Source organism: Symphalangus syndactylus, chromosome 3 (genome assembly GCF_028878055.3).
Source record: "Symphalangus syndactylus isolate Jambi chromosome 3, NHGRI_mSymSyn1-v2.1_pri, whole genome shotgun sequence".
In the NCBI taxonomy this organism is placed as follows: Eukaryota; Metazoa; Chordata; class Mammalia; order Primates; family Hylobatidae; genus Symphalangus; species Symphalangus syndactylus.
Window position 1 is genome coordinate 155,275,823 of NC_072425.2, and position 144,179 is coordinate 155,420,001.

A 144,179-nucleotide genomic window follows, 5' to 3' on the forward strand; every position below is an offset into this window, starting at 1 on the left:
AAAATTCTTTCTGTTCTGTGCATTCAACTAACAGAGTTGAACCTTACTTTTGATTGAGCCGTTCTGAAACACTCTTTCTGTAGAAACGGCAATTGGACATGCTAAGCGCTAAGAGGCCTACATTGGGAAAAAGAATATCTTCAAATAAAAACTACACAGATGCATTCTGTGAAACTAATTTCTGATCTGTAAATTCAGTTAACAGAGATAAAACATATTTTTGATTGAGCAGTTATGAAACACTCTTTTTGTAGAAAATGCAAGTGGAGATTCGGAGCGCTAAGAGGGTAATAGTGGAAAAAGTAATGTCTTCAAATATAAACTACACAGAATCATTCGGTGAAACTTCTTTCTGATCTGTGCATTCAGCTAACAGAGTTAAACCATACTTTTGATTGAGCAGATCTGAACACTCTTTCTGTAGAAAATGCAAATGGACATTTGGAGCGCTAAGAGCGTAGTAGTGGAAAAAGGAATATATTCAAATATAAACTACACAGAAGCATTTTGTGAAACTCCTTTCTGATCTGAGCATTCAGATAACAGAGTTAAATCATACTTTTGATTGAGCAGTTTTGAAACACTCTGTCTGTAGAAAATGAAACTTGACATTCGTAGCGCTAAGTGGGTAATAGTGGAAAAAAGAATATGTTCAAATATAAACTACACAGAAGCATTGTATGAAACTTCTTTCTGTTCTGTGCATTCAACTAACAGAGTTGAACCTTACTTTTGATTGAGCCGTTCTGAAACACTCTTTCTGTAGAAACTGCAATTGGACATTCTGAGCGCTAAGAGGCCTATATTGGGAAAAAGAATGTCTACAAATAAAAACTACACAGAAGAATTGTGTGAAACTTCTTTCTGTTCTGTTTGTTCAACTAAAAGAGTTGAACCTTAGTTTTGATTGAGCCGTTCTGACACACTCCTTCTGTAGAAAATGCAAGTGGAGATTCGGAGCGCTAAGAGGGTAATAGTGGAAAAAGGAATGTCTCCAAATATAAACTACACAGAATCATTCTGTGAAACTTCTTTCTGATCTGTGCATTCAGCTAACAGAGTTAAACCATACTTTTGATTGAGCAGATCTGAACACTCTTTCTGTAGAAAATGCAACTGGACATTTGGAGCGCTAAGAGAGTAGTAGTGGAAAAAGTAATATATTCAAATATAAACTACACAGAAGCATTCTGTGAAACTTCTTTCTGATCTGAGCATTCAGCTAACAGAGTTAAACCATACTTTTGATTGAGCAGTTTTGAAACACTCTGTCTGTAGAAAATGCAACTGGACATTCGTAGCGCTAAGTGGGTAATAGTGGAAAAAAGAATATGTTCAAATATAAACTACACAGAAGCATTGTATGAAACTGCTTTCTGTTCTGTGCATTCAACTAACAGAGTTGAACCTTACTTTTGATTGAGCCATTCTGAAACACTCTTTCTGTAGAAACTGCAATTGGACATTCTGAGCGCTAGGAGGCCCATATTGGGAAAAAGAATGTCTACAAATAAAAACTACAGAGAAGAATTGTGTGAAACTTCTTTCTGTTCGGTTTGTTCAACTAAAAGAGTTGAACCTGAGTTTTGATTGAGCCGTTCTGAAACACTCTTTCTGTAGAAAATGCAAGTGGAGATTCGGAGCGCTAAGAGGGTAATAGTGGAAAAAGGAATGTCTCCAAATATAAACTACACAGAATTCTTCTGTGAAACTTCTTTCTGATCTGTGCATTCAGCTAACAGAGTTAAACCATACTTTTGATTGAGCAGATCTGAACACTCTTTCTGTAGAAAATGCAAATGGACATTTGGAGCGCTAAGAGAGTAGTAGTGGAAAAAGGAATATATTCAAATATAAACTACACAGAAGCATTCTGTGAAACTTCTTTCTGATCTGAGCATTCAGCTAACAGAGTTAAAACATACTTTTGATTGAGCAGTTTTGAAACTCTCTGTCTGTAGAAAATGCAACTGGACATTCGTAGCGCTAAGTGGGTAATAGTGGAAAAAAGAATATGTTCAAATATAAACTACACAGAAGCATTGTATGAAACTTCTTTCTGTTCTGTGCATTCAACTAACAGAGTTGAACCTTACTTTTGATTGAGCCGTTCTGAAACACTCTTTCTGTAGAAACTGCAATTGGACATTCTGAGCGCTAAGAGGCCTCTATTGGGAAAAATAATATCTTCAAATAAAAACTACACAGAAGCATCGTGTGAAACTTATTTCTGATATGTTCATTAAGCTAACAAAGTTAAACCACACTTTTGATTGCGCAGTTCTGAACACTCTTTCTGTAGAAAATGCAAGTGGACATTCGGAGCGCTAAGAGGGTAATAGTGGAAAAAGGAATATATTCAAATATAAACTACACAGTAGCATTCTGTGAAAATTCTTTCTGTTCTGTGCATTCAACTAACAGAGTTGAACCTTACTTTTGATTGAGCCGTTCTGAAACACTCTTTCTGTAGAAACTGCAATTGGACATGCTAAGCGCTAAGAGGCCTACATTGGGAAAAAGAATATCTTCAAATAAAAACTACACAGATGCTTTCTGTGAAACTTATTTCTGATCTGTAAATTCAGTTAACAGAGATAAAACATATTTTTGATTGAGCAGTTATGAAACACTCTTTTTGTAGAAAATGCAAGTGGAGATTCGGAGCGCTAAGAGGGTAATAGTGGAAAAAGGGAAGTCTTCAAATATAAACTACACAGAATCATTCGGTGAAACTTCTTTCTGATCTGTGCATTCAGCTAACAGAGTTAAACCGTACTTTCTATTGAGCAGATCTGAACACTCTTTCTGTAGAAAACGCAAATGGACATTTGGAGCGCTAAGAGCGTAGTAGTGGAAAAAGGAATATATTCAAATATAAACTACACAGAAGCATTCTGTGAAACTTCTTTCTGATCTGAGCATTCAGCTAACAGAGTTAAACCATACTTTTGATTGAGCAGTTTTGAAACACTCTGTCTGTAGAAAATGCCACTGGACATTCTTAGCGCTAAGTGGGTAATAGTGGAAAAAAGAATATGTTCAAATATAAACTACACAGAAGCATTGTATGAAACTTCTTTCTGTTCTGTGCATTCAACTAACAGAGTTGAACCTTACTTTTGATTGAGCCGTTCTGAAACACTCTTTCTGTAGAAACTGCAATTGGACATTCTGAGCGCTAGGAGGCCTATATTGGGAAAAAGAATGTCTACAAATAAAAACTAAACAGAAGAATTGTGTGAAACTTCTTTCTGTTCTGTTTGTTGAACTAAAAGAGTTGAACCTTAGTTTTGATTGAGCCGTTCTGAAACACTCTTTCTGTAGAAAATGCAAGTGGAGATTCGGAGCGCTAAGAGGGTAATAGTGGAAAAAGGAATGTCTCCAAATATAAACTACACAGAATTATTCTGTGAAACTTCTTTCTGATCTGTGCATTCAGCTAACAGAGTTAAACCATACTTTTGATTGAGCAGATCTGAACACTCTTTCTGTAGAAAATGCAACTGGACATTTGGAGCACTAAGAGAGTACTAGTGGAAAAAGGAATATATTCAAATATAAACTACACAGAAGCATTCTGTGAAACTTCTTTCTGATCTGAGCATTCAGCTAACAGAGTTAAACCATACTTTTGATTGAGCAGTTTTGAAACACAATGTCTGTAGAAAATGCAACTGGACATTCGTAGCGGTAAGTGGGTAATAGTGGAAAAAAGAATATGTTCAAATATAAACTACACAGAAGCATTGTATGAAACTTCTTTCTGTTCTGGGCATTCAACTAACAGAGTTGAACCTTACTTTTGATTGAGCCTTTCTGAAACACTCTTTCTGTAGAAACTGCAATTGGACATTCTGAGCGCTAAGAGGCCTCTATTGGGAAAAATAATATCTTCAAATAAAAACTACACAGAAGCATTGTGTGAAACTTATTTCTGATATGTTCATTAAGCTAACAGAGTTAAACCATACTTTTGATTGCGCAGTTCTGAACACTCTTTCTGTAGAAAATGCAAGTGGACATTCGGAGCGCTAAGAGGGTAATAGTGGAAAAAGGAATATATTCAAATATAAACTACACAGTAGCATTCTGTGAAAATTCTTTCGGTTCTGTGCATTCAACTAACAGAGTTGAACCTTACTTTTGATTGAGCCGTTCTGAAACACTCTTTCTGTAGAAACTGCAATTGGACATGCTAAGCGCTAAGAGGCCTACATTGGGAAAAAGAATATCTTCAAATAAAAACTACACAGATGCATTCTGTGAAACTTATTTCTGATCTGTAAATTCAGTTAACAGAGATAAAACATATTTTTGATTGAGCAGTTATGAAACACCCTTTTTGTAGAAAATGCAAGTGGAGATTCGGAGCGCTAAGAGGGTAATAGTGGAAAAAGGAATGTCTTCAAATATAAACTACACAGAATCATTCGGTGAAACTTCTTTCTGATCTGTGCATTCAGCTAACAGAGTTAAACCGTACTTTCAATTGAGCAGATCTGAACACTCTTTCTGTAGAAAATGCAAATGGACATTTGGAGCGCTAAGAGCGTAGTAGTGGAAAAAGGAATATATTAAAATATAAACTACACAGAAGCATTCTGTGAAACTTCTTTCTGATCTGAGCATTCAGCTAACAGAGTTAAACCATACTTTTGATTGAGCAGTTTTGAAACACTCTGTCTGTAGAATATGCAACTGGACATTCGTAGCGCTAAGTGGGTAATAGTGGAAAAAAGAATATGTTCAAATATAAACTACACAGAAGCATTGTATGAAACTTCTTTCTGTTCTGTGCATTCAACTAACAGAGTTGAACCTTACTTTTGATTGAGCCATTCTGAAACACTCTTTCTGTAGAAACTGCAATTGGACATTCTGAGCGCTAGGAGGCCTATATTGGGAAAAAGAATGTCTACAAATAAAAACTACAGAGAAGAATTGTGTGAAACTTCTTTCTGTTCTGTTTGTTCAACTAAAAGAGTTGAACCTTAGTTTTGATTGAGCCGTTCTGAAACACTCTTTCTGTAGAAAATGCAAGTGGAGATTCGGAGCGCTAAGAGGGTAATAGTGGAAAAAGGAATGTCTCCAAATATAAACTACGCAGAATTCTTCTGTGAAACTTCTTTCTGATCTGTGCATTCAGCTAACAGAGTTAAACCATACTTTTGATTGAGCAGATCTGAACACTCTTTCTGTAGAAAATGCAACTGGACATTTGGAGCGCTAAGAGAGTAGTAGTGGAAAAAGGAATATATTCAAATATAAACTACACAGAAGCATTCTGTGAAACTTCTTTCTGATCTGAGCATTCAGCTAACAGAGTTAAAACATACTTTTGATTGAGCAGTTTTGAAACACTCTGTCTGTAGAAAATGCAACTGGACATTCGTAGCGCTAAGTGGGTAATAGTGGAAAAAAGAATATGTTCAAATATAAACTACACAGAAGCATTGTATGAAACTTCTTTCTGTTCTGTGCATTCAACTAACAGAGTTGAAACTTACTTTTGATTGAGCCTTTCTGAAACACTCTTTCTGTAGAAACTGCAATTGGACATTCTGAGCGCTAAGAGGCCTCTATTGGGAAAAATAATATCTTCAAATAAAAACTACACAGAAGCATTGTGTGAAACTTATTTCTGATATGTTCATTAAGCTAACAAAGTTAAACCATACTTTTGATTGTGCAGTTCTGAACACTCTTTCTGTAGAAAATGCAAGTGGACATTCGGAGCGCTAAGAGGGTAATAGTGGAAAAAGGAATATATTCAAATATAAACTACACAGTAGCATTCTGTGAAAATTCTTTCTGTTCTGTGCATTCAACTAACAGAGTTGAACCTTACTTTTGATTGAGCCGTTCTGAAACACTCTTTCTGTAGAAACTGCAATTGGACATGCTAAGCGCTAAGAGGCCTACATTGGGAAAAAGAATATCTTCAAATAAAAACTACACAGATGCATTCTGTGAAACTTATTTCTGATCTGTAAATTCAGTTAACAGAGATAAAACATATTTTTGATTGAGCAGTTATGAAACACTCTTTTTGTAGAAAATGCAAGTGGAGATTCGGAGCGCTAAGAGGGTAATAGTGGAAAAAGGAATGTCTTCAAATATAAACTACACAGAATCATTCGGTGAAACTTCTTTCTGATCTGTGCATTCAGCTTACAGAGTTAAACCATACTTTTGATTGAGCAGATCTGAACACTCTTTCTGTAGAAAATGCAACTGGACATTTGGAGCGCTAAGAGCGTAGTAGTGGAAAAAGCAATATATTCAAATATAAACTACACAGAAGCATTCTGTGAAACTTCTTTCTGATCTGAGCATTCAGCTAACAGAGTTAAACCATACTTTTGATTGAGCAGTTTTGAAACACTCTGTCTGTAGAAAATGCAACTGGACATTCTTAGCGCTAAGTGGGTAATAGTGGAAAAAAGAATATGTTCAAATATAAACTACACAGAAGCATTGTATGAAACTTCTTTCTGTTCTGTGCATTCAACTAACAGAGTTGAACCTTACTTTTGATTGAGCCGTTCTGAAACACTCTTTCTGTAGAAACTGCAATTGGACATTCTGAGCGCTAGGAGGCCTATATTGGGAAAAAGAATGTCTACAAATAAAAACTAAACAGAAGAATTGTGTGAAATTTCTTTCTGTTCTGTTTGTTCAACTAAAAGAGTTGAACCTTAGTTTTGATTGAGCCGTTCTGAAACACTCTTTCTGTAGAAAATGCAAGTGGAGATTCGGAGCGCTAAGAGGATAATAGTGGAAAAAGGAATGTCTCCAAATATAAACTACACAGAATTATTCTGTGAAACTTCTTTCTGATCTCTGCATTCAGCTAACAGAGTTAAACCATACTTTTGATTGAGCAGATCTGAACACTCTTTCTGTAGAAAATGCAACTGGACATTTGGAGCGCTAAGAGAGTACTAGTGGAAAAAGGAATATATTCAAATATAAACTACACAGAAGCATTCTGTGAAACTTCTTTCTGATCTGAGCATTCAGCTAACAGAGTTAAACCATACTTTTGATTGAGCAGTTTTGAAACACTCTGTCTGTAGAAAATGCAACTGGACATTCGTAGCGGTAAGTGGGTAATAGTGGAAAAAAGAATATGTTCAAATATAAACTACACAGAAGCATTGTATGAAACTACTTTCTGTTCTGTGCATTCAACTAACAGAGTTGAACCTTACTTTTGATTGAGCCTTTCTGAAACACTCTTTCTGTAGAAACTGCAATTGGACATTCTGAGCGCTAAGAGGCCTCTATTGGGAAAAATAATATCTTCAAATAAAAACTACACAGAAGCATTGTGTGAAACTTATTTCTGATATGTTCATTAAGCTAACAGAGTTAAACCATACTTTTGATTGCGCAGTTCTGAACACTCTTTCTGTAGAAAATGCAAGTGGACATTCGGAGCGCTGAGGGTAATAGTGGAAAAAGGAATATATTCAAATATAAACTACACAGTAGCATTCTGTGAAAATTCTTTCTGTTCTGTGCATTCAACTAACAGAGTTGAACCTTACTTTTGATTGAGCCGTTCTGAAACACTCTTTCTGTAGAAACTGCAATTGGACATGCTAAGCGCTAAGAGGCCTACATTGGGAAAAAGAATATCTTCAAATAAAAACTACACAGATGCATTCTGTGAAACTTATTTCTGATCTGTAAATTCAGTTAACAGAGACAAAACATATTTTTGATTGAGCAGTTATGAAACACCCTTTTTGTAGAAAATGCAAGTGGAGATTCGGAGCGCTAAGAGGGTAATAGTGGAAAAAGGAATGTCTTCAAATATAAACTACACAGAATCATTCGGTGAAACTTCTTTCTGATCTGTGCATTCAGCTAACAGAGTTAAACCGTACTTTCAATTGAGCAGATCTGAACACTCTTTCTGTAGAAAATGCAAATGGACATTTGGAGCGCTAAGAGCGTAGTAGTGGAAAAAGGAATATATTAAAATATAAACTACACAGAAGCATTCTGTGAAACTTCTTTCTGATCTGAGCATTCAGCTAACAGAGTTAAACCATACTTTTGATTGAGCAGTTTTGAAACACTCTGTCTGTAGAATATGCAACTGGACATTCGTAGCGCTAAGTGGGTAATAGTGGAAAAAAGAATATGTTCAAATATAAACTACACAGAAGCATTGTATGAAACTTCTTTCTGTTCTGTGCATTCAACTAACAGAGTTGAACCTTACTTTTGATTGAGCCATTCTGAAACACTCTTTCTGTAGAAACTGCAATTGGACATTCTGAGCGCTAGGAGGCCTATATTGGGAAAAAGAATGTCTACAAATAAAAACTACAGAGAAGAATTGTGTGAAACTTCTTTCTGTTCTGTTTGTTCAACTAAAAGAGTTGAACCTTAGTTTTGATTGAGCCGTTCTGAAACACTCTTTCTGTAGAAAATGCAAGTGGAGATTCGGAGCGCTAAGAGGGTAATAGTGGAAAAAGGAATGTCTCCAAATATAAACTACGCAGAATTCTTCTGTGAAACTTCTTTCTGATCTGTGCATTCAGCTAACAGAGTTAAACCATACTTTTGATTGAGCAGATCTGAACACTCTTTCTGTAGAAAATGCAACTGGACATTTGGAGCGCTAAGAGAGTAGTAGTGGAAAAAGGAATATATTCAAATATAAACTACACAGAAGCATTCTGTGAAACTTCTTTCTGATCTGAGCATTCAGCTAACAGAGTTAAAACATACTTTTGATTGAGCAGTTTTGAAACACTCTGTCTGTAGAAAATGCAACTGGACATTCGTAGCGCTAAGTGGGTAATAGTGGAAAAAAGAATATGTTCATATATAAACTACACAGAAGCATTGTATGAAACTTCTTTCTGTTCTGTGCATTCAACTAACAGAGTTGAAACTTACTTTTGATTGAGCCTTTCTGAAACACTCTTTCTGTAGAAACTGCAATTGGACATTCTGAGCGCTAAGAGGCCTCTATTGGGAAAAATAATATCTTCAAATAAAAACTACACAGAAGCATTGTGTGAAACTTATTTCTGATATGTTCATTAAGCTAACAAAGTTAAACCATACTTTTGATTGTGCAGTTCTGAACACTCTTTCTGTAGAAAATGCAAGTGGACATTCGGAGCGCTAAGAGGGTAATAGTGGAAAAAGGAATATATTCAAATATAAACTACACAGTAGCATTCTGTGAAAATTCTTTCTGTTCTGTGCATTCAACTAACAGAGTTGAACCTTACTTTTGATTGAGCCGTTCTGAAACACTCTTTCTGTAGAAATTGCAATTGGACATGCTAAGCGCTAAGAGGCCTACATTGGGAAAAAGAATATCTTCAAATAAAAACTACACAGATGCATTCTGTGAAACTTATTTCTGATCTGTAAATTCAGTTAACAGAGATAAAACATATTTTTGATTGAGCAGTTATGAAACACTCTTTTTGTAGAAAATGCAAGTGGAGATTCGGAGCGCTAAGAGGGTAATAGTGGAAAAAGTAATGTCTTCAAATATAAACTACACAGAATCATTCGGTGAAACTTCTTTCTGATCTGTGCATTCAGCTAACAGAGTTAAACCATACTTTTGATTGAGCAGATCTGAACAATCTTTCTGTAGAAAATGCAACTGGACATTTGGAGCGCTAAGAGCGTAGTAGTGGAAAAAGGAATATATTCAAATATAAACTACACAGAAGCATTCTGTGAAACTTCTTTCTGATCTGAGCATTCAGCTAACAGAGTTAAACCATACTTTTGATTGAGCAGTTTTGAAACATTCTGTCTGTAGAAAATGCAACTGGACATTCGTAGCGCTAAGTGGGTAATAGTGGAAAAAAGAATATGTTCAAATATAAACTACACAGAAGCATTGTATGAAACTTCTTTCTGTTCTGTGCATTCAACTAACAGAGTTGAACCTTACTTTTGATTGAGCCGTTCTGAAACACTCTTTCTGTAGAAACTGCAATTGGACATTCTGAGCGCTAGGAGGCCTATATTGGGAAAAAGAATGTCTACAAATAAAAACTAAACCGAAGAATTGTGTGAAATTTCTTTCTGTTCTGTTTGTTCAACTAAAAGAGTTGAACCTTAGTTTTGATTGAGCCGTTCTGAAACACTCTTTCTGTAGAAAATGCAAGTGGAGATTCGGAGCGCTAAGAGGATAATAGTGGAAAAAGGAATGTCTCCAAATATAAACTACACAGAATTATTCTGTGAAACTTCTTTCTGATCTCTGCATTCAGCTAACAGAGTTAAACCATACTTTTGATTGAGCAGATCTGAACACTCTTTCTGTAGAAAATGCAACTGGACATTTGGAGCGCTAAGAGAGTACTAGTGGAAAAAGGAATATATTCAAATATAAACTACACAGAAGCATTCTGTGAAACTTCTTTCTGATCTGAGCATTCAGCTAACAGAGTCAAACCATACTTTTGATTGAGCAGTTTTGAAACACTCTGTCTGTAGAAAATGCAACTGGACATTCGTAGCGGTAAGTGGGTAATAGTGGAAAAAAGAATATGTTCAAATATAAACTACACAGAAGCATTGTATGAAACTTCTTTCTGTTCTGTGCATTCAACTAACAGAGTTGAACCTTACTTTTGATTGAGCCTTTCTGAAACACTCTTTCTGTAGAAACTGCAATTGGACATTCTGAGCGCTAAGAGGCCTCTATTGGGAAAAATAATATCTTCAAATAAAAACTACACAGAAGCATTGTGTGAAACTTATTTCTGATATGTTCATTAAGCTAACAGAGTTAAACCATACTTTTGATTGCGCAGTTCTGAACACTCTTTTTGTAGAAAATGCAAGTGGACATTCGGAGCGCTAAGAGGGTAATAGTGGAAAAAGGAATATATTCAAATATAAACTACACAGTAGCATTCTGTGAAAATTCTTTCTGTTCTGTGCATTCAACTAACAGAGTTGAACCTTACTTTTGATTGAGCCGTTCTGAAACACTCTTTCTGTAGAAACTGCAATTGGACATGCTAAGCGCTAAGAGGCCTACATTGGGAAAAAGAATATCTTCAAATAAAAACTACACAGATGCATTCTGTGAAACTTATTTCTGATCTGTAAATTCAGTTAACAGAGATAAAACATATTTTTGATTGAGCAGTTATAAAACACTCTTTTTGTAGAAAATGCAAGTGGAGATTCGGAGCGCTAACAGGGTAATAGTGGAAAAAGGGATGTCTTCAAATATAAACTACACAGAATCATTCGGTGAAACTTCTTTCTGATCTGTGCATTCAGCTAACAGAGTTAAACCGTACTTTCTATTGAGCAGATCTGAACACTCTTTCTGTAGAAAATGCAAATGGACATTTGGAGCGCTAAGAGCGTAGTAGTGGAAAAAGGAATATATTCAAATATAGACTACACAGAAGCATTCTGTGAAACTTCTTTCTGATCTGAGCATTCAGCTAACAGAGTTAAACCATACTTTTGATTGAGCAGTTTTGAAACACTCTGTCTGTAGAAAATGCAACTGGACATTCTTAGCGCTAAGTGGGTAATAGTGGAAAAAAGAATATGTTCAAATATAAACTACACAGAAGCATTGTATGAAACTTCTTTCTGTTCTGTGCATTCAACTAACAGAGTTGAACCTTACTTTTGATTGAGCCGTTCTGAAACACTCTTTCTGTACAAACTGCAATTGGACATTCTGAGCGCTAGGAGGCCTATATTGGGAAAAAGAATGTCTACAAATAAAAACTAAACAGAAGAATTGTGTGAAACTTCTTTCTGTTCTGTTTGTTGAACTAAAAGAGTTGAACCTTAGTTTTGATTGAGCCGTTCTGAAACACTCTTTCTGTAGAAAATGCAAGTGGAGATTCGGAGCACTAAGAGGGTAATAGTGGAAAAAGGAATGTCTCCAAATATAAACTACACAGAATTATTCTGTGAAACTTCTTTCTGATCTGTGCATTCAGCTAACAGAGTTAAACCATACTTTTGATTGAGCAGATCTGAACACTCTTTCTGTAGAAAATGCAACTGGACATTTGGAGCGCTAAGAGAGTACTAGTGGAAAAAGGAATATATTCAAATATAAACTACACAGAAGCATTCTGTGAAACTTCTTTCTGATCTGAGCATTCAGCTAACAGAGTTAAACCATACTTTTGATTGAGCAGTTTTGAAACACAATGTCTGTAGAAAATGCAACTGGACATTCGTAGCGGTAAGTGGGTAATAGTGGAAAAAAGAATATGTTCAAATATAAACTACACAGAAGCATTGTATGAAACTTCTTTCTGTTCTGTGCATTCAACTAACAGAGTTGAACCTTACTTTTGATTGAGCCTTTCTGAAACACTCTTTCTGTAGAAACTGCAATTGGACATTCTGAGCGCTAAGAGGCCTCTATTGGGAAAAATAATATCTTCAAATAAAAACTACACAGAAGCATTGTGTGAAACTTATTTCTGATATGTTCATTAAGCTAACAGAGTTAAACCATACTTTTGATTGCGCAGTTCTGAACACTCTTTCTGTAGAAAATGCAAGTGGACATTCGGAGCGCTAAGAGGGTAATAGTGGAAAAAGGAATATATTCAAATATAAACTACACAGTAGCATTCTGTGAAAATTCTTTCTGTTCTGTGCATTCAACTAACAGAGTTGAACCTTACTTTTGATTGAGCCGTTCTGAAACACTCTTTCTGTAGAAACTGCAATTGGACATGCTAAGCGCTAAGAGGCCTACATTGGGAAAAAGAATATCTTCAAATAAAAACTACACAGATGCATTCTGTGAAACTTATTTCTGATCTGTAAATTCAGTTAACAGAGATAAAACATATTTTTGATTGAGCAGTTATGAAACACCCTTTTTGTAGAAAATGCAAGTGGAGATTCGGAGCGCTAAGAGGGTAATAGTGGAAAAAGGAATGTCTTCAAATATAAACTACACAGAATCATTCGGTGAAACTTCTTTCTGATCTGTGCATTCAGCTAACAGTGTTAAACCGTACTTTCAATTGAGCAGATCTGAACACTCTTTCTGTAGAAAATGCAAATGGACATTTGGAGCGCTAAGAGCGTAGTAGTGGAAAAAGGAATGTATTAAAATATAAACTACACAGAAGCATTCTGTGAAACTTCTTTCTGATCTGAGCATTCAGCTAACAGAGTTAAACCATACTTTTGATTGAGCAGTTTTGAAACACTCTTTCTGTAGAATATGCAACTGGACATTCGTAGCGCTAAGTGGGTAATAGTGGAAAAAAGAATATGTTCAAATATAAACTACACAGAAGCATTGTATGAAACTTCTTTCTGTTCTGTGCATTCAACTAACAGAGTTGAACCTTACTTTTGATTGAGCCATTCTGAAACACTCTTTCTGTAGAAACTGCAATTGGACATTCTGAGCGCTAGGAGGCCTATATTGGGAAAAAGAATGTCTACAAATAAAAACTACAGAGAAGAATTGTGTGAAACTTCTTTCTGTTCTGTTTGTTCAACTAAAAGAGTTGAACCTTAGTTTTGATTGAGCCGTTCTGAAACACTCTTTCTGTAGAAAATGCAAGTGGAGATTCGGAGCGCTAAGAGGGTAATAGTGGAAAAAGGAATGTCTCCAAATATAAACTACGCAGAATTCTTCTGTGAAACTTCTTTCTGATCTGTGCATTCAGCTAACAGAGTTAAACCATACTTTTGATTGAGCAGATCTGAACACTCTTTCTGTAGAAAATGCAACTGGACATTTGGAGCGCTAAGAGAGTAGTAGTGGAAAAAGGAATATATTCAAATATAAACTACACAGAAGCATTCTGTGAAACTTCTTTCTGATCTGAGCATTCAGCTAACAGAGTTAAAACATACTTTTGATTGAGCAGTTTTGAAACACTCTGTCTGTAGAAAATGCAACTGGACATTCGTAGCGCTAAGTGGGTAATAGTGGAAAAAAGAATATGTTCAAATATAAACTACACAGAAGCATTGTATGAAACTTCTTTCTGTTCTGTGCATTCAACTAACAGAGTTGAAACTTACTTTTGATTGAGCCTTTCTGAAACACTCTTTCTGTAGAAACTGCAATTGGACATTCTGAGCGCTAAGAGGCCTCTATTGGGAAAAATAATATCTTCAAATAAAAACTACACAGAAGCATTGTGTGAAACTTATTTCTGATATGTTCATTAAGCTAACAAAGTTAAACCATACTTTTGATTGTGCAGTTCTGAACACTCTTTCTGTAGAAAATGCAAGTGGACATTCGGAGCGCTAAGAGGGTAATAGTGGAAAAAGGAATATATTCAAATATAAACTACACAGTAGCATTCTGTGAAAATTCTTTCTGTTCTGTGCATTCAACTAACAGAGTTGAACCTTACTTTTGATTGAGCCGTTCTGAAACACTCTTTCTGTAGAAATTGCAATTGGACATGCTAAGCGCTAAGAGGCCTACATTGGGAAAAAGAATATCTTCAAATAAAAACTACACAGATGCATTCTGTGAAACTTATTTCTGATCTGTAAATTCAGTTAACAGAGATAAAACATATTTTTGATTGAGCAGTTATGAAACACTCTTTTTGTAGAAAATGCAAGTGGAGATTCTGAGCGCTAAGAGGGTAATAGTGGAAAAAGGAATGTCTTCAAATATAAACTACACAGAATCATTCGGTGAAACTTCTTTCTGATCTGTGCATTCAGCTAACAGAGTTAAACCATACTTTTGATTGAGCAGATCTGAACAATCTTTCTGTAGAAAATGCAACTGGACATTTGGAGCGCTAAGAGCGTAGTAGTGGAAAAAGGAATATATTCAAATATAAACTACACAGAAGCATTCTGTGAAACTTCTTTCTGATCTGAGCATTCAGCTAACAGAGTTAAACCATACTTTTGATTGAGCAGTTTTGAAACACTCTGTCTGTAGAAAATGCAACTGGACATTCTTAGCGCTAAGTGGGTAATAGTGGAAAAAAGAATATGTTCAAATATAAACTACACAGAAGCATTGTATGAAACTTCTTTCTGTTCTGTGCATTCAACTAACAGAGTTGAACCTTACTTTTGATTGAGCCGTTCTGAAACACTCTTTCTGTAGAAACTGCAATTGGACATTCTGAGCGCTAGGAGGCCTATATTGGGAAAAAGAATGTCTACAAATAAAAACTAAACCGAAGAATTGTGTGAAATTTCTTTCTGTTCTGTTTGTTCAACTAAAAGAGTTGAACCTTAGTTTTGATTGAGCCGTTCTGAAACACTCTTTCTGTAGAAAATGCATGTGGAGATTCGGAGCGCTAAGAGGGTAATAGTGGAAAAAGGAATGTCTCCAAATATAAACTACACAGAATTATTCTGTGAAACTTCTTTCTGATCTCTGCATTCAGCTAACAGAGTTAAACCATACTTTTGATTGAGCAGATCTGAACACTCTTTCTGTAGAAAATGCAACTGGACATTTCGAGCGCTAAGAGAGTAGTAGTGGAAAAAGGAATATATTCAAATATAAACTACACAGAAGCATTCTGTGAAACTTCTTTCTGATCTGAGCATTCAGCTAAGAGAGTTAAACCATACTTTTGATTGAGCAGTTTTGAAACACTCTGTCTGTAGAAAATGCAACTGGACATTCGTAGCGGTAAGTGGGTAATAGTGGAAAAAAGAATATGTTCAAATATAAACTACACAGAAGCATTGTATGAAACTCCTTTCTGTTCTGTGCATTCAACTAACAGAGTTGAACCTTACTTTTGATTGAGCATTTCTGAAAAACTCTTTCTGTAGAAACTGCAATTGGACATTCTGAGCGCTAAGAGGCCTCTATTGGGAAAAATAATATCTTCAAATAAAAACTACACGGAAGCATTGTGTGAAACATATTTCTGATATGTTCATTAAGCTAACAGAGTTAAACCATACTTTTGATTGCGCAGTTCTGAACACTCTTTCTGTAGAAAATGCAAGTGGACATTCCGAGCGCTAAGAAGGTAATAGTGGAAAAAGGAATATATTCAAATATAAACTACACAGTAGCATTCTGTGAAAATTCTTTCTGTTCTGTGCATTCAACTAACAGAGTTGAACCTTACTTTTGATTGAGCCGTTCTGAAACACTCTTTCTGTAGAAACTGCAATTGGACATGATAAGCGCTAAGAGGCCTACATTGGGAAAAAGAATATCTTAAAATAAAAACTACACAGATGCATTCTGTGAAACTTATTTCTGATCTGTAAATTCAGTTAACAGAGATAAAACATATTTTTGATTGAGCAGTTATGAAACACTCTTTTTGTAGAAAATGCAATTGGAGATTCGCAGCGCTAAGAGGGTAATAGTGGAAAAGGAATGTCTTCAAATATAAACTACACAGAATCATTCGGTGAAACTTCTTTCTGATCTGTGCATTCAGCTAACAGAGTTAAACCATACTTTTGATTGAGCAGATCTGAACACTCTTTCTGTAGAAAATGCAACTGGACATTTGGAGCGCTAAGAGCGTAGTAGTGGAAAAGGTAATATATTCAAATATAAACTACACAGAATCATTCTGTGAAACTTCTTTCTCATCTGAGCATTCAGCTAACAGAGTTAAACCATACTTTTGATTGAGCAGTTTTGAAACACTCTGTTTGTAGAAAATGCAACTGGACATTCGTAGCGCTAAGTGGGTAATAGTGGAAAAAAGAATATGTTCAAATATAAACTACACAGAAGCATTGTATGAAACTTCTTTCTGTTCTGTGCATTCAACTAACAGAGTTGAACCTTACTTTTGATTGAGCCTTTCTGAAACACTCTTTCTGTAGAAACTGCAATTGGACATTCTGAGCGCTAAGAGGCTTCTATTGGGAAAAATAATATCTTCAAATAAAAACTACACAGAAGCATTGTGTGAAACTTATTTCTGATATGTTCATTAAGCTAACAGGGTTAAACCATACTTTTGATTGCGCAGTTCTGAACACTCTTTCTGTAGAAAACGCAAGTGGACTTTCGGAGCGCTAAGAGGGTAATAGTGGAAAAAGGAATATATTCAAATATAAACTACACAGTAGCATTCTGTGAAAATTCTTTCTGTTCTGTGCATTCAACTAACAGAGTTGAACCTTACTTTTGATTCAGCCGTTCTGAAACACTCTTTCTGTAGAAACTGCAATTGGACATGCTAAGCGCTAAGAGGCCTACATTGGGAAAAAGAATATCTTCAAATAAAAACTACACAGATGCATTCTGTGAAACTTATTTCTGATCTGTAAATTCAGTTAACAGAGATAAAACATATTTTTGATTGAGCAGTTATGAAACACTCTTTTTGTAGAAAATGCAAGTGGAGATTCGGAGCGCAATGAGGGTAATAGTGGAAAAAGGAATGTCTTCAAATATAAACTACACAGAATCATTCGGTGAAACTTCTTTCTGATCTGTGCATTCAGCTAACAGAGTTAAACCATACTTTTGATGGAGCAGATCTGAACACTCTTTCTGTAGAAAATGCAACTGGACATTTGGAGCGCTAAGAGCGTAGTAGTGGAAAAAGGAATATATTCAAATATAAACTACACAGAAGCATTCTGTGAAACTTCTTTCTGATCTGAGCATTCAGCTAACAGAGTTAAACCATACTTTTGATTGAGCAGTTTTGAAACACTCTGTCTGTAGAAAATGCAACTGGACATTCGTAGCGCTAAGTGGGTAATAGTGGAAAAAAGAATATGTTCAAATATAAACTACACAGAAGCATTCTATGAAACTTCTTTCTGTTCTGTGCATTCAACTAACAGAGTTGAACCTTACTTTTGATTGAGCCGTTCTGAAACACTCTTTCTGTAGAAACTGCAATTGGACATTCTGAGCGCTAGGAGGCCTATATTGGGAAAAAGAATGTCTACAAATATAAACTACACAGAAGAATTGTGTGAAACTTCTTTCTGTTCTGTTGGTTCAACTAAAAGAGTTGAACCTTAGTTTTGATTGAGCCGTTCTGAAACAGTCTTTCTGTAGAAAATGCAAGTGGAGATTCGGAGCGCTAAGAGGGTAATAGTGGAAAAAGGAATGTCTCCATATATAAACTACACAGAATCATTCTGTGAAACTTCTTTCTGATCTGTGCATTCAGCTAACAGAGTTAAACCTTACTTTTGATTGAGCAGATCTGAACAGTCTTTCTGTAGAAAATGCAACTGGACATTTGGAGCGCTAAGAGAGTAGTAGTGGAAAAAGGAATATATTCAAATATAAACTACACAGAAGCATTCTGTGAAACTTCTTTCTGATCTGAGCATTCAGCTAACAGAGTTAAACCATACTTTTGATTGAGCAGTTTTGAAACACTCTGTCTGTAGAAAATGCAACTGGACATTCGTAGCGCTAAGTGGGTAATAGTGGAAAAAAGAATATGTTCAAATATAAACTACACAGAAGCATTGTATGAAACTACTTTCTCTTCTGTGCATTCAACTAACAGAGTTGAACCTTACTTTTGATTGAGCCTTTCTGAAACACTCTTTCTGTAGAAACTGCAACTGGACAGTCTGAGCGCTAAGAGGCCTGTATTGGGAAAAACAATATCTTCAAATAAAAACTACACAGAAGCATTGTGTGAAACATATTTCTGATATGTTCATTAAGCTAACAGAGTTAAACCATACTTTTGATTGCGCAGTTCTGAACACTCTTTCTGTAGAAAATGCAAGTGGGCATTCGGAACGCTAAGAAGGTAATAGTGGAAAAAGGAATATATTCAAAGATAAACTACACACTAGCATTCTGTGAAAATTCTTTCTGTTCTGTGCATTCAACTAACAGAGTTGAACCTTACTTTTGATTGAGCCGTTCTGAAACACTCTTTCTGTAGAAACTGCAATTGGACATTCTGAGCGCTAGGAGGCCTATATTGGGAAAAAGAATGTCTACAAATAAAAAGTACACAGAAGAATTGTGTGAAACTTCTTTCTGTTCTGTTGGTTCAACTAAAAGAGTTGAACCTTAGTTTTGATTGAGCCGTTCTGAAACACTCTTTCTGTAGAAAATGCAAGTGGAGATTCGGAGCGCTAAGAGGGTAATAGTGGATAAAGGAATGTCTCCAAATATAAACTACACAGAATCATTCTGTGAAACTTCTTTCTGATCTGTGCATTCAGCTAACAGACTTAAACCATACTTTTGATTGAACATATCTGAACACTCTTTCTGTAGAAATTGCAACTGGACATTTGGAGCGCTAAGAGAGTAGTAGTGGAAAAAGGAATATATTCAAATATAAACTACACAGAAGCATTCTGTGAAACTTCTTTCTGATCTGAGCATTCAGCTAACAGAGTTAAACCATACTTTTGATTGAGCAGGTTTGAAACACTCTGTCTGTAGAAAATGCAACTGGACATTCGTAGCGCTAATTGGGTAATAGTGGAAAAAAGAATATGTTCAAATATAAACTACACAGAAGCATTGTATGAAACTTCTTTCTGTTCTGTGCATTCAACTAACAGAGTTGAACCTTACTTTTGATTGAGCCTTTCTGAAACACTCTTTATGTAGAAACTGCAATTGGACATTCTGAGCGCTAAGAGGCCTCTATTGGGAAAAATAATATCTTCAAATAAAAACTACACGGAAGCATTGTGTGAAACATATTTCTGATATGTTCATTAAGCTAACAGAGTTAAACCATACTTTTGATTGCGCAGTTCTGAACACACTTTCTGTAGAAAATGCAAGTGGACATTCGGAGCGCTAAGAAGGTAATAGTAAAAAGGAATATATTCAAATATAAACTACACAGTAGCATTCTGTGAAAATTCTTTCTGTTCTGTGCATTCAACTAACAGAGTTGAACCTTACTTTTGATTGAGCCGTTCTGAAACACTCTTTCTGTAGAAACTGCAATTGGATATGATAAGCGCTAAGAGGCCTACATTGGGAAAAAGAATATCTTCAAATAAAAACTACACAGATGCATTCTGTGAAACTTATTTCTGATCTGTAAATTCAGTTAACAGAGATAAAACATATTTTTGATTGAGCAGTTATGAAACACTCTTTTTGTAGAAAATGCAATTGGAGATTCGGAGCGCTAAGAGGGTAATAGTGGAAAAGGAATGTCTTCAAATAATAACTACACAGAATCATTCGGTGAAACTTCTTTCTGATCTGTGCATTCAGCTAACAGGGTTAAACCATACTTTTGATTGAGCAGATCTGATCACTCTTTCTGTAGAAAATGCAACTGGACATTTGGAGCGCTAAGAGCATAGTAGTGGAAAAAGGAATATATTCAAATATAAACTACACAGAATCATTCTGTGAAACTTCTTTCTGATCTGAGCATTCAGCTAACAGAGTTAAACCATACTTTTGATTGAGCAGTTTTGAAACACTCTGTCTGTAGAAAATGCAACTGGACATTCGTAGCGCTAAGTGGGTAATAGTGGAAAAAAGAATATGTTCAAATATAAACTACACAGAAGCATTGTATGAAACTTCTTTCTGTTCTGTGCATTCAACTAACAGAGTTGAACCTTACTTTTGATTGAGCCTTTCTGAAACACTCTTTCTGTAGAAACTGCAATTGGACATTCTGAGCGCTAAGAGGCCTCTATTGGGAAAAATAATATCTTCAAATAAAAACTACACAGAAGCATTGTGTGAAACTTATTTCTGATATGTTCATTAAGCTAACAAAGTTAAACCATACTTTTGATTGTGCAGTTCTGAACACTCTTTCTGTAGAAAATGCAAGTGGACATTCGGAGCGCTAAGAGGGTAATAGTGGAAAAAGGAATATATTCAAATATAAACTACACAGTAGCATTCTGTGAAAATTCTTTCTGTTCTGTGCATTCAACTAACAGAGTTGAACCTTACTTTTGATTGAGCCGTTCTGAAACACTCTTTCTGTAGAAATTGCAATTGGACATGCTAAGCGCTAAGAGGCCTACATTGGGAAAAAGAATATCTTCAAATAAAAACTACACAGATGCATTCTGTGAAACTTATTTCTGATCTGTAAATTCAGTTAACAGAGATAAAACATATTTTTGATTGAGCAGTTATGAAACACTCTTTTTGTAGAAAATGCAAGTGGAGATTCTGAGCGCTAAGAGGGTAATAGTGGAAAAAGGAATGTCTTCAAATATAAACTACACAGAATCATTCGGTGAAACTTCTTTCTGATCTGTGCATTCAGCTAACAGAGTTAAACCATACTTTTGATTGAGCAGATCTGAACAATCTTTCTGTAGAAAATGCAACTGGACATTTGGAGCGCTAAGAGCGTAGTAGTGGAAAAAGGAATATATTCAAATATAAACTACACAGAAGCATTCTGTGAAACTTCTTTCTGATCTGAGCATTCAGCTAACAGAGTTAAACCATACTTTTGATTGAGCAGTTTTGAAACACTCTGTCTGTAGAAAATGCAACTGGACATTCTTAGCGCTAAGTGGGTAATAGTGGAAAAAAGAATATGTTCAAATATAAACTACACAGAAGCATTGTATGAAACTTCTTTCTGTTCTGTGCATTCAACTAACAGAGTTGAACCTTACTTTTGATTGAGCCGTTCTGAAACACTCTTTCTGTAGAAACTGCAATTGGACATTCTGAGCGCTAGGAGGCCTATATTGGGAAAAAGAATGTCTACAAATAAAAACTAAACCGAAGAATTGTGTGAAATTTCTTTCTGTTCTGTTTGTTCAACTAAAAGAGTTGAACCTTAGTTTTGATTGAGCCGTTCTGAAACACTCTTTCTGTAGAAAATGCATGTGGAGATTCGGAGCGCTAAGAGGGTAATAGTGGAAAAAGGAATGTCTCCAAATATAAACTACACAGAATTATTCTGTGAAACTTCTTTCTGATCTCTGCATTCAGCTAACAGAGTTAAACCATACTTTTGATTGAGCAGATCTGAACACTCTTTCTGTAGAAAATGCAACTGGACATTTCGAGCGCTAAGAGAGTAGTAGTGGAAAAAGGAATATATTCAAATATAAACTACACAGAAGCATTCTGTGAAACTTCTTTCTGATCTGAGCATTCAGCTAAGAGAGTTAAACCATACTTTTGATTGAGCAGTTTTGAAACACTCTGTCTGTAGAAAATGCAACTGGACATTCGTAGCGGTAAGTGGGTAATAGTGGAAAAAAGAATATGTTCAAATATAAACTACACAGAAGCATTGTATGAAACTCCTTTCTGTTCTGTGCATTCAACTAACAGAGTTGAACCTTACTTTTGATTGAGCATTTCTGAAAAACTCTTTCTGTAGAAACTGCAATTGGACATTCTGAGCGCTAAGAGGCCTCTATTGGGAAAAATAATATCTTCAAATAAAAACTACACGGAAGCATTGTGTGAAACATATTTCTGATATGTTCATTAAGCTAACAGAGTTAAACCATACTTTTGATTGCGCAGTTCTGAACACTCTTTCTGTAGAAAATGCAAGTGGACATTCCGAGCGCTAAGAAGGTAATAGTGGAAAAAGGAATATATTCAAATATAAACTACACAGTAGCATTCTGTGAAAATTCTTTCTGTTCTGTGCATTCAACTAACAGAGTTGAACCTTACTTTTGATTGAGCCGTTCTGAAACACTCTTTCTGTAGAAACTGCAATTGGACATGATAAGCGCTAAGAGGCCTACATTGGGAAAAAGAATATCTTAAAATAAAAACTACACAGATGCATTCTGTGAAACTTATTTCTGATCTGTAAATTCAGTTAACAGAGATAAAACATATTTTTGATTGAGCAGTTATGAAACACTCTTTTTGTAGAAAATGCAATTGGAGATTCGCAGCGCTAAGAGGGTAATAGTGGAAAAGGAATGTCTTCAAATATAAACTACACAGAATCATTCGGTGAAACTTCTTTCTGATCTGTGCATTCAGCTAACAGAGTTAAACCATACTTTTGATTGAGCAGATCTGAACACTCTTTCTGTAGAAAATGCAACTGGACATTTGGAGCGCTAAGAGCGTAGTAGTGGAAAAGGTAATATATTCAAATATAAACTACACAGAATCATTCTGTGAAACTTCTTTCTCATCTGAGCATTCAGCTAACAGAGTTAAACCATACTTTTGATTGAGCAGTTTTGAAACACTCTGTTTGTAGAAAATGCAACTGGACATTCGTAGCGCTAAGTGGGTAATAGTGGAAAAAAGAATATGTTCAAATATAAACTACACAGAAGCATTGTATGAAACTTCTTTCTGTTCTGTGCATTCAACTAACAGAGTTGAACCTTACTTTTGATTGAGCCTTTCTGAAACACTCTTTCTGTAGAAACTGCAATTGGACATTCTGAGCGCTAAGAGGCTTCTATTGGGAAAAATAATATCTTCAAATAAAAACTACACAGAAGCATTGTGTGAAACTTATTTCTGATATGTTCATTAAGCTAACAGGGTTAAACCATACTTTTGATTGCGCAGTTCTGAACACTCTTTCTGTAGAAAACGCAAGTGGACTTTCGGAGCGCTAAGAGGGTAATAGTGGAAAAAGGAATATATTCAAATATAAACTACACAGTAGCATTCTGTGAAAATTCTTTCTGTTCTGTGCATTCAACTAACAGAGTTGAACCTTACTTTTGATTCAGCCGTTCTGAAACACTCTTTCTGTAGAAACTGCAATTGGACATGCTAAGCGCTAAGAGGCCTACATTGGGAAAAAGAATATCTTCAAATAAAAACTACACAGATGCATTCTGTGAAACTTATTTCTGATCTGTAAATTCAGTTAACAGAGATAAAACATATTTTTGATTGAGCAGTTATGAAACACTCTTTTTGTAGAAAATGCAAGTGGAGATTCGGAGCGCAATGAGGGTAATAGTGGAAAAAGGAATGTCTTCAAATATAAACTACACAGAATCATTCGGTGAAACTTCTTTCTGATCTGTGCATTCAGCTAACAGAGTTAAACCATACTTTTGATGGAGCAGATCTGAACACTCTTTCTGTAGAAAATGCAACTGGACATTTGGAGCGCTAAGAGCGTAGTAGTGGAAAAAGGAATATATTCAAATATAAACTACACAGAAGCATTCTGTGAAACTTCTTTCTGATCTGAGCATTCAGCTAACAGAGTTAAACCATACTTTTGATTGAGCAGTTTTGAAACACTCTGTCTGTAGAAAATGCAACTGGACATTCGTAGCGCTAAGTGGGTAATAGTGGAAAAAAGAATATGTTCAAATATAAACTACACAGAAGCATTCTATGAAACTTCTTTCTGTTCTGTGCATTCAACTAACAGAGTTGAACCTTACTTTTGATTGAGCCGTTCTGAAACACTCTTTCTGTAGAAACTGCAATTGGACATTCTGAGCGCTAGGAGGCCTATATTGGGAAAAAGAATGTCTACAAATATAAACTACACAGAAGAATTGTGTGAAACTTCTTTCTGTTCTGTTGGTTCAACTAAAAGAGTTGAACCTTAGTTTTGATTGAGCCGTTCTGAAACAGTCTTTCTGTAGAAAATGCAAGTGGAGATTCGGAGCGCTAAGAGGGTAATAGTGGAAAAAGGAATGTCTCCATATATAAACTACACAGAATCATTCTGTGAAACTTCTTTCTGATCTGTGCATTCAGCTAACAGAGTTAAACCTTACTTTTGATTGAGCAGATCTGAACAGTCTTTCTGTAGAAAATGCAACTGGACATTTGGAGCGCTAAGAGAGTAGTAGTGGAAAAAGGAATATATTCAAATATAAACTACACAGAAGCATTCTGTGAAACTTCTTTCTGATCTGAGCATTCAGCTAACAGAGTTAAACCATACTTTTGATTGAGCAGTTTTGAAACACTCTGTCTGTAGAAAATGCAACTGGACATTCGTAGCGCTAAGTGGGTAATAGTGGAAAAAAGAATATGTTCAAATATAAACTACACAGAAGCATTGTATGAAACTACTTTCTCTTCTGTGCATTCAACTAACAGAGTTGAACCTTACTTTTGATTGAGCCTTTCTGAAACACTCTTTCTGTAGAAACTGCAACTGGACATTCTGAGCGCTAAGAGGCCTGTATTGGGAAAAACAATATCTTCAAATAAAAACTACACAGAAGCATTGTGTGAAACATATTTCTGATATGTTCATTAAGCTAACAGAGTTAAACCATACTTTTGATTGCGCAGTTCTGAACACTCTTTCTGTAGAAAATGCAAGTGGGCATTCGGAACGCTAAGAAGGTAATAGTGGAAAAAGGAATATATTCAAAGATAAACTACACACTAGCATTCTGTGAAAATTCTTTCTGTTCTGTGCATTCAACTAACAGAGTTGAACCTTACTTTTGATTGAGCCGTTCTGAAACACTCTTTCTGTAGAAACTGCAATTGGACATTCTGAGCGCTAGGAGGCCTATATTGGGAAAAAGAATGTCTACAAATAAAAAGTACACAGAAGAATTGTGTGAAACTTCTTTCTGTTCTGTTGGTTCAACTAAAAGAGTTGAACCTTAGTTTTGATTGAGCCGTTCTGAAACACTCTTTCTGTAGAAAATGCAAGTGGAGATTCGGAGCGCTAAGAGGGTAATAGTGGATAAAGGAATGTCTCCAAATATAAACTACACAGAATCATTCTGTGAAACTTCTTTCTGATCTGTGCATTCAGCTAACAGACTTAAACCATACTTTTGATTGAACATATCTGAACACTCTTTCTGTAGAAATTGCAACTGGACATTTGGAGCGCTAAGAGAGTAGTAGTGGAAAAAGGAATATATTCAAATATAAACTACACAGAAGCATTCTGTGAAACTTCTTTCTGATCTGAGCATTCAGCTAACAGAGTTAAACCATACTTTTGATTGAGCAGGTTTGAAACACTCTGTCTGTAGAAAATGCAACTGGACATTCGTAGCGCTAATTGGGTAATAGTGGAAAAAAGAATATGTTCAAATATAAACTACACAGAAGCATTGTATGAAACTTCTTTCTGTTCTGTGCATTCAACTAACAGAGTTGAACCTTACTTTTGATTGAGCCTTTCTGAAACACTCTTTATGTAGAAACTGCAATTGGACATTCTGAGCGCTAAGAGGCCTCTATTGGGAAAAATAATATCTTCAAATAAAAACTACACGGAAGCATTGTGTGAAACATATTTCTGATATGTTCATTAAGCTAACAGAGTTAAACCATACTTTTGATTGCGCAGTTCTGAACACACTTTCTGTAGAAAATGCAAGTGGACATTCGGAGCGCTAAGAAGGTAATAGTAAAAAGGAATATATTCAAATATAAACTACACAGTAGCATTCTGTGAAAATTCTTTCTGTTCTGTGCATTCAACTAACAGAGTTGAACCTTACTTTTGATTGAGCCGTTCTGAAACACTCTTTCTGTAGAAACTGCAATTGGATATGATAAGCGCTAAGAGGCCTACATTGGGAAAAAGAATATCTTCAAATAAAAACTACACAGATGCATTCTGTGAAACTTATTTCTGATCTGTAAATTCAGTTAACAGAGATAAAACATATTTTTGATTGAGCAGTTATGAAACACTCTTTTTGTAGAAAATGCAATTGGAGATTCGGAGCGCTAAGAGGGTAATAGTGGAAAAGGAATGTCTTCAAATAATAACTACACAGAATCATTCGGTGAAACTTCTTTCTGATCTGTGCATTCAGCTAACAGGGTTAAACCATACTTTTGATTGAGCAGATCTGATCACTCTTTCTGTAGAAAATGCAACTGGACATTTGGAGCGCTAAGAGCATAGTAGTGGAAAAAGGAATATATTCAAATATAAACTACACAGAATCATTCTGTGAAACTTCTTTCTGATCTGAGCATTCAGCTAACAGAGTTAAACCATACTTTTGATTGAGCAGTTTTGAAACACTCTGTCTGTAGAAAATGCAACTGGACATTCGTAGCGCTAAGTGGGTAATAGTGGAAAAAAGAATATGTTCAAATATAAACTACACAGAAGCATTGTATGAAACTTCTTTCTGTTCTGTGCATTCAACTAACAGAGTTGAACCTTACTTTTGATTGAGCCTTTCTGAAACACTCTTTCTGTAGAAACTGCAATTGGACATTCTGAGCGCTAAGAGGCCTCTATTGGGAAAAATAATATCTTCAAATAAAAACTACACAGAAGCATTGTGTGAAACTTATTTCTGATATGTTCATTAAGCTAACAGAGTTAAACCATACTTTTGATTGCGCAGTTCTGAACACTCTTTCTGTAGAAAATGCAAGTGGACATTCGGAGCGCTAAGAGGGTAATAGTGGAAAAAGGAATATATTCAAATATAAACTACACAGTAGCATTCTGTGAAAATTCTTTCTGTTCTGTGGATTCAACTAACAGAGTTGAACCTTACTTTTGATTGAGCCGTTCTGAAACACTCTTTCTGTAGAAACTGCAATTGGACATGCTAAGCGCTAAGAGGCCTACATTGGGAAAAAGAATATCCTCAAATAAAAACTACACAGATGCATTCTGTGAAACTTATTTCTGATCTGTAAATTCAGTTAACAGAGATAAAACATATTCTTGATTGAGCAGTTATGAAACACTCTTTTTGTAGAAAATGCAAGTGGAGATTCGGAGCGCTAAGAGGGTAATAGTGGAAAAAGGAATGTCTTCAAATATAAACTACACAGAATCATTCGGTGAAACTTCTTTCTGATCTGTGCATTCAGCTAACAGAGTTAAACCATACTTTTGATGGAGCAGATCTGAACACTCTTTCTGTAGAAAATGCAACTGGACATTTGGAGCGCTAAGAGCGTAGTAGTGGAAAAAGGAATATATTCAAATATAAACTACACAGAAGCATTCTGTGAAACTTCTTTCTGATCTGAGCATTCAGATAACAGAGTTAAACCATACTTTTGATTGAGCAGTTTTGAAACACTCTGTAGAAAATGCAACTGGGCATTCGTAGCGCTAAGTGGGTAATAGTGGAAAAAAGAATATGTTCAAATATAAACTACACAGAAGCATTGTATGAAACTTCTTTCTGTTCTGTGCATTCAACTAACAGAGTTGAAACTTACTTTTGATTGAGCCTTTCTGAAACACTCTTTCTGTAGAAACTGCAATTGGACATTCTGAGCGCTAAGAGGCCTCTATTGGGAAAAATAATATCTTCAAATAAAAACTACACAGAAGCATTGTGTGAAACTTATTTCTGATATGTTCATTAAGCTAACAGAGTTAAACCATACTTTTGATTGCGCAGTTCTGAACACTCTTTCTGTAGAAAATGCAAGTGGACATTCGGAGCGCTAAGAGGGTAATAGTGGAAAAAGGAATATATTCAAATATAAACTACACAGTAGCATTCTGTGAAAATTCTTTCTGTTCTGTGCATTCAACTAACAGAGTTGAACCTTACTTTTGATTGAGCCGTTCTGAAACCCTCTTTCTGTAGAAACTGCAATTGGACATGCTAAGCGCTAAGAGGCCTACATTGGGAAAAAGAATATCTTCAAATAAAAACTACACAGATGCATTCTGTGAAACTTATTTCTGATCTGTAAATTCTGTTAACAGAGATAAAACATATTTTTGATTGAGCAGTTATGAAACACTCTTTTTATAGTAAATGCAAGTGGAGATTCGGAGCGCTAAGAGGGTAATAGTGGAAAAGGAATGTCTTCAAATATAAACTACACAGAATCATTCGGTGAAACTTCTTTCTGATCTGTGCATTCAGCTAACAGAGTTAAACCATACTTTTGATTGAGCAGATCTGAACACTCTTTCTGTAGAAAATGCAACTGGACATTTGGAGCGCTAAGAGCGTAGTAGTGGAAAAAGGAATATATTCAAATATAAACTACACAGAAGCATTCTGTGAAACTTCTTTCTGATCTGAGCATTCAGCTAACAGAATTAAACCATACTTTTGATTGAGCAGTTTTGAAACACTCTGTCTGTGGAAAATCCAACTGGACATTCGTAGCGCTAAGTGGGTAATAGTGGAAAAAAGAATATGTTCAAATATAAACTACACAGAAGCATTGTATGAAACTTCTTTCTGTTCTGTGCATTCAATTAACAGAGTTGAACCTTACTTTTGATTGAGCCGTTCTGAAACACTCTTTATGTAGAAACTGCAATTGGACATTCTGAGCGCTAGGAGGCCTATATTGGGAAAAAGAATGTCTACAAATAAAAAGTACACAGAAGAATTGTGTGAAACTTCTTTCTGTTCTGTTGGTTCAACTAAAAGAGTTGAACCTTAGTATTGATTGAGCCGTTCTGAAACACTCTTTCTGTAGAAAATGCAAGTGTAGATTCGGAGCGCTAAGAGGGTAATAGTGGAAAAAGGAATGTCTCCAAATATAAACTACACAGAATCATTCTGTGAAACTTCTTTCTGATCTGTGCATTCAGCTAACAGAGTTAAACCATAATTTTGATTGAGCAGATCTGAACACTCTTTCTGTAGAAAATGCAACTGGACATTTGGAGCGCTAAGAGAGTAGTAGTGGAAAAAGGAATATATTCAAATATAAACTACACAGAAGCATTCTGTGAAACTTCTTTCTGATCTGAGCATTCAGCTAACAGAGTTAAACCATACTTTTGATTGAGCAGTTTTGAAACACTCTGTCTGTAGAAAATGCAACTGGACATTCGTAGCGCTAAGTGGGTAATAGTGGAAAAAAGAATATGTTCAAATATAAACTACACAGAAGCATTGTATGAAACTTCTTTCTGTTCTGTGCATTCAACTAACAGAGTTGAACCTTACTTTTGATTGAGCCTTTCTGAAACACTCTTTCTGTAGAAACTGCAATTGGACATTCTGAGCGCTAAGAGGCCTCTATTGGGAAAAATAATATCTTCAAATAAAAACTACACAGAAGCATTGTGTGAAACTTATTTCTGATATATTCATTAAGCTAACAGAGTTAAACCATACTTTTGATTGCGCAGTTCTGAACACTCTTTCTGTAGAAAATGCAAGTGGACATTCGGAGCGCTAAGAGGGTAATAGTGGAAAAAGGAATATATTCAAATATAAACTACACAGTAGCATTCTGTGAAAATTCTTTCTGTTCTGTGCATTCAACTAACAGAGTTGAACCTTACTTTTGATTGAGCCGTTCTGAAACACTCTTTCTGTAGAAACTGCAATTGGACATGCTAAGCGCTAAGAGGCCTACATTGGGAAAAAGAATATCTTCAAATAAAAACTACACAGATGCATTCTGTGAAACTTATTTCTGATCTGTAAATTCAGTTAACAGAGATAAAACATATTTTTGATTGAGCAGTTATGAAACACTCTTTTTGTAGAAAATGCAAGTGGAGATTCGGAGCGCTAAGAGGGTAATAGTGGAAAAAGGAATGTCTTCAAATATAAACTACACAGAATCATTCGGTGAAACTTCTTTCTGATCTGTGCATTCAGCTAACAGAGTTAAACCATACTTTTGATGGAGCAGATCTGAACACTCTTTCTGTAGAAAATGCAACTGGACATTTGGAGCGCTAAGAGCGTAGTAGTGGAAAAAGGAATATATTCAAATATAAACTACACAGAAGCATTCTGTGAAACTTCTTTCTGATCTGAGCATTCAGCTAACAGAGTTAAACCATACTTTTGATTGAGCAGTTTTGAAACACTCTGTCTGTAGAAAATGCAACTGGACATTCGTAGCGCTAAGTGGGTAATAGTGGAAAAAAGAATATGTTCAAATATAAACTACACAGAAGCATTCTATGAAACTTCTTTCTGTTCTGTGCATTCAACTAACAGAGTTGAACCTTACTTTTGATTGAGCCGTTCTGAAACACTCTTTCTGTAGAAACTGCAATTGGACATTCTGAGCGCTAGGAGGCCTATATTGGGAAAAAGAATGTCTACAAATATAAACTACACAGAAGAATTGTGTGAAACTTCTTTCTGTTCTGTTGGTTCAACTAAAAGAGTTGAACCTTAGTTTTGATTGAGCCGTTCTGAAACAGTCTTTCTGTAGAAAATGCAAGTGGAGATTCGGAGCGCTAAGAGGGTAATAGTGGAAAAAGGAATGTCTCCATATATAAACTACACAGAATCATTCTGTGAAACTTCTTTCTGATCTGTGCATTCAGCTAACAGAGTTAAACCTTACTTTTGATTGAGCAGATCTGAACAGTCTTTCTGTAGAAAATGCAACTGGACATTTGGAGCGCTAAGAGAGTAGTAGTGGAAAAAGGAATATATTCAAATATAAACTACACAGAAGCATTCTGTGAAACTTCTTTCTGATCTGAGCATTCAGCTAACAGAGTTAAACCATACTTTTGATTGAGCAGTTTTGAAACACTCTGTCTGTAGAAAATGCAACTGGACATTCGTAGCGCTAAGTGGGTAATAGTGGAAAAAAGAATATGTTCAAATATAAACTACACAGAAGCATTCTATGAAACTTCTTTCTGTTCTGTGCATTCAACTAACAGAGTTGAACCTTACTTTTGATTGAGCCGTTCTGAAACACTCTTTCTGTAGAAACTGCAATTGGACATTCTGAGCGCTAGGAGGCCTATATTGGGAAAAAGAATGTCTACAAATATAAACTACACAGAAGAATTGTGTGAAACTTCTTTCTGTTCTGTTGGTTCAACTAAAAGAGTTGAACCTTAGTTTTGATTGAGCCGTTCTGAAACAGTCTTTCTGTAGAAAATGCAAGTGGAGATTCGGAGCGCTAAGAGGGTAATAGTGGAAAAAGGAATGTCTCCATATATAAACTACACAGAATCATTCTGTGAAACTTCTTTCTGATCTGTGCATTCAGCTAACAGAGTTAAACCTTACTTTTGATTGAGCAGATCTGAACAGTCTTTCTGTAGAAAATGCAACTGGACATTTGGAGCGCTAAGAGAGTAGTAGTGGAAAAAGGAATATATTCAAATATAAACTACACAGAAGCATTCTGTGAAACTTCTTTCTGATCTGAGCATTCAGCTAACAGAGTTAAACCATACTTTTGATTGAGCAGTTTTGAAACACTCTGTCTGTAGAAAATGCAACTGGACATTCGTAGCGCTAAGTGGGTAATAGTGGAAAAAAGAATATGTTCAAATATAAACTACACAGAAGCATTGTATGAAACTACTTTCTCTTCTGTGCATTCAACTAACAGAGTTGAACCTTACTTTTGATTGAGCCTTTCTGAAACACTCTTTCTGTAGAAACTGCAACTGGACATTCTGAGCGCTAAGAGGCCTGTATTGGGAAAAACAATATCTTCAAATAAAAACTACACAGAAGCATTGTGTGAAACATATTTCTGATATGTTCATTAAGCTAACAGAGTTAAACCATACTTTTGATTGCGCAGTTCTGAACACTCTTTCTGTAGAAAATGCAAGTGGGCATTCGGAACGCTAAGAAGGTAATAGTGGAAAAAGGAATATATTCAAAGATAAACTACACACTAGCATTCTGTGAAAATTCTTTCTGTTCTGTGCATTCAACTAACAGAGTTGAACCTTACTTTTGATTGAGCCGTTCTGAAACACTCTTTCTGTAGAAACTGCAATTGGACATTCTGAGCGCTAGGAGGCCTATATTGGGAAAAAGAATGTCTACAAATAAAAAGTACACAGAAGAATTGTGTGAAACTTCTTTCTGTTCTGTTGGTTCAACTAAAAGAGTTGAACCTTAGTTTTGATTGAGCCGTTCTGAAACACTCTTTCTGTAGAAAATGCAAGTGGAGATTCGGAGCGCTAAGAGGGTAATAGTGGATAAAGGAATGTCTCCAAATATAAACTACACAGAATCATTCTGTGAAACTTCTTTCTGATCTGTGCATTCAGCTAACAGACTTAAACCATACTTTTGATTGAACATATCTGAACACTCTTTCTGTAGAAATTGCAACTGGACATTTGGAGCGCTAAGAGAGTAGTAGTGGAAAAAGGAATATATTCAAATATAAACTACACAGAAGCATTCTGTGAAACTTCTTTCTGATCTGAGCATTCAGCTAACAGAGTTAAACCATACTTTTGATTGAGCAGGTTTGAAACACTCTGTCTGTAGAAAATGCAACTGGACATTCGTAGCGCTAATTGGGTAATAGTGGAAAAAAGAATATGTTCAAATATAAACTACACAGAAGCATTGTATGAAACTTCTTTCTGTTCTGTGCATTCAACTAACAGAGTTGAACCTTACTTTTGATTGAGCCTTTCTGAAACACTCTTTATGTAGAAACTGCAATTGGACATTCTGAGCGCTAAGAGGCCTCTATTGGGAAAAATAATATCTTCAAATAAAAACTACACGGAAGCATTGTGTGAAACATATTTCTGATATGTTCATTAAGCTAACAGAGTTAAACCATACTTTTGATTGCGCAGTTCTGAACACACTTTCTGTAGAAAATGCAAGTGGACATTCGGAGCGCTAAGAAGGTAATAGTAAAAAGGAATATATTCAAATATAAACTACACAGTAGCATTCTGTGAAAATTCTTTCTGTTCTGTGCATTCAACTAACAGAGTTGAACCTTACTTTTGATTGAGCCGTTCTGAAACACTCTTTCTGTAGAAACTGCAATTGGATATGATAAGCGCTAAGAGGCCTACATTGGGAAAAAGAATATCTTCAAATAAAAACTACACAGATGCATTCTGTGAAACTTATTTCTGATCTGTAAATTCAGTTAACAGAGATAAAACATATTTTTGATTGAGCAGTTATGAAACACTCTTTTTGTAGAAAATGCAATTGGAGATTCGGAGCGCTAAGAGGGTAATAGTGGAAAAGGAATGTCTTCAAATAATAACTACACAGAATCATTCGGTGAAACTTCTTTCTGATCTGTGCATTCAGCTAACAGGGTTAAACCATACTTTTGATTGAGCAGATCTGATCACTCTTTCTGTAGAAAATGCAACTGGACATTTGGAGCGCTAAGAGCATAGTAGTGGAAAAAGGAATATATTCAAATATAAACTACACAGAATCATTCTGTGAAACTTCTTTCTGATCTGAGCATTCAGCTAACAGAGTTAAACCATACTTTTGATTGAGCAGTTTTGAAACACTCTGTCTGTAGAAAATGCAACTGGACATTCGTAGCGCTAAGTGGGTAATAGTGGAAAAAAGAATATGTTCAAATATAAACTACACAGAAGCATTGTATGAAACTTCTTTCTGTTCTGTGCATTCAACTAACAGAGTTGAACCTTACTTTTGATTGAGCCTTTCTGAAACACTCTTTCTGTAGAAACTGCAATTGGACATTCTGAGCGCTAAGAGGCCTCTATTGGGAAAAATAATATCTTCAAATAAAAACTACACAGAAGCATTGTGTGAAACTTATTTCTGATATGTTCATTAAGCTAACAGAGTTAAACCATACTTTTGATTGCGCAGTTCTGAACACTCTTTCTGTAGAAAATGCAAGTGGACATTCGGAGCGCTAAGAGGGTAATAGTGGAAAAAGGAATATATTCAAATATAAACTACACAGTAGCATTCTGTGAAAATTCTTTCTGTTCTGTGGATTCAACTAACAGAGTTGAACCTTACTTTTGATTGAGCCGTTCTGAAACACTCTTTCTGTAGAAACTGCAATTGGACATGCTAAGCGCTAAGAGGCCTACATTGGGAAAAAGAATATCCTCAAATAAAAACTACACAGATGCATTCTGTGAAACTTATTTCTGATCTGTAAATTCAGTTAACAGAGATAAAACATATTCTTGATTGAGCAGTTATGAAACACTCTTTTTGTAGAAAATGCAAGTGGAGATTCGGAGCGCTAAGAGGGTAATAGTGGAAAAAGGAATGTCTTCAAATATAAACTACACAGAATCATTCGGTGAAACTTCTTTCTGATCTGTGCATTCAGCTAACAGAGTTAAACCATACTTTTGATGGAGCAGATCTGAACACTCTTTCTGTAGAAAATGCAACTGGACATTTGGAGCGCTAAGAGCGTAGTAGTGGAAAAAGGAATATATTCAAATATAAACTACACAGAAGCATTCTGTGAAACTTCTTTCTGATCTGAGCATTCAGATAACAGAGTTAAACCATACTTTTGATTGAGCAGTTTTGAAACACTCTGTAGAAAATGCAACTGGGCATTCGTAGCGCTAAGTGGGTAATAGTGGAAAAAAGAATATGTTCAAATATAAACTACACAGAAGCATTGTATGAAACTTCTTTCTGTTCTGTGCATTCAACTAACAGAGTTGAAACTTACTTTTGATTGAGCCTTTCTGAAACACTCTTTCTGTAGAAACTGCAATTGGACATTCTGAGCGCTAAGAGGCCTCTATTGGGAAAAATAATATCTTCAAATAAAAACTACACAGAAGCATTGTGTGAAACTTATTTCTGATATGTTCATTAAGCTAACAGAGTTAAACCATACTTTTGATTGCGCAGTTCTGAACACTCTTTCTGTAGAAAATGCAAGTGGACATTCGGAGCGCTAAGAGGGTAATAGTGGAAAAAGGAATATATTCAAATATAAACTACACAGTAGCATTCTGTGAAAATTCTTTCTGTTCTGTGCATTCAACTAACAGAGTTGAACCTTACTTTTGATTGAGCCGTTCTGAAACCCTCTTTCTGTAGAAACTGCAATTGGACATGCTAAGCGCTAAGAGGCCTACATTGGGAAAAAGAATATCTTCAAATAAAAACTACACAGATGCATTCTGTGAAACTTATTTCTGATCTGTAAATTCTGTTAACAGAGATAAAACATATTTTTGATTGAGCAGTTATGAAACACTCTTTTTATAGTAAATGCAAGTGGAGATTCGGAGCGCTAAGAGGGTAATAGTGGAAAAGGAATGTCTTCAAATATAAACTACACAGAATCATTCGGTGAAACTTCTTTCTGATCTGTGCATTCAGCTAACAGAGTTAAACCATACTTTTGATTGAGCAGATCTGAACACTCTTTCTGTAGAAAATGCAACTGGACATTTGGAGCGCTAAGAGCGTAGTAGTGGAAAAAGGAATATATTCAAATATAAACTACACAGAAGCATTCTGTGAAACTTCTTTCTGATCTGAGCATTCAGCTAACAGAATTAAACCATACTTTTGATTGAGCAGTTTTGAAACACTCTGTCTGTGGAAAATCCAACTGGACATTCGTAGCGCTAAGTGGGTAATAGTGGAAAAAAGAATATGTTCAAATATAAACTACACAGAAGCATTGTATGAAACTTCTTTCTGTTCTGTGCATTCAATTAACAGAGTTGAACCTTACTTTTGATTGAGCCGTTCTGAAACACTCTTTATGTAGAAACTGCAATTGGACATTCTGAGCGCTAGGAGGCCTATATTGGGAAAAAGAATGTCTACAAATAAAAAGTACACAGAAGAATTGTGTGAAACTTCTTTCTGTTCTGTTGGTTCAACTAAAAGAGTTGAACCTTAGTATTGATTGAGCCGTTCTGAAACACTCTTTCTGTAGAAAATGCAAGTGTAGATTCGGAGCGCTAAGAGGGTAATAGTGGAAAAAGGAATGTCTCCAAATATAAACTACACAGAATCATTCTGTGAAACTTCTTTCTGATCTGTGCATTCAGCTAACAGAGTTAAACCATAATTTTGATTGAGCAGATCTGAACACTCTTTCTGTAGAAAATGCAACTGGACATTTGGAGCGCTAAGAGAGTAGTAGTGGAAAAAGGAATATATTCAAATATAAACTACACAGAAGCATTCTGTGAAACTTCTTTCTGATCTGAGCATTCAGCTAACAGAGTTAAACCATACTTTTGATTGAGCAGTTTTGAAACACTCTGTCTGTAGAAAATGCAACTGGACATTCGTAGCGCTAAGTGGGTAATAGTGGAAAAAAGAATATGTTCAAATATAAACTACACAGAAGCATTGTATGAAACTTCTTTCTGTTCTGTGCATTCAACTAACAGAGTTGAACCTTACTTTTGATTGAGCCTTTCTGAAACACTCTTTCTGTAGAAACTGCAATTGGACATTCTGAGCGCTAAGAGGCCTCTATTGGGAAAAATAATATCTTCAAATAAAAACTACACAGAAGCATTGTGTGAAACTTATTTCTGATATATTCATTAAGCTAACAGAGTTAAACCATACTTTTGATTGCGCAGTTCTGAACACTCTTTCTGTAGAAAATGCAAGTGGACATTCGGAGCGCTAAGAGGGTAATAGTGGAAAAAGGAATATATTCAAATATAAACTACACAGTAGCATTCTGTGAAAATTCTTTCTGTTCTGTGCATTCAACTAACAGAGTTGAACCTTACTTTTGATTGAGCCGTTCTGAAACACTCTTTCTGTAGAAACTGCAATTGGACATGCTAAGCGCTAAGAGGCCTACATTGGGAAAAAGAATATCTTCAAATAAAAACTACACAGATGCATTCTGTGAAACTTATTTCTGATCTGTAAATTCAGTTAACAGAGATAAAACATATTTTTGATTGAGCAGTTATGAAACACTCTTTTTGTAGAAAATGCAAGTGGAGATTCGGAGCGCTAAGAGGGTAATAGTGGAAAAAGGAATGTCTTCAAATATAAACTACACAGAATCATTCGGTGAAACTTCTTTCTGATCTGTGCATTCAGCTAACAGAGTTAAACCATACTTTTGATGGAGCAGATCTGAACACTCTTTCTGTAGAAAATGCAACTGGACATTTGGAGCGCTAAGAGCGTAGTAGTGGAAAAAGGAATATATTCAAATATAAACTACACAGAAGCATTCTGTGAAACTTCTTTCTGATCTGAGCATTCAGCTAACAGAGTTAAACCATACTTTTGATTGAGCAGTTTTGAAACACTCTGTCTGTAGAAAATGCAACTGGACATTCGTAGCGCTAAGTGGGTAATAGTGGAAAAAAGAATATGTTCAAATATAAACTACACAGAAGCATTCTATGAAACTTCTTTCTGTTCTGTGCATTCAACTAACAGAGTTGAACCTTACTTTTGATTGAGCCGTTCTGAAACACTCTTTCTGTAGAAACTGCAATTGGACATTCTGAGCGCTAGGAGGCCTATATTGGGAAAAAGAATGTCTACAAATATAAACTACACAGAAGAATTGTGTGAAACTTCTTTCTGTTCTGTTGGTTCAACTAAAAGAGTTGAACCTTAGTTTTGATTGAGCCGTTCTGAAACAGTCTTTCTGTAGAAAATGCAAGTGGAGATTCGGAGCGCTAAGAGGGTAATAGTGGAAAAAGGAATGTCTCCATATATAAACTACACAGAATCATTCTGTGAAACTTCTTTCTGATCTGTGCATTCAGCTAACAGAGTTAAACCTTACTTTTGATTGAGCAGATCTGAACAGTCTTTCTGTAGAAAATGCAACTGGACATTTGGAGCGCTAAGAGAGTAGTAGTGGAAAAAGGAATATATTCAAATATAAACTACACAGAAGCATTCTGTGAAACTTCTTTCTGATCTGAGCATTCAGCTAACAGAGTTAAACCATACTTTTGATTGAGCAGTTTTGAAACACTCTGTCTGTAGAAAATGCAACTGGACATTCGTAGCGCTAAGTGGGTAATAGTGGAAAAAAGAATATGTTCAAATATAAACTACACAGAAGCATTGTATGAAACTACTTTCTCTTCTGTGCATTCAACTAACAGAGTTGAACCTTACTTTTGATTGAGCCTTTCTGAAACACTCTTTCTGTAGAAACTGCAACTGGACATTCTGAGCGCTAAGAGGCCTGTATTGGGAAAAACAATATCTTCAAATAAAAACTACACAGAAGCATTGTGTGAAACATATTTCTGATATGTTCATTAAGCTAACAGAGTTAAACCATACTTTTGATTGCGCAGTTCTGAACACTCTTTCTGTAGAAAATGCAAGTGGGCATTCGGAACGCTAAGAAGGTAATAGTGGAAAAAGGAATATATTCAAAGATAAACTACAAACTAGCATTCTGTGAAAATTCTTTCTGTTCTGTGCATTCAACTAACAGAGTTGAACCTTACTTTTGATTGAGCCGTTCTGAAACACTCTTTCTGTAGAAACTGCAATTGGACATTCTGAGCGCTAGGAGGCCTATATTGGGAAAAAGAATGTCTACAAATAAAAAGTACACAGAAGAATTGTGTGAAACTTCTTTCTGTTCTGTTGGTTCAACTAAAAGAGTTGAACCTTAGTTTTGATTGAGCCGTTCTGAAACACTCTTTCTGTAGAAAATGCAAGTGGAGATTCGGAGCGCTAAGAGGGTAATAGTGGATAAAGGAATGTCTCCAAATATAAACTACACAGAATCATTCTGTGAAACTTCTTTCTGATCTGTGCATTCAGCTAACAGACTTAAACCATACTTTTGATTGAACATATCTGAACACTCTTTCTGTAGAAATTGCAACTGGACATTTGGAGCGCTAAGAGAGTAGTAGTGGAAAAAGGAATATATTCAAATATAAACTACACAGAAGCATTCTGTGAAACTTCTTTCTGATCTGAGCATTCAGCTAACAGAGTTAAACCATACTTTTGATTGAGCAGGTTTGAAACACTCTGTCTGTAGAAAATGCAACTGGACATTCGTAGCGCTAATTGGGTAATAGTGGAAAAAAGAATATGTTCAAATATAAACTACACAGAAGCATTGTATGAAACTTCTTTCTGTTCTGTGCATTCAACTAACAGAGTTGAACCTTACTTTTGATTGAGCCTTTCTGAAACACTCTTTATGTAGAAACTGCAATTGGACATTCTGAGCGCTAAGAGGCCTCTATTGGGAAAAATAATATCTTCAAATAAAAACTACACGGAAGCATTGTGTGAAACATATTTCTGATATGTTCATTAAGCTAACAGAGTTAAACCATACTTTTGATTGCGCAGTTCTGAACACACTTTCTGTAGAAAATGCAAGTGGACATTCGGAGCGCTAAGAAGGTAATAGTAAAAAGGAATATATTCAAATATAAACTACACAGTAGCATTCTGTGAAAATTCTTTCTGTTCTGTGCATTCAACTAACAGAGTTGAACCTTACTTTTGATTGAGCCGTTCTGAAACACTCTTTCTGTAGAAACTGCAATTGGATATGATAAGCGCTAAGAGGCCTACATTGGGAAAAAGAATATCTTCAAATAAAAACTACACAGATGCATTCTGTGAAACTTATTTCTGATCTGTAAATTCAGTTAACAGAGATAAAACATATTTTTGATTGAGCAGTTATGAAACACTCTTTTTGTAGAAAATGCAATTGGAGATTCGGAGCGCTAAGAGGGTAATAGTGGAAAAGGAATGTCTTCAAATAATAACTACACAGAATCATTCGGTGAAACTTCTTTCTGATCTGTGCATTCAGCTAACAGGGTTAAACCATACTTTTGATTGAGCAGATCTGATCACTCTTTCTGTAGAAAATGCAACTGGACATTTGGAGCGCTAAGAGCATAGTAGTGGAAAAAGGAATATATTCAAATATAAACTACACAGAATCATTCTGTGAAACTTCTTTCTGATCTGAGCATTCAGCTAACAGAGTTAAACCATACTTTTGATTGAGCAGTTTTGAAACACTCTGTCTGTAGAAAATGCAACTGGACATTCGTAGCGCTAAGTGGGTAATAGTGGAAAAAAGAATATGTTCAAATATAAACTACACAGAAGCATTGTATGAAACTTCTTTCTGTTCTGTGCATTCAACTAACAGAGTTGAACCTTACTTTTGATTGAGCCTTTCTGAAACACTCTTTCTGTAGAAACTGCAATTGGACATTCTGAGCGCTAAGAGGCCTCTATTGGGAAAAATAATATCTTCAAATAAAAACTACACAGAAGCATTGTGTGAAACTTATTTCTGATATGTTCATTAAGCTAACAGAGTTAAACCATACTTTTGATTGCGCAGTTCTGAACACTCTTTCTGTAGAAAATGCAAGTGGACATTCGGAGCGCTAAGAGGGTAATAGTGGAAAAAGGAATATATTCAAATATAAACTACACAGTAGCATTCTGTGAAAATTCTTTCTGTTCTGTGGATTCAACTAACAGAGTTGAACCTTACTTTTGATTGAGCCGTTCTGAAACACTCTTTCTGTAGAAACTGCAATTGGACATGCTAAGCGCTAAGAGGCCTACATTGGGAAAAACAATATCCTCAAATAAAAACTACACAGATGCATTCTGTGAAACTTATTTCTGATCTGTAAATTCAGTTAACAGAGATAAAACATATTCTTGATTGAGCAGTTATGAAACACTCTTTTTGTAGAAAATGCAAGTGGAGATTCGGAGCGCTAAGAGGGTAATAGTGGAAAAAGGAATGTCTTCAAATATAAACTACACAGAATCATTCGGTGAAACTTCTTTCTGATCTGTGCATTCAGCTAACAGAGTTAAACCATACTTTTGATGGAGCAGATCTGAACACTCTTTCTGTAGAAAATGCAACTGGACATTTGGAGCGCTAAGAGCGTAGTAGTGGAAAAAGGAATATATTCAAATATAAACTACACAGAAGCATTCTGTGAAACTTCTTTCTGATCTGAGCATTCAGATAACAGAGTTAAACCATACTTTTGATTGAGCAGTTTTGAAACACTCTGTAGAAAATGCAACTGGGCATTCGTAGCGCTAAGTGGGTAATAGTGGAAAAAAGAATATGTTCAAATATAAACTACACAGAAGCATTGTATGAAACTTCTTTCTGTTCTGTGCATTCAACTAACAGAGTTGAAACTTACTTTTGATTGAGCCTTTCTGAAACACTCTTTCTGTAGAAACTGCAATTGGACATTCTGAGCGCTAAGAGGCCTCTATTGGGAAAAATAATATCTTCAAATAAAAACTACACAGAAGCATTGTGTGAAACTTATTTCTGATATGTTCATTAAGCTAACAGAGTTAAACCATACTTTTGATTGCGCAGTTCTGAACACTCTTTCTGTAGAAAATGCAAGTGGACATTCGGAGCGCTAAGAGGGTAATAGTGGAAAAAGGAATATATTCAAATATAAACTACACAGTAGCATTCTGTGAAAATTCTTTCTGTTCTGTGCATTCAACTAACAGAGTTGAACCTTACTTTTGATTGAGCCGTTCTGAAACCCTCTTTCTGTAGAAACTGCAATTGGACATGCTAAGCGCTAAGAGGCCTACATTGGGAAAAAGAATATCTTCAAATAAAAACTACACAGATGCATTCTGTGAAACTTATTTCTGATCTGTAAATTCTGTTAACAGAGATAAAACATATTTTTGATTGAGCAGTTATGAAACACTCTTTTTATAGTAAATGCAAGTGGAGATTCGGAGCGCTAAGAGGGTAATAGTGGAAAAGGAATGTCTTCAAATATAAACTACACAGAATCATTCGGTGAAACTTCTTTCTGATCTGTGCATTCAGCTAACAGAGTTAAACCATACTTTTGATTGAGCAGATCTGAACACTCTTTCTGTAGAAAATGCAACTGGACATTTGGAGCGCTAAGAGCGTAGTAGTGGAAAAAGGAATATATTCAAATATAAACTACACAGAAGCATTCTGTGAAACTTCTTTCTGATCTGAGCATTCAGCTAACAGAATTAAACCATACTTTTGATTGAGCAGTTTTGAAACACTCTGTCTGTGGAAAATCCAACTGGACATTCGTAGCGCTAAGTGGGTAATAGTGGAAAAAAGAATATGTTCAAATATAAACTACACAGAAGCATTGTATGAAACTTCTTTCTGTTCTGTGCATTCAATTAACAGAGTTGAACCTTACTTTTGATTGAGCCGTTCTGAAACACTCTTTATGTAGAAACTGCAATTGGACATTCTGAGCGCTAGGAGGCCTATATTGGGAAAAAGAATGTCTACAAATAAAAAGTACACAGAAGAATTGTGTGAAACTTCTTTCTGTTCTGTTGGTTCAACTAAAAGAGTTGAACCTTAGTATTGATTGAGCCGTTCTGAAACACTCTTTCTGTAGAAAATGCAAGTGGAGATTCGGAGCGCTAAGAGGGTAATAGTGGAAAAAGGAATGTCTCCAAATATAAACTACACAGAATCATTCTGTGAAACTTCTTTCTGATCTGTGCATTCAGCTAACAGAGTTAAACCATAATTTTGATTGAGCAGATCTGAACACTCTTTCTGTAGAAAATGCAACTGGACATTTGGAGCGCTAAGAGAGTAGTAGTGGAAAAAGGAATATATTCAAATATAAACTACACAGAAGCATTCTGTGAAACTTCTTTCTGATCTGAGCATTCAGCTAACAGAGTTAAACCATACTTTTGATTGAGCAGTTTTGAAACACTCTGTCTGTAGAAAATGCAACTGGACATTCGTAGCGCTAAGTGGGTAATAGTGGAAAAAAGAATATGTTCAAATATAAACTACACAGAAGCATTGTATGAAACTTCTTTCTGTTCTGTGCATTCAACTAACAGAGTTGAACCTTACTTTTGATTGAGCCTTTCTGAAACACTCTTTCTGTAGAAACTGCAATTGGACATTCTGAGCGCTAAGAGGCCTCTATTGGGAAAAATAATATCTTCAAATAAAAACTACACAGAAGCATTGTGTGAAACTTATTTCTGATATGTTCATTAAGCTAACAGAGTTAAACCATACTTTTGATTGCGCAGTTCTGAACACTCTTTCTGTAGAAAATGCAAGTGGACATTCGGAGCGCTAAGAGGGTAATAGTGGAAAAAGGAATATATTCAAATATAAACTACACAGTAGCATTCTGTGAAAATTCTTTCTGTTCTGTGCATTCAACTAACAGAGTTGAACCTTACTTTTGATTGAGCCGTTCTGAAACACTCTTTCTGTAGAAACTGCAATTGGACATGCTAAGCGCTAAGAGGCCTATATTGGGAAAAAGAATATCTTCAAATAAAAACTACACAGATGCATTCTGTGAAACTTATTTCTGATCTGTAAATTCAGTTAACAGAGATAAAACATATTTTTGATTGAGCAGTTATGAAACACTCTTTTTGTAGAAAATGCAAGTGGAGATTCGGAGCGCTAAGAGGGTAATAGTGGAAAAAGGAATGTCTTCAAATATAAACTACACAGAATCATTCGGTGAAATTTCTTTCTGATCTGTGCATTCAGCTAACAGAGTTAAACCATACTTTTGATTGAGCAGATCTGAACACTCTTTCTGTAGAAAATGCAACTGGACATTTGTAGCGCTAAGAGCGTAGTAGTGGAAAAAGGAACATATTCAAATATAAACTACACAGAAGCATTCTGTGAAACTTCCTTCTGATCTGAGCATTCAGCTAACAGAGTTAAACCATACTTTTGATTGAGCAGTTTTGAAACACTCTGTCTGTAGAAAATGCAACTGGACATTCGTAGCGCTAAGTGGGTAATAGTGGAAAAAACAATATGTTCAAATATAAACTACACAGAAGCATTGTATGAAACTCCTTTCTGTTCTGTGCATTCAACTAACAGAGTTGAACCTTACTTTTGATTGAGCCGTTCTGAAACACTCTTTCTGTAGAAACTGCAATTGGACATTCTGAGCGCTAGGAGGCCTATATTGGGAAAAAGAACGTCTACAAATAAAAACTACACAGAAGAATTGTGTGAAACTTCTTTCTGTTCTGTTTGTTCAACTAAAAGAGTTGAACCTTAGCTTTGATTGAGCCGTTCTGAAACACTCTTTCTGTAGAAAATGCAAGTGGATATTCGGAGCGCTAAGAGGGTAATAGTGGAAAAAGGAATGTCTCCAAATATAAACTACACAGAATCATTCTGTGAAACTTCTTTCTGATCTGTGCATTCAGCTAACAGAGTTAAACCATACTTTTGATTGAGCAGATCTGAACACTCTTTCTGTAGAAAATGCAACTGGACATTTGGAGCGCTAAGAGATTAGTAGTGGAAAAAGGAATATATTCAAATATAAACTACACAGAAACATTCTGTGAAACTTCTTTCTGATCTGAGCATTCAGCTAACAGAGTTAAACCATACTTTTGATTGAGCAGTTTTGAAACACTCTGTCTGTAGAAAATGCAACTGGACATTCGTAGCGCTAAGTGGGTAATAGTGGAAAAAAGAATATGTTCAAATATAAACTACACAGAAGCATTGTATGAAACTTCTTTCTGTTCTGTGCATTCAACTAACAGAGTTGAACCTTACTTTGATTGAGCCTTTCTGAAACACTCTTTCTGTAGAAACTGCCATTGGACATTCTGAGCGCTAAGAGGCCTCTATTGGGAAAAATAATATCTTCAAATAAAAACTACACAGAAGCATTGTGTGAAACTTATTTCTGATATGTTCATTAAGCTAACAGAGTTAAACCATACTTTTGATTGCGCAGTTCTGAACACTCTTTCTGTAGAAAATGCAAGTGGACATTCGGAGCGCTAAGAGGGTAATAGTGGAAAAAGGAATATATTCAAATATAAACTACACAGTAGCATTCTGTGAAAATTCTTTCTGTTCTGTGCATTCAACTAACAGAGTTGAACCTTACTTTTGATTGAGCCGTTCTGAAACACTCTTTCTGTAGAAACTGCAATTGGACATGCTAAGCGCTAAGAGGCCTACATTGGGAAAAAGAATATCTTCAAATAAAAACTACACAGATGCATTCTGTGAAACTTATTTCTGATCTGTAAATTCAGTTAACAGAGATAAAACATATTTTTGATTGAGCAGTTATGAAACACTCTTTTTGTAGAAAATGCAAGTGGAGATTCGGAGCGCTAAGAGGGTAATAGTGGAAAAAGGAATGTCTTCAAATATAAACTACACAGAATCATTTGGTGAAACTTCTTTCTGATCTGTGCATTCAGCTAACAGAGTTAAACCATACTTTTGATTGAGCAGATCTGAACACTCTTTCTGTAGAAAATGCAACTGGACATTTGGAGCGCTAAGAGCGTAGTAGTGGAAAAAGGAATATATTCAAATATAAACTACACAGAAGCATTCTGTGAAACTTCTTTCTGATCTGAGTATTCAGCTAACAGAGTTAAACCATACTTTTGATTGAGCAGTTTTGAAACACTCTGTCTGTAGAAAATGCAACTGGACATTCGTAGCGCTAAGTGGGTAATAGTGGAAAAAAGAATATGTTCAAATATAAACTACACAGAAGCATTGTATGAAACTTCTTTCTGTTCTGTGCATTCAACTAACAGAGTTGAACCTTACTTTTGATTGAGCCGTTCTGAAACACTCTTTCTGTAGAAACTGCAATTGGACATTCTGAGCGCTAGGAGGCCTATATTGGGAAAAAGAACGTCTACAAATAAAAACTACACAGAAGAATTGTGTGAAACTTCTTTCTGTTCTGTTTGTTCAACTAAAAGAGTTGAACCTTAGTTTTGATTGAGCCGTTCTGAAACACTCTTTCTGTAGAAAATGGAAGTGGAGATTCGGAGCGCTAAGAGGGTAATAGTGGAAAAAGGAATGTCTCCAAATATAAACTACACAGAATCATTCTGTGAAACTTCTTTGTGATCTGTGCATTCAGCTAACAGAGTTAAACCATACTTTTGATTGAGCAGATCTGAACACTCTTTCTGTAGAAAATGCAACTGGACATTTGGAGCGCTAAGAGATTAGTAGTGGAAAAAGGAATATATTCAAATATAAACTACACAGAAGCATTCTGTGAAACTTCTTTCTGATCTGAGCATTCAGCTAACAGAGTTAAACCATACTTTTGATTGAGCAGTTTTGAAACACTCTGTCTGTAGAAAATGCAACTGGACATTCGTAGCGCTAAGTGGGTAATAGTGGAAAAAAGAATATGTTCAAATATAAACTACACAGAAGCATTGTATGAAACTTCTTTCTGTTCTGTGCATTCAACTAACAGAGTTGAACCTTACTTTGATTGAGCCTTTCTGAAACACTCTTTCTGTAGAAACTGCCATTGGACATTCTGAGCGCTAAGAGGCCTCTATTGGGAAAAATAATATCTTCAAATAAAAACTACAGAGAAGCATTGTGTGAAACTTATTTCTGATATGATCATTAAGCTAACAGAGTTAAACCATTCTTTTGATTGCGCAGTTCTGAACACTCTTTCTGTAGAAAATGCAAGTGGACATTCGGAGCGCTAAGAGGGTAATAGTGGAAAAAGGAATATATATAAATATAAACTACACAGTAGCATTATGTGAAAATTCTTTCTGTTCTGTGCATTCAACTAACAGAGTTGAACCTTACTTTTGATTGAGCCGTTCTGAAACACTCTTTCTGTAGAAACTGCAATTGGACATGCTAAGCGCTAAGAGGCCTACATTGGGAAAAAGAATATCTTCAAATAAAAACTACACAGATGCATTCTGTGAAACTTATTTCTGATCTGTAAATTCAGTTAACGGAGATAAAACATATTTTTGATTGAGCAGTTATGAAACACTCTTTTTGTAGAAAATGCAAGTGGAGATTCGGAGCGCTAAGAGGGTAATAGTGGAAAAAGGAATGTCTTCAAATATAAACTACACAGAATCATTCGGTGAAACTTCTTTCTGATCTGTGCATTCAGCTAACAGAGTTAAACCATACTTTTGATTGAGCAGATCTGAACACTCTTTCTGTAGAAAATGCAACTGGACATTTGGAGCGCTAAGAGCGTAGTAGTGGAAAAAGGAATATATTCAAATATAAACTACACAGAAGCATTCTGTGAAACTTCTTTCTGATCTGAGCATTCAGCTAACAGAGTTAAACCATACATTTGATTGAGCAGTTTTGAAACACTCTGTCTGTAGAAAATGCAACTGGACATTCGTAGCGCTAAGTGGGTAATAGTGGAAAAAAGAATATGTTCAAATATAAACTACACAGAAGCATTGTATGAAACTTCTTTCTCATCTGTGCATTCAACTAACAGAGTTGAACCTTACTTTTGATTGAGCCGTTCTGAAACACTCTTTCTGTAGAAACTGCAATTGGACATGCTAAGCGCTAAGAGGCCTACATTGGGAAAAAGAATATCTTCAAATAAAAACTACACAGATGCATTCTGTGAAACTTATTTCTGATCTGTAAATTCAGTTAACAGAGATAAAACATATTTTTGATTGAGCAGTTATGAAACACTCTTTTTGTAGAAAATGCAAGTGGAGATTCGGAGCGCTAAGAGGGTAATAGTGGAAAAAGGAATGTCTTCAAATATAAACTACACAGAATCATTCGGTGAAACTTCTTTCTGATCTGTGCATTCAGCTAACAGAGTTAAACCATACTTTTGATTGAGCAGATCTGAACACTCTTTCTGTAGAAAATGCAACTGGACATTTGGAGCGCTAAGAGCGTAGTAGTGGAAAAAGGAACATATTCAAATATAAACTACACAGAAGCATTCTGTGAAACTTCTTTCTGATCTGAGCATTCAGCTAACAGAGTTAAACCATACTTTTGATTGAGCAGTTTTGAAACACTCTGTCTGTAGAAAATGCAACTGGACATTCGTAGCGCTAAGTGGGTAATAGTGGAAAAAAGAATATGTTCAAATATAAACTACACAGAAGCATTGTATGAAACTTCTTTCTGTTCTGTGCATTCAACTAACAGAGTTGAACCTTACTTTTGATTGAGCCGTTCTGAAACACTCTTTCTGTAGAAACTGCAATTGGACATTCTGAGCGCTAGGAGGCCTATATTGGGAAAAAGAATGTCTACAAATAAAAACTACACAGAAGAATTGTGTGAAACACCTTTCTGTTGTGTTTGTTCAACTAAAAGAGTTGAACCTTAGTTTTGATTGAGCTGTTCTGAAACACTCTTTCTGTAGAAAATGCAAGTGGAGATTCGGAGCGCTAAGAGGGTAATAGTGGAAAAAGGAATGTCTCCAAATATAAACTACACAGAATCATTCTGTGAACCTTTTTTCTGATCTGTGCATTCAGCTAACAGAGTTAAACCATACTTTTGATTGAGCAGTTTTGAAACACTCTGTCTGTAGAAAATGCAACTGGACATTCGTAGCGCCAAGTGGGTAATAGTGGAAAAAAGAATATGTTCAAATATAAACTACCCAGAAGCATTGTATGAAACTTCTTTCTGTTCTGTGCATTCAACTAACAGAGTTGAACCTTACTTTTGATTGAGCCTTTCTGAAACACTCTTTCTTTAGAAACTGCAATTGGACATTCTGAGCGCTAAGAGGACTCTATTGGGAAAAATAGTATCTTCAAATAAAAACTACACAGAAGCATTGTGTGAAACTTATTTCTGATATGTTCATTAAGCTAACAGAGTTAAACCATACTTTTGATTGCGCAGTTCTGAACACTCTTTCTGTAGAAAGTGCAAGTGGACATTCGGAGCGCTAAGAGGGTAATAGTGGAAAAAGGAATATATTCAAATATAAACTACACAGTAGCATTCTGTGAAAATTCTTTCTGTTCTGTGCATTCAACTAACAGATTTGAACCTTACTTTTGATTGAGCCGTTCTGAAACACTCTTTCTGTAGAAACTGCAATTGGACATGCTAAGCGCTAAGAGGCCTACATTGGGAAAAAGAATATCTTCAAATAAAAACTACACAGATGCATTCTGTGAAACTTATTTCTGATCTGTAAATTCAGTTAACAGAGATAAAACATATTTTTGATTGAGCAGTTATGAAACACTCTTTTTGTAGAAAATGCAAGTGGAGGTTCGGAGTGCTAAGAGGGTAATAGTGGAAAAAGGAATGTCTTCAATTATAAACTACCCAGAATCATTCGGTGAAACTTCTTTCTGATCTGTGCATTCAGCTAACAGAGTTAAAACATACTTTTGATGGAGCAGATCTGAACACTCTTTCTGTAGAAAATGCAACTGGACATTTGGAGCGCTAAGAGCGTAGTAGTGGAAAAAGGAATATATTCAAATATAAACTACACAGAATCATTCTGTGAAACTTCTTTCTGATCTGAGCATTCAGCTAACAGAGTTAAACCATACTTTTGATTGAGCAGTTTTGAAACACTCTGTCTGTAGAAAATGCAACTGGACATTCGTAGCGCTAAGTGGGTAATAGTGGAAAAAAAAATATGTTCAAATATAAACTACACAGAAGCATTGTATGAAACTTCTTTCTGTTCTGTGCATTCAACTAACAGAGTTGAACCTTATTTTGATTGAGCCTTTCTGAAACACTCTTTCTGTAGAAACTGCAATTGGACATTCTGAGCGCTAAGAGGCCTCTATTGGGAAAAATAATATCTTCAAATAAAAACTACACAGAAGCATTGTGTGAAACTTATTTCTGATATGTTCATTAAGCTAACAGAGTTAAACCATACTTTTGATTGCGCAGTTCTGAACACTCTTTCTGTAGAAAATGCAAGTTGACATTCGGAGCGCTAAGAGGGTAATAGTGGAAAAAGGAATATATTCAAATATAAACTACACAGTAGCATTCTGTGAAAATTCTTTCTGTTCTGTGCATTCAACTAACAGAGTTGAACCTTACTTTTGATTGAGCCGTTCTGAAACCCTCTTTCTGTAGAAACTGCAATTGGACATGCTAAGCGCTAAGAGGCCTACATTGGGAAAAAGAATATCTTCAAATAAAAACTACACAGATGCATTCTGTGAAACTTATTTCTGATCTGTAAATTCAGTTAACAGAGATAAAACATATTTTTGATTGAGCAGTTATGAAACACTCTTTTTGTAGAAAATGCAAGTGGAGATTCGGAGCGCTAAGAGGGTAATAGTGGAAAAAGGAATGTCTCCAAATATAAACTACACAGAATCATTCGGTGAAACTTCTTTCTGATCTGTGCATTCAGCTAACAGAGTTAAAACATAATTTTGATGGAGCAGATCTGAACACTCTTTCTGTAGAAAATGCAACTGGACATTTGGAGCGCTAAGAGCGTAGTAGTGGAAAAAGGAATATATTCAAATATAAACTACACAGAATCATTCTGTGAAACTTCTTTCAGATCTGAGCATTCAGCTAACAGAGTTAAACCATACTTGTGATTGAGCAGTTTTGAAACACTCTGTCTGTAGAAAATGCAACTGGACATTCGTAGCGCTAAGTGGGTAATAGTGGAAAAAAGAATATGTTCAAATATAAACTACACAGAAGCATTGTATGAAACTTCTTTCTGTTCTGTGCATTCAACTAACAGAGTTGAACCTTACATTTGATTGAGCCTTTCTGAAACTCTCTTTCTGTAGAAACTGCAATTGGACATTCTGAGCGCTAAGAGGCCTATATTGGGAAAAATAATATCTTCAAATAAAAACTACACAGAAGCATTGTGTGAAACTTATTTCTGATATGTTCATTAAGCTAACAGAGTTAAACCATACTTTTGATTGCGCAGTTCTGAACACTCTTTCTGTAGAAAATGCAAGTGGACATTCGGAGCGCTAAGAGGGTAATAGTGGAAAAAGGAATATATTCAAATATAAACTACACAGTAGCATTCTGTGAAAATTCTTTCTGTTCTGTGCATTCAACTAACAGAGTTGAACCTTACTTTTGATTGAGCCGTTCTGAAACACTCTTTCTGTAGAAACTGCAATTGGACATGCTAAGCGCTAAGAGGCCCACATTGGGAAAAAGAATATCTTCAAATAAAAACTACACAGATGCATTCTGTGAAACTTATTTCTGATCTGTAAATTCAGTTAACAGAGATAAAACATATTTTTGATTGAGCAGTTATGAAACACTCTTTTTGTAGAAAATGCAAGTGGAGTTTCGGAGCGCTAAGAGCGTAGTAGTGGAAAAAGGAATATATTCAAATATAAACTACACAGAAGCATTCTGTGAAACTTCTTTCTGATCTGAGCATTCAGCTAACAGAGTTAAACCATACTTTTGATTGAGCAGTTTTGAAACACTCTGTCTGTAGAAAATGCAACTGGACATTCGTAGCGCTAAGTGGGTAATAGTGGAAAAAAGAATATGTTCAAATATAAACTACACAGAAGCATTGTATGAAACTTCTTTCTGTTCAGTGCATTCAACTAACAGAGTTGAACCTTACTTTTGATTGAGCCGTTCTGAAACACTCTTTCTGTAGAAACTGCAATTGGACATTCTGAGCGCTAGGAGGCCTATATTGGGAAAAAGAATGTCTACAGATAAAAACTACACAGAAGAATTGTGTGAAACTTCTTTCTGTTCTGTTTGTTCAACTAAAAGAGTTGAACCTTAGTTTTGATTGAGCCGTTCTGAAACACTCTTTCTGTAGAAAATGCAAGTGGAGATTCGGAGCGCTAAGAGGGTAATAGTGGAAAAAGGAATATCTCCAAATATAAACTACACAGAATCATTCTGTGAAACTTCTTTCTGATCTGTGCATTCAGCTAACAGAGTTAAAACATACTTTTGATTGAGCAGATCTGAACAGTCTTTCTGTAGAAAATGCAACTGGACATTTGGAGCGCTAAGAGAGTAGTAGTGGAAAAAGGAATATATTCAAATATAAACTTCACAGAAGCATTCTGTGAAACTTCTTTCTGATCTGAGCATTCAGCTAACAGAGTTAAACCATACATTTGATTGAGCAGTTTTGAAACACTCTGTCTGTAGAAAATGCAACTGGACATTCGTAGCGCTAATTGGGTAATAGTGGAAAAAAAAATATGTTCAAATATAAACTACCCAGAAGCATTGTATGAAACTACTTTCTGTTCTGTGCATTCAACTAACAGAGTTGAACCTTACTTTTGATTGAGCCTTTCTGAAACACTCTTTCTGTAGAAACTGCAATTGGACATTCTGAGGGCTAAGAGGCCTCTATTGGGAAAAATAATATCTTCAAATGAAAACTACACAGAAGCATTGTGTGAAACTTATTTCTGATATGTTCATTAAGCTAACAGAGTTAAACCATACTTTTGATTGCGCAGTTCTGAACACACTTTCTGTAGAAAATGCAAGTGGACATTCGGAACGCTAAGAAGGTAATAGTCGAAAAAGGAATATATTCAAATATAAACTACACAGTAGCATTCTGTGAAAATTCTTTCTGTTCTGTGCATTCAACTAACAGAGTTGAACCTTACTTTTGATTGAGCCGTTCTGAAACACTCTTTCTGTAGAAACTGCAATTGGACATGCTAAGCGCTAAGAGGCCTACATTGGGAAAAAGTATATCTTCAAATAAAAACTACACAGATGCATTCTGTGAAACTTATTTCTGATCTGTAATTTCAGTTAACAGAGATAAAACATATTTTTGATTGAGCAGTTATGAAACACTATTTTTGTAGAAAATGCAAGTGGAGATTTGGAGCGCTAAGAGGGTAATAGTGGAAAAGGAATGTCTTCAAATATAAACTACACAGAATCATTCGGTGAAACTACTTTCTGATCTGTGCATTCAGCTAACAGAGTTAAACCATACTTTTGATTGAGCAGATCTGAACACTCTTTCTGTAGAAAATGCAACTGGACATTTGGAGCGCTAAGAGCGTAGTAGTGGAAAAAGGAATATATTCAAATATAAACTACACAGAAGCATTCTGTGAAACTTCTTTCTGATCTGAGCATTCAGCTAACAGAGTTAAACCATACTTTTGATTGAGCAGTTTTGAAACACTCTGTCTGTAGAAAATGCAACTGGACATTCGTAGCGCTAAGTGGGTAATAGTGGACAAAAGAATATGTTCAAATATAAACTACACAGAAGCATTGTATGAAACAACTTTCTGTTCTGTGCATTCAACTAACAGAGTTGAACCTTACTTTTGATTGAGCCGTTCTGAAACACTCTTTCTGTAGAAACTGCAATTGGACATTCTGAGCGCTAGGAGGCCTATATTGGGAAAAAGAATGTCTACAAATAAAAACTACACAGAAGAATTGTGTGAAACTTCTTTCTGTTCTGTTTGTTCAACTAAAAGAGTTGAACCTTAGTTTTGATTGAGCCGTTCTGAAACACTCTTTCTTTAGAAAATGCAAGTGGAGATTCGGAGCGCTAAGAGGGTAGTAGTGGAAAAAGGAATGTCTCCAAATATAAACTACACAGAATCATTCGGTGAAACTTCTTTCTGATCTGTGCATTCAGCTAACAGAGTTAAAACATACTTTTGATGGAGCAGATCTGAACACTCTTTCTGTAGAAAATGCAACTGGACATTTGGAGCGCTAAGAGAGTAGTAGTGGAAAAAGGAATATATTCAAATATAAACTTCACAGAAGCATTCTGTGAAACTTCTTTCTGATCTGAGCATTCAGCTAACAGAGTTAAACCATACATTTGATTGAGCAGTTTTGACACACTCTTTCTGTAGAAAATGCAACTGGACATTCGTAGCGCTAATTGGGTAATAGTGGAAAAAAAAATATGTTCAAATATAAACTACACAGAAGCATTGTATGAAACTTCTTTCTGTTCTGTGCATTCAACTAACAGAGTTGAACCTTACTTTTGATTGAGCCTTTCTGAAACACTCTTTCTGTAGAAACTGCAATTGGACATTCTGAGCGCTAAGAGGCCTCTATTGGGAAAAATATTATCTTCAAATGAAAACTACACAGAAGCACAGTGTGAAACTTATTTCTGATATGTTCATTAAGCTAACAGAGTTAAACCATACTTTTGATTGCGCAGTTCTGAACACACTTTCTGTAGAAAATGCAAGTGGACATTCGGAACGCTAAGAAGGTAATAGTGGAAAAAGGAATATATTCAAATATAAACTACACAGTAGCATTCTGTGAAAATTCTTTCTGTTCTGTGCATTCAACTAACAGAGTTGAACCTTACTTTTGATTGAGCCGTTCTGAAACACTCTTTCTGTAGAAACTGCAATTGGACATGCTAAGCGCTAAGAGGCCTACATTGGGAAAAAGAATATCTTCAAATAAAAACTACACAGATGCATTCTGTGAAACTTATTTCTGATCTGTAATTTCAGTTAACAGAGATAAAACATATTTTTGATTGAGCAGTTATGAAACACTATTTTTGTAGAAAATGCAAGTGGAGATTTGGAGCGCTAAGAGGGTAATAGTGGAAAAGGAATGTCTTCAAATATAAACTACACAGAATCATTCGGTGAAACTACTTTCTGATCTGTGCATTCAGCTAACAGAGTTAAACCATACTTTTGATTGAGCAGATCTGAACACTCTTTCTGTAGAAAATGCAACTGGACATTTGGAGCGCTAAGAGCGTAGTAGTGGAAAAAGGAATATATTCAAATATAAACTACACAGAAGCATTCTGTGAAACTTCTTTCTGATCTGAGCATTCAGCTAACAGAGTTAAACCATACTTTTGATTGAGCAGTTTTGAAACACTCTGTCTGTAGAAAATGCAACTGGACATTCGTAGCGCTAAGTGGGTAATAGTGGACAAAAGAATATGTTCAAATATAAACTACACAGAAGCATTGTATGAAACAACTTTCTGTTCTGTGCATTCAACTAACAGAGTTGAACCTTACTTTTGATTGAGCCGTTCTGAAACACTCTTTCTGTAGAAACTGCAATTGGACATTCTGAGCGCTAGGAGGCCTATATTGGGAAAAAGAATGTCTACAAATAAAAACTACACAGAAGAATTGTGTGAAACTTCTTTCTGTTCTGTTTGTTCAACTAAAAGAGTTGAACCTTAGTTTTGATTGAGCCGTTCTGAAACACTCTTTCTTTAGAAAATGCAAGTGGAGATTCGGAGCGCTAAGAGGGTAGTAGTGGAAAAAGGAATGTCTCCAAATATAAACTACACAGAATCATTCGGTGAAACTTCTTTCTGATCTGTGCATTCAGCTAACAGAGTTAAAACATACTTTTGATGGAGCAGATCTGAACACTCTTTCTGTAGAAAATGCAACTGGACATTTGGAGCGCTAAGAGAGTAGTAGTGGAAAAAGGAATATATTCAAATATAAACTTCACAGAAGCATTCTGTGAAACTTCTTTCTGATCTGAGCATTCAGCTAACAGAGTTAAACCATACATTTGATTGAGCAGTTTTGACACACTCTGTCTGTAGAAAATGCAACTGGACATTCGTAGCGCTAATTGGGTAATAGTGGAAAAAAAAATATGTTCAAATATAAACTACACAGAAGCATTGTATGAAACTTCTTTCTGTTCTGTGCATTCAACTAACAGAGTTGAACCTTACTTTTGATTGAGCCTTTCTGAAACACTCTTTCTGTAGAAACTGCAATTGGACATTCTGAGCGCTAAGAGGCCTCTATTGGGAAAAATATTATCTTCAAATGAAAACTACACAGAAGCATAGTGTGAAACTTATTTCTGATATGTTCATTAAGCTAACAGAGTTAAACCATACTTTTGATTGCGCAGTTCTGAACACACTTTCTGTAGAAAATGCAAGTGGACATTCGGAGCGCTAAGAAGGTAATGGTGGAAAAAGGAATATATTCAAATATAAACTACACAGTAGCATTCTGTGAAAATTCTTTCTGTTCTGTGCATTCAACTAACAGAGTTGAACCTTACTTTTGATTGAGCCGTTCTGAAACACTCTTTCTATAGAAACTGCAATTGGACATGCTAAGCGCTAAGAGGCCGACATTGGGAAAAAGAATATCTTCAAATAAAAACTACACAGATGCATTCTGTGAAACTTATTTCTGATCTGTAATTTCAGTTAACAGTGATAAAACATACTTTTGATTGAGCAGTTATGAAACACTATTTTTGTAGAAAATGCAAGTGGAGATTCGGAGCGCTAAGAGGGTAATAGTGGAAAAGGAATGTCTTCAAATATAAACTACACAGAATCATTCGGTGAAACTACTTTCTGATCTGTGCATTCAGCTAACAGAGTTAAACCATACTTTTGATTGAGCAGATCTGAACACTCTTTCTGTAGAAAATGCAACTGGACAATTGGAGCGCTAAGAGCGTAGTAGTGGAAAAAGGAATATATTCAAATATAAACTACACAGAAGCATTCTGTGAAACTTCTTTCTGATCTGAGCATTCAGCTAACAGAGTTAAACCATACTTTTGATTGAGCAGTTTTGAAACACTCTGTCTGTAGAAAATGTAACTGGACATTCGTAGCGCTATGTGGGTACTAGTGGAAAAAAGAATATGTTCAAATATAAACTACACAGAAGCATTGTATGAAACTTCTTTTTGTTCTGTGCATTCAACTAACAGATTTGAACCTTACTTTTGATTGAGCCGTTCTGAAACACTCTTTCTGTAGAAACTGCAATTGGACATTCTGAGCGCTAAGAGGCCTATATTGGGAAAAAGAATGTCTACAAATAAAAACTACACAGAAGAATTTTGTGAAACATCTTTCTGTTCTGTTTGTTCAACTAAAAGTGTTGAACCTTAGTTTTGATTGAGCCGTTCTGAAACACTCTTTCTGTAGAAAATGCAAGTGGAGATTCGGAGCGCTAAGAGGGTAATAGTGGAAAAAGGAATGTCTCCAAATATAAACTACACAGAATCATTCTGTGAAACTTCTTTCTGATCTGTGCATTCAGCTAACAGAGTTAAACCATACTTTTGTTTGAGCAGATCTGAACACTCTTTCTGTAGAAAATGCAACTGGACATTTGGAGCGCTAAGAGAGTAGTAGTGGAAAAAGTAATATATTCAAATATAAACTACACAGAAGCATTCTGTGAAACTTCTTTCTGATCTGAGCATTCAGCTAACAGAGTTAAACCATACTTTTGATAGAGCAGTTTTGAAACACTCTGTCTGTAGAAAATGCAACTGGACATTCGTAGCGCTAAGTGGGTAATAGTGGAAAAAAGAATATGTTCAAATATAAACTACACAGAAGCATTGTATGAAACTTCTTTCTGTTCTGTGCATTCAACTAACAGAGTTGAACCTTACATTTGATTGAGCCTTTCTGAAACACTCTTTCTGTAGAAACTGCAATTGGACATTCTGAGCGCTAAGAGGCCTCTATTGGGAAACATAATATCTTCAAATAAAAACTACACAGAAGCATTGTGTGAAACTTATTTCTGATATGTTCATTAAGCTAACAGAGTTAAACCATACTTTTGATTGCGCAGTTCTGAACACTCTTTCTGTAGAAAATGCAAGTGGACATTCGGAGCGCTAAGAGGGTAATAGTGGAAAAAGGAATGTATTCAAATATAAACTACACAGTAGCATTCTGTGAAAATTCTTTCTGTTCTGTGCATTCAACTAACAGAGTTGAACCTTACTTTTGATTGAGCCGTTCTGAAACACTCTTTCTGTAGAAACTGCAATTGGACATGCTAAGCGCTAAGAGGCCTACATTGGGAAAAAGAATATCTTCAAATAAAAACTACACAGATGCATTCTGTGAAACTTATTTCTGATCTGTAAATTCAGTTAACAGAGATAAAACATATTTTTGATTGAGCAGTTATGAATCACTCTTTTTGTAGAAAATGCAAGTGGAGATTCGGAGCGCTAAGAGGGTAATAGTGGAAAAAGGAGTGTCTTCAAATATAAACTACACAGAATCCTTCGGTGAAACTTCTTTCTGATCTGTGCATTCAGCTAACAGAGTTAAACCATACTTTTGACTGAGCAGATCTGAACACTCTTTCTGTGGAAAATGCAACTGGACATTTGGAGCGCTAAGAGCGTAGTAGTGGAAAAAGAATGTATTCAAATATAAACTACACAGAAGCATTCTGTGAAACTTCTTTCTCATCTGAGCATTCAGCTAACAGAGTTAAACCATACCTTTGATTGAGCAGTTTTGAAACACTCTGTCTGTAGAAAATGCAACTGGACATTCGTAGCGCTAAGTGGGTAATAGTGGAAAAAAGAATATGTTAAAATATAAACTACACAGAAGCATTGTATGAAACTTCTTTCTGTTCTGTGCATTCAACTAACAGAGTTGAACCTTACTTTTGATTGAGCCGTTCTGAAACACTCTTTCTGTAGAAACTGCAATTGGACATTCTGAGCCCTAGGAGGCCTATATTGGGAAAAAGAATGTCTACAAATAAAAACTACACAGATGAATTGTGTGAAACTTCTTTCTGTTCTGTTGGTTCAACTAAAAGAGTTGAACCTTAGTTTTGATTTAGCCGTTCTGAAACACTCTTTCTGTAGAAAATGCAAGTGGAGATTCGGAGCGCTAAGAGGGTAATAGTGGAAAAAGGAATATCTCCAAATATAAACTACACAGAATCATTCTGTGAAACTTCTTTCTGATCTGTGCATTCAGCTAACAGAGTTAAACCATACTTTTGATTGAGCAGATCTGAACAGTCTTTCTGTAGAAAATGCAACTGGACATTTGGAGCGCTAAGAGAGTAGTAGTGGAAAAAGGAATATATTCAAATATAAACTTCACAGAAGCATTCTGTGAAACTTCTTTCTGATCTGAGCATTCAGCTAACAGAGTTAAACCATACATTTAATTGAGCAGTTTTGACACACTCTGTCTGTAGAAAATGCAACTGGACATTCGTAGCGCTAATTGGGTAATAGTGGAAAAAAAAATATGTTCAAATATAAACTACACAGAAGCATTGTATGAAACTTCTTTCTGTTCTGTGCATTCAACTAACAGAGTTGAACCTTACATTTGATTGAGCCTTTCTGAAACACTCTTTCTGTAGAAACAGCAATTGGACATTCTGAGCGCTAAGAGGCCTCTATTGGGAAAAATAATATCTTCAAATGAAAACTACACAGAAGCATAGTGTGAAACTTATTTCTGATATGTTCATTAAGCTAACAGAGTTAAACCATACTTTTGATTGCGCAGTTCTGAACACACTTTCTGTAGAAAATGCAAGTGGACATTCGGAGCGCTAAGAAGGTAATGGTGGAAAAAGGAATATATTCAAATATAAAGTACACAGTAGCATTCTGTGAAAATTCTTTCTGTTCTGTGCATTCAACTAACATAGTTGAACCTTACTTTTGATTGAGCCGTTCTGAAACACTCTTTCTGTAGAAACTGCAATTGGACATGCTAAGCGCTAAGAGGCCTACATTGGGAAAAAGAATATCTTCAAATAAAAACTACACAGATGCATTCTGTGAAACTTATTTCTGATCTGTAAATTCAGTTAACAGAGATAAAACATATTTTTGATTGAGCAGTTATGAAACACTCTTTTTGTAGAAAATGCAAGTGGAAATTCGGAGCGCTAAGAGGGTAATAGTGGAAAAGGAATGTCTTCAAATATAAACTACACAGAATCATTCGGTGAAACTTCTTTCTGATCTGTGCATTCAGCTAACAGAGTTAAACCATACTTTTGATTGAGCAGATCTGAACACTCTTTCTGTAGAAAATGCAACTGGACATTTGGAGCGCTAAGAGCGTAGTAGTGGAAAAAGGAATATATTCAAATATAAACTACACAGAAGCATTCTGTGAAACTTCTTTCTGATCTGAGCATTCAGCTAACAGAGTTAAACCATACATTTGATTGAGCAGTTTTGAAACACTCTGTCTGTAGAAAATGCAACTGGACATTCGTAGCGCTAAGTGGGTAATAGTGGAAAAAAGAATATGTACAAATATAAACTACACAGAAGCATTGTATGAAACTTCTTTCTGTTCTGTGCATTCAACTAACAGAGTTGAACCTTACTTTTGATTGAGCCGTTCTGAAACACTCTTTCTGTAGAAACTGCAATTGGACATTCTGAGCCCTAGGAGGCCTATATTGTGAAAAAGAATGTCTACAAATAAAAACTACACAGAAGAATTGTGTGAAACTTCTTTCTGTTCTGTTTGTTCAACTAAAAGAGTTGAACATTAGTTTTGATTGAGCCGTTCTGAAACACTCTTTCTGTAGAAAATGCAAGTGGAGATTCGGAGCGCTAAGAGGGTAATAGTGGAAAAAGGAATATCTCCAAATATAAACTACACAGAATCATTCTGTGAAACTTCTTTCTGATCTGTGCATTCAGCTAACAGACTTAAACCATACTTTTGTTTGAGCAGATCTGAACACTCTTTCTGTAGAAAATGCAACTGGACATTTGGAGCGCTAAGAGAGTAGTAGTGGAAAAAGTAATATATTCAAATATAAACTACTCAGAAGCATTCTGTGAAACTTCTTTCTGATCTGAGCATTCAGCTAACAGAGTTAAACCATACTTTTGATAGAGCAGTTTTGAAACACTCTGTCTGTAGAAAATGCAACTGGACATTCGTAGCGCTAAGTGGGTAATAGTGGAAAAAAGAATATGTTCAAATATAAACTACACAGAAGCATTGTATGAAACTTCTTTCTGTTCTGTGCATTCAACTAACAGAGTTGAACCTTACATTTGATTGAGCCTTTCTGAAACACTCCTTCTGTAGAAACTGCAATTGGACATTCTGAGCGCTAAGAGGCCTCTATTGGGAAACATAATATCTTCAAATAAAAACTACACAGAAGCATTGTGTGAAACTTATTTCTGATATGTTCATTAAGCTAACAGAGTTAAACCATACTTTTGATTGCGCAGTTCTGAACACTCTTTCTGTAGAAAATGCAAGTGGACATTCGGAGCGCTAAGAGGGTAATAGTGGAAAAAGGAATATATTCAAATATAAACTACACAGTAGCATTCTGTGAAAATTCTTTCTGTTCTGTGCATTCAACTAACAGAGTTGAACCTTACTTTTGATTGAGCCGTTCTGAAACACTCTTTCTGTAGAAACTGCAATTGGACATGCTAAGCGCTAAGAGGCCTACATTGGGAAAAAGAATATCTTCAAATAAAAACTACACAGATGCATTCTGTGAAACTTATTTCTGATCTGTAAATTCAGTTAACAGAGATAAAACATATTTTTGATTGAGCAGTTATGAAACACTCTTTTTGTAGAAAATGCAAGTGGAGATTCGGAGCGCTAAGAGTGTAATAGTGGAAAAAGGAGTGTCTTCAAATATAAACTACACAGAATCATTCGGTGAAACTTTTTTCTGATCTGTGCATTCAGCTAACAGAGTTAAACCATACTTTTGACTGAGCAGATCTGAACACTCTTTCTGTGGAAAATGCAACTGGACATTTGGAGCGCTAAGAGCGTAGTAGTGGAAAAAGGAATATATTCAAATATAAACTACACAGAAGCATTCTGTGAAACTTCTTTCTGATCTGAGCATTCAGCTAACAGAGTTAAACCATACTTTTGATTGAGCAGTTTTGAAACACTCTGTCTGTAGAAAATGCAACTGGACATTCGTAGCGCTAAGTGGGTAATAGTGGAAAAAAGAATATGTTCAAATATAAACTACACAGAAGCATTGTATGAAACTTCTTTCTGTTCTGTGCATTCAACTAACAGAGTTGAACCTTACTTTTGATTGAGCCGTTCTGAAATACTCTTTCTGTAGAAACTGCAATTGGACATTCTGAGCGCTAGGAGGCCTATATTGGGAAAAGGAATGTCTACAAATAAAAACTACACAGATGAATTGTGTGAAACTTTTTTCTGTTCTGTTGGTTCAACTAAAAGAGTTGAACCTTAGTTTTGATTTAGCCGTTCTGAAACACTCTTTCTGTAGAAAATGCAAGTGGAGATTCGGAGCGCTAAGAGGGTAATAGTGGAAAAAGGAATGTCTCCAAATATAAACTACACAGAATCATTCTGTGAAACTTCTTTCTGATCTGTGCATTCAGCTAACAGAGTTAAACCATACTTTTGATTGAGCAGATCTGAACACTCTTTCTGTAGAAAATGCAACTGGACATTTGGAGCGCTAAGAGAGTAGTAGTGGAAAAAGGAATATATTCAAATATAAACTTCACAGAAGCATTCTGTGAAACTTCTTTCTGATCTGAGCATTCAGCTAACAGAGTTAAACCATACATTTGATTGAGCAGTTTTGACACACTCTGTCTGTAGAAAATGCAACTGGACATTCGTAGCGCTAATTGGGTAATAGTGGAAAAAAAAATATGTTCAAATATAAACTACACAGAAGCATTGTATGAAACTTCTTTCTGTTCTGTGCATTCAACTAACAGAGTTGAACCTTACTTTTGATTGAGCCTTTCTGAAACACTCTTTCTGTAGAAACTGCAATTGGACATTCTGAGCGCTAAGAGGCCTCTATTGGGAAAAATAATATCTTCAAATGAAAACTACACAGAAGCATAGTGTGAAACTTATTTCTGATATGTTCATTAAGCTAACAGAGTTAAACCATACTTTTGATTGCGCAGTTCTGAACACACTTTCTGTAGAAAATGCAAGTGGACATTCGGAGCGCTAAGAAGGTAATGGTGGAAAAAGGAATATATTCAAATATAAAGTACACAGTAGCATTCTGTGAAAATTCTTTCTGTTCTGTGCATTCAACTAACATAGTTGAACCTTACTTTTGATTGAGCCGTTCTGAAACACTCTTTCTGTAGAAACTGCAATTGGACATGCTAAGCGCTAAGAGGCCTACATTGGGAAAAAGAATATCTTCAAATAAAAACTACACAGATGCATTCTGTGAAACTTATTTCTGATCTGTAAATTCAGTTAACAGAGATAAAACATATTTTTGATTGAGCAGTTATGAAACACTGTTTTTGTAGAAAATGCAAGTGGAGATTCGGAGCGCTAAGTGTGTAATAGTGGAAAAAGGAGTGTCTTCAAATATAAACTACACAGAATCATTCGGTGAAACTTTTTTCTGATCTGTGCATTCAGCTAACAGAGTTAAACCATACTTTTGACTGAGCAGATCTGAACACTCTTTCTGTGGAAAATGCAACTGGACATTTGGAGCGCTAAGAGCGTAGTAGTGGAAAAAGGAATATATTCAAATATAAACTACACAGAAGCATTCTGTGAAACTTCTTTCTGATCTGAGCATTCAGCTAACAGAGTTAAACCATACTTTTGATTGAGCAGTTTTGAAACACTCTGTCTGTAGAAAATGCAACTGGACATTCGTAGCGCTAAGTGGGTAATAGTGGAAAAAAGAATATGTTCAAATATAAACTACACAGAAGCATTGTATGAAACTTCTTTCTGTTCTGTGCATTCAACTAACAGAGTTGAACCTTACTTTTGATTGAGCCGTTCTGAAATACTCTTTCTGTAGAAACTGCAATTGGACATTCTGAGCGCTAGGAGGCCTATATTGGGAAAAAGAATGTCTACAAATAAAAACTACACAGATGAATTGTGTGAAACTTCTTTCTGTTCTGTTGGTTCAACTAAAAGAGTTGAACCTTAGTTTTGATTTAGCCGTTCTGAAACACTCTTTCTGTAGAAAATGCAAGTGGAGATTCGGAGCGCTAAGAGGGTAATAGTGGAAAAAGGAATGTCTCCAAATATAAACTACACAGAATCATTCTGTGAAACTTCTTTCTGATCTGTGCATTCAGCTAACAGAGTTAAACCATACTTTTGATTGAGCAGATCTGAACACTCTTTCTGTAGAAAATGCAACTGGACATTTGGAGCGCTAAGAGAGTAGTAGTGGAAAAAGGAATATATTCAAATATAAACTTCACAGAAGCATTCTGTGAAACTTCTTTCTGATCTGAGCATTCAGCTAAAAGAGTTAAACCATACTTTTGATTGAGCAGTTTTTAAACACTCTGTCTGTAGAAAATGCAACTGGACATTCGTAGCGCTAATTGGGTAATAGTGGAAAAAAAAATATGTTCAAATATAAACTACACAGAAGCATTGTATGAAACTTCTTTCTGTTCTGTGCATTCAACTAACAGAGTTGAACCTTACTTTTCATTGAGCCTTTCTGAAACACTCTTTCTGTAGAAACTTCAATTGGACATTCTGAGCGCTAAGAGGCCTCTATTGGGAAAAAGAATATCTTCAAATAAAAACTACACAGAAGCATTGTGTGAAACTTATTTCTGATATGTTCATTAAGCTAACAGAGTTAAACCATACTTTTGATTGCGCAGTTCTGAACACTCTTTCTGTAGAAAATGCAAGTGGACATTCGGAGCGCTAAGAGGGTAATAGTGGAAAAAGGAATATATTCAAATATAAACTACACAGTAGCATTCTGTGAAAATTCTTTCTGTTCTGTGCATTCAACTAACAGAGTTGAACCTTACTTTTGATTGAGCCGTTCTGAAACACTCTTTCTGTAGAAACTGCAATTGGACATGCTAAGCGCTAGGAGGCCTACATTGGGAAAAAGAATATCTTCAAATAAAAACTACACAGATGCATTCTGTGAAACTTATTTCTGATCTGTAAATTCAGTTAACAGAGATAAAACATATTTTTGATTGAGCAGTTATGAAACACTCTTTTTGTAGAAAATGCAAGTGGAGATTCGGAGCGCTAAGAGTGTAATAGTGGAAAAAGGAGTGTCTTCAAATATAAACTACACAGAATCATTCGGTGAAACTTTTTTCTGATCTGTGCATTCAGCTAACAGAGTTAAACCATACTTTTGACTGAGCAGATCTGAACACTCTTTCTGTGGAAAATGCAACTGGACATTTGGAGCGCTAAGAGCGTAGTAGTGGAAAAAGGAATATATTCAAATATAAACTACACAGAAGCATTCTGTGAAACTTCTTTCTGATCTGAGCATTCAGCTAACAGAGTTAAACCATACTTTTGATTGAGCAGTTTTGAAACACTCTGTCTGTAGAAAATGCAACTGGACATTCGTAGCGCTAAGTGGGTAATAGTGGAAAAAAGAATATGTTCAAATATAAACTACACAGAAGCATTGTATGAAACTTCTTTCTGTTCTGTGCATTCAACTAACAGAGTTGAACCTTACTTTTGATTGAGCCGTTCTGAAATACTCTTTCTGTAGAAACTGCAATTGGACATTCTGAGCGCTAGGAGGCCTATATTGGGAAAAAGAATGTCTACAAATAAAAACTACACAGATGAATTGTGTGAAACTTTTTTCTGTTCTGTTGGTTCAACTAAAAGAGTTGAACCTTAGTTTTGATTTAGCCGTTCTGAAACACTCTTTCTGTAGAAAATGCAAGTGGAGATTCGGAGCGCTAAGAGGGTAATAGTGGAAAAAGGAATGTCTCCAAATATAAACTACACAGAATCATTCTGTGAAACTTCTTTCTGATCTGTGCATTCAGCTAACAGAGTTAAACCATACTTTTGATTGAGCAGATCTGAACACTCTTTCTGTAGAAAATGCAACTGGACATTTGGAGCGCTAAGAGAGTAGTAGTGGAAAAAGGAATATATTCAAATATAAACTTCACAGAAGCATTCTGTGAAACTTCTTTCTGATCTGAGCATTCAGCTAACAGAGTTAAACCATACATTTGATTGAGCAGTTTTGACACACTCTGTCTGTAGAAAATGCAACTGGACATTCGTAGCGCTAATTGGGTAATAGTGGAAAAAAAAATATGTTCAAATATAAACTACACAGAAGCATTGTATGAAACTTCTTTCTGTTCTGTGCATTCAACTAACAGAGTTGAACCTTACTTTTGATTGAGCCTTTCTGAAACACTCTTTCTGTAGAAACTGCAATTGGACATTCTGAGCGCTAAGAGGCCTCTATTGGGAAAAATAATATCTTCAAATGAAAACTACACAGAAGCATAGTGTGAAACTTATTTCTGATATGTTCATTAAGCTAACAGAGTTAAACCATACTTTTGATTGCGCAGTTCTGAACACACTTTCTGTAGAAAATGCAAGTGGACATTCGGAGCGCTAAGAAGGTAAAGGTGGAAAAAGGAATATATTCAAATATAAAGTACACAGTAGCATTCTGTGAAAATTCTTTCTGTTCTGTGCATTCAACTAACATAGTTGAACCTTACTTTTGATTGAGCCGTTCTGAAACACTCTTTCTGTAGAAACTGCAATTGGACATGCTAAGCGCTAAGAGGCCTACATTGGGAAAAAGAATATCTTCAAATAAAAACTACACAGATGCATTCTGTGAAACTTATTTCTGATCTGTAAATTCAGTTAACAGAGATAAAACATATTTTTGATTGAGCAGTTATGAAACACTCTTTTTGTAGAAAATGCAAGTGGAGATTCGGAGCGCTAAGAGTGTAATAGTGGAAAAAGGAGTGTCTTCAAATATAAACTACACAGAATCATTCGGTGAAACTTTTTTCTGATCTGTGCATTCAGCTAACAGAGTTAAACCATACTTTTGACTGAGCAGATCTGAACACTCTTTCTGTGGAAAATGCAACTGGACATTTGGAGCGCTAAGAGCGTAGTAGTGGAAAAAGGAATATATTCAAATATAAACTACACAGAAGCATTCTGTGAAACTTCTTTCTGATCTGAGCATTCAGCTAACAGAGTTAAACCATACTTTTGATTGAGCAGTTTTGAAACACTCTGTCTGTAGAAAATGCAACTGGACATTCGTAGCGCTAAGTGGGTAATAGTGGAAAAAAGAATATGTTCAAATATAAACTACACAGAAGCATTGTATGAAACTTCTTTCTGTTCTGTGCATTCAACTAACAGAGTTGAACCTTACTTTTGATTGAGCCGTTCTGAAATACTCTTTCTGTAGAAACTGCAATTGGACATTCTGAGCGCTAGGAGGCCTATATTGGGAAAAAGAATGTCTACAAATAAAAACTACACAGATGAATTGTGTGAAACTTCTTTCTGTTCTGTTGGTTCAACTAAAAGAGTTGAACCTTAGTTTTGATTTAGCCGTTCTGAAACACTCTTTCTGTAGAAAATGCAAGTGGAGATTCGGAGCGCTAAGAGGGTAATAGTGGAAAAAGGAATGTCTCCAAATATAAACTACACAGAATCATTCTGTGAAACTTCTTTCTGATCTGTGCATTCAGCTAACAGAGTTAAACCATACTTTTGATTGAGCAGATCTGAACACTCTTTCTGTAGAAAATGCAACTGGACATTTGGAGCGCTAAGAGAGTAGTAGTGGAAAAAGGAATATATTCAAATATAAACTTCACAGAAGCATTCTGTGAAACTTCTTTCTGATCTGAGCATTCAGCTAACAGAGTTAAACCATACATTTGATTGAGCAGTTTTGACACACTCTGTCTGTAGAAAATGCAACTGGACATTCGTAGCGCTAATTGGGTAATAGTGGAAAAAAAAATATGTTCAAATATAAACTACACAGAAGCATTGTATGAAACTTCTTTCTGTTCTGTGCATTCAACTAACAGAGTTGAACCTTACTTTTGATTGAGCCTTTCTGAAACACTCTTTCTGTAGAAACTGCAATTGGACATTCTGAGCGCTAAGAGGCCTCTATTGGGAAAAATAATATCTTCAAATGAAAACTACACAGAAGCATAGTGTGAAACTTATTTCTGATATGTTCATTAAGCTAACAGAGTTAAACCATACTTTTGATTGCGCAGTTCTGAACACACTTTCTGTAGAAAATGCAAGTGGACATTCGGAGCGCTAAGAAGGTAATGGTGGAAAAAGGAATATATTCAAATATAAAGTACACAGTAGCATTCTGTGAAAATTCTTTCTGTTCTGTGCATTCAACTAACATAGTTGAACCTTACTTTTGATTGAGCCGTTCTGAAACACTCTTTCTGTAGAAACTGCAATTGGACATGCTAAGCGCTAAGAGGCCTACATTGGGAAAAAAAATATCTTCAAATAAAAACTACACAGATGCATTCTGTGAAACTTATTTCTGATCTGTAAATTCAGTTAACAGAGATAAAACATATTTTTGATTGAGCAGTTATGAAACACTCTTTTTGTAGAAAATGCAAGTGGAGATTCGGAGCGCTAAGAGTGTAATAGTGGAAAAAGGAGTGTCTTCAAATATAAACTACACAGAATCATTCGGTGAAACTTTTTTCTGATCTGTGCATTCAGCTAACAGAGTTAAACCATACTTTTGACTGAGCAGATCTGAACACTCTTTCTGTGGAAAATGCAACTGGACATTTGGAGCGCTAAGAGCGTAGTAGTGGAAAAAGGAATATATTCAAATATAAACTACACAGAAGCATTCTGTGAAACTTCTTTCTGATCTGAGCATTCAGCTAACAGAGTTAAACCATACTTTTGATTGAGCAGTTTTGAAACACTCTGTCTGTAGAAAATGCAACTGGACATTCGTAGCGCTAAGTGGGTAATAGTGGAAAAAAGAATATGTTCAAATATAAACTACACAGAAGCATTGTATGAAACTTCTTTCTGTTCTGTGCATTCAACTAACAGAGTTGAACCTTACTTTTGATTGAGCCGTTCTGAAATACTCTTTCTGTAGAAACTGCAATTGGACATTCTGAGCGCTAGGAGGCCTATATTGGGAAAAAGAATGTCTACAAATAAAAACTACACAGATGAATTGTGTGAAACTTCTTTCTGTTCTGTTGGTTCAACTAAAAGAGTTGAACCTTAGTTTTGATTTAGCCGTTCTGAAACACTCTTTCTGTAGAAAATGCAAGTGGAGATTCGGAGCGCTAAGAGGGTAATAGTGGAAAAAGGAATGTCTCCAAATATAAACTACACAGAATCATTCTGTGAAACTTCTTTCTGATCTGTGCATTCAGCTAACAGAGTTAAACCATACTTTTGATTGAGCAGATCTGAACACTCTTTCTGTAGAAAATGCAACTGGACATTTGGAGCGCTAAGAGAGTAGTAGTGGAAAAAGGAATATATTCAAATATAAACTTCACAGAAGCATTCTGTGAAACTTCTTTCTGATCTGAGCATTCAGCTAACAGAGTTAAACCATACATTTGATTGAGCAGTTTTGACACACTCTGTCTGTAGAAAATGCAACTGGACATTCGTAGCGCTAATTGGGTAATAGTGGAAAAAAAAATATGTTCAAATATAAACTACACAGAAGCATTGTATGAAACTTCTTTCTGTTCTGTGCATTCAACTAACAGAGTTGAACCTTACTTTTGATTGAGCCTTTCTGAAACACTCTTTCTGTAGAAACTGCAATTGGACATTCTGAGCGCTAAGAGGCCTCTATTGGGAAAAATAATATCTTCAAATGAAAACTACACAGAAGCATAGTGTGAAACTTATTTCTGATATGTTCATTAAGCTAACAGAGTTAAACCATACTTTTGATTGCGCAGTTCTGAACACACTTTCTGTAGAAAATGCAAGTGGACATTCGGAGCGCTAAGAAGGTAAAGGTGGAAAAAGGAATATATTCAAATATAAAGTACACAGTAGCATTCTGTGAAAATTCTTTCTGTTCTGTGCATTCAACTAACATAGTTGAACCTTACTTTTGATTGAGCCGTTCTGAAACACTCTTTCTGTAGAAACTGCAATTGGACATGCTAAGCGCTAAGAGGCCTACATTGGGAAAAAGAATATCTTCAAATAAAAACTACACAGATGCATTCTGTGAAACTTATTTCTGATCTGTAAATTCAGTTAACAGAGATAAAACATATTTTTGATTGAGCAGTTATGAAACACTCTTTTTGTAGAAAATGCAAGTGGAGATTCGGAGCGCTAAGAGTGTAATAGTGGAAAAAGGAGTGTCTTCAAATATAAACTACACAGAATCATTCGGTGAAACTTTTTTCTGATCTGTGCATTCAGCTAACAGAGTTAAACCATACTTTTGACTGAGCAGATCTGAACACTCTTTCTGTGGAAAATGCAACTGGACATTTGGAGCGCTAAGAGCGTAGTAGTGGAAAAAGGAATATATTCAAATATAAACTACACAGAAGCATTCTGTGAAACTTCTTTCTGATCTGAGCATTCAGCTAACAGAGTTAAACCATACTTTTGATTGAGCAGTTTTGAAACACTCTGTCTGTAGAAAATGCAACTGGACATTCGTAGCGCTAAGTGGGTAATAGTGGAAAAAAGAATATGTTCAAATATAAACTACACAGAAGCATTGTATGAAACTTCTTTCTGTTCTGTGCATTCAACTAACAGAGTTGAACCTTACTTTTGATTGAGCCGTTCTGAAATACTCTTTCTGTAGAAACTGCAATTGGACATTCTGAGCGCTAGGAGGCCTATATTGGGAAAAGGAATGTCTACAAATAAAAACTACACAGATGAATTGTGTGAAACTTTTTTCTGTTCTGTTGGTTCAACTAAAAGAGTTGAACCTTAGTTTTGATTTAGCCGTTCTGAAACACTCTTTCTGTAGAAAATGCAAGTGGAGATTCGGAGCGCTAAGAGGGTAATAGTGGAAAAAGGAATGTCTCCAAATATAAACTACACAGAATCATTCTGTGAAACTTCTTTCTGATCTGTGCATTCAGCTAACAGAGTTAAACCATACTTTTGATTGAGCAGATCTGAACACTCTTTCTGTAGAAAATGCAACTGGACATTTGGAGCGCTAAGAGAGTAGTAGTGGAAAAAGGAATATATTCAAATATAAACTTCACAGAAGCATTCTGTGAAACTTCTTTCTGATCTGAGCATTCAGCTAACAGAGTTAAACCATACATTTGATTGAGCAGTTTTGACACACTCTGTCTGTAGAAAATGCAACTGGACATTCGTAGCGCTAATTGGGTAATAGTGGAAAAAAAAATATGTTCAAATATAAACTACACAGAAGCATTGTATGAAACTTCTTTCTGTTCTGTGCATTCAACTAACAGAGTTGAACCTTACTTTTGATTGAGCCTTTCTGAAACACTCTTTCTGTAGAAACTGCAATTGGACATTCTGAGCGCTAAGAGGCCTCTATTGGGAAAAATAATATCTTCAAATGAAAACTACACAGAAGCATAGTGTGAAACTTATTTCTGATATGTTCATTAAGCTAACAGAGTTAAACCATACTTTTGATTGCGCAGTTCTGAACACACTTTCTGTAGAAAATGCAAGTGGACATTCGGAGCGCTAAGAAGGTAATGGTGGAAAAAGGAATATATTCAAATATAAAGTACACAGTAGCATTCTGTGAAAATTCTTTCTGTTCTGTGCATTCAACTAACATAGTTGAACCTTACTTTTGATTGAGCCGTTCTGAAACACTCTTTCTGTAGAAACTGCAATTGGACATGCTAAGCGCTAAGAGGCCTACATTGGGAAAAAGAATATCTTCAAATAAAAACTACACAGATGCATTCTGTGAAACTTATTTCTGATCTGTAAATTCAGTTAACAGAGATAAAACATATTTTTGATTGAGCAGTTATGAAACACTGTTTTTGTAGAAAATGCAAGTGGAGATTCGGAGCGCTAAGTGTGTAATAGTGGAAAAAGGAGTGTCTTCAAATATAAACTACACAGAATCATTCGGTGAAACTTTTTTCTGATCTGTGCATTCAGCTAACAGAGTTAAACCATACTTTTGACTGAGCAGATCTGAACACTCTTTCTGTGGAAAATGCAACTGGACATTTGGAGCGCTAAGAGCGTAGTAGTGGAAAAAGGAATATATTCAAATATAAACTACACAGAAGCATTCTGTGAAACTTCTTTCTGATCTGAGCATTCAGCTAACAGAGTTAAACCATACTTTTGATTGAGCAGTTTTGAAACACTCTGTCTGTAGAAAATGCAACTGGACATTCGTAGCGCTAAGTGGGTAATAGTGGAAAAAAGAATATGTTCAAATATAAACTACACAGAAGCATTGTATGAAACTTCTTTCTGTTCTGTGCATTCAACTAACAGAGTTGAACCTTACTTTTGATTGAGCCGTTCTGAAATACTCTTTCTGTAGAAACTGCAATTGGACATTCTGAGCGCTAGGAGGCCTATATTGGGAAAAAGAATGTCTACAAATAAAAACTACACAGATGAATTGTGTGAAACTTCTTTCTGTTCTGTTGGTTCAACTAAAAGAGTTGAACCTTAGTTTTGATTTAGCCGTTCTGAAACACTCTTTCTGTAGAAAATGCAAGTGGAGATTCGGAGCGCTAAGAGGGTAATAGTGGAAAAAGGAATGTCTCCAAATATAAACTACACAGAATCATTCTGTGAAACTTCTTTCTGATCTGTGCATTCAGCTAACAGAGTTAAACCATACTTTTGATTGAGCAGATCTGAACACTCTTTCTGTAGAAAATGCAACTGGACATTTGGAGCGCTAAGAGAGTAGTAGTGGAAAAAGGAATATATTCAAATATAAACTTCACAGAAGCATTCTGTGAAACTTCTTTCTGATCTGAGCATTCAGCTAAAAGAGTTAAACCATACTTTTGATTGAGCAGTTTTTAAACACTCTGTCTGTAGAAAATGCAACTGGACATTCGTAGCGCTAATTGGGTAATAGTGGAAAAAAAAATATGTTCAAATATAAACTACACAGAAGCATTGTATGAAACTTCTTTCTGTTCTGTGCATTCAACTAACAGAGTTGAACCTTACTTTTCATTGAGCCTTTCTGAAACACTCTTTCTGTAGAAACTTCAATTGGACATTCTGAGCGCTAAGAGGCCTCTATTGGGAAAAAGAATATCTTCAAATAAAAACTACACAGAAGCATTGTGTGAAACTTATTTCTGATATGTTCATTAAGCTAACAGAGTTAAACCATACTTTTGATTGCGCAGTTCTGAACACTCTTTCTGTAGAAAATGCAAGTGGACATTCGGAGCGCTAAGAGGGTAATAGTGGAAAAAGGAATATATTCAAATATAAACTACACAGTAGCATTCTGTGAAAATTCTTTCTGTTCTGTGCATTCAACTAACAGAGTTGAACCTTACTTTTGATTGAGCCGTTCTGAAACACTCTTTCTGTAGAAACTGCAATTGGACATGCTAAGCGCTAGGAGGCCTACATTGGGAAAAAGAATATCTTCAAATAAAAACTACACAGATGCATTCTGTGAAACTTATTTCTGATCTGTAAATTCAGTTAACAGAGATAAAACATATTTTTGATTGAGCAGTTATGAAACACTCTTTTTGTAGAAAATGCAAGTGGAGATTCGGAGCGCTAAGAGTGTAATAGTGGAAAAAGGAGTGTCTTCAAATATAAACTACACAGAATCATTCGGTGAAACTTTTTTCTGATCTGTGCATTCAGCTAACAGAGTTAAACCATACTTTTGACTGAGCAGATCTGAACACTCTTTCTGTGGAAAATGCAACTGGACATTTGGAGCGCTAAGAGCGTAGTAGTGGAAAAAGGAATATATTCAAATATAAACTACACAGAAGCATTCTGTGAAACTTCTTTCTGATCTGAGCATTCAGCTAACAGAGTTAAACCATACTTTTGATTGAGCAGTTTTGAAACACTCTGTCTGTAGAAAATGCAACTGGACATTCGTAGCGCTAAGTGGGTAATAGTGGAAAAAAGAATATGTTCAAATATAAACTACACAGAAGCATTGTATGAAACTTCTTTCTGTTCTGTGCATTCAACTAACAGAGTTGAACCTTACTTTTGATTGAGCCGTTCTGAAATACTCTTTCTGTAGAAACTGCAATTGGACATTCTGAGCGCTAGGAGGCCTATATTGGGAAAAAGAATGTCTACAAATAAAAACTACACAGATGAATTGTGTGAAACTTTTTTCTGTTCTGTTGGTTCAACTAAAAGAGTTGAACCTTAGTTTTGATTTAGCCGTTCTGAAACACTCTTTCTGTAGAAAATGCAAGTGGAGATTCGGAGCGCTAAGAGGGTAATAGTGGAAAAAGGAATGTCTCCAAATATAAACTACACAGAATCATTCTGTGAAACTTCTTTCTGATCTGTGCATTCAGCTAACAGAGTTAAACCATACTTTTGATTGAGCAGATCTGAACACTCTTTCTGTAGAAAATGCAACTGGACATTTGGAGCGCTAAGAGAGTAGTAGTGGAAAAAGGAATATATTCAAATATAAACTTCACAGAAGCATTCTGTGAAACTTCTTTCTGATCTGAGCATTCAGCTAACAGAGTTAAACCATACATTTGATTGAGCAGTTTTGACACACTCTGTCTGTAGAAAATGCAACTGGACATTCGTAGCGCTAATTGGGTAATAGTGGAAAAAAAAATATGTTCAAATATAAACTACACAGAAGCATTGTATGAAACTTCTTTCTGTTCTGTGCATTCAACTAACAGAGTTGAACCTTACTTTTGATTGAGCCTTTCTGAAACACTCTTTCTGTAGAAACTGCAATTGGACATTCTGAGCGCTAAGAGGCCTCTATTGGGAAAAATAATATCTTCAAATGAAAACTACACAGAAGCATAGTGTGAAACTTATTTCTGATATGTTCATTAAGCTAACAGAGTTAAACCATACTTTTGATTGCGCAGTTCTGAACACACTTTCTGTAGAAAATGCAAGTGGACATTCGGAGCGCTAAGAAGGTAAAGGTGGAAAAAGGAATATATTCAAATATAAAGTACACAGTAGCATTCTGTGAAAATTCTTTCTGTTCTGTGCATTCAACTAACATAGTTGAACCTTACTTTTGATTGAGCCGTTCTGAAACACTCTTTCTGTAGAAACTGCAATTGGACATGCTAAGCGCTAAGAGGCCTACATTGGGAAAAAGAATATCTTCAAATAAAAACTACACAGATGCATTCTGTGAAACTTATTTCTGATCTGTAAATTCAGTTAACAGAGATAAAACATATTTTTGATTGAGCAGTTATGAAACACTCTTTTTGTAGAAAATGCAAGTGGAGATTCGGAGCGCTAAGAGTGTAATAGTGGAAAAAGGAGTGTCTTCAAATATAAACTACACAGAATCATTCGGTGAAACTTTTTTCTGATCTGTGCATTCAGCTAACAGAGTTAAACCATACTTTTGACTGAGCAGATCTGAACACTCTTTCTGTGGAAAATGCAACTGGACATTTGGAGCGCTAAGAGCGTAGTAGTGGAAAAAGGAATATATTCAAATATAAACTACACAGAAGCATTCTGTGAAACTTCTTTCTGATCTGAGCATTCAGCTAACAGAGTTAAACCATACTTTTGATTGAGCAGTTTTGAAACACTCTGTCTGTAGAAAATGCAACTGGACATTCGTAGCGCTAAGTGGGTAATAGTGGAAAAAAGAATATGTTCAAATATAAACTACACAGAAGCATTGTATGAAACTTCTTTCTGTTCTGTGCATTCAACTAACAGAGTTGAACCTTACTTTTGATTGAGCCGTTCTGAAATACTCTTTCTGTAGAAACTGCAATTGGACATTCTGAGCGCTAGGAGGCCTATATTGGGAAAAAGAATGTCTACAAATAAAAACTACACAGATGAATTGTGTGAAACTTCTTTCTGTTCTGTTGGTTCAACTAAAAGAGTTGAACCTTAGTTTTGATTTAGCCGTTCTGAAACACTCTTTCTGTAGAAAATGCAAGTGGAGATTCGGAGCGCTAAGAGGGTAATAGTGGAAAAAGGAATGTCTCCAAATATAAACTACACAGAATCATTCTGTGAAACTTCTTTCTGATCTGTGCATTCAGCTAACAGAGTTAAACCATACTTTTGATTGAGCAGATCTGAACACTCTTTCTGTAGAAAATGCAACTGGACATTTGGAGCGCTAAGAGAGTAGTAGTGGAAAAAGGAATATATTCAAATATAAACTTCACAGAAGCATTCTGTGAAACTTCTTTCTGATCTGAGCATTCAGCTAACAGAGTTAAACCATACATTTGATTGAGCAGTTTTGACACACTCTGTCTGTAGAAAATGCAACTGGACATTCGTAGCGCTAATTGGGTAATAGTGGAAAAAAAAATATGTTCAAATATAAACTACACAGAAGCATTGTATGAAACTTCTTTCTGTTCTGTGCATTCAACTAACAGAGTTGAACCTTACTTTTGATTGAGCCTTTCTGAAACACTCTTTCTGTAGAAACTGCAATTGGACATTCTGAGCGCTAAGAGGCCTCTATTGGGAAAAATAATATCTTCAAATGAAAACTACACAGAAGCATAGTGTGAAACTTATTTCTGATATGTTCATTAAGCTAACAGAGTTAAACCATACTTTTGATTGCGCAGTTCTGAACACACTTTCTGTAGAAAATGCAAGTGGACATTCGGAGCGCTAAGAAGGTAATGGTGGAAAAAGGAATATATTCAAATATAAAGTACACAGTAGCATTCTGTGAAAATTCTTTCTGTTCTGTGCATTCAACTAACATAGTTGAACCTTACTTTTGATTGAGCCGTTCTGAAACACTCTTTCTGTAGAAACTGCAATTGGACATGCTAAGCGCTAAGAGGCCTACATTGGGAAAAAAAATATCTTCAAATAAAAACTACACAGATGCATTCTGTGAAACTTATTTCTGATCTGTAAATTCAGTTAACAGAGATAAAACATATTTTTGATTGAGCAGTTATGAAACACTCTTTTTGTAGAAAATGCAAGTGGAGATTCGGAGCGCTAAGAGTGTAATAGTGGAAAAAGGAGTGTCTTCAAATATAAACTACACAGAATCATTCGGTGAAACTTTTTTCTGATCTGTGCATTCAGCTAACAGAGTTAAACCATACTTTTGACTGAGCAGATCTGAACACTCTTTCTGTGGAAAATGCAACTGGACATTTGGAGCGCTAAGAGCGTAGTAGTGGAAAAAGGAATATATTCAAATATAAACTACACAGAAGCATTCTGTGAAACTTCTTTCTGATCTGAGCATTCAGCTAACAGAGTTAAACCATACTTTTGATTGAGCAGTTTTGAAACACTCTGTCTGTAGAAAATGCAACTGGACATTCGTAGCGCTAAGTGGGTAATAGTGGAAAAAAGAATATGTTCAAATATAAACTACACAGAAGCATTGTATGAAACTTCTTTCTGTTCTGTGCATTCAACTAACAGAGTTGAACCTTACTTTTGATTGAGCCGTTCTGAAATACTCTTTCTGTAGAAACTGCAATTGGACATTCTGAGCGCTAGGAGGCCTATATTGGGAAAAAGAATGTCTACAAATAAAAACTACACAGATGAATTGTGTGAAACTTCTTTCTGTTCTGTTGGTTCAACTAAAAGAGTTGAACCTTAGTTTTGATTTAGCCGTTCTGAAACACTCTTTCTGTAGAAAATGCAAGTGGAGATTCGGAGCGCTAAGAGGGTAATAGTGGAAAAAGGAATGTCTCCAAATATAAACTACACAGAATCATTCTGTGAAACTTCTTTCTGATCTGTGCATTCAGCTAACAGAGTTAAACCATACTTTTGATTGAGCAGATCTGAACACTCTTTCTGTAGAAAATGCAACTGGACATTTGGAGCGCTAAGAGAGTAGTAGTGGAAAAAGGAATATATTCAAATATAAACTTCACAGAAGCATTCTGTGAAACTTCTTTCTGATCTGAGCATTCAGCTAACAGAGTTAAACCATACATTTGATTGAGCAGTTTTGACACACTCTGTCTGTAGAAAATGCAACTGGACATTCGTAGCGCTAATTGGGTAATAGTGGAAAAAAAAATATGTTCAAATATAAACTACACAGAAGCATTGTATGAAACTTCTTTCTGTTCTGTGCATTCAACTAACAGAGTTGAACCTTACTTTTGATTGAGCCTTTCTGAAACACTCTTTCTGTAGAAACTGCAATTGGACATTCTGAGCGCTAAGAGGCCTCTATTGGGAAAAATAATATCTTCAAATGAAAACTACACAGAAGCATAGTGTGAAACTTATTTCTGATATGTTCATTAAGCTAACAGAGTTAAACCATACTTTTGATTGCGCAGTTCTGAACACACTTTCTGTAGAAAATGCAAGTGGACATTCGGAGCGCTAAGAAGGTAAAGGTGGAAAAAGGAATATATTCAAATATAAAGTACACAGTAGCATTCTGTGAAAATTCTTTCTGTTCTGTGCATTCAACTAACATAGTTGAACCTTACTTTTGATTGAGCCGTTCTGAAACACTCTTTCTGTAGAAACTGCAATTGGACATGCTAAGCGCTAAGAGGCCTACATTGGGAAAAAGAATATCTTCAAATAAAAACTACACAGATGCATTCTGTGAAACTTATTTCTGATCTGTAAATTCAGTTAACAGAGATAAAACATATTTTTGATTGAGCAGTTATGAAACACTCTTTTTGTAGAAAATGCAAGTGGAGATTCGGAGCGCTAAGAGTGTAATAGTGGAAAAAGGAGTGTCTTCAAATATAAACTACACAGAATCATTCGGTGAAACTTTTTTCTGATCTGTGCATTCAGCTAACAGAGTTAAACCATACTTTTGACTGAGCAGATCTGAACACTCTTTCTGTGGAAAATGCAACTGGACATTTGGAGCGCTAAGAGCGTAGTAGTGGAAAAAGGAATATATTCAAATATAAACTACACAGAAGCATTCTGTGAAACTTCTTTCTGATCTGAGCATTCAGCTAACAGAGTTAAACCATACTTTTGATTGAGCAGTTTTGAAACACTCTGTCTGTAGAAAATGCAACTGGACATTCGTAGCGCTAAGTGGGTAATAGTGGAAAAAAGAATATGTTCAAATATAAACTACACAGAAGCATTGTATGAAACTTCTTTCTGTTCTGTGCATTCAACTAACAGAGTTGAACCTTACTTTTGATTGAGCCGTTCTGAAATACTCTTTCTGTAGAAACTGCAATTGGACATTCTGAGCGCTAGGAGGCCTATATTGGGAAAAAGAATGTCTACAAATAAAAACTACACAGATGAATTGTGTGAAACTTCTTTCTGTTCTGTTGGTTCAACTAAAAGAGTTGAACCTTAGTTTTGATTTAGCCGTTCTGAAACACTCTTTCTGTAGAAAATGCAAGTGGAGATTCGGAGCGCTAAGAGGGTAATAGTGGAAAAAGGAATGTCTCCAAATATAAACTACACAGAATCATTCTGTGAAACTTCTTTCTGATCTGTGCATTCAGCTAACAGAGTTAAACCATACTTTTGATTGAGCAGATCTGAACACTCTTTCTGTAGAAAATGCAACTGGACATTTGGAGCGCTAAGAGAGTAGTAGTGGAAAAAGGAATATATTCAAATATAAACTTCACAGAAGCATTCTGTGAAACTTCTTTCTGATCTGAGCATTCAGCTAAAAGAGTTAAACCATACTTTTGATTGAGCAGTTTTTAAACACTCTGTCTGTAGAAAATGCAACTGGACATTCGTAGCGCTAATTGGGTAATAGTGGAAAAAAAAATATGTTCAAATATAAACTACACAGAAGCATTGTATGAAACTTCTTTCTGTTCTGTGCATTCAACTAACAGAGTTGAACCTTACTTTTCATTGAGCCTTTCTGAAACACTCTTTCTGTAGAAACTTCAATTGGACATTCTGAGCGCTAAGAGGCCTCTATTGGGAAAAAGAATATCTTCAAATAAAAACTACACAGAAGCATTGTGTGAAACTTATTTCTGATATGTTCATTAAGCTAACAGAGTTAAACCATACTTTTGATTGCGCAGTTCTGAACACACTTTCTGTAGAAAATGCAAGTGGACATTCGGAGCGCTAAGAAGGTAATAGTGGAAAAAGGAATATATTCAAATATAAACTACACAGTAGCATTCTGTGAAAATTCTTTCTGTTCTGTGCATTCAACTAACAGAGTTGAACCTTACTTTTGATTGAGCCGTTCTGAAACACTCTTTCTGTAGAAACTGCAATTGGACATGCTAAGCGCTAAGAGGCCTACATTGGGAAAAAGAATATCTTCAAATAAAAACTACACAGATGCATTCTGTGAAACTTATTTCTGATCTGTAAATTCAGTTAACAGAGATAAAACATATTTTTGATTGAGCAGTTATGAAACACTCTTCTGTAGAAAATGCAAGTGGAAATTCGGAGCGCTAAGAGGGTAATAGTGGAAAAGGAATGTCTTCAAATATAAACTACACAGAATCATTCGGTGAAACTTCTTTCTGATCTGTGCATTCAGCTAACAGAGTTAAACCATACTTTTGATTGAGCAGATCTGAACACTCTTTCTGTAGAAAATGCAACTGGACATTTGGAGCGCTAAGAGCGTAGTAGTGGAAAAAGGAATATATTCAAATATAAACTACACAGAAGCATTCTGTGAAACTTCTTTCTGATCTGAGCATTCAGCTAACAGAGTTAAACCATACATTTGATTGAGCAGTTTTGAAACACTCTGTCTGTAGAAAATGCAACTGGACATTCGTAGCGCTAAGTGGGTAATAGTGGAAAAAAGAATATGTTCAAATATAAACTACACAGAAGCATTGTATGAAACTTCTTTCTGTTCTGTGCATTCAACTAACAGAGTTGAACCTTACTTTTGATTGAGCCGTTCTGAAACACTCTTTCTGTAGAAACTGCAATTGGACATTCTGAGCCCTATGAGGCCTATATTGGGAAAAAGAATGTCTACAAATAAAAACTACACAGAAGAATTGTGTGAAACTTCTTTCTGTTCTGTTTGTTCAACTAAAAGAGTTGAACATTAGTTTTGATTGAGCCGTTCTGAAACACTCTTTCTGTAGAAAATGCAAGTGGAGATTCGGAGCGCTAAGAGGGTAATAGTGGAAAAAGGAATATCTCCAAATATAAACTACACAGAATCATTCTGTGAAACTTCTTTCTGATCTGTGCATTCAGCTAACAGACTTAAACCATACTTTTGTTTGAGCAGATCTGAACACTCTTTCTGTAGAAAATGCAACTGGACATTTGGAGCGCTAAGAGAGTAGTAGTGGAAAAAGGAATATATTCAAATATAAACTACACAGAAGCATTCTGTGAAACTTCTTTCTGATCTGAGCATTCAGCTAACAGAGTTAAACCATACTTTTGATAGAGCAGTTTTGAAACACTCTGTCTGTAGAAAGTGCAACTGGACATTCGTAGCGCTAAGTGGGTAATAGTGGAAAAAAGAATATGTTCAAATATAAACTACACAGAAGCATTGTATGAAACTTCTTTCTGTTCTGTGCATTCAACTAACAGAGTTGAACCTTACATTTGATTGAGCCTTTCTGAAACACTCTTTCTGTAGAAACTGCAATTGGACATTCTGAGCGCTAAGAGGCCTCTATTGGGAAACATAATATCTTCAAATAAAAACTACACAGAAGCATTGTGTGAAACTTATTTCTGATATGTTCATTAAGCTAACAGAGTTAAACCATACTTTTGATTGCGCAGTTCTGAACACTCTTTCTGTAGAAAATGCAAGTGGACATTCGGAGCGCTAAGAGGGTAATAGTGGAAAAAGGAATATATTCAAATATAAACTACACAGTAGCATTCTGTGAAAATTCTTTCTGTTCTGTGCATTCAACTAACAGAGTTGAACCTTACTTTTGATTGAGCCGTTCTGAAACACTCTTTCTGTAGAAACTGCAATTGGACATGCTAAGCGCTAAGAGGCCTACATTGGGAAAAAGAATATCTTCAAATAAAAACTACACAGATGCATTCTGTGAAACTTATTTCTGATCTGTAAATACAGTTAACAGAGATAAAACATATTTTTGATTGAGCAGTTATGAAACACTCTTTTTGTAGAAAATGCAAGTGGAGATTCGGAGCGCTAAGAGGGTAATATTGGAAAAAGTAGTGTCTTCAAATATAAACTACACAGAATCATTCGGTGAAACTTCTTTCTGATCTGTGCATTCAGCTAACAGAGTTAAACCATACTTTTGACTGAGCAGATCGGAACACTCTTTCTGTGGAAAATGCAACTGGACATTTGGAGCGCTAAGAGCGTAGTAGTGGAAAAAGGAATATATTCAAATATAAACTACACAGAAGCATTCTGTGAAACTTCTTTCTGATCTGAGCATTCAGCTAACAGAGTTAAACCATACTTTTGATTGAGCAGTTTTGAAACACTCTGTCTGTAGAAAATGCAACTGGACATTCGTAGAGCTAAGTGGGTAATAGTGGAAAAAAGAATATGTTCAAATATAAACTACACAGAAGCATTGTATGAAACTTCTTTCTGTTCTGTGCATTCAACTAACAGAGTTGAACCTTACTTTTGATTGAGCCGTTCTGAAACACTCTTTCTGTAGAAACTGCAATTGGACATTCTGAGCGCTAGGAGGCCTATATTGGGAAAAAGAATGTCTACAAATAAAAACTACACAGATGAATTGTGTGAAACTTCTTTCTGTTCTGTTGGTTCAACTAAAAGAGTTGAACCTTAGTTTTGATTTAGCCGTTCTGAAACACTCTTTCTGTAGAAAATGCAAGTGGAGATTCGGAGCGCTAAGAGGGTAATAGTGGAAAAAGGAATGTCTCCAAATATAAACTACACAGAATCATTCTGTGAAACTTCTTTCTGATCTGTGCATTCAGCTAACAGAGTTAAACCATACTTTTGATTGAGCAGATCTGAACACTCTTTCTGTAGAAAATGCAACTGGACATTTGGAGCGCTAAGAGAGTAGTAGTGGAAAAAGGAATATATTCAAATATAAACTACACAGAAGCATTCTGTGAAACTTCTTTCTGATCTGAGCATTCAGCTAACAGAGTTAAACCATACATTTGATTGAGCAGTTTTGAAACACTCTGTCTGTAGAAAATGCAACTGGACATTCGTAGCGCTAAGTGGGTAATAGTGGAAAAAAGAATATGTTCAAATATAAACTACACAGAAGCATTGTATGAAACTTCTTTCTGTTCTGTGCATTCAACTAACAGAGTTGAACCTTACTTTTGATTGAGCCTTTCTGAAACACTCTTTCTGTAGAAACTGCAATTGGACATTCTGAGCGCTAAGAGGCCTCTATTGGGAAAAATAATATCTTCAAATAAAAACTACACAGAAGCATTGTGTGAAATTTATTTCTGATATGTTCATTAAGCTAACAGAGTTAAACCATTCTTTTGATTGCGCAGTTCTGAACACTCTTTCTGTAGAAAATGCAAGTGGACATTCGGAGCGCTAAGAGGGTAATAGTGGAAAAAGGAATATATTTAAATATAAACTACACAGTAGCATTCTGTGAAAATTCTTTCTGTTCTGTGCATTCAACTAACAGAGTTGAACCTTACTTTTGATTGAGCCGTTCTGAAACACTCCTTCTGTAGAAACTGCAATTGGACATGCTAAGCGCTAAGAGGCCTACATTGGGAAAAAGAATATCTTCAAATAAAAACTACACAGATGCATTCTGTGAAACTTATTTGTGATCTGTAAATTCAGTTAACAGAGATAAAACATATTTTTGATTGAGCAGTTATGAAACACTCTTTTTGTAGAAAATGCAAGTGGAGATTCGGAGCGCTAAGAGGGTAATAGTGGAAAAAGGAATGTCTTCAAATATAAACTACACAGAATCATTCGGTGAAACTTCTTTCTGATCTGTGCATTCAGCTAACAGTGTTAAACCATACTTTTGATTGAGCAGATCTGGACACTCTTTCTGTAGAAAATGCAACTGGACATTTGGAGCGCTAAGAGCGTAGTAGTGGAAGAAGGAATATATTCAAATATAAACTACACAGAAGCATTCTGTGAAACTTCTTTCTGATCTGAGCATTCAGCTAACAGAGTTAAACCATACATTTGATTGAGCAGTTTTGAAACACTCTGTCTGTAGAAAATGCAACTGGACATTCGTAGCGCTAAGTGGGTAATAGTGGAAAAAAGAATATGTTCAAATATAAACTACACAGAAGCATTGTATGAAACTTCTTTCTGTTCTGTGCATTCAACTAACAGAGTTGAACCTTACTTTTGATTGAGCCGTTCTGAAACACTCTTTCTGTAGAAACTGCAATTGGACATTCTGAGCGCTAGGAGGCCTATTTTGGGAAAAAGAATGTCTACAAATAAAAACTACACAGAAGAGTTGTGTGAAACTTCTTTCTGTTCTGTTTGTTCAACTAACAGAGTTGAACCTTAGTTTTGATTGAGCCGTTCTGAAACACTCTTTCTGTAGAAAATGCAAGTGGAGATTCGGAGCGCTAAGAGGGTAATAGTGGAAAAAGGAATGTCTCCAAATATAAACTACACAGAATCATTCTGTGAAACTTCTTTCTGATCTGTGCATTCAGCTAACAGAGTTAAACCATACTTTTGATTGAGCAGATCTGAACACTCTTTCTGTAGAAAATGCAACTGGACATTTGGAGCGCTAAGAGAGTAGTAGTGGAAAAAGGAATATATTCAAATATAAACTTCACAGAAGCATTCTGTGAAACTTCTTTCTGATCTGAGCATTCAGCTAACAGAGTTAAACCATACATTTGATTGAGCAGTTTTGACACACTCTGTCTGTAGAAAATGCAACTGGACATTCGTAGCGCTAATTGGGTAATAGTGGAAAAAAAAATATGTTCAAATATAAACTACACAGAAGCATTGTATGAAACTTCTTTCTGTTCTGTGCATTCAACTAACAGAGTTGAACCTTACTTTTGATTGAGCCTTTCTGAAACACTCTTTCTGTAGAAACTGCAATTGGACATTCTGAGCGCTAAGAGGCCTCTATTGGGAAAAATAATATCTTCAAATGAAAACTACACAGAAGCATAGTGTGAAACTTATTTCTGATATGTTCATTAAGCTAACAGAGTTAAACCATACTTTTGATTGCGCAGTTCTGAACACACTTTCTGTAGAAAATGCAAGTGGACATTCGGAGCGCTAAGAAGGTAAAGGTGGAAAAAGGAATATATTCAAATATAAAGTACACAGTAGCATTCTGTGAAAATTCTTTCTGTTCTGTGCATTCAACTAACATAGTTGAACCTTACTTTTGATTGAGCCGTTCTGAAACACTCTTTCTGTAGAAACTGCAATTGGACATGCTAAGCGCTAAGAGGCCTACATTGGGAAAAAGAATATCTTCAAATAAAAACTACACAGATGCATTCTGTAAAACTTATTTCTGATCTGTAAATTCAGTTAACAGAGATAAAACATATTTTTGATTGAGCAGTTATGAAACACTCTTTTTGTAGAAAATGCAAGTGGAGATTCGGAGCGCTAAGAGTGTAATAGTGGAAAAAGGAGTGTCTTCAAATATAAACTACACAGAATCATTCGGTGAAACTTTTTTCTGATCTGTGCATTCAGCTAACAGAGTTAAACCATACTTTTGACTGAGCAGATCTGAACACTCTTTCTGTGGAAAATGCAACTGGACATTTGGAGCGCTAAGAGCGTAGTAGTGGAAAAAGGAATATATTCAAATATAAACTACACAGAAGCATTCTGTGAAACTTCTTTCTGATCTGAGCATTCAGCTAACAGAGTTAAACCATACTTTTGATTGAGCAGTTTTGAAACACTCTGTCTGTAGAAAATGCAACTGGACATTCGTAGCGCTAAGTGGGTAATAGTGGAAAAAAGAATATGTTCAAATATAAACTACACAGAAGCATTGTATGAAACTTCTTTCTGTTCTGTGCATTCAACTAACAGAGTTGAACCTTACTTTTGATTGAGCCGTTCTGAAATACTCTTTCTGTAGAAACTGCAATTGGACATTCTGAGCGCTAGGAGGCCTATATTGGGAAAAAGAATGTCTACAAATAAAAACTACACAGATGAATTGTGTGAAACTTCTTTCTGTTCTGTTGGTTCAACTAAAAGAGTTGAAACTTAGTTTTGATTTAGCCGTTCTGAAACACTCTTTCTGTAGAAAATGCAAGTGGAGATTCGGAGCGCTAAGAGGGTAATAGTGGAAAAAGGAATGTCTCCAAATATAAACTACACAGAATCATTCTGTGAAACTTCTTTCTGATCTGTGCATTCAGCTAACAGAGTTAAACCATACTTTTGATTGAGCAGATCTGAACACTCTTTCTGTAGAAAATGCAACTGGACATTTGGAGCGCTAAGAGAGTAGTAGTGGAAAAAGGAATATATTCAAATATAAACTTCACAGAAGCATTCTGTGAAACTTCTTTCTGATCTGAGCATTCAGCTAAAAGAGTTAAACCATACTTTTGATTGAGCAGTTTTTAAACACTCTGTCTGTAGAAAATGCAACTGGACATTCGTAGCGCTAATTGGGTAATAGTGGAAAAAAAAATATGTTCAAATATAAACTACACAGAAGCATTGTATGAAACTTCTTTCTGTTCTGTGCATTCAACTAACAGAGTTGAACCTTACTTTTCATTGAGCCTTTCTGAAACACTCTTTCTGTAGAAACTTCAGTTGGACATTCTGAGCGCTAAGAGGCCTCTATTGGGAAAAAGAATATCTTCAAATAAAAACTACACAGAAGCATTGTGTGAAACTTATTTCTGATATGTTCATTAAGCTAACAGAGTTAAACCATACTTTTGATTGCGCAGTTCTGAACACACTTTCTGTAGAAAATGCAAGTGGACATTCGGAGCGCTAAGAAGGTAATAGTGGAAAAAGGAATATATTCAAATATAAACTACACAGTAGCATTCTGTGAAAATTCTTTCTGTTCTGTGCATTCAACTAACAGAGTTGAACCTTACTTTTGATTGAGCCGTTCTGAAACACTCTTTCTGTAGAAACTGCAATTGGACATGCTAAGCGCTAAGAGGCCTACATTGGGAAAAAGAATATCTTCAAATAAAAACTACACAGATGCATTCTGTGAAACTTATTTCTGATCTGTAAATTCAGTTAACAGAGATAAAACATATTTTTGATTGAGCAGTTATGAAACACTCTTCTGTAGAAAATGCAAGTGGAAATTCGGAGCGCTAAGAGGGTAATAGTGGAAAAGGAATGTCTTCAAATATAAACTACACAGAATCATTCGGTGAAACTTCTTTCTGATCTGTGCATTCAGCTAACAGAGTTAAACCATACTTTTGATTGAGCAGATCTGAACACTCTTTCTGTAGAAAATGCAACTGGACATTTGGAGCGCTAAGAGCGTAGTAGTGGAAAAAGGAATATATTCAAATATAAACTACACAGAAGCATTCTGTGAAACTTCTTTCTGATCTGAGCATTCAGCTAACAGAGTTAAACCATACATTTGATTGAGCAGTTTTGAAACACTCTGTCTGTAGAAAATGCAACTGGACATTCGTAGCGCTAAGTGGGTAATAGTGGAAAAAAGAATATGTTCAAATATAAACTACACAGAAGCATTGTATGAAACTTCTTTCTGTTCTGTGCATTCAACTAACAGAGTTGAACCTTACTTTTGATTGAGCCGTTCTGAAACACTCTTTCTGTAGAAACTGCAATTGGACATTCTGAGCCCTATGAGGCCTATATTGGGAAAAAGAATGTCTACAAATAAAAACTACACAGAAGAATTGTGTGAAACTTCTTTCTGTTCTGTTTGTTCAACTAAAAGAGTTGAACATTAGTTTTGATTGAGCCGTTCTGAAACACTCTTTCTGTAGAAAATGCAAGTGGAGATTCGGAGCGCTAAGAGGGTAATAGTGGAAAAAGGAATATCTCCAAATATAAACTACACAGAATCATTCTGTGAAACTTCTTTCTGATCTGTGCATTCAGCTAACAGACTTAAACCATACTTTTGTTTGAGCAGATCTGAACACTCTTTCTGTAGAAAATGCAACTGGACATTTGGAGCGCTAAGAGAGTAGTAGTGGAAAAAGGAATATATTCAAATATAAACTACACAGAAGCATTCTGTGAAACTTCTTTCTGATCTGAGCATTCAGCTAACAGAGTTAAACCATACTTTTGATAGAGCAGTTTTGAAACACTCTGTCTGTAGAAAGTGCAACTGGACATTCGTAGCGCTAAGTGGGTAATAGTGGAAAAAAGAATATGTTCAAATATAAACTACACAGAAGCATTGTATGAAACTTCTTTCTGTTCTGTGCATTCAACTAACAGAGTTGAACCTTACATTTGATTGAGCCTTTCTGAAACACTCTTTCTGTAGAAACTGCAATTGGACATTCTGAGCGCTAAGAGGCCTCTATTGGGAAACATAATATCTTCAAATAAAAACTACACAGAAGCATTGTGTGAAACTTATTTCTGATATGTTCATTAAGCTAACAGAGTTAAACCATACTTTTGATTGCGCAGTTCTGAACACTCTTTCTGTAGAAAATGCAAGTGGACATTCGGAGCGCTAAGAGGGTAATAGTGGAAAAAGGAATATATTCAAATATAAACTACACAGTAGCATTCTGTGAAAATTCTTTCTGTTCTGTGCATTCAACTAACAGAGTTGAACCTTACTTTTGATTGAGCCGTTCTGAAACACTCTTTCTGTAGAAACTGCAATTGGACATGCTAAGCGCTAAGAGGCCTACATTGGGAAAAAGAATATCTTCAAATAAAAACTACACAGATGCATTCTGTGAAACTTATTTCTGATCTGTAAATACAGTTAACAGAGATAAAACATATTTTTGATTGAGCAGTTATGAAACACTCTTTTTGTAGAAAATGCAAGTGGAGATTCGGAGCGCTAAGAGGGTAATATTGGAAAAAGTAGTGTCTTCAAATATAAACTACACAGAATCATTCGGTGAAACTTCTTTCTGATCTGTGCATTCAGCTAACAGAGTTAAACCATACTTTTGACTGAGCAGATCGGAACACTCTTTCTGTGGAAAATGCAACTGGACATTTGGAGCGCTAAGAGCGTAGTAGTGGAAAAAGGAATATATTCAAATATAAACTACACAGAAGCATTCTGTGAAACTTCTTTCTGATCTGAGCATTCAGCTAACAGAGTTAAACCATACTTTTGATTGAGCAGTTTTGAAACACTCTGTCTGTAGAAAATGCAACTGGACATTCGTAGAGCTAAGTGGGTAATAGTGGAAAAAAGAATATGTTCAAATATAAACTACACAGAAGCATTGTATGAAACTTCTTTCTGTTCTGTGCATTCAACTAACAGAGTTGAACCTTACTTTTGATTGAGCCGTTCTGAAACACTCTTTCTGTAGAAACTGCAATTGGACATTCTGAGCGCTAGGAGGCCTATATTGGGAAAAAGAATGTCTACAAATAAAAACTACACAGATGAATTGTGTGAAACTTCTTTCTGTTCTGTTGGTTCAACTAAAAGAGTTGAACCTTAGTTTTGATTTAGCCGTTCTGAAACACTCTTTCTGTAGAAAATGCAAGTGGAGATTCGGAGCGCTAAGAGGGTAATAGTGGAAAAAGGAATGTCTCCAAATATAAACTACACAGAATCATTCTGTGAAACTTCTTTCTGATCTGTGCATTCAGCTAACAGAGTTAAACCATACTTTTGATTGAGCAGATCTGAACACTCTTTCTGTAGAAAATGCAACTGGACATTTGGAGCGCTAAGAGAGTAGTAGTGGAAAAAGGAATATATTCAAATATAAACTACACAGAAGCATTCTGTGAAACTTCTTTCTGATCTGAGCATTCAGCTAACAGAGTTAAACCATACATTTGATTGAGCAGTTTTGAAACACTCTGTCTGTAGAAAATGCAACTGGACATTCGTAGCGCTAAGTGGGTAATAGTGGAAAAAAGAATATGTTCAAATATAAACTACACAGAAGCATTGTATGAAACTTCTTTCTGTTCTGTGCATTCAACTAACAGAGTTGAACCTTACTTTTGATTGAGCCTTTCTGAAACACTCTTTCTGTAGAAACTGCAATTGGACATTCTGAGCGCTAAGAGGCCTCTATTGGGAAAAATAATATCTTCAAATAAAAACTACACAGAAGCATTGTGTGAAATTTATTTCTGATATGTTCATTAAGCTAACAGAGTTAAACCATTCTTTTGATTGCGCAGTTCTGAACACTCTTTCTGTAGAAAATGCAAGTGGACATTCGGAGCGCTAAGAGTGTAATAGTGGAAAAAGTAATATATTTAAATATAAACTACACAGTAGCATTCTGTGAAAATTCTTTCTGTTCTGTGCATTCAACTAACAGAGTTGAACCTTACTTTTGATTGAGCCGTTCTGAAACACTCCTTCTGTAGAAACTGCAATTGGACATGCTAAGCGCTAAGAGGCCTACATTGGGAAAAAGAATATCTTCAAATAAAAACTACACAGATGCATTCTGTGAAACTTATTTGTGATCTGTAAATTCAGTTAACAGAGATAAAACATATTTTTGATTGAGCAGTTATGAAACACTCTTTTTGTAGAAAATGCAAGTGGAGATTCGGAGCGCTAAGAGGGTAATAGTGGAAAAAGGAATGTCTTCAAATATAAACTACACAGAATCATTCGGTGAAACTTCTTTCTGATCTGTGCATTCAGCTAACAGTGTTAAACCATACTTTTGATTGAGCAGATCTGGACACTCTTTCTGTAGAAAATGCAACTGGACATTTGGAGCGCTAAGAGCGTAGTAGTGGAAGAAGGAATATATTCAAATATAAACTACACAGAAGCATTCTGTGAAACTTCTTTCTGATCTGAGCATTCAGCTAACAGAGTTAAACCATACATTTGATTGAGCAGTTTTGAAACACTCTGTCTGTAGAAAATGCAACTGGACATTCGTAGCGCTAAGTGGGTAATAGTGGAAAAAAGAATATGTTCAAATATAAACTACACAGAAGCATTGTATGAAACTTCTTTCTGTTCTGTGCATTCAACTAACAGAGTTGAACCTTACTTTTGATTGAGCCGTTCTGAAACACTCTTTCTGTAGAAACTGCAATTGGACATTCTGAGCGCTAGGAGGCCTATTTTGGGAAAAAGAATGTCTACAAATAAAAACTACACAGAAGAGTTGTGTGAAACTTCTTTCTGTTCTGTTTGTTCAACTAACAGAGTTGAACCTTAGTTTTGATTGAGCCGTTCTGAAACACTCTTTCTGTAGAAAATGCAAGTGGAGATTCGGAGCGCTAAGAGGGTAATAGTGGAAAAAGGAATGTCTCCAAATATAAACTACACAGAATCATTCTGTGAAACTTCTTTCTGATCTGTGCATTCAGCTAACAGAGTTAAACCATACTTTTGATTGAGCAGATCTGAACACTCTTTCTGTAGAAAATGCAACTGGACATTTGGAGCGCTAAGAGAGTAGTAGTGGAAAAAGGAATATATTCAAATATAAACTACACAGAAGCATTCTGTGAAACTTCTTTCTGATCTGAGCATTCAGCTAACAGAGTTAAACCATACATTTGATTGAGCAGTTTTGAAACACTCTGTCTGTAGAAAATGCAACTGGACATTCGTAGCGCTAAGTGGGTAATAGTGGAAAAAATAATATGTTCAAATATAAACTACACAGAAGCATTGTATGAAATTTCTTTCTGTTCTGTGCATTCAACTAACAGAGTTGAACCTTACTTTTGATTGAGCCTTTCTGAAACACTCTTTCTGTAGAAACTGCAATTGGACATTCTGAGCGCTATGAGGCCTCTATTGGGAAAAATAATATCTTCAAATGAAAACTACACAGAAGCATTGTGTGAAACTTATTTCTGATATGTTCATTAAGCTAACAGAGTTAAACCATACTTTTGATTGCGCAGTTCTGAACACTCTTTCTGTAGAAAATGCAAGTGGACATTCGGAGCGCTAAGAGGGTAATAGTGGAAAAAGGAATATATTCAAATATAAACTACACAGTAGCATTCTGTGAAAATTCTTTCTGTTCTGTGCATTCAACTAACAGAGTTGAACCTTACTTTTGATTGAGCCGTTCTGAAACACTCTTTCTGTAGAAACTGCAATTGGACATGCTAAGCGCTAAGAGGCCTACATTGGGAAAAAGAATATCTTCAAATAAAAACTACACAGATGCATTCTGTGAAACTTATTTCTGATCTGTAAATTCAGTTAACAGAGATAAAACATATTTTTGATTGAGCAGTTATGAAACACTCTTTTTGTAGAAAATGCAAGTGGAGATTCGGAGCGCTAAGAGGGTAATAGTGGAAAAAGGAATGTCTTCAAATATAAACTACACAGAATCATTCGGTGAAACTTCTTTCTGATCTGTGCAGTCAGCTAACAGAGTTAAACCATACTTTTGATTGAGCAGATCTGAACACTCTTTCTGTAGAAAATGCAACTGGACATTTGGAGCGCTAAGAGCGTAGTAGTGGAAAAAGGAATATATTCAAATATAAACTACACAGAAGCATTCTGTGAAACTTCTTTCTGATCTGAGTATTCAGCTAACAGAGTTAAACCATACTTTTGATTGAGCAGTTTTGAAACACTCTGTCTGTAGAAAATGCAACTGGACATTCGTAGCGCTAAGTGGGTAATAGTGGAAAAAAGAATATGTTCAAATATAAACTACACAGAAGCATTGTATGAAACTTCTCTCTGTTCTGTGCATTCAACTAACAGAGTTGAACCTTACTTTTGATTGAGCCGTTCTGAAACACTCTTTCTGTAGAAACTGCAATTGGACATTCTGAGCGCTAGGAGGCCTATATTGGGAAAAAGAACGTCTACAAATAAAAACTACACAGAAGAATTGTGTGAAACTTCTTTCTGTTCTGTTTGTTCAACTAAAAGAGTTGAACCTTAGTTTTGATTGAGCCGTTCTGAAACACTCTTTCTGTAGAAAATGCAAGTGGAGATTCGGAGCGCTAAGAGGGTAATAGTGGAAAAAGGAATGTCTACAAATATAAACTACACAGAATCATTCTGTGAAACTTCTTTGTGATCTGTGCATTCAGCTAACAGAGTTAAACCATACTTTTGATTGAGCAGATCTGAACACTCTTTCTGTAGAAAATGCAACTGGACATTTGGAGCGCTAAGAGATTAGTAGTGGAAAAAGGAATATATTCAAATATAAACTACACAGAAGCATTCTGTGAAACTTCTTTCTGATCTGAGCATTCAGCTAACAGAGTTAAACCATACTTTTGATTGAGCAGTTTTGAAACACTCTGTCTGTAGAAAATGCAACTGGACATTCGTAGCGCTAAGTGGGTAATAGTGGAAAAAAGAATATGTTCAAATATAAACTACACAGAAGCATTGTATGAAACTTCTTTCTGTTCTGTGCATTCAACTAACAGAGTTGAACCTTACTTTGATTGAGCCTTTCTGAAACACTCTTTCTGTAGAAACTGCCATTGGACATTCTGAGCGCTAAGAGGCCTCTATTGGGAAAAATAATATCTTCAAATAAAAACTACAGAGAAGCATTGTGTGAAACTTATTTCTGATATGTTCATTAAGCTAACAGAGTTAAACCATTCTTTTGATTGCGCAGTTCTGAACACTCTTTCTGTAGAAAATGCAAGTGGACATTCGGAGCGCTAAGAGGGAAATAGTGGAAAAAGGAATATATTTAAATATAAACTACACAGTAGCATTCTGTGAAAATTCTTTCTGTTCTGTGCATTCAACTAACAGAGTTGAACCTTACTTTTGATTGAGCCGTTCTGAAACACTCTTTCTGTAGAAACTGCAATTGGACATGCTAAGCGCTAAGAGGCCTACATTGGGAAAAAGAATATCTTCAAATAAAAACTACACAGATGCATTCTGTGAAACTTATTTCTGATCTGTAAATTCAGTTAACAGAGATAAAACATATTTTTGATTGAGCAGTTATGAAACACTCTTTTTGTAGAAAATGCAAGTGGAGATTCGGAGCGCTAAGAGGGTAATAGTGGAAAAAGGAATGTCTTCAAATATAAACTACACAGAATCATTCGGTGAAACTTCTTTCTGATCTGTGCATTCAGCTAACAGAGTTAAACCATACTTTTGATTGAGCAGATCTGAACACTCTTTCTGTAGAAAATGCAACTGGACATTTGGAGCGCTAAGAGCGTAGTAGTGGAAAAAGGAATATATTCAAATATAAACTACACAGAAGCATTCTGTGAAACTTCTTTCTGATCTGAGCATTCAGCTAACAGAGTTAAACCATACATTTGATTGAGCAGTTTTGAAACACTCTGTCTGTAGAAAATGCAACTGGACATTCGTAGCGCTAAGTGGGTAATAGTGGAAAAAAGAATATGTTCAAATATAAACTACACAGAAGCATTGTATGAAACTTCTTTCTGTTCTGTGCATTCAACTAACAGAGTTGAACCTTACTTTTGATTGAGCCGTTCTGAAACACTCTTTCTGTAGAAACTGCAATTGGACATTCTGAGCGCTAGGAGGCCTATTTTGGGAAAAAGAATGTCTACCAATAAAAACTACACAGAAGAGTTGTGTGAAACTTCTTTCTGTTCTGTTTGTTCAACTAAAAGAGTTGAACCTTAGTTTTGATTGAGCCGTTCTGAAACACTCTTTCTGTAGAAAATGCAAGTGGAGATTCGGAGCACTAAGAGGGTAATAGTGGAAAAAGGAATGTCTCCAAATATAAACTACACAGAATCATTCTGTGAAACTTCTTTCTGATCTGTGCATTCAGCTAACAGAGTTAAACCATACTTTTGATTGAGCAGATCTGAACACTCTTTCTGTAGAAAATGCAACTGGACATTTGGAGCGCTAAGAGAGTAGTAGTGGAAAAAGGAATATATTCAAATATAAACTACACAGAAGCATTCTGTGAAACTTCTTTCTGATCTGAGCATTCAGCTAACAGAGTTAAACCATACATTTGATTGAGCAGTTTTGAAACACTCTGTCTGTAGAAAATGCAACTGGACATTCGTAGCGCTAAGTGGGTAATAGTGGAAAAAATAATATGTTCAAATATAAACTACACAGAAGCATTGTATGAAATTTCTTTCTGTTCTGTGCATTCAACTAACAGAGTTGAACCTTACTTTTGATTGAGCCTTTCTGAAACACTCTTTCTGTAGAAACTGCAATTGGACATTCTGAGCGCTAAGAGGCCTCTATTGGGAAAAATAATATCTTCAAATGAAAACTACACAGAAGCATTGTGTGAAACTTATTTATGATATGTTCGTTAAGCTAACAGAGTTAAACCATACTTTTGATTGCGCAGTTCTGAACACTCTTTCTGTAGAAAATGCAAGTGGACATTCGGAGCGCTAAGAGGGTAATAGTGGAAAAAGGAATATATTCAAATATAAACTACACAGTAGCATTCTGTGAAAATTCTTTCTGTTCTGTGCATTCAACTAACAGAGTTGAACCTTACTTTTGATTGAGCCGTTCTGAAACACTCTTTCTGTAGAAACTGCAATTGGACATGCTAAGCGCTAAGAGGCCTACATTGGGAAAAAGAATATCTTCAAATAAAAACTACACAGATGCATTCTGTGAAACTTATTTCTGATCTGTAAATACAGTTAACAGAGATAAAACATATTTTTGATTGAGCAGTTATGAAACACTCTTTTTGTAGAAAATGCAAGTGGAGATTCGGAGCGCTAAGAGGGTAATATTGGAAAAAGTAGTGTCTTCAAATATAAACTACACAGAATCATTCGGTGAAACTTCTTTCTGATCTGTGCATTCAGCTAACAGAGTTAAACCATACTTTTGACTGAGCAGATCGGAACACTCTTTCTGTGGAAAATGCAACTGGACATTTGGAGCGCTAAGAGCGTAGTAGTGGAAAAAGGAATATATTCAAATATAAACTACACAGAAGCATTCTGTGAAACTTCTTTCTGATCTGAGCATTCAGCTAACAGAGTTAAACCATACTTTTGATTGAGCAGTTTTGAAACACTCTGTCTGTAGAAAATGCAACTGGACATTCGTAGAGCTAAGTGGGTAATAGTGGAAAAAAGAATATGTTCAAATATAAACTACACAGAAGCATTGTATGAAACTTCTTTCTGTTCTGTGCATTCAACTAACAGAGTTGAACCTTACTTTTGATTGAGCCGTTCTGAAACACTCTTTCTGTAGAAACTGCAATTGGACATTCTGAGCGCTAGGAGGCCTATATTGGGAAAAAGAATGTCTACAAATAAAAACTACACAGATGAATTGTGTGAAACTTCTTTCTGTTCTGTTGGTTCAACTAAAAGAGTTGAACCTTAGTTTTGATTTAGCCGTTCTGAAACACTCTTTCTGTAGAAAATGCAAGTGGAGATTCGGAGCGCTAAGAGGGTAATAGTGGAAAAAGGAATGTCTCCAAATATAAACTACACAGAATCATTCTGTGAAACTTCTTTCTGATCTGTGCATTCAGCTAACAGAGTTAAACCATACTTTTGATTGAGCAGATCTGAACACTCTTTCTGTAGAAAATGCAACTGGACATTTGGAGCGCTAAGAGAGTAGTAGTGGAAAAAGGAATATATTCAAATATAAACTACACAGAAGCATTCTGTGAAACTTCTTTCTGATCTGAGCATTCAGCTAACAGAGTTAAACCATACATTTGATTGAGCAGTTTTGAAACACTCTGTCTGTAGAAAATGCAACTGGACATTCGTAGCGCTAAGTGGGTAATAGTGGAAAAAAGAATATGTTCAAATATAAACTACACAGAAGCATTGTATGAAACTTCTTTCTGTTCTGTGCATTCAACTAACAGAGTTGAACCTTACTTTTGATTGAGCCTTTCTGAAACACTCTTTCTGTAGAAACTGCAATTGGACATTCTGAGCGCTAAGAGGCCTCTATTGGGAAAAATAATATCTTCAAATAAAAACTACACAGAAGCATTGTGTGAAATTTATTTCTGATATGTTCATTAAGCTAACAGAGTTAAACCATTCTTTTGATTGCGCAGTTCTGAACACTCTTTCTGTAGAAAATGCAAGTGGACATTCGGAGCGCTAAGAGGGTAATAGTGGAAAAAGGAATATATTTAAATATAAACTACACAGTAGCATTCTGTGAAAATTCTTTCTGTTCTGTGCATTCAACTAACAGAGTTGAACCTTACTTTTGATTGAGCCGTTCTGAAACACTCCTTCTGTAGAAACTGCAATTGGACATGCTAAGCGCTAAGAGGCCTACATTGGGAAAAAGAATATCTTCAAATAAAAACTACACAGATGCATTCTGTGAAACTTATTTGTGATCTGTAAATTCAGTTAACAGAGATAAAACATATTTTTGATTGAGCAGTTATGAAACACTCTTTTTGTAGAAAATGCAAGTGGAGATTCGGAGCGCTAAGAGGGTAATAGTGGAAAAAGGAATGTCTTCAAATATAAACTACACAGAATCATTCGGTGAAACTTCTTTCTGATCTGTGCATTCAGCTAACAGTGTTAAACCATACTTTTGATTGAGCAGATCTGGACACTCTTTCTGTAGAAAATGCAACTGGACATTTGGAGCGCTAAGAGCGTAGTAGTGGAAGAAGGAATATATTCAAATATAAACTACACAGAAGCATTCTGTGAAACTTCTTTCTGATCTGAGCATTCAGCTAACAGAGTTAAACCATACATTTGATTGAGCAGTTTTGAAACACTCTGTCTGTAGAAAATGCAACTGGACATTCGTAGCGCTAAGTGGGTAATAGTGGAAAAAAGAATATGTTCAAATATAAACTACACAGAAGCATTGTATGAAACTTCTTTCTGTTCTGTGCATTCAACTAACAGAGTTGAACCTTACTTTTGATTGAGCCGTTCTGAAACACTCTTTCTGTAGAAACTGCAATTGGACATTCTGAGCGCTAGGAGGCCTATTTTGGGAAAAAGAATGTCTACAAATAAAAACTACACAGAAGAGTTGTGTGAAACTTCTTTCTGTTCTGTTTGTTCAACTAACAGAGTTGAACCTTAGTTTTGATTGAGCCGTTCTGAAACACTCTTTCTGTAGAAAATGCAAGTGGAGATTCGGAGCGCTAAGAGGGTAATAGTGGAAAAAGGAATGTCTCCAAATATAAACTACACAGAATCATTCTGTGAAACTTCTTTCTGATCTGTGCATTCAGCTAACAGAGTTAAACCATACTTTTGATTGAGCAGATCTGAACACTCTTTCTGTAGAAAATGCAACTGGACATTTGGAGCGCTAAGAGAGTAGTAGTGGAAAAAGGAATATATTCAAATATAAACTACACAGAAGCATTCTGTGAAACTTCTTTCTGATCTGAGCATTCAGCTAACAGAGTTAAACCATACATTTGATTGAGCAGTTTTGAAACACTCTGTCTGTAGAAAATGCAACTGGACATTCGTAGCGCTAAGTGGGTAATAGTGGAAAAAATAATATGTTCAAATATAAACTACACAGAAGCATTGTATGAAATTTCTTTCTGTTCTGTGCATTCAACTAACAGAGTTGAACCTTACTTTTGATTGAGCCTTTCTGAAACACTCTTTCTGTAGAAACTGCAATTGGACATTCTGAGCGCTATGAGGCCTCTATTGGGAAAAATAATATCTTCAAATGAAAACTACACAGAAGCATTGTGTGAAACTTATTTCTGATATGTTCATTAAGCTAACAGAGTTAAACCATACTTTTGATTGCGCAGTTCTGAACACTCTTTCTGTAGAAAATGCAAGTGGACATTCGGAGCGCTAAGAGGGTAATAGTGGAAAAAGGAATATATTCAAATATAAACTACACAGTAGCATTCTGTGAAAATTCTTTCTGTTCTGTGCATTCAACTAACAGAGTTGAACCTTACTTTTGATTGAGCCGTTCTGAAACACTCTTTCTGTAGAAACTGCAATTGGACATGCTAAGCGCTAAGAGGCCTACATTGGGAAAAAGAATATCTTCAAATAAAAACTACACAGATGCATTCTGTGAAACTTATTTCTGATCTGTAAATTCAGTTAACAGAGATAAAACATATTTTTGATTGAGCAGTTATGAAACACTCTTTTTGTAGAAAATGCAAGTGGAGATTCGGAGCGCTAAGAGGGTAATAGTGGAAAAAGGAATGTCTTCAAATATAAACTACACAGAATCATTCGGTGAAACTTCTTTCTGATCTGTGCATTCAGCTAACAGAGTTAAACCATACTTTTGATTGAGCAGATCTGAACACTCTTTCTGTAGAAAATGCAACTGGACATTTGGAGCGCTAAGAGCGTAGTAGTGGAAAAAGGAATATATTCAAATATAAACTACACAGAAGCATTCTGTGAAACTTCTTTCTGATCTGAGTATTCAGCTAACAGAGTTAAACCATACTTTTGATTGAGCAGTTTTGAAACACTCTGTCTGTAGAAAATGCAACTGGACATTCGTAGCGCTAAGTGGGTAATAGTGGAAAAAAGAATATGTTCAAATATAAACTACACAGAAGCATTGTATGAAACTTCTCTCTGTTCTGTGCATTCAACTAACAGAGTTGAACCTTACTTTTGATTGAGCCGTTCTGAAACACTCTTTCTGTAGAAACTGCAATTGGACATTCTGAGCGCTAGGAGGCCTATATTGGGAAAAAGAACGTCTACAAATAAAAACTACACAGAAGAATTGTGTGAAACTTCTTTCTGTTCTGTTTGTTCAACTAAAAGAGTTGAACCTTAGTTTTGATTGAGCCGTTCTGAAACACTCTTTCTGTAGAAAATGCAAGTGGAGATTCGGAGCGCTAAGAGGGTAATAGTGGAAAAAGGAATGTCTACAAATATAAACTACACAGAATAATTCTGTGAAACTTCTTTGTGATCTGTGCATTCAGCTAACAGAGTTAAACCATACTTTTGATTGAGCAGATCTGAACACTCTTTCTGTAGAAAATGCAACTGGACATTTGGAGCGCTAAGAGATTAGTAGTGGAAAAAGGAATATATTCAAATATAAACTACACAGAAGCATTCTGTGAAACTTCTTTCTGATCTGAGCATTCAGCTAACAGAGTTAAACCATACTTTTGATTGAGCAGTTTTGAAACACTCTGTCTGTAGAAAATGCAACTGGACATTCGTAGCGCTAAGTGGGTAATAGTGGAAAAAAGAATATGTTCAAATATAAACTACACAGAAGCATTGCATGAAACTTCTTTCTGTTCTGTGCATTCAACTAACAGAGTTGAACCTTACTTTGATTGAGCCTTTCTGAAACACTCTTTCTGTAGAAACTGCCATTGGACATTCTGAGCGCTAAGAGGCCTCTATTGGGAAAAATAATATCTTCAAATAAAAACTACAGAGAAGCATTGTGTGAAACTTATTTCTGATATGTTCATTAAGCTAACAGAGTTAAACCATTCTTTTGATTGCGCAGTTCTGAACACTCTTTCTGTAGAAAATGCAAGTGGACATTCGGAGCGCTAAGAGGGAAATAGTGGAAAAAGGAATATATTTAAATATAAACTACACAGTAGCATTCTGTGAAAATTCTTTCTGTTCTGTGCATTCAACTAACAGAGTTGAACCTTACTTTTGATTGAGCCGTTCTGAAACACTCTTTCTGTAGAAACTGCAATTGGACATGCTAAGCGCTAAGAGGCCTACATTGGGAAAAAGAATATCTTCAAATAAAAACTACACAGATGCATTCTGTGAAACTTATTTCTGATCTGTAAATTCAGTTAACAGAGATAAAACATATTTTTGATTGAGCAGTTATGAAACACTCTTTTTGTAGAAAATGCAAGTGGAGATTCGGAGCGCTAAGAGGGTAATAGTGGAAAAAGGAATGTCTTCAAATATAAACTACACAGAATCATTCGGTGAAACTTCTTTCTGATCTGTGCATTCAGCTAACAGAGTTAAACCATACTTTTGATTGAGCAGATCTGAACACTCTTTCTGTAGAAAATGCAACTGGACATTTGGAGCGCTAAGAGCGTAGTAGTGGAAAAAGGAATATATTCAAATATAAACTACACAGAAGCATTCTGTGAAACTTCTTTCTGATCTGAGCATTCAGCTAACAGAGTTAAACCATACATTTGATTGAGCAGTTTTGAAACACTCTGTCTGTAGAAAATGCAACTGGACATTCGTAGCGCTAAGTGGGTAATAGTGGAAAAAAGAATATGTTCAAATATAAACTACACAGAAGCATTGTATGAAACTTCTTTCTGTTCTGTGCATTCAACTAACAGAGTTGAACCTTACTTTTGATTGAGCCGTTCTGAAACACTCTTTCTGTAGAAACTGCAATTGGACATTCTGAGCGCTAGGAGGCCTATTTTGGGAAAAAGAATGTCTACAAATAAAAACTACACAGAAGAGTTGTGTGAAACTTCTTTCTGTTCTGTTTGTTCAATTAAAAGAGTTGAACCTTAGTTTTGATTGAGCCGTTCTGAAACACTCTTTCTGTAGAAAATGCAAGTGGAGATTCGGAGCGCTAAGAGGGTAATAGTGGAAAAAGGAATGTCTCCAAATATAAACTACACAGAATCATTCTGTGAAACTTCTTTGTGATCTGTGCATTCAGCTAACAGAGTTAAACCATACTTTTGATTGAGCAGATCTGAACACTCTTTCTGTAGAAAATGCAACTGGACATTTGGAGCGCTAAGAGAGTAGTAGTGGAAAAAGGAATATATTCAAATATAAACTACACAGAAGCATTCTGTGAAACTTCTTTCTGATCTGAGCATTCAGCTAACAGAGTTAAACCATACATTTGATTGAGCAGTTTTGAAACACTCTGTCTGTAGAAAATGCAACTGGACATTCGTAGCGCTAAGTGGGTAATAGTGGAAAAAATAATATGTTCAAATATAAACTACACAGAAGCATTGTATGAAATTTCTTTCTGTTCTGTGCATTCAACTAACAGAGTTGAACCTTACTTTTGATTGAGCCTTTCTGAAACACTCTTTCTGTAGAAACTGCAATTGGACATTCTGAGCGCTAAGAGGCCTCTATTGGGAAAAATAATATCTTCAAATGAAAACTACACAGAAGCATTGTGTGAAACTTATTTATGATATGTTCGTTAAGCTAACAGAGTTAAACCATACTTTTGATTGCGCAGTTCTGAACACTCTTTCTGTAGAAAATGCAAGTGGACATTCGGAGCGCTAAGAGGGTAATAGTGGAAAAAGGAATATATTCAAATATAAACTACACAGTAGCATTCTGTGAAAATTCTTTCTGTTCTGTGCATTCAACTAACAGAGTTGAACCTTACTTTTGATTGAGCCGTTCTGAAACACTCTTTCTGTAGAAACTGCAATTGGACATGCTAAGCGCTAAGAGGCCTACATTGGGAAAAAGAATATCTTCAAATAAAAACTACACAGATGCATTCTGTGAAACTTATTTCTGATCTGTAAATTCAGTTAACAGAGATAAAACATATTTTTGATTGAGCAGTTATGAAACACTCTTTTTGTAGAAAATGCAAGTGGAGATTCGGAGCGCTAAGAGGGTAATAGTGGAAAAAGGAATGTCTTCAAATATAAACTACACAGAATCATTCGGTGAAACTTCTTTCTGATCTGTGCATTCAGCTAACAGAGTTAAACCATACTTTTGATTGAGCAGATCTGAACACTCTTTCTGTAGAAAATGCAACTGGACATTTGGAGCGCTAAGAGCGTAGTAGTGGAAAAAGGAATATATTCAAATATAAACTACACAGAAGCATTCTGTGAAACTTCTTTCTGATCTGAGTATTCAGCTAACAGAGTTAAACCATACTTTTGATTGAGCAGTTTTGAAACACTCTGTCTGTAGAAAATGCAACTGGACATTCGTAGCGCTAAGTGGGTAATAGTGGAAAAAAGAATATGTTCAAATATAAACTACACAGAAGCATTGTATGAAACTTCTTTCTGTTCTGTGCATTCAACTAACAGAGTTGAACCTTACTTTTGATTGAGCCGTTCTGAAACACTCTTTCTGTAGAAACTGCAATTGGACATTCTGAGCGCTAGGAGGCCTATTTTGGGAAAAAGAATGTCTACAAATAAAAACTACACAGAAGAATTGTGTGAAACTTCTTTCTGTTCTGTTTGTTCAACTAACAGAGTTGAACCTTAGTTTTGATTGAGCCGTTCTGAAACACTCTTTCTGTAGAAAATGCAAGTGGAGATTCGGAGCGCTAAGAGGGTAATAGTGGAAAAAGGAATGTCTCCAAATATAAACTACACAGAATCATTCTGTGAAACTTCTTTCTGATCTGTGCATTCAGCTAACAGAGTTAAACCATACTTTTGATTGAGCAGATCTGAACACTCTTTCTGTAGAAAATGCAACTGGACATTTGGAGCGCTAAGAGATTAGTAGTGGAAAAAGGAATATATTCAAATATAAACTACACAGAAGCATTCTGTGAAACTTCTTTCTGATCTGAGCATTCAGCTAACAGAGTTAAACCATACTTTTGATTGAGCAGTTTTGAAACACTCTGTCTGTAGAAAATGCAACTGGACATTCGTAGCGCTAAGTGGGTAATAGTGGAAAAAAGAATATGTTCAAATATAAACTACACAGAAGCATTGTATGAAACTTCTTTCTATTCTGTGCATTCAACTAACAGAGTTGAACCTTACTTTGATTGAGCCTTTCTGAAACACTCTTTCTGTAGAAACTGCCATTGGACATTCTGAGCGCTAAGAGGCCTCTATTGGGAAAAATAATATCTTCAAATAAAAACTACAGAGAAGCATTGTGTGAAACTTATTTCTGATATGTTCATTAAGCTAACAGAGTTAAACCATTCTTTTGATTGCGCAGTTCTGAACACTCTTTCTGTAGAAAATGCAAGTGGACATTCGGAGCGCTAAGAGGGAAATAGTGGAAAAAGGAATATATTTAAATATAAACTACACAGTAGCATTCTGTGAAAATTCTTTCTGTTCTGTGCATTCAACTAACAGAGTTGAACCTTACTTTTGATTGAGCCGTTCTGAAACACTCTTTCTGTAGAAACTGCAATTGGACATGCTAAGCGCTAAGAGGCCTACATTGGGAAAAAGTATATCTTCAAATAAAAACTACACAGATGCATTCTGTGAAACTTATTTCTGATCTGTAAATTCAGTTAACAGAGATAAAACATATTTTTGATTGAGCAGTTATGAAACACTCTTTTTGTAGAAAATGCAAGTGGAGATTCGGAGCGCTAAGAGGGTAATAGTGGAAAAAGGAATGTCTTCAAATATAAGCTACACAGAATCATTCGGTGAAACTTCTTTCTGATCTGTGCATTCAGCTAACAGAGTTAAACCATACTTTTGATTGAGCAGATCTGAACACTCTTTCTGTAGAAAATGCAACTGGACATTTGGAGCGCTAAGAGCGTAGTAGTGGAAAAAGGAATATATTCAAATATAAACTACACAGAAGCATTGTGTGAAACTTCTTTCTGATCTGAGCATTCAGCTAACAGAGTTAAACCATACATTTGATTGAGCAGTTTTGAAACACTCTGTCTGTAGAAAATGCAACTGGACATTCGTAGCGCTAAGTGGGTAATAGTGGAAAAAAGAATATGTTCAAATATAAACTACACAGAAGCATTGTATGAAACTTCTTTCTGTTCTGTGCATTCAACTAACAGAGTTGAACCTTACTTTTGATTGAGCCGTTCTGAAACACTCTTTCTGTAGAAACTGCAATTGGACATTCTGAGCGCTAGGAGGCCTATTTTGGGAAAAAGAATGTCTACAAATAAAAACTACACAGAAGAGTTGTGTGAAACTTCTTTCTGTTCTGTTTGTTCAACTAAAAGAGTTGAACCTTAGTTTTGATTGAGCCGTTCTGAAACACTCTTTCTGTAGAAAATGCAAGTGGAGATTCGGAGCGCTAAGAGGGTAATAGTGGAAAAAGGAATGTCTCCAAATATAAACTACACAGAATCATTCTGTGAAACTTCTTTCTGATCTGTGCATTCAGCTAACAGAGTTAAACCATACTTTTGATTGAGCAGATCTGAACACTCTTTCTGTAGAAAATGCAACTGGACATTTGGAGCGCTAAGAGAGTAGTAGTGGAAAAAGGAATATATTCAAATATAAACTACACAGAAGCATTCTGTGAAACTTCTTTCTGATCTGAGCATTCAGCTAACAGAGTTAAACCATACATTTGATTGAGCAGTTTTGAAACACTCTGTCTGTAGAAAATGCAACTGGACATTCGTAGCGCTAAGTGGGTAATAGTGGAAAAAATAATATGTTCAAATATAAACTACACAGAAGCATTGTATGAAATTTCTTTCTGTTCTGTGCATTCAACTAACAGAGTTGAACCTTACTTTTGATTGAGCCTTTCTGAAACACTCTTTCTGTAGAAACTGCAATTGGACATTCTGAGCGCTAAGAGGCCTCTATTGGGAAAAATAATATCTTCAAATGAAAACTACACAGAAGCATTGTGTGAAACTTATTTCTGATATGTTCATTAAGCTAACAGAGTTAAACCATACTTTTGATTGCGCAGTTCTGAACACTCTTTCTGTAGAAAATGCAAGTGGACATTCGGAGCGCTAAGAGGGTAATAGTGGAAAAAGGAATATATTCAAATATAAACTACACAGTAGCATTCTGTGAAAATTCTTTCTGTTCTGTGCATTCAACTAACAGAGTTGAACCTTACTTTTGATTGAGCCGTTCTGAAACACTCTTTCTGTAGAAACTGCAATTGGACATGCTAAGCGCTAAGAGGCCTACATTGGGAAAAAGAATATCTTCAAATAAAAACTACACAGTTGCATTCTGTGAAACTCATTTCTGATCTGTAAATTCAGTTAACAGAGATAAAACATATTTTTGATTGAGCAGTTATGAAACAATCTTTTTGTAGAAAATGCAAGTGGAGATTCGGAGCGCTAAGAGGGTAATAGTGGAAAAAGGAATGTCTTCAAATATAAACTACACAGAATCATTCGGTGAAACTTCTTTCTGATCTGTGCATTCAGCTAACAGAGTTAAACCATACTTTTGATTGAGCAGATCTGAACACTCTTTCTGTAGAAAATGCAACTGGACATTTGGAGCGCTAAGAGCGTAGTAGTGGAAAAAGGAATATATTCAAATATAAACTACACAGGAGCATTCTGTGAAACTTCTTTCTGATCTGAGCATTCAGCTAACAGAGTTAAACCATACATTTGATTGAGCAGTTTTGAAACACTCTGTCTGTAGAAAATGCAACTGGACATTCGTAGCGCTAAGTGGGTAATAGTGGAAAAAAGAATATGTTCAAATATAAACTACACAGAAGCATTGTATGAAACTTCTTTCTGTTCTGTGCATTCAACTAACAGAGTTGAACCTTACTTTTGATTGAGCCGTTCTGAAACACTCTTTCTGTAGAAACTGCAATTGGACATTCTGAGCGCTAGGAGGCCTATTTTGGGAAAAAGAATGTCTACAAATAAAAACTACACAGAAGAGTTGTGTGAAACTTCTTTCTGTTCTGTTTGTTCAACTAAAAGAGTTGAACCTTAGTTTTGATTGAGCCGTTCTGAAACACTCTTTCTGTAGAAAATGCAAGTGGAGATTCGGAGCGCTAAGAGGGTAATAGTGGAAAAAGGAATGTCTCCAAATATAAACTACACAGAATCATTCTGTGAAACTTCTTTCTGATCTGTGCATTCAGCTAACAGAGTTAAACCATACTTTTGATTGAGCAGATCTGAACACTCTTTCTGTAGAAAATGCAACTGGACATTTGGAGCGCTAAGAGAGTAGTAGTGGAAAAAGGAATATATTCAAATATAAACTACACAGAAGCATTCTGTGAAACTTCTTTCTGATCTGAGCATTCAGCTAACAGAGTTATACCATACATTTGATTGAGCAGTTTTGAAACACTCTGTCTGTAGAAAATGCAACTGGACATTCGTAGCGCTAAGTGGGTAATAGTGGAAAAAATAATATGTTCAAATATAAACTACACAGAAGCATTGTATGAAATTTCTTTCTGTTCTGTGCATTCAACTAACAGAGTTGAACCTTACTTTTGATTGAGCCTTTCTGAAACACTCTTTCTGTAGAAACTGCAATTGGACATTCTGAGCGCTAAGAGGCCTCTATTGGGAAAAATAATATCTTCAAATGAAAACTACACAGAAGCATTGTGTGAAACTTATTTCTGATATGTTCATTAAGCTAACAGAGTTAAACCATACTTTTGATTGCGCAGTTCTGAACACTCTTTCTGTAGAAAATGCAAGTGGACATTCGGAGCGCTAAGAGGGTAATAGTGGAAAAAGGAATATATTCAAATATAAACTACACAGTAGCATTCTGTGAAAATTCTTTCTGTTCTGTGCATTCAACTAACAGAGTTGAACCTTACTTTTGATTGAGCCGTTCTGAAACACTCTTTCTGTAGAAACTGCAATTGGACATGCTAAGCGCTAAGAGGCCTACATTGGGAAAAAGAATATCTTCAAATAAAAACTACACAGATGCATTCTGTGAAACTTATTTCTGATCTGTAAATTCAGTTAACAGAGATAAAACATATTTTTGATTGAGCAGTTATGAAACACTCTTTTTGTAGAAAATGCAAGTGGAGATTCGGAGCGCTAAGAGGGTAATAGTGGAAAAAGGAATGTCTTCAAATATAAACTACACAGAATCATTCGGTGAAACTTCTTTCTGATCTGTGCATTCAGCTAACAGAGTTAAACCATACTTTTGATTGAGCAGATCTGAACACTCTTTCTGTAGAAAATGCAACTGGACATTTGGAGCGCTAAGAGCGTAGTAGTGGAAAAAGGAATATATTCAAATATAAACTACACAGAAGCATTCTGTGAAACTTCTTTCTGATCTGAGTATTCAGCTAACAGAGTTAAACCATACTTTTGATTGAGCAGTTTTGAAACACTCTGTCTGTAGAAAATGCAACTGGACATTCGTAGCGCTAAGTGGGTAATAGTGGAAAAAAGAATATGTTCAAATATAAACTACACAGAAGCATTGTATGAAACTTCTTTCTGTTCTGTGCATTCAACTAACAGAGTTGAACCTTACTTTTGATTGAGCCGTTCTGAAACACTCTTTCTGTAGAAACTGCAATTGGACATTCTGAGCGCTAGGAGGCCTATATTGGGAAAAAGAACGTCTACAAATAAAAACTACACAGAAGAATTGTGTGAAACTTCTTTCTGTTCTGTTTGTTCAACTAAAAGAGTTGAACCTTAGTTTTGATTGAGCCGTTCTGAAACACTCTTTCTGTAGAAAATGCAAGTGGAGATTCGGAGCGCTAAGAGGGTAATAGTGGAAAAAGGAATGTCTCCAAATATAAACTACACAGAATCATTCTGTGAAACTTCTTTCTGATCTGTGCATTCAGCTAACAGAGTTAAACCATACTTTTGATTGAGCAGATCTGAACACTCTTTCTGTAGAAAATGCAACTGGACATTTGGAGCGCTAAGAGATTAGTAGTGGAAAAAGGAATATATTCAAATATAAACTACACAGAAGCATTCTGTGAAACTTCTTTCTGATCTGAGCATTCAGCTAACAGAGTTAAACCATACTTTTGATTGAGCAGTTTTGAAACACTCTGTCTGTAGAAAATGCAACTGGAAATTCGTAGCGCTAAGTGGGTAATAGTGGAAAAAAGAATATGTTCAAATATAAACTACACAGAAGCATTGTATGAAACTTCTTTCTGTTCTGTGCATTCAACTAACAGAGTTGAACCTTACTTTGATTGAGCCTTTCTGAAACACTCTTTCTGTAGAAACTGCCATTGGACATTCTGAGCGCTAAGAGGCCTCTATTGGGAAAAATAATATCTTCAAATAAAAACTACACAGAAGCATTGTGTGAAACTTATTTCTGATATGTTCATTAAGCTAACAGAGTTAAACCATACTTTTGATTGCGCAGTTCTGAACACTCTTTCTGTAGAAAATGCAAGTGGACATTCGGAGCGCTAAGAGGGTAATAGTGGAAAAAGGAATATATTTAAATATAAACTACACAGTAGCATTCTGTGAAAATTCTTTCTGTTCTGTGCATTCAACTAACAGAGTTGAACCTTACTTTTGATTGAGCCGTTCTGAAACACTCTTTCTGTAGAAACTGCAATTGGACATGCTAAGCGCTAAGAGGCCTACATTGGGAAAAAGAATATCTTCAAATAAAAACTACACAGTTGCATTCTGTGAAACTCATTTCTGATCTGTAAATTCAGTTAACAGAGATAAAACATATTTTTGATTGAGCAGTTATGAAACACTCTTTTTGTAGAAAATGCAAGTGGAGATTCGGAGCGCTAAGAGGGTAATAGTGGAAAAAGGAATGTCTTCAAATATAAACTACACAGAATCATTCGGTGAAACTTCTTTCTGATCTGTGCATTCAGCTAACAGAGTTAAACCATACTTTTGATTGAGCAGATCTGAACACTCTTTCTGTAGAAAATGCAACTGGACATTTGGAGCGCTAAGAGCGTAGTAGTGGAAAAAGGAATATATTCAAATATAAACTACACAGGAGCATTCTGTGAAACTTCTTTCTGATCTGAGCATTCAGCTAACAGAGTTAAACCATACATTTGATTGAGCAGTTTTGAAACACTCTGTCTGTAGAAAATGCAACTGGACATTCGTAGCGCTAAGTGGGTAATAGTGGAAAAAAGAATATGTTCAAATATAAACTACACAGAAGCATTGTATGAAACTACTTTCTGTTCTGTGCATTCAACTAACAGAGTTGAACCTTACTTTTGATTGAGCCGTTCTGAAACACTCTTTCTGTAGAAACTGCAATTGGACATTCTCAGTGCTAGGAGGCCTATTTTGGGAAAAAGAATGTCTACAAATAAAAACTACACAGAAGAATTGTGTGAAACTTCTTTCTGTTCTGTTTGTTCAACTAAAAGAGTTGAACCTTAGTTTTGATTGAGCCGTTCTGAAACACTCTTTCTGTAGAAAATGCAAGTGGAGATTCGGAGCGCTAAGAGGGTAATAGTGGAAAAAGGAATGTCTCCAAATATAAACTACACAGAATCATTCTGTGAAACTTCTTTCTGATCTGTGCATTCAGCTAACAGAGTTAAACCATACTTTTGATTGAGCAGATCTGAACACTCTTTCTGTAGAAAATGCAACTGGACATTTGGAGCGCTAAGAGAGTAGTAGTGGAAAAAGGAATATATTCAAATATAAACTACACAGAAGCATTCTGTGAAACTTCTTTCTGATCTGAGCATTCAGCTAACAGAGTTAAACCATACTTTTGATTGAGCAGTTTTGAAACACTCTGTCTGTAGAAAATGCAACTGGACATTCGTAGCGCTAAGTGGGTAATAGTGGAAAAAAGAATATGTTCAAATATAAACTACACAGAAGCATTGTATGAAATTTCTTTCTGTTCTGTGCATTCAACTAACAGAGTTGAACCTTACTTTTGATTGAGCCTTTCTGAAACACTCTTTCTGTAGAAACTGCAATTGGACATTCTGAGCGCTAAGAGGCCTCTATTGGGAAAAATAATATCTTCAAATGAAAACTACACAGAAGCATTGTGTGAAACTTATTTCTGATATGTTCATTAAGCTAACAGAGTTAAACCATACTTTTGATTGCGCAGTTCTGAACACTCTTTCTGTAGAAAATGCAAGTGGACATTCGGAGCGCTAAGAGGGTTATAGTGGAAAAAGGAATATATTCAAATATAAACTACACAGTAGCATTCTGTGAAAATTCTTTCTGTTCTGTGCATTCAACTAACAGAGTTGAACCTTACTTTTGATTGAGCCGTTCTGAAACACTCTTTCTGTAGAAACTGCAATTGGACATGCTAAGCGCTAAGAGGCCTACATTGGGAAAAAGAATATCTTCAAATAAAAACTACACAGATGCATTCTGTGAAACTTATTTCTGATCTGTAAATTCAGTTAACAGAGATAAAACATATTTTTGATTGAGCAGTTATGAAACACTCTTTTTGTAGAAAATGCAAGTGGAGATTCGGAGCGCTAAGAGGGTAATAGTGGAAAAAGGAATGTCTTCAAATATAAACTACACAGAATCATTCGGTGAAACTTCTTTCTGATCTGTGCATTCAGCTAACAGAGTTAAACCATACTTTTGATTGAGCAGATCTGAACACTCTTTCTGTAGAAAATGCAACTGGACATTTGGAGCGCTAAGAGCGTAGTAGTGGAAAAAGGAATATATTCAAATATAAACTACACAGAAGCATTCTGTGAAACTTCTTTCTGATCTGAGTATTCAGCTAACAGAGTTAAACCATACTTTTGATTGAGCAGTTTTGAAACACTCTGTCTGTAGAAAATGCAACTGGACATTCGTAGCGCTAAGTGGGTAATAGTGGAAAAAAGAATATGTTCAAATATAAACTACACAGAAGCATTGTATGAAACTTCTTTCTGTTCTGTGCATTCAACTAACAGAGTTGAACCTTACTTTTGATTGAGCCGTTCTGAAACACTCTTTCTGTAGAAACTGCAATTGGACATTCTGAGCGCTAGGAGGCCTATATTGGGAAAAAGAACGTCTACAAATAAAAACTACACAGAAGAATTGTGTGAAACTTCTTTCTGTTCTGTTTGTTCAACTAAAAGAGTTGAACCTTAGTTTTGATTGAGCCGTTCTGAAACACTCTTTCTGTAGAAAATGCAAGTGGAGATTCGGAGCGCTAAGAGGGTAATAGTGGAAAAAGGAATGTCTCCAAATATAAACTACACAGAATCATTCTGTGAAACTTCTTTCTGATCTGTGCATTCAGCTAACAGAGTTAAACCATACTTTTGATTGAGCAGATCTGAACACTCTTTCTGTAGAAAATGCAACTGGACATTTGGAGCGCTAAGAGATTAGTAGTGGAAAAAGGAATATATTCAAATATAAACTACACAGAAGCATTCTGTGAAACTTCTTTCTGATCTGAGCATTCAGCTAACAGAGTTAAACCATACTGTTGATTGAGCAGTTTTGAAACACTCTGTCTGTAGAAAATGCAACTGGACATTCGTAGCGCTAAGTGGGTAATAGTGGAAAAAAGAATATGTTCAAATATAAACTACACAGAAGCATTGTATGAAACTTCTTTCTGTTCTGTGCATTCAACTAACAGAGTTGAACCTTACTTTGATTGAGCCTTTCTGAAACACTCTTTCTGTAGAAACTGCCATTGGACATTCTGAGCGCTAAGAGGCCTCTATTGGGAAAAATAATATCTTCAAATAAAAACTACACAGAAGCATTGTGTGAAACTTATTTCTGATATGTTCATTAAGCTAACAGAGTTAAACCATACTTTTGATTGCGCAGTTCTGAACACTCTTTCTGTAGAAAATGCAAGTGGACATTCGGAGCGCTAAGAGGGTAATAGTGGAAAAAGGAATATATTTAAATATAAACTACACAGTAGCATTCTGTGAAAATTCTTTCTGTTCTGTGCATTCAACTAACAGAGTTGAACCTTACTTTTGATTGAGCCGTTCTGAAACACTCTTTCTGTAGAAACTGCAATTGGACATGCTAAGCGCTAAGAGGCCTACATTGGGAAAAAGAATATCTTCAAATAAAAACTACACAGTTGCATTCTGTGAAACTCATTTCTGATCTGTAAATTCAGTTAACAGAGATAAAACATATTTTTGATTGAGCAGTTATGAAACACTCTTTTTGTAGAAAATGCAAGTGGAGATTCGGAGCGCTAAGAGGGTAATAGTGGAAAAAGGAATGTCTTCAAATATAAACTACACAGAATCATTCGGTGAAACTTCTTTCTGATCTGTGCATTCAGCTAACAGAGTTAAACCATACTTTTGATTGAGCAGATCTGAACACTCTTTCTGTAGAAAATGCAACTGGACATTTGGAGCGCTAAGAGCGTAGTAGTGGAAAAAGGAATATATTCAAATATAAACTACACAGGAGCATTCTGTGAAACTTCATTCTGATCTGAGCATTCAGCTAACAGAGTTAAACCATACATTTGATTGAGCAGTTTTGAAACACTCTGTCTGTAGAAAATGCAACTGGACATTCGTAGCGCTAAGTGGGTAATAGTGGAAAAAAGAATATGTTCAAATATAAACTACACAGAAGCATTGTATGAAACTACTTTCTGTTCTGTGCATTCAACTAACAGAGTTGAACCTTACTTTTGATTGAGCCGTTCTGAAACACTCTTTCTGTAGAAACTGCAATTGGACATTCTCAGCGCTAGGAGGCCTATTTTGGGAAAAAGAATGTCTACAAATAAAAACTACACAGAAGAATTGTGTGAAACTTCTTTCTGTTCTGTTTGTTCAACTAAAAGAGTTGAACCTTAGTTTTGATTGAGCCGTTCTGAAACACTCTTTCTGTAGAAAATGCAAGTGGAGATTCGGAGCGCTAAGAGGGTAATAGTGGAAAAAGGAATGTCTCCAAATATAAACTACACAGAATCATTCTGTGAAACTTCTTTCTGATCTGTGCATTCAGCTAACAGAGTTAAACCATACTTTTGATTGAGCAGATCTGAACACTCTTTCTGTAGAAAATGCAACTGGACATTTGGAGCGCTAAGAGAGTAGTAGTGGAAAAAGGAATATATTCAAATATAAACTACACAGAAGCATTCTGTGAAACTTCTTTCTGATCTGAGCATTCAGCTAACAGAGTTAAACCATACTTTTGATTGAGCAGTTTTGAAACACTCTGTCTGTAGAAAATGCAACTGGACATTCGTAGCGCTAAGTGGGTAATAGTGGAAAAAAGAATATGTTCAAATATAAACTACACAGAAGCATTGTATGAAACTTCTTTCTGTTCTGTGCATTCAACTAACAGAGTTGAACCTTACTTTTGATTGAGCCTTTCTGAAACACTCTTTCTGTAGAAACTGCAATTGGACATTCTGAGCGCTAAGAGGCCTCTATTGGGAAAAATAATATCTTCAAATAAAAACTACACAGAAGCATTGTGTGAAATTTATTTCTGATATGTTCATTAAGCTAACAGAGTTAAACCATTCTTTTGATTGCGCAGTTCTGAACACTATTTCTGTAGAAAATGCAAGTGGACATTCGGAGCGCTAAGAGGGTAATAGTGGAAAAAGGAATATATTTAAATATAAACTACACAGTAGCATTCTGTGAAAATTCTTTCTGTTCTGTGCATTCAACTAACAGAGTTGAACCTTACTTTTGATTGAGCCGTTCTGAAACACTCTTTCTGTAGAAACTGCAATTGGACATGCTAAGCGCTAAGAGGCCTACATTGGGAAAAAGAATATCTTCAAATAAAAACTACACAGATGCATTCTGTGAAACTTATTTCTGATCTGTAAATTCAGTTAACAGAGATAAAACATATTTTTGATTGAGCAGTTATGAAACACTCTTTTTGTAGAAAATGCAAGTGGAGATTCGGAGCGCTAAGAGGGTAATAGTGGAAAAAGGAATGTCTTCAAATATAAACTACACAGAATCATTCGGTGAAACTTCTTTCTGATCTGTGCATTCAGCTAACAGTGTTAAACCATACTTTTGATTGAGCAGATCTGGACACTCTTTCTGTAGAAAATGCAACTGGACATTTGGAGCGCTCAGAGCGTAGTAGTGGAAGAAGGAATATATTCAAATATAAACTACACAGAAGCATTCTGTGAAACTTCTTTCTGATCTGAGCATTCAGCTAACAGAGTTAAACCATACATTTGATTGAGCAGTTTTGAAACACTCTGTCTGTAGAAAATGCAACTGGACAATCGTAGCGCTAAGTGGGTAATAGTGGAAAAAAGAATATGTTCAAATATAAACTACACAGAAGCATTGTATGAAACTTCTTTCTGTTCTGTGCATTCAACTAACAGAGTTGAACCTTACTTTTGATTGAGCCGTTCTGAAACACTCTTTCTGTAGAAACTGCAATTGGACATTCTGAGCGCTAGGAGGCCTATTTTGGGAAAAAGAATGTCTACAAATAAAAACTACACAGAAGAGTTGTGTGAAACTTCTTTCTGTTCTGTTTGTTCAACTAAAAGAGTTGAACCTTAGTTTTGATTGAGCCGTTCTGAAACACTCTTTCTGTAGAAAATGCAAGTGGAGATTCGGAGCGCTGAGAGGGTAATAGTGGAAAAAGGAATGTCTCCAAATATAAACTACACAGAATCATTCTGTGAAACTTCTTTCTGATCTGTGCATTCAGCTAACAGAGTTAAACCATACTTTTGATTGAGCAGATCTGAACACTCTTTCTGTAGAAAATGCAACTGGACATTTGGAGCGCTAAGAGAGTAGTAGTGGAAAAAGGAATATATTCAAATATAAACTACACAGAAGCATTCTGTGAAACTTCTTTCTGATCTGAGCATTCAGCTAACAGAGTTAAACCATACATTTGATTGAGCAGTTTTGAAACACTCTGTCTGTAGAAAATGCAACTGGACATTCGTAGCGCTAAGTGGGTAATAGTGGAAAAAATAATATGTTCAAATATAAACTACACAGAAGCATTGTATGAAATTTCTTTCTGTTCTGTGCATTCAACTAACAGAGTTGAACCTTACTTTTGATTGAGCCTTTCTGAAACACTCTTTCTGTAGAAACTGCAATTGGACATTCTGAGCGCTAAGAGGCCTCTATTGGGAAAAATAATATCTTCAAATGAAAACTACACAGAAGCATTGTGTGAAACTTATTTCTGATATGTTCATTAAGCTAACAGAGTTAAACCATACTTTTGATTGCGCAGTTCTGAACACTCTTTCTGTAGAAAATGCAAGTGGACATTCGGAGCGCTAAGAGGGTAATAGTGGAAAAAGGAATATATTCAAATATAAACTACACAGTAGCATTCTGTGAAAATTCTTTCTGTTCTGTGCATTCAACTAACAGAGTTGAACCTTACTTTTGATTGAGCCGTTCTGAAACACTCTTTCTGTAGAAACTGCAATTGGACATGCTAAGCGCTAAGAGGCCTACATTGGGAAAAAGAATATCTTCAAATAAAAACTACACAGATGCATTCTGTGAAACTTATTTCTGATCTGTAAATTCAGTTAACAGAGATAAAACATATTTTTGATTGAGCAGTTATGAAACACTCTTTTTGTAGAAAATGCAAGTGGAGATTCGGAGCGCTAAGAGGGTAATAGTGGAAAAAGGAATGTCTTCAAATATAAACTACACAGAATCATTCGGTGAAACTTCTTTCTGATCTGTGCATTCAGCTAACAGAGTTAAACCATACTTTTGATTGAGCAGATCTGAACACTCTTTCTGTAGAAAATGCAACTGGACATTTGGAGCGCTAAGAGCGTAGTAGTGGAAAAAGGAATATATTCAAATATAAACTACACAGAAGCATTCTGTGAAACTTCTTTCTGATCTGAGTATTCAGCTAACAGAGTTAAACCATACTTTTGATTGAGCAGTTTTGAAACACTCTGTCTGTAGAAAATGCAACTGGACATTCGTAGCGCTAAGTGGGTAATAGTGGAAAAAAGAATATGTTCAAATATAAACTACACAGAAGCATTGTATGAAACTTCTTTCTGTTCTGTGCATTCAACTAACAGAGTTGAACCTTACTTTTGATTGAGCCGTTCTGAAACACTCTTTCTGTAGAAACTGCAATTGGACATTCTGAGCGCTAGGAGGCCTATATTGGGAAAAAGAACGTCTACAAATAAAAACTACACAGAAGAATTGTGTGAAACTTCTTTCTGTTCTGTTTGTTCAACTAAAAGAGTTGAACCTTAGTTTTGATTGAGCCGTTCTGAAACACTCTTTCTGTAGAAAATGCAAGTGGAGATTCGGAGCGCTAAGAGGGTAATAGTGGAAAAAGGAATGTCTCCAAATATAAACTACACAGAATCATTCTGTGAAACTTCTTTGTGATCTGTGCATTCAGCTAACAGAGTTAAACCATACTTTTGATTGAGCAGATCTGAACATTCTTTCTGTAGAAAATGCAACTGGACATTTGGAGCGCTAAGAGATTAGTAGTGGAAAAAGGAATATATTCAAATATAAACTACACAGAAGCATTCTGTGAAACTTCTTTCTGATCTGAGCATTCAGCTAACAGAGTTAAACCATACTTTTGATTGAGCAGTTTTGAAACACTCTGTCTGTAGAAAATGCAACTGGACATTCGTAGCGCTAAGTGGGTAATAGTGGAAAAAAGAATATGTTCAAATATAAACTACACAGAAGCATTGTATGAAACTTCTTTCTGTTCTGTGCATTCAACTAACAGAGTTGAACCTTACTTTGATTGAGCCTTTCTGAAACACTCTTTCTGTAGAAACTGCCATTGGACATTCTGAGCGCTAAGAGGCCTCTATTGGGAAAAATCATATCTTCAAATAAAAACTACAGAGAAGCATTGTGTGAAACTTATTTCTGATATGTTCATTAAGCTAACAGAGTTAAACCATTCTTTTGATTGCGCAGTTCTGAACACTCTTTCTGTAGAAAATGCAAGTGGACATTCGGAGCGCTAAGAGGGTAATAGTGGAAAAAGGAATATATTTAAATATAAACTACACAGTAGCATTCTGTGAAAATTCTTTCTGTTCTGTGCATTCAACTAACAGAGTTGAACCTTACTTTTGATTGAGCCGTTCTGAAACACTCTTTCTGTAGAAACTGCAATTGGACATGCTAAGCGCTAAGAGGCCTACATTGGGAAAAAGAATATCTTCAAATAAAAACTACACAGATGCATTCTGTGAAACTTATTTCTGATCTGTAAATTCAGTTAACAGAGATAAAACATATTTTTGATTGAGCAGTTATGAAACACTCTTTTTGTAGAAAATGCAAGTGGAGATTCGGAGCGCTAAGAGGGTAATAGTGGAAAAAGGAATGTCTTCAAATATAAACTACACAGAATCATTCGGTGAAACTTCTTTCTGATCTGTGCATTCAGCTAACAGAGTTAAACCATACTTTTGATTGAGCAGATCTGAACACTCTTTCTGTAGAAAATGCAACTGGACATTTGGAGCGCTAAGAGCGTAGTAGTGGAAAAAGGAATATATTCAAATATAAACTACACAGAAGCATTCTGTGAAACTTCTTTCTGATCTGAGCATTCAGCTAACAGAGTTAAACCATACATTTGATTGAGCAGTTTTGAAACACTCTGTCTGTAGAAAATGCAACTGGACATTCGTAGCGCTAAGTGGGTAATAGTGGAAAAAAGAATATGTTCAAATATAAACTACACAGAAGCATTTTATGAAACTTCTTTCTGATCTGTGCATTCAACTAACAGAGTTGAACCTTACTTTTGATTGAGCCGTTCTGAAACACTCTTTCTGTAGAAACTGCAATTGGACATGCTAAGCGCTAAGAGGCCTACATTGGGAAAAAGAATATCTTCAAATAAAAACTACACAGATGCATTCTGTGAAACTTATTTCTGATCTGTAAATTCAGTTAACAGAGATAAAACATATTTTTGATTGAGCAGTTATGAAACACTCTTTTTGTAGAAAATGCAAGTGGAGATTCGGAGCGCTAAGAGGGTAATAGTGGAAAAAGGAATGTCTTCAAATATAAACTACACAGAATCATTCGGTGAGACTTCTTTCTGATCTGTGCATTCAGCTAACAGAGTTAAACCATACTTTTGATTGAGCAGATCTGAACACTCTTTCTGTAGAAAATGCAACTGGACATTTGGAGCGCTAAGAGCGTAGTAGTGGAAAAAGGAATATATTCAAATATAAACTACACAGAAGCATTCTGTGAAACTTCTTTCTGATCTGAGTATTCAGCTAACAGAGTTAAACCATACTTTTGATTGAGCAGTTTTGAAACACTCTGTCTGTAGAAAATGCAACTGGACATTCGTAGCGCTAAGTGGGTAATAGTGGAAAAAAGAATATGTTCAAATATAAACTACACAGAAGCATTGTATGAAACTTCTTTTTGTTCTGTGCATTCAACTAACAGAGTTGAACCTTACTTTTGATTGAGCCGTTCTGAAACACTCTTTCTGTAGAAACTGCAATTGGACATTCTGAGCGCTAGGAGGCCTATATTGGGAAAAAGAACGTCTACAAATAAAAACTACACAGAAGAATTGTGTGAAACTTCTTTCTGTTCTGTTTGTTCAACTAATTGAGTTGAACCTTAGCTTTGATTGAGCCGTTCTGAAACACTCTTTCTGTAGAAAATGCAAGTGGAGATTCGGAGCGCTAAGAGGGTAATAGTGGAAAAAGGAATGTCTCCAAATATAAACTACACAGAATCATTCTGTGAAACTTCTTTGTGATCTGTGCATTCAGCTAACAGAGTTAAACCATACTTTTGATTGAGCAGATCTGAACACTCTTTCTGTAGAAAATGCAACTGGACATTTGGAGCGCTAAGAGATTAGTAGTGGAAAAAGGAATATATTCAAATATAAACTACACAGAAGCATTCTGTGAAACTTCTTTCTGATCTGAGCATTCAGCTAACAGAGTTAAACCATACTTTTGATTGAGCAGTTTTGAAACACTCTGTCTGTAGAAAATGCAACTGGACATTCGTAGCGCTAAGTGGGTAATAGTGGAAAAAAGAATATGTTCAAATATAAACTACACAGAAGCATTGTATGAAACATCTTTCTGTTCTGTGCATTCAACTAACAGAGTTGAACCTTACTTTGATTGAGCCTTTCTGAAACACTCTTTCTGTAGAAACTGCCATTGGACATTCTGAGCGCTAAGAGGCCTCTATTGGGAAAAATAATATCTTCAAATAAAAACTACAGAGAAGCATTGTGTGAAACTTATTTCTGATATGTTCATTAAGCTAACAGAGTTAAACCATTCTTTTGATTGCGCAGTTCTGAACACTCTTTCTGTAGAAAATGCAAGTGGACATTCGGAGCGCTAAGAGGGTAATAGTGGAAAAAGGAATATATTTAAATATAAACTACACAGTAGCATTCTGTGAAAATTCTTTCTGTTCTGTGCATTCAACTAACAGAGTTGAACCTTACTTTTGATTGAGCCGTTCTGAAACACTCTTTCTGTAGAAACTGCAATTGGACATGCTAAGCGCTAAGAGGCCTACATTGGGAAAAAGAATATCTTCAAATAAAAACTACACAGATGCATTCTGTGAAACTTATTTCTGATCTGTAAATTCAGTTAACAGAGATAAAACATATTTTTGATTGAGCAGTTATGAAACACTCTTTTTGTAGAAAATGCAAGTGGAGATTCGGAGCGCTAAGAGGGTAATAGTGGAAAAAGGAATGTCTTCAAATATAAACTACACAGAATCATTCGGTGAAACTTCTTTCTGATCTGTGCATTCAGCTAACAGAGTTAAACCATACTTTTGATTGAGCAGATCTGAACACTCTTTCTGTAGAAAATGCAACTGGACATTTGGAGCGCTAAGAGCGTAGTAGTGGAAAAAGGAATATATTCAAATATAAACTACACAGAAGCATTCTGTGAAACTTCTTTCTGATCTGAGCATTCAGCTAACAGAGTTAAACCATACATTTGATTGAGCAGTTTTGAAACACTCTGTCTGTAGAAAATGCAACTGGACATTCGTAGCGCTAAGTGGGTAATAGTGGAAAAAAGAATATGTTCAAATATAAACTACACAGAAGCATTTTATGAAACTTCTTTCTGATCTGTGCATTCAACTAACAGAGTTGAACCTTACTTTTGATTGAGCCGTTCTGAAACACTCTTTCTGTAGAAACTGCAATTGGACATGCTAAGCGCTAAGAGGCCTACATTGGGAAAAAGAATATCTTCAAATAAAAACTACACAGATGCATTCTGTGAAACTTATTTCTGATCTGTAAATTCAGTTAACAGAGATAAAACATATTTTTGATTGAGCAGTTATGAAACACTCTTTTTGTAGAAAATGCAAGTGGAGATTCGGAGCGCTAAGAGGGTAATAGTGGAAAAAGGAATGTCTTCAAATATAAACTACACAGAATCATTCGGTGAGACTTCTTTCTGATCTGTGCATTCAGCTAACAGAGTTAAACCATACTTTTGATTGAGCAGATCTGAACACTCTTTCTGTAGAAAATGCAACTGGACATTTGGAGCGCTAAGAGCGTAGTAGTGGAAAAAGGAATATATTCAAATATAAACTACACAGAAGCATTCTGTGAAACTTCTTTCTGATCTGAGTATTCAGCTAACAGAGTTAAACCATACTTTTGATTGAGCAGTTTTGAAACACTCTGTCTGTAGAAAATGCAACTGGACATTCGTAGCGCTAAGTGGGTAATAGTGGAAAAAAGAATATGTTCAAATATAAACTACACAGAAGCATTGTATGAAACTTCTTTCTGTTCTGTGCATTCAACTAACAGAGTTGAACCTTACTTTTGATTGAGCCGTTCTGAAACACTCTTTCTGTAGAAACTGCAATTGGACATTCTGAGCGCTAGGAGGCCTATATTGGGAAAAAGAACGTCTACAAATAAAAACTACACAGAAGAATTGTGTGAAACTTCTTTCTGTTCTGTTTGTTCAACTAATTGAGTTGAACCTTAGCTTTGATTGAGCCGTTCTGAAACACTCTTTCTGTAGAAAATGCAAGTGGAGATTCGGAGCGCTAAGAGGGTAATAGTGGAAAAAGGAATGTCTCCAAATATAAACTACACAGAATCATTCTGTGAAACTTCTTTCTGATCTGTGCATTCAGCTAACAGAGTTAAACCATACTTTTGATTGAGCAGATCTGAACACTCTTTCTGTAGAAAATGCAACTGGACATTTGGAGCGCTAAGAGATTAGTAGTGGAAAAAGGAATATATTCAAATATAAACTACACAGAAGCATTCTGTGAAACTTCTTTCTGATCTGAGCATTCAGCTAACAGAGTTAAACCATACTTTTGATTGAGCAGTTTTGAAACACTCTGTCTCTAGAAAATGCAACTGGACATTCGTAGCGCTAAGTGGGTAATAGTGGAAAAAAGAATATGTTCAAATATAAACTACACAGAAGCATTGTATGAAACATCTTTCTGTTCTGTGCATTCAACTAACAGAGTTGAACCTTACTTTGATTGAGCCTTTCTGAAACACTCTTTCTGTAGAAACTGCCATTGGACATTCTGAGCGCTAAGAGGCCTCTATTGGGAAAAATAATATCTTCAAATAAAAACTACAGAGAAGCATTGTGTGAAACTTATTTCTGATATGTTCATTAAGCTAACAGAGTTAAACCATTCTTTTGATTGCGCAGTTCTGAACACTCTTTCTGTAGAAAATGCAAGTGGACATTCGGAGCGCTAAGAGGGTAATAGTGGAAAAAGGAATATATTTAAATATAAACTACACAGTAGCATTCTGTGAAAATTCTTTCTGTTCTGTGCATTCAACTAACAGAGTTGAACCTTACTTTTGATTGAGCCGTTCTGAAACACTCTTTCTGTAGAAACTGCAATTGGACATGCTAAGCGCTAAGAGGCCTACATTGGGAAAAAGAATATCTTCAAATAAAAACTACACAGATGCATTCTGTGAAACTTATTTCTGATCTGTAAATTCAGTTAACAGAGATAAAACATATTTTTGATTGAGCAGTTATGAAACACTCTTTTTGTAGAAAATGCAAGTGGAGATTCGGAGCGCTAAGAGGGTAATAGTGGAAAAAGGAATGTCTTCAAATATAAACTACACAGAATCATTCGGTGAAACTTCTTTCTGATCTGTGCATTCAGCTAACAGAGTTAAACCATACTTTTGATTGAGCAGATCTGAACACTCTTTCTGTAGAAAATGCAACTGGACATTTGGAGCGCTAAGAGCGTAGTAGTGGAAAAAGGAATATATTCAAATATAAACTACACAGAAGCATTCTGTGAAACTTCTTTCTGATCTGAGTATTCAGCTAACAGAGTTAAACCATACTTTTGATTGAGCAGTTTTGAAACACTCTGTCTGTAGAAAATGCAACTGGACATTCGTAGCGCTAAGTGGGTAATAGTGGAAAAAAGAATATGTTCAAATATAAACTACACAGAAGCATTGTATGAAACTTCTTTCTGTTCTGTGCATTCAACTAACAGAGTTGAACCTTACTTTTGATTGAGCCGTTCTGAAACACTCTTTCTGTAGAAACTGCAATTGGACATTCTGAGCGCTAGGAGGCCTATATTGGGAAAAAGAACGTCTACAAATAAAAACTACACAGAAGAATTGTGTGAAACTTCTTTCTGTTCTGTTTGTTCAACTAAAAGAGTTGAACCTTAGTTTTGATTGAGCCGTTCTGAAACACTCTTTCTGTAGAAAATGCAAGTGGAGATTCGGAGCGCTAAGAGGGTAATAGTGGAAAAAGGAATGTCTCCAAATATAAACTACACAGAATCATTCTGTGAAACTTCTTTCTGATCTGTGCATTCAGCTAACAGAGTTAAACCATACTTTTGATTGAGCAGATCTGAACACTCTTTCTGTAGAAAATGCAACTGGACATTTGGAGCGCTAAGAGATTAGTAGTGGAAAAAGGAATATATTCAAATATAAACTACACAGAAGCATTCTGTGAAACTTCTTTCTGATCTGAGCATTCAGCTAACAGAGTTAAACCATACTTTTGATTGAGCAGTTTTGAAACACTCTGTCTGTAGAAAATGCAACTGGACATTCGTAGCGCTAAGAGGGTAATAGTGGAAAAAAGAATATGTTCAAATATAAACTACACAGAAGCATTGTATGAAACTTCTTTCTCTTCTGTGCATTCAACTAACAGAGTTGAACCTTACTTTGATTGAGCCTTTCTGAAACACTCTTTCTGTAGAAACTGCCATTGGACATTCTGAGCGCTAAGAGGCCTCTATTGGGAAAAAATAATATCTTCAAATAAAAACTACAGAGAAGCATTGTGTGAAACTTATTTCTGATATGTTCATTAAGCTAACAGAGTTAAACCATTCTTTTGATTGCGCAGTTCTGAACACTCTTTCTGTAGAAAATGCAAGTGGACATTCGGAGCGCTAAGATGGTAATAGTGGAAAAAGGAATATATTTAAATATAAACTACACAGTAGCATTCTGTGAAAATTCTTTCTGTTCTGTGCATTCAACTAACAGAGTTGAACCTTACTTTTGATTGAGCCGTTCTGAAACACTCTTTCTGTAGAAACTGCAATTGGACATGCTAAGCGCTAAGAGGCCTACATTGGGAAAAAGAATATCTTCAAATAAAAACTACACAGATGCATTCTGTGAAACTTATTTCTGATCTGTAAATTCAGTTAACAGAGATAAAACATATTTTTGATTGAGCAGTTATGAAACACTCTTTTTGTAGAAAATGCAAGTGGAGATTCGGAGCGCTAAGAGGGTAATAGTGGAAAAAGGAATGTCTTCAAATATAAACTACACAGAATCATTCGGTGAAACTTCTTTCTGATCTGTGCATTCAGCTAACAGAGTTAAACCACACTTTTGATTGAGCAGATCTGAACACTCTTTCTGTAGAAAATGCAACTGGACATTTGGAGCGCTAAGAGCGTAGTAGTGGAAAAAGGAATATATTCAAATATAAACTACACAGAAGCATTCTGTGAAACTTCTTTCTGATCTGAGCATTCAGCTAACAGAGTTAAACCATACATTTGATTGAGCAGTTTTGAAACACTCTGTCTGTAGAAAATGCAACTGGACATTCGTAGCGCTAAGTGGGTAATAGTGGAAAAAAGAATATGTTCAAATATAAACTACACAGAAGCATTGTATGAAACTTCTTTCTGATCTGTGCATTCAACTAACAGAGTTGAACCTTACTTTTGATTGAGCCGTTCTGAAACACTCTTTCTGTAGAAACTGCAATTGGACATGCTAAGCGCTAAGAGGCCTACATTGGGAAAAAGAATATCTTCAAATAAAAACTACACAGATGCATTCTGTGAAACTTATTTCTGATCTGTAAATTCAGTTAACAGAGATAAAACATATTTTTGATTGAGCAGTTATGAAACACTCTTTTTGTAGAAAATGCAAGTGGAGATTCGGAGCGCTAAGAGGGTAATAGTGGAAAAAGGAATGTCTTCAAATATAAACTACACAGAATCATTCGGTGAAACTTCTTTCTGATCTGTGCATTCAGCTAACAGAGTTAAACCACACTTTTGATTGAGCAGATCTGAACACTCTTTCTGTAGAAAATGCAACTGGACATTTGGAGCGCTAAGAGCGTAGTAGTGGAAAAAGGAATATATTCAAATATAAACTACACAGAAGCATTCTGTGAAACTTCTTTCTGATCTGAGCATTCAGCTAACAGAGTTAAACCATACATTTGATTGAGCAGTTTTGAAACACTCTGTCTGTAGAAAATGCAACTGGACATTCGTAGCGCTAAGTGGGTAATAGTGGAAAAAAGAATATGTTCAAATATAAACTACACAGAAGCATTGTATGAAACTTCTTTCTGATCTGTGCATTCAACTAACAGAGTTGAACCTTACTTTTGATTGAGCCGTTCTGAAACACTCTTTCTGTAGAAACTGCAATTGGACATGCTAAGCGCTAAGAGGCCTACATTGGGAAAAAGAATATCTTCAAATAAAAACTACACAGATGCATTCTGTGAAACTTATTTCTGATCTGTAAATTCAGTTAACAGAGATAAAACATATTTTTGATTGAGCAGTTATGAAACACTCTTTTTGTAGAAAATGCAAGTGGAGATTCGGAGCGCTAAGAGGGTAATAGTGGAAAAAGGAATGTCTTCAAATATAAACTACACAGAATCATTCGGTGAAACTTCTTTCTGATCTGTGCATTCCGCTAACAGAGTTAAAACATACTTTTGATTGAGCAGATCTGAACACTCTTTCTGTAGAAAATGCAACTGGACATTTGGAGCGCTAAGAGCGTAGTAGTGGAAAAAGGAATATATTCAAATATAAACTACACAGAAGCATTCTGTGAAACTTCTTTCTGATCTGAGTATTCAGCTAACAGAGTTAAACCATACTTTTGATTGAGCAGTTTTGAAACACTCTGTCTGTAGAAAATGCAACTGGACATTCGTAGCGCTAAGTGGGTAATAGTGGAAAAAAGAATATGTTCAAATATAAACTACACAGAAGCATTGTATGAAACTTCTTTCTGTTCTGTGCATTCAACTAACAGAGTTGAACCTTACTTTTGATTGAGCCGTTCTGAAACACTCTTTCTGTAGAAACTGCAATTGGACATTCTGAGCGCTAGGAGGCCTATATTGGGAAAAAGAACGTCTACAAATAAAAACTACACAGAAGAATTGTGTGAAACTTCTTTCTGTTCTGTTTGTTCAACTAAAAGAGTTGAACCTTAGCTTTGATTGAGCCGTTCTGAAACACTCTTTCTGTAGAAAATGCAAGTGGAGATTCGGAGCGCTAAGAGGGTAATAGTGGAAAAAGGAATGTCTCCAAATATAAACTACACAGAATCATTCTGTGAAACTTCTTTCTGATCTGTGCATTCAGCTAACAGAGTTAAACCATACTTTTGATTGAGCAGATCTGAACACTCTTTCTGTAGAAAATGCAACTGGACATTTGGAGCGCTAAGAGATTAGTAGTGGAAAAAGGAATATATTCAAATATAAACTACACAGAAGCATTCTGTGAAACTTCTTTCTGATCTGAGCATTCAGCTAACAGAGTTAAACCATACTTTTGATTGAGCAGTTTTGAAACACTCTGTCTGTAGAAAATGCAACTGGACATTCGTAGCGCTAAGTGGGTAATAGTGGAAAAAAGAATATGTTCAAATATAAACTACACAGAAGCATTGTATGAAACTTCTTTCTGTTCTGTGCATTCAACTAACAGAGTTGAACCTTACTTTGATTGAGCCTTTCTGAAACACTCTTTCTGTAGAAACTGCCATTGGACATTCTGAGCGCTAAGAGGCCTCTATTGGGAAAAATAATATCTTCAAATAAAAACTACACAGAAGCATTGTGTGAAACTTATTTCTGATATGTTCATTAAGCTAACAGAGTTAAACCATACTTTTGATTGCGCAGTTCTGAACACTCTTTCTGTAGAAAATGCAAGTGGACATTCGGAGCGCTAAGAGGGTAATAGTGGAAAAAGGAATATATTCAAATATAAACTACACAGTAGCATTCTGTGAAAATTCTTTCTGTTCTGTGCATTCAACTAACAGAGTTGAACCTTACTTTTGATTGAGCCGTTCTGAAACACTCTTTCTGTAGAAACTGCAATTGGACATGCTAAGCGCTAAGAGGCCTACATTGGGAAAAAGAATATCTTCAAATAAAAACTACACAGATGCATTCTGTGAAACTTATTTCTGATCTGTAAATTCAGTTAACAGAGATAAAACATATTTTTGATTGAGCAGTTATGAAACACTCTTTTTGTAGAAAATGCAAGTGGAGATTCGGAGCGCTAAGAGGGTAATAGTGGAAAAAGGAATGTCTTCAAATATAAACTACACAGAATCATTCGGTGAAACTTCTTTCTGATCTGTGCATTCAGCTAACAGAGTTAAACCATACTTTTGATTGAGCAGATCTGAACACTCTTTCTGTAGAAAATGCAACTGGACATTTGGAGCGCTAAGAGCGTAGTAGTGGAAAAAGGAATATATTCAAATATAAACTACACAGAAGCATTCTGTGAAACTTCTTTCTGATCTGAGTATTCAGCTAACAGAGTTAAACCATACTTTTGATTGAGCAGTTTTGAAACACTCTGTCTGTAGAAAATGCAACTGGACATTCGTAGCGCTAAGTGGGTAATAGTGGAAAAAAGAATATGTTCAAATATAAACTACACAGAAGCATTGTATGAAACTTCTTTCTGTTCTGTGCATTCAACTAACAGAGTTGAACCTTACTTTTGATTGAGCCGTTCTGAAACACTCTTTCTGTAGAAACTGCAATTGGACATTCTGAGCGCTAGGAGGCCTATATTGGGAAAAAGAACGTCTACAAATAAAAACTACACAGAAGAATTGTGTGAAACTTCTATCTGTTCTGTTTGTTCAACTAAAAGAGTTGAACCTTAGTTTTGATTGAGCCGTTCTGAAACACTCTTTCTGTAGAAAATGCAAGTGGAGATTCGGAGCGCTAAGAGGGTAATAGTGGAAAAAGGAATGTCTCCAAATATAAACTACACAGAATCATTCTGTGAAACTTCTTTGTGATCTGTGCATTCAGCTAACAGAGTTAAACCATACTTTTGATTGAGCAGATCTGAACACTCTTTCTGTAGAAAATGCAACTGGACATTTGGAGCGCTAAGAGATTAGTAGTGGAAAAAGGAATATATTCAAATATAAACTACACAGAAGCATTCTGTGAAACTTCTTTCTGATCTGAGCATTCAGCTAACAGAGTTAAACCATACTTTTGATTGAGCAGTTTTGAAACACTCTGTCTGTAGAAAATGCAACTGGACATTCGTAGCGCTAAGTGGGTAATAGTGGAAAAAAGAATATGTTCAAATATAAACTACACAGAAGCATTGTATGAAACTTCTTTCTGTTCTGTGCATTCAACTAACAGAGTTGAACCTTACTTTGATTGAGCCTTTCTGAAACACTCTTTCTGTAGAAACTGCCATTGGACATTCTGAGCGCTAAGAGGCCTCTATTGGGAAAAATAATATCTTCAAATAAAAACTACAGAGAAGCATTGTGTGAAACTTATTTCTGATATGTTCATTAAGCTAACAGAGTTAAACCATTCTTTTGATTGCGCAGTTCTGAACACTCTTTCTGTAGAAAATGCAAGTGGACATTCGGAGCGCTAAGATGGTAATAGTGGAAAAAGGAATATATTTAAATATAAACTACACAGTAGCATTCTGTGAAAATTCTTTCTGTTCTGTGCATTCAACTAACAGAGTTGAACCTTACTTTTGATTGAGCCGTTCTGAAACACTCTTTCTGTAGAAACTGCAATTGGACATGCTAAGCGCTAAGAGGCCTACATTGGGAAAAAGAATATCTTCAAATAAAAACTACACAGATGCATTCTGTGAAACTTATTTCTGATCTGTAAATTCAGTTAACAGAGATAAAACATATTTTTGATTGAGCAGTTATGAAACACTCTTTTTGTAGAAAATGCAAGTGGAGATTCGGAGCGCTAAGAGGGTAATAGTGGAAAAAGGAATGTCTTCAAATATAAACTACACAGAATCATTCGGTGAAACTTCTTTCTGATCTGTGCATTCAGCTAACAGAGTTAAACCATACTTTTGATTGAGCAGATCTGAACACTCTTTCTGTAGAAAATGCAACTGGACATTTGGAGCGCTAAGAGCGTAGTAGTGGAAAAAGGAATATATTCAAATATAAACTACACAGAAGCATTCTGTGAAACTTCTTTCTGATCTGAGCATTCAGCTAACAGAGTTAAACCATACATTTGATTGAGCAGTTTTGAAACACTCTGTCTGTAGAAAATGCAACTGGACATTCGTAGCGCTAAGTGGGTAATAGTGGAAAAAAGAATATGTTCAAATATAAACTACACAGAAGCATTGTATGAAACTTCTTTCTGATCTGTGCATTCAACTAACAGAGTTGAACCTTACTTTTGATTGAGCCGTTCTGAAACACTCTTTCTGTAGAAACTGCAATTGGACATGCTAAGCGCTAAGAGGCCTACATTGGGAAAAAGAATATCTTCAAATAAAAACTACACAGATGCATTCTGTGAAACTTATTTCTGATCTGTAAATTCAGTTAACAGAGATAAAACATATTTTTGATTGAGCAGTTATGAAACACTCTTTTTGTAGAAAATGCAAGTGGAGATTCGGAGCGCTAAGAGGGTAATAGTGGAAAAAGGAATGTCTTCAAATATAAACTACACAGAATCATTCGGTGAAACTTCTTTCTGATCTGTGCATTCAGCTAACAGAGTTAAACCATACTTTTGATTGAGCAGATCTGAACACTCTTTCTGTAGAAAATGCAACTGGACATTTGGAGCGCTAAGAGCGTAGTAGTGGAAAAAGGAATATATTCAAATATAAACTACACAGAAGCATTCTGTGAAACTTCTTTCTGATGTGAGTATTCAGCTAACAGAGTTAAACCATACTTTTGATTGAGCAGTTTTGAAACACTCTGTCTGTAGAAAATGCAACTGGACATTCGTAGCGCTAAGTGGGTAATAGTGGAAAAAAGAATATGTTCAAATATAAACTACACAGAAGCATTGTATGAAACTTCTTTCTGTTCTGTGCATTCAACTAACAGAGTTGAACCTTACTTTTGATTGAGCCGTTCTGAAACACTCTTTCTGTAGAAACTGCAATTGGACATTCTGAGCGCTAGGAGGCCTATATTGGGAAAAAGAACGTCTACAAATAAAAACTACACAGAAGAATTGTGTGAAACTTCTTTCTGTTCTGTTTGTTCAACTAAAAGAGTTGAACCTTAGCTTTGATTGAGCCGTTCTGAAACACTCTTTCTGTAGAAAATGCAAGTGGATATTCGGAGCGCTAAGAGCGTAATAGTGGAAAAAGGAATGTCTCCAAATATAAACTACACAGAATCATTCTGTGAAACTTCTTTCTGATCTGTGCATTCAGCTAACAGAGTTAAACCATACTTTTGATTGAGCAGATCTGAACACTCTTTCTGTAGAAAATGCAACTGGACATTTGGAGCGCTAAGAGATTAGTAGTGGAAAAAGGAATATATTCAAATATAAACTACACAGAAGCATTCTGTGAAACTTCTTTCTGATCTGAGCATTCAGCTAACAGAGTTAAACCATACTTTTGATTGAGCAGTTTTGAAACACTCTGTCTGTAGAAAATGCAACTGGACATTCGTAGCGCTAAGTGGGTAAAAGTGGAAAAAAGAATATGTTCAAATATAAACTACAGAGAAGCATTGTATGAAAATTCTTTCTGTTCTGTGCATTCAACTAACAGAGTTGAACCTTACTTTGATTGAGCCTTTCTGAAACACTCTTTCTGTAGAAACTGCCATTGGACATTCTGAGCGCTAAGAGGCCTCTATTGGGAAAAATAATATCTTCAAATAAAAACTACACAGAAGCATTGTGTGAAACTTATTTCTGATATGTTCATTAAGCTAACAGAGTTAAACCATACTTTTGATTGCGCAGTTCTGAACACTCTTTCTGTAGAAAATGCAAGTGGACATTCGGAGCGCTAAGAGGGTAATAGTGGAAAAAGGAATATATTCAAATATAAACTACACAGTAGCATTCTGTGAAAATTCTTTCTGTTCTGTGCATTCAACTAACAGAGTTGAACCTTACTTTTGATTGAGCCGTTCTGAAACACTCTTTCTGTAGAAACTGCAATTGGACATGCTAAGCGCTAAGAGGCCTACATTGGGAAAAAGAATATCTTCAAATAAAAACTACACAGATGCATTCTGTGAAACTTATTTCTGATCTGTAAATTCAGTTAACAGAGATAAAACATATTTTTGATTGAGCAGTTATGAAACACTCTTTTTGTAGAAAATGCAAGTGGAGATTCGGAGCGCTAAGAGGGTAATAGTGGAAAAAGGAATGTCTTCAAATATAAACTACACAGAATCATTCGGTGAAACTTCTTTCTGATCTGTGCATTCAGCTAACAGAGTTAAACCATACTTTTGATTGAGCAGATCTGAACACTCTTTCTGTAGAAAATGCAACTGGACATTTGGAGCGCTAAGAGCGTAGTAGTGGAAAAAGGAATATATTCAAATATAAACTACACAGAAGCATTCTGTGAAACTTCTTTCTGATCTGAGTATTCAGCTAACAGAGTTAAACCATACTTTTGATTGAGCAGTTTTGAAACACTCTGTCTGTAGAAAATGCAACTGGACATTCGTAGCGCTAAGTGGGTAATAGTGGAAAAAAGAATATGTTCAAATATAAACTACACAGAAGCATTGTATGAAACTTCTTTCTGTTCTGTGCATTCAACTAACAGAGTTGAACCTTACTTTTGATTGAGCCGTTCTGAAACACTCTTTCTGTAGAAACTGCAATTGGACATTCTGAGCGCTAGGAGGCCTATATTGGGAAAAAGAACGTCTACAAATAAAAACTACACAGAAGAATTGTGTGAAACTTCTTTCTGTTCTGTTTGTTCAACTAAAAGAGTTGAACCTTAGTTTTGATTGAGCCGTTCTGAAACACTCTTTCTGTAGAAAATGCAAGTGGAGATTCGGAGCGCTAAGAGGGTAATAGTGGAAAAAGGAATGTCTCCAAATATAAACTACACAGAATCATTCTGTGAAACTTCTTTGTGATCTGTGCATTCAGCTAACAGAGTTAAACCATACTTTTGATTGAGCAGATCTGAACACTCTTTCTGTAGAAAATGCAACTGGACATTTGGAGCGCTAAGAGAGTAGTAGTGGAAAAAGGAATATATTCAAATATAAACTACACAGAAGCATTCTGTGAAACTTCTTTCTGATCTGAGCATTCAGCTAACAGAGTTAAACCATACTTTTGATTGAGCAGTTTTGAAACACTCTGTCTGTAGAAAATGCAACTGGACATTCGTAGCGCTAAGTGGGTAATAGTGGAAAAAAGAATATGTTCAAATATAAACTACACAGAAGCATTGTATGAAACTTCTTTCTGTTCTGTGCATTCAACTAACAGAGTTGTACCTTACTTTGATTGAGCCTTTCTGAAACACTCTTTCTGTAGAAACTGCCATTGGACATTCTGAGCGCTAAGAGGCCTCTATTGGGAAAAATAATATCTTCAAATAAAAACTACAGAGAAGCATTGTGTGAAACTTATTTCTGATATGTTCATTAAGCTAACAGAGTTAAACCATTCTTTTGATTGCGCAGTTCTGAACACTCTTTCTGTAGAAAATGCAAGTGGACATTCGGAGCGCTAAGATGGTAATAGTGGAAAAAGGAATATATTTAAATATAAACTACACAGTAGCATTCTGTGAAAATTCTTTCTGTTCTGTGCATTCAACTAACAGAGTTGAACCTTACTTTTGATTGAGCCGTTCTGAAACACTCTTTCTGTAGAGACTGCAATTGGACATGCTAAGCGCTAAGAGGCCTACATTGGGAAAAAGAATATCTTCAAATAAAAACTACACAGATGCATTCTGTGAAACTTATTTCTGATCTGTAAATTCAGTTAACAGAGATAAAACATATTTTTGATTGAGCAGTTATGAAACACTCTTTTTGTAGAAAATGCAAGTGGAGATTCGGAGCGCTAAGAGGGTAATAGTGGAAAAAGGAATGTCTTCAAATATAAACTACACAGAATCATTCGGTGAAACTTCTTTCTGATCTGTGCATTCAGCTAACAGAGTTAAACCATACTTTTGATTGAGCAGATCTGAACACTCTTTCTGTAGAAAATGCAACTGGACATTTGGAGCGCTAAGAGCGTAGTAGTGGAAAAAGGAATATATTCAAATATAAACTACACAGAAGCATTCTGTGAAACTTCTTTCTGATCTGAGCATTCAGCTAACAGAGTTAAACCATACATTTGATTGAGCAGTTTTGAAACACTCTGTCTGTAGAAAATGCAACTGGACATTCGTAGCGCTAAGTGGGTAATAGTGGAAAAAAGAATATGTTCAAATATAAACTACACAGAAGCATTGTATGAAACTTCTTTCTGATCTGTGCATTCAACTAACAGAGTTGAACCTTACTTTTGATTGAGCCGTTCTGAAACACTCTTTCTGTAGAAACTGCAATTGGACATGCTAAGCGCTAAGAGGCCTACATTGGGAAAAAGAATATCTTCAAATAAAAACTACACAGATGCATTCTGTGAAACTTATTTCTGATCTGTAAATTCAGTTAACAGAGATAAAACATATTTTTGATTGAGCAGTTATGAAACACTCTTTTTGTAGAAAATGCAAGTGGAGATTCGGAGCGCTAAGAGGGTAATAGTGGAAAAAGGAATGTCTTCAAATATAAACTACACAGAATCATTCGGTGAAACTTCTTTCTGATCTGTGCATTCAGCTAACAGAGTTAAACCATACTTTTGATTGAGCAGATCTGAACACTCTTTCTGTAGAAAATGCAACTGGACATTTGGAGCGCTAAGAGCGTAGTAGTGGAAAAAGGAATATATTCAAATATAAACTACACAGAAGCATTCTGTGAAACTTCTTTCTGATCTGAGTATTCAGCTAACAGAGTTAAACCATACTTTTGATTGAGCAGTTTTGAAACACTCTGTCTGTAGAAAATGCAACTGGACATTCGTAGCGCTAAGTGGGTAATAGTGGAAAAAAGAATATGTTCAAATATAAACTACACAGAAGCATTGTATGAAACTTCTTTCTGTTCTGTGCATTCAACTAACAGAGTTGAACCTTACTTTTGATTGAGCCGTTCTGAAACACTCTTTCTGTAGAAACTGCAATTGGACATTCTGAGCGCTAGGAGGCCTATATTGGGAAAAAGAACGTCTACAAATAAAAACTACACAGAAGAATTGTGTGAAACTTCTTTCTGTTCTGTTTGTTCAACTAAAAGAGTTGAACCTTAGCTTTGATTGAGCCGTTCTGAAACACTCTTTCTGTAGAAAATGCAAGTGGATATTCGGAGCGCTAAGAGCGTAATAGTGGAAAAAGGAATGTCTCCAAATATAAACTACACAGAATCATTCTGTGAAACTTCTTTCTGATCTGTGCATTCAGCTAACAGAGTTAAACCATACTTTTGATTGAGCAGATCTGAACACTCTTTCTGTAGAAAATGCAACTGGACATTTGGAGCGCTAAGAGATTAGTAGTGGAAAAAGGAATATATTCAAATATAAACTACACAGAAGCATTCTGTGAAACTTCTTTCTGATCTGAGCATTCAGCTAACAGAGTTAAACCATACTTTTGATTGAGCAGTTTTGAAACACTCTGTCTGTAGAAAATGCAACTGGACATTCGTAGCGCTAAGTGGGTAATAGTGGAAAAAAGAATATGTTCAAATATAAACTACAGAGAAGCATTGTATGAAACTTCTTTCTGTTCTGTGCATTCAACTAACAGAGTTGAACCTTACTTTGATTGAGCCTTTCTGAAACACTCTTTCTGTAGAAACTGGCATTGGACATTCTGAGCGCTAAGAGGCCTCTATTGGGAAAAATAATATCTTCAAATAAAAACTACACAGAAGCATTGTGTGAAACTTATTTCTGATATGTTCATTAAGCTAACAGAGTTAAACCATACTTTTGATTGCGCAGTTCTGAACACTCTTTCTGTAGAAAATGCAAGTGGACATTCGGAGCGCTAAGAGGGTAATAGTGGAAAAAGGAATATATTCAAATATAAACTACACAGTAGCATTCTGTGAAAATTCTTTCTGTTCTGTGCATTCAACTAACAGAGTTGAACCTTACTTTTGATTGAGCCGTTCTGAAACACTCTTTCTGTAGAAACTGCAATTGGACATGCTAAGCGCTAAGAGGCCTACATTGGGAAAAAGAATATCTTCAAATAAAAACTACACAGATGCATTCTGTGAAACTTATTTCTGATCTGTAAATTCAGTTAACAGAGATAAAACATATTTTTGATTGAGCAGTTATGAAACACTCTTTTTGTAGAAAATGCAAGTGGAGATTCGGAGCGCTAAGAGGGTAATAGTGGAAAAAGGAATGTCTTCATATATAAACTACACAGAATCATTCGGTGAAACTTCTTTCTGATCTGTGCATTCAGCTAACAGAGTTAAACCATACTTTTGATTGAGCAGATCTGAACACTCTTTCTGTAGAAAATGCAACTGGACATTTGGAGCGCTAAGAGCGTAGTAGTGGAAAAAGGAATATATTCAAATATAAACTACACAGAAGCATTCTGTGAAACTTCTTTCTGATCTGAGCATTCAGCTAACAGAGTTAAACCATACATTTGATTGAGCAGTTTTGAAACACTCTGTCTGTAGAAAATGCAACTGGACATTCGTAGCGCTAAGTGGGTAATAGTGGAAAAAAGAATATGTTCAAATATAAACTACACAGAAGCATTGTATGAAACTTCTTTCTGATCTGTGCATTCAACTAACAGAGTTGAACCTTACTTTTGATTGAGCCGTTCTGAAACACTCTTTCTGTAGAAACTGCAATTGGACATGCTAAGCGCTAAGAGGCCTACATTGGGAAAAAGAATATCTTCAAATAAAAACTACACAGATGCATTCTGTGAAACTTATTTCTGATCTGTAAATTCAGTTAACAGAGATAAAACATATTTTTGATTGAGCAGTTATGAAACACTCTTTTTGTAGAAAATGCAAGTGGAGATTCGGAGCGCTAAGAGGGTAATAGTGGAAAAAGGAATGTCTTCAAATATAAACTACACAGAATCATTCGGTGAAACTTCCTTCTGATCTGTGCATTCAGCTAACAGAGTTAAACCATACTTTTGATTGAGCAGATCTGAACACTCTTTCTGTAGAAAATGCAACTGGACATTTGGAGCGCTAAGAGCGTAGTAGTGGAAAAAGGAATATATTCAAATATAAACTACACAGAAGCATTGTATGAAACTTCTTTCTGTTCTGTGCATTCAACTAACAGAGTTGAACCTTACTTTTGATTGAGCCGTTCTGAAACACTCTTTCTGTAGAAACTGCAATTGGACATTCTGAGCGCTAGGAGGCCTATATTGGGAAAAAGAACGTCTACAAATAAAAACTACACAGAAGAATTGTGTGAAACTTCTTTCTGTTCTGTTTGTTCAACTAAAAGAGTTGAACCTTAGCTTTGATTGAGCCGTTCTGAAACACTCTTTCTGTAGAAAATGCAAGTGGAGATTCGGAGCGCTAAGAGGGTAATAGTGGAAAAAGGAATGTCTCCAAATATAAACTACACAGAATCATTCTGTGAAACTTCTTTCTGATCTGTGCATTCAGCTAACAGAGTTAAACCATACTTTTGATTGAGCAGATCTGAACACTCTTTCTGTAGAAAATGCAACTGGACATTTGGAGCGCTAAGAGATTAGTAGTGGAAAAAGGAATATATTCAAATATAAACTACACAGAAGCATTCTGTGAAACTTCTTTCTGATCTGAGCATTCAGCTAACAGAGTTAAACCATACTTTTGATTGAGCAGTTTTGAAACACTCTGTCTGTAGAAAATGCAACTGGACATTCGTAGCGCTAAGTGGGTAATAGTGGAAAAAAGAATATGTTCAAATATAAACTACACAGAAGCATTGTATGAAACTTCTTTCTGTTCTGTGCATTCAACTAACAGAGTTGAACCTTACTTTGATTGAGCCTTTCTGAAACACTCTTTCTGTAGAAACTGCCATTGGACATTCTGAGCGCTAAGAGGCCTCTATTGGGAAAAATCATATCTTCAAATAAAAACTACACAGAAGCATTGTGTGAAACTTATTTCTGATATGTTCATTAAGCTAACAGAGTTAAACCATACTTTTGATTGCGCAGTTCTGAACACTCTTTCTGTAGAAAATGCAAGTGGACATTCGGAGCGCTAAGAGGGTAATAGTGGAAAAAGGAATATATTCAAATATAAACTACACAGTAGCATTCTGTGAAAATTCTTTCTGTTCTGTGCATTCAACTAACAGAGTTGAACCTTACTATTGATTGAGCCGTTCTGAAACACTCTTTCTGTAGAAACTGCAATTGGACATGCTAAGCGCTAAGAGGCCTACATTGGGAAAAAGAATATCTTCAAATAAAAACTACACAGATGCATTCTGTGAAACTTATTTCTGATCTGTAAATTCAGTTAACAGAGATAAAACATATTTTTGATTGAGCAGTTATGAAACACTCTTTTTGTAGAAAATGCAAGTGGAGATTCGGAGCGCTAAGAGGGTAATAGTGGAAAAAGGAATGTCTTCAAATAAAAACTACACAGAATCATTCGGTGAAACTTCTTTCTGATCTGTGCATTCAGCTAACAGAGTTAAACCATACTTTTGATTGAGCAGATCTGAACACTCTTTCTGTAGAAAATGCAACTGGACATTTGGAGCGCTAAGAGCGTAGTAGTGGAAAAAGGAATATATTCAAATATAAACTACACAGAAGCATTCTGTGAAACTTCTTTCTGATCTGAGTATTCAGCTAACAGAGTTAAACCATACTTTTGATTGAGCAGTTTTGAAACACTCTGTCTGTAGAAAATGCAACTGGACATTCGTAGCGCTAAGTGGGTAATAGTGGAAAAAAGAATATGTTCAAATATAAACTACACAGAAGCATTGTATGAAACTTCTTTCTGTTCTGTGCATTCAACTAACAGAGTTGAACCTTACTTTTGATTGAGCCGTTCTGAAACACTCTTTCTGTAGAAACTGCAATTGGACATTCTGAGCGCTAGGAGGCCTATATTGGGAAAAAGAACGTCTACAAATAAAAACTACACAGAAGAATTGTGTGAAACTTCTTTCTGTTCTGTTTGTTCAACTAAAAGAGTTGAACCTTAGTTTTGATTGAGCCGTTCTGAAACACTCTTTCTGTAGAAAATGCAAGTGGAGATTCGGAGCGCTAAGAGGGTAATAGTGGAAAAAGGAATGTCTCCAAATATAAACTACACAGAATCATTCTGTGAAACTTCTTTGTGATCTGTGCATTCAGCTAACAGAGTTAAACCATACTTTTGATTGAGCAGATCTGAACACTCTTTCTGTAGAAAATGCAACTGGACATTTGGAGCGCTAAGAGATTAGTAGTGGAAAAAGGAATATATTCAAATATAAACTACACAGAAGCATTCTGTGAAACTTCTTTCTGATCTGAGCATTCAGCTAACAGAGTTAAACCATACTTTTGATTGAGCAGTTTTGAAACACTCTGTCTGTAGAAAATGCAACTGGACATTCGTAGCGCTAAGTGGGTAATAGTGGAAAAAAGAATATGTTCAAATATAAACTACACAGAAGCATTGTATGAAACTTCTTTCTGTTCTGTGCATTCAACTAACAGAGTTGAACCTTACTTTGATTGAGCCTTTCTGAAACACTCTTTCTGTAGAAACTGCCATTGGACATTCTGAGCGCTAAGAGGCCTCTATTGGGAAAAATCATATCTTCAAATAAAAACTACAGAGAAGCATTGTGTGAAACTTATTTCTGATATGTTCATTAAGCTAACAGAGTTAAACCATTCTTTTGATTGCGCAGTTCTGAACACTCTTTCTGTAGAAAATGCAAGTGGACATTCGGAGCGCTAAGATGGTAATAGTGGAAAAAGGAATATATTTAAATATAAACTACACAGTAGCATTCTGTGAAAATTCTTTCTGTTCTGTGCATTCAACTAACAGAGTTGAACCTTACTTTTGATTGAGCCGTTCTGAAACACTCTTTCTGTAGAAACTGCAATTGGACATGCTAAGCGCTAAGAGGCCTACATTGGGAAAAAGAATATCTTCAAATAAAAACTACACAGATGCATTCTGTGAAACTTATTTCTGATCTGTAAATTCAGTTAACAGAGATAAAACATATTTTTGATTGAGCAGTTATGAAACACTCTTTTTGTAGAAAATGCAAGTGGAGATTCGGAGCGCTAAGAGGGTAATAGTGGAAAAAGGAATGTCTTCAAATATAAACTACACAGAATCATTCGGTGAAACTTCTTTCTGATCTGTGCATTCAGCTAACAGAGTTAAACCATACTTTTGATTGAGCAGATCTGAACACTCTTTCTGTAGAAAATGCAACTGGACATTTGGAGCGCTAAGAGCGTAGTAGTGGAAAAAGGAATATATTCAAATATAAACTACACAGAAGCATTCTGTGAAACTTCTTTCTGATCTGAGTATTCAGCTAACAGAGTTAAACCATACTTTTGATTGAGCAGTTTTGAAACACTCTGTCTGTAGAAAATGCAACTGGACATTCGTAGCGCTAAGTGGGTAATAGTGGAAAAAAGAATATGTTCAAATATAAACTACACAGAAGCATTGTATGAAACTTCTTTCTGTTCTGTGCATTCAACTAACAGAGTTGAACCTTACTTTTGATTGAGCCGTTCTGAAACACTCTTTCTGTAGAAACTGCAATTGGACATTCTGAGCGCTAGGAGGCCTATATTGGGAAAAAGAACGTCTACAAATAAAAACTACACAGAAGAATTGTGTGAAACTTCTTTCTGTTCTGTTTGTTCAACTAAAAGAGTTGAACCTTAGTTTTGATTGAGCCGTTCTGAAACACTCTTTCTGTAGAAAATGCAAGTGGAGATTCGGAGCGCTAAGAGGGTAATAGTGGAAAAAGGAATGTCTCCAAATATAAACTACACAGAATCATTCTGTGAAACTTCTTTGTGATCTGTGCATTCAGCTAACAGAGTTAAACCATACTTTTGATTGAGCAGATCTGAACACTCTTTCTGTAGAAAATGCAACTGGACATTTGGAGCGCTAAGAGATTAGTAGTGGAAAAAGGAATATATTCAAATATAAACTACACAGAAGCATTCTGTGAAACTTCTTTCTGATCTGAGCATTCAGCTAACAGAGTTAAACCATACTTTTGATTGAGCAGTTTTGAAACACTCTGTCTGTAGAAAATGCAACTGGACATTCGTAGCGCTAAGTGGGTAATAGTGGAAAAAAGAATATGTTCAAATATAAACTACACAGAAGCATTGTATGAAACTTCTTTCTGTTCTGTGCATTCAACTAACAGAGTTGAACCTTACTTTGATTGAGCCTTTCTGAAACACTCTTTCTGTAGAAACTGCCATTGGACATTCTGAGCGCTAAGAGGCCTCTATTGGGAAAAATCATATCTTCAAATAAAAACTACAGAGAAGCATTGTGTGAAACTTATTTCTGATATGTTCATTAAGCTAACAGAGTTAAACCATTCTTTTGATTGCGCAGTTCTGAACACTCTTTCTGTAGAAAATGCAAGTGGACATTCGGAGCGCTAAGATGGTAATAGTGGAAAAAGGAATATATTTAAATATAAACTACACAGTAGCATTCTGTGAAAATTCTTTCTGTTCTGTGCATTCAACTAACAGAGTTGAACCTTACTTTTGATTGAGCCGTTCTGAAACACTCTTTCTGTAGAAACTGCAATTGGACATGCTAAGCGCTAAGAGGCCTACATTGGGAAAAAGAATATCTTCAAATAAAAACTACACAGATGCATTCTGTGAAACTTATTTCTGATCTGTAAATTCAGTTAACAGAGATAAAACATATTTTTGATTGAGCAGTTATGAAACACTCTTTTTGTAGAAAATGCAAGTGGAGATTCGGAGCGCTAAGAGGGTAATAGTGGAAAAAGGAATGTCTTCAAATATAAACTACACAGAATCATTCGGTGAAACTTCTTTCTGATCTGTGCATTCAGCTAACAGAGTTAAACCATACTTTTGATTGAGCAGATCTGAACACTCTTTCTGTAGAAAATGCAACTGGACATTTGGAGCGCTAAGAGCGTAGTAGTGGAAAAAGGAATATATTCAAATATAAACTACACAGAAGCATTCTGTGAAACTTCTTTCTGATCTGAGCATTCAGCTAACAGAGTTAAACCATACATTTGATTGAGCAGTTTTGAAACACTCTGTCTGTAGAAAATGCAACTGGACATTCGTAGCGCTAAGTGGGTAATAGTGGAAAAAAGAATATGTTCAAATATAAACTACACAGAAGCATTGTATGAGACTTCTTTCTGATCTGTGCATTCAAGTAACAGAGTTGAACCTTACTTTTGATTGAGCCGTTCTGAAACACTCTTTCTGTAGAAACTGCAATTGGACATGCTAAGCGCTAAGAGGCCTACATTGGGAAAAAGAATATCTTCAAATAAAAACTACACAGATGCATTCTGTGAAACTTATTTCTGATCTGTAAATTCAGTTAACAGAGATAAAACATATTTTTGATTGAGCAGTTATGAAACACTCTTTTTGTAGAAAATGCAAGTGGAGATTCGGAGCGCTAAGAGGGTAATAGTGGAAAAAGGAATGTCTTCAAATATAAACTACACAGAATCATTCGGTGAAACTTCTTTCTGATCTGTGCATTCAGCTAACAGAGTTAAACCATACTTTTGATTGAGCAGATCTGAACACTCTTTCTGTAGAAAATGCAACTGGACATTTGGAGCGCTAAGAGCGTAGTAGTGGAAAAAGGAATATATTCAAATATAAACTACACAGAAGCATTCTGTGAAACTTCTTTCTGATCTGAGTATTCAGCTAACAGAGTTAAACCATACTTTTGATTGAGCAGTTTTGAAACACTCTGTCTGTAGAAAATGCAACTGGACATTCGTAGCGCTAAGTGGGTAATAGTGGAAAAAAGAATATGTTCAAATATAAACTACACAGAAGCATTGTATGAAACTTCTTTCTGTTCTGTGCATTCAACTAACAGAGTTGAACCTTACTTTTGATTGAGCCGTTCTGAAACACTCTTTCTGTAGAAACTGCAATTGGACATTCTGAGCGCTAGGAGGCCTATATTGGGAAAAAGAACGTCTACAAATAAAAACTACACAGAAGAATTGTGTGAAACTTCTTTCTGTTCTGTTTGTTCAACTAAAAGAGTTGAACCTTAGCTTTGATTGAGCCGTTCTGAAACACTCTTTCTGTAGAAAATGCAAGTGGAGATTCGGAGCGCTAAGAGGGTAATAGTGGAAAAAGGAATGTCTCCAAATATAAACTACACAGAATCATTCTGTGAAACTTCTTTCTGATCTGTGCATTCAGCTAACAGAGTTAAACCATACTTTTGATTGAGCAGATCTGAACACTCTTTCTGTAGAAAATGCAACTGGACATTTGGAGCGCTAAGGGATTAGTAGTGGAAAAAGGAATATATTCAAATATAAACTACACAGAAGCATTCTGTGAAACTTCTTTCTGATCTGAGCATTCAGCTAACAGAGTTAAACCATACTTTTGATTGAGCAGTTTTGAAACACTCTGTCTGTAGAAAATGCAACTGGACATTCGTAGCGCTAAGTGGGTAATAGTGGAAAAAAGAATATGTTCAAATATAAACTACACAGAAGCATTGTATGAAACTTCTTTCTGTTCTGTGCATTCAACTAACAGAGTTGAACCTTACTTTGATTGAGCCTTTCTGAAACACTCTTTCTGTAGAAACTGCCATTGGACATTCTGAGCGCTAAGAGGCCTCTATTGGGAAAAATAATATCTTCAAATAAAAACTACACAGAAGCATTGTGTGAAACTTATTTCTGATATGTTCATTAAGCTAACAGAGTTAAACCATACTTTTGATTGCGCAGTTCTGAACACTCTTTCTGTAGAAAATGCAAGTGGACATTCGGAGCGCTAAGAGGGTAATAGTGGAAAAAGGAATATATTTAAATATAAACTACACAGTAGCATTCTGTGAAAATTCTTTCTGTTCTGTGCATTCAACTAACAGAGTTGAACCTTACTTTTGATTGAGCCGTTCTGAAACACTCTTTCTGTAGAAACTGCAATTGGACATGCTAAGCGCTAAGAGGCCTACATTGGGAAAAAGAATATCTTCAAATAAAAACTACACAGATGCATTCTGTGAAACTTATTTCTGATCTGTAAATTCAGTTAACAGAGATAAAACATATTTTTGATTGAGCAGTTATGAAACACTCTTTTTGTAGAAAATGCAAGTGGAGATTCGGAGCGCTAAGAGGGTAATAGTGGAAAAAGGAATGTCTTCAAATATAAACTACACAGAATCATTCGGTGAAACTTCTTTCTGATCTGTGCATTCAGCTAACAGAGTTAAACCATACTTTTGATTGAGCAGATCTGAACACTCTTTCTGTAGAAAATGCAACTGGACATTTGGAGCGCTAAGAGCGTAGTAGTGGAAAAAGGAATATATTCAAATATAAACTACACAGAAGCATTCTGTGAAACTTCTTTCTGATCTGAGCATTCAGCTAACAGAGTTAAACCATACATTTGATTGAGCAGTTTTGAAACACTCTGTCTGTAGAAAATGCAACTGGACATTCGTAGCGCTAAGTGGGTAATAGTGGAAAAAAGAATATGTTCAAATATAAACTACACAGAAGCATTGT